The following is a 139,524-nucleotide window of genomic DNA, read 5'->3' on the forward strand; positions in this document are numbered from 1 at the left end:
AGATCAACTCGGGTCACAAGTTTGACAATATAAGTTAGGTTGGCTCATATCTTTTTTCAAAAAAATTAATTTTTTTCTAATTTTATCTTTCAACACTGGAATTGTGGGGAATTGGGCTTCACAATTTTTTTCAATTTGTTTTCCATGTGATTACCACGTTCTCATTACCTTTGTCATGGTTTGGAAGGTTAAGTAAGGTTGACTCAAATCTTTTTTTTTGTCTTTTTTATTTAAATTGAATATTTTATTTTTCAATTTATTATTTTAACATTTTGTCAACTAAAAATTGAGTTTCATGATTTGTTTTGATTTATTTTTTATTGAATTATCCAGTCTCGTGACTTAAATCACGGATTTAACATGTTATCCAAAATTAGCACGAGGCAATCAAATAGGTCATTGTCTAAGTATTTTTAAAAAATATAGTCTAATAAATCATTATTTTAATTTTTCAAAAATATCAGTGCATGCATTTTTTTTCTTCACGCTTAAACAAATTTTAATCTAACCCACAATTAATTAATATATTCCAAGTCAGTGATCTAATCTAGTCTATCATTAATCAATCTACTTTTTTTTAATATGGTAAGAATATATTTGGACTAGGTTGTGTGTCAACTGACACTACATTTCGTCATCCCACCCCCCTAGATGATCTTAAAGAATGGTTTTATGCATTTTTTTTTTAAATAATAAACCTCTCCTCCAAGCACTAACCCTAAGATTTGAACTTACAAAGTCAAAGAATCGAGCAAATCTCTTTAACCGCTAACCACCCCTTGAAGTTAGGCATTCTCTAGGTACCTTCAATGAATGATGTGTCACTCTTAACTTTAGAAAATATTATTTATACATTTAATTTTTTTTTATTAATATAAATATTCGGATAAACTTCCACGTAACTTGATTAATTTTATAAATTTTAAAGTTAACATTTAATATTTTATGTGGTTCAGTCATAGGCTACCGCTTCATTTAGCTGGTAATTCAGTGAAAAAAAACCTTAACACTCGTAACATATATTAGCCATTTTTTATCAACCATGTCTTCATTCGACAGAAATCCTCATTCCTACCATGTAAAATATTGCATAATATTAACAGATTTGAATCAATCCATAAGAGAAGAGACTGGGAAGTACTTAATTGAGAGTTGGTGTGTAAGTTCGTGTTTGGGATTTTCCTAAGAAAATGATTTTTCTTTATTTAAAATTATAATTTTTTATGTTTTTAGATTATTTTAATGTTTTATATCAGAAATAATTTTTTAAAAATAAAAATATATTATTTATATATATATATATATATATATATATATTTTAAAAAAAATACTTTAAACTATAATTGCAACGCTGGCGGACAAACCTCAATCAGACACTGATGACTGCTAGATATAAACAAGCTGCCCATTCTTCTTCCTCGACACGCCCCCCGCGCTTCTCACGGCTGAAACCGATCCCGTGCACGGTCTTTGCTCGACGTCGAAGTATTTCTCTCTATATGATCGTGTTTTTATTTTCAAACCTTGGGCCATGGAAACATTGCATCGATGTTGATTTGTCAACAACTAGACCTGCTGTTTTTATTTTTTATTTTGCTGAAAAAAACAAAACAAAAAAAAAGACCTGCTAATCCATGTTTAATTAATTTAATTTCCCCTCGTGGCCGTGCTTAACTTTTTCTCAAAGACAGGTGGCCCATTAATCACAGCCACGTTCATCATCGTGACATTCGGGACTGGTAGCAAGCAACAGCTAATTAACTAACATGGTAAGTAGAATAAAATCATCAAGATATCATACTATTTTTGTTAGAACATGTTGAGCTTAGATTTCAACATAGAAACTTGCAAGGAAGAAAGATAACGGATAAAGGACACGTACTCATAATACCAAGTTAATTCAAGCAGCACATGGTTTTAGAATACAATCTGTTTTGTAACGGAATTTCTTGCTCTCGTTATATTATTATTATTATTTTATTAACATAGGTGTTTGGAGTAGCTTGCGAGTATCTCAATTAATTTTATGAATTTTAAAATTAATAATTATATAAATTTTTAATTATCATCATATTAATAATTCCATGCATTAAACTTGAAACAAAAGGAAATGATATATTCTTTCCTTCTTGATAGAACACTGGGGGTATGTTCGGAAAAGCAATCACTGTAGCTTTTGAAACGTTTCGAGTTATAACTTCTAGAAATAACGACTGTGATGTTAGCTTTTATTTACGTTTTGTATAAATTTTATCTGTTTTTTTTTATTAATGCATGTTATTAATCCACAATTAATGATTTGTCTTAATATAAGTTATAGTGCATGGGTCGAAAGTTTAAATTCTCGGATCTTGATTGAAGCAATTTTATATATAAAAAATATTTAAGTTTGAGGTTTAAGAAATAATAAATCACAAAAATCAAACCCGACACCACCTCGGCCTCCTCCCGCATCCGTACATTGAGCCAATGGAAACACGACACACAGATAAAATACAGGGAGTAACAATATTTTGTCCACGTGGATTTTATTTACAAGTCTACTCTCTCTCGAAAGTGAAATCTACTTCTGCTAGTTAGCACAAGAAGACGCCAAAACTGACGTGAAAGATGAAACGAGTCTTCCAACCGCCAATCTGAGAGCAGAAGCCATGTTTCAGTCCAAGAATTCCGGGGAGGTCAGTACTGTTTAATTAAAGTTGTGATTATTTTTTAAAGTATTTTTTTACTTAGAGATGTATTAAAATAATATTTTTTTAATTTTTAAAAATTATTTTTAATATTAGTGCATCAAAACAATATAAAAAGATAGCAACGATACTACTGGAAAGCACGGTTTCAATATTTCTCATACGTAATCTTTTGTATAGACGTTGGGGCGGGCGGATACTAAGATGGAATAAGCCCGTCAATATACCCAATGTCTCTACTGCAATATGATGAGAGGCTATTCCTCGCGGAACAAAAGGATCAAAACCTTCCACACCCCATGCTGGATTTACAGATTGTACTTTTCCGGTTAGCCCATAAGGATCAGACACCCATATTTCAGGACCATAGCACCAAACCCAAAACAAGTCACTCCTGAGAGAAATAAATGAATTCCAAAGATCTGGGCAAATATTAATTTTAAATTAAAAAAATTAAAATAAATAGAATTTACGCGTTTTTCATGCTTGGAATTTGTAGAGAAGCTGCAAGAAAATGATTTCTTCTTAATGCACCAATCAGGATGATAAATGACTTGCCTAAGACCCAACAAAGAAGGAACGTCTTTATATACAGCAGCTCGGCTAAGAATATTCTGACTTTAAAAAAAAAGTAACAAGCCAGCGGTACAGGATAAACAAGATGTTGCCATGGCAACCGAGTTAAGTTGAAATTTTCACTGATGATTCAAGCTTTGTTTTGGCGTTGTGATACTATATTTTTTTAGTTTAAAATTAAATTTTTTAATATTTTTATGTTCTGATATAAAAATAAATTTTAAAAAATAAAAAAAAACAACTTTTTACACAACACTCAACTAGGCCTCTATTCTAGGTTCTGCGCCACGCCTACTAGCCTTCCCTAACCTACATCCCCAACAAATAGCCTGAAACTTGAAGTTTAAACAAAAGATGATACGCATGGCATCACGCATCTAAAAAGAAATGTGGACCCGGCGACAAACTACCCAGGCGCAACTTTGTTAAAGGCATGTAAATAAAATATTCATTTTTTAAATATTTTTTATTTAAAAATATATCAAAATAATATTTTTATTTATTACATGTCATAATTATTAAAAAATCAAATTTTACTAAAACTCCGGAACAAATTAAGTCCCGAACAAGACCTAAATAAATTAGCATACAATTTCAGTTATTAACGACATAAAATGTAAACTACCAGTTAACTCATGATTTCTAAATTAGCAAGTAATTGCAGGTATATTGCCGTATGAATTTTTCATTTGAAATGATTTACACTCTACATTAAGTACAGAGGCCCATAATGCAGGGCAAAAAATTAATGAATTAGAAAGCGTTCTGCGCGCTTCTTTTGATATAAAGAATTACAAGTACACAAAAAATGGAACTTGGAAGAACCATCTCTCTGACTGTAGACCAACAACGAGTATACTCCTGTCCTTGACGATTACATGTTGGCTCGATGTCAACATGTTGAGCATGGTGTGGTGGTTAGCCAAAATGAAAACCACTGAAGGAACTGCTTGAAAGATTTGGCAGCTTGAGAGCTGCATAAACACCAGCTGCAAGAGCACACACAGAAGCCAGAACAAACGCTGGTATATTTCCTCCACCAAAGAGCGCATCCCATGGACCGGCACCAATGGATACAATCATCTAACAGATCAACAATGCAGATGAAAATCAACTTTGACTGAATTAACTAGAATAAAACTGAGACAGAAAGTGGAATTACAGAAGATTCTGAATTAACCGAAATAACAGAGAAGAAGCAAGAATGTTGAAGTGTCATGGAAAGTGTATGCACGTTACAGTTCATCAATCAAATGTACAGTAACCTAACACGGCTTAGTATCAATTGCGCACCGAAAGACAAAACTGACACATGGTTATAGCATATACCAAAATCCAACAAAAATACTGGATTCCAGTAGAAAAGGTGATGCTGGTTCATTATTATCAGAGAAATAGCTTCATCCCAAAGGTATTGAAACCAGTAAAACAAAAAGATACATAAGGTGTTCATCTACCTGTGGAATAACTATTGCAAGATTGAGAACTCCTATAGCCAATCCTGAAACGTGGCAAAGAGAAAAAAACATCAGGATTATATGGTTAACCAATAGCCATATTAAGAATTAAAAATAATTGCCAGATAAAGTACACATCTATACAAACCTTGCCCACCACCAGTATCAGCAGTCAACTCTGCTGTGACAGAAAATGGAACACTATAGGTAATCTGCAGCAAACAAACAATTACTGCATGCTTTTGAGGGAAGAAATTAAAAAATAGTGTTAATCTACTAGAACAGGAACATACAGCGAGAGGAAATCCAAGAAGAGCAAATACAATCAAGGAAGCTATCCTGATTGGTGCATTCCCTCCAATTACATGTTCGATTCCTTCAGAATATGCACCTACTGATATCAAACTAATAATAGCCGTGCCTGCCATGCAGACAAATACAATAAAATTGCTCATTGCCCATACAAGTCTTGACCCCAACTTCTTACACATTGGCTCAATCAAGAACGAACTAATGCCAAGAACCACCTGTACCATAACAGAACATGAGAAAAATAGTTGTTGAGATAATCAAGATACTTCAATTATTGCAAAGCACAATGCTAGAAGTTATGGGATACGTGTCTTTAGGTAATTTGGAATGAGTCTCTTAACATCCAGTTCGCGTATGTCAATTGGCTTCAAGGTTGTTTTTTTTTTTCTCATGACTTTTGTAATTTTTTTGCTTTCTTTTTCCCTGATTGTCTCTCAACTTCTGTGATTTCTTAGGTCCCAGTTCATGTGATGGTATTTAACAAAATAGAAACTATCAATGCTCAATTCTTAGTTCTTACAGAATTCAACAGCAAACCAAATGCACCTTCTCTGACTCCTTGATCATACAACTTCACTTCATTAGAAGTCCCCTTTGGATCTCCATGATAAACTTCTCTTCCCATCCAATCCGTATCAAAAAGAAAGAAGGGGAACCATGACAACTGCGTGTAAAATCATAATTGCAATGAAAATAAGCACAAATAAATTAAGGAAAGAGTGCATTAAGTAACCATTACAGGATCAGGGAATACATGTATTCTCGATAGAGTTTGGACTAAAGGAAATCAGAAGGGAACATGAAGTCCTGGAAATAACAATACAGGGTTAATGAAGTGCTTACCCAAGTTAATGCCATAACAAGAAGCACTGAATGCATTCCAGGAGGTAGATGCCTTAAACTGGTTAATAAATTGACCATCACAGCTCCTGGGCCATCACTGAAATTTTCATTTTGACCCCCTACAGAGTTGGCATGCTTTGAATTCATACTCGGTTCATAGTCATGGTCGGTGCTGTTCCCACTCAAATTGTCAAGACCAGGCGTGTGAAACTCAGATTTTGAAAGTTCATGGCTGTTTTGTTGTGGATCATTCAACAATGGAGCAGAATCTGATAAATGGCGTGGTTGATTAACATTTAGTGGAACCTCATCCGCAAAATATAGAGTCACAAGAGTACAAAACAGGAGGAAGACCTGCACACATTTCATCCAAATTTATGTTCATCTCCTGTCAGTGTAGCTGTGTATGTAATTTGTATCCAGATCGTAAAGAGACCAGCAGCATGGAAACTAACTTTGCTTAAACAATATAAATAAATAATTCTAGCAGGACTTTGCATCTTTGAGAAATCAATTAAACTTGGGCATCCTTCTATATAATTGCAGTCTGCAACATCTTCTATATGTGAAGAACTTGGACCAAACTTGGTGATTTTGTATCCAGCAATAGAATGGAAAATCCCCCATCATCTATGATTTACAGAATTTTTGTGTTATTGTTATCCAAAAAACTTTGGGGTGAGTGGGACTCCTGTAAGAGCTCTCTATCCACTGCTCACACAAATCATACTACTAGGTACTGAATTTGTTCAAAACTGACTGCATCAAGGGTACAGGTTTCCAAGAATAGTGCAAAAGGTTCATTCCATCCTGGTCATTGATACTGATCAGTGATAAGAGAAATTTGTTTCTTTTCCATTGTCCCAAGCCAAGAATTGCATATACACAAGCACAAGTTCCTTGGTGTCAAAACATCCCCTGGGAATGAGGGATTCCATGATATTTCTAACTGGCTTATTGTGCTTCTGAATCTCCCACTCTTGATATTATTTTGAGGCATTCTTATATTCCATATTTAAACCTCTTCAAACAGGACTTGTTGCAATTGATTTAATGATTCATATAGGACATGCTCTGTAAGAATTAAATCATTGGGGAGAAATAGATCAGTAAAACAACATTAGTCACAAATACTCTTCCCTAGAGGTACTCTTAGGCAACTGGTCACCTAGGAGTATTTAGCCTTGCAAAATGGTCCTGATTCACATGCGATTCTATGTGCCTCGTGCTATTGTTTTCAAAATGTGAGCTAGTCATCTATGAGTAACGTAGAACAAAAGGAAATTGAAAAGGATAAACAAGAGGAATCCACCCTGCACAAGGAATGCACCTCAATACAAATTAGAGGAAACACTCTCGAAGTTGAAACAGAAATCCTCATTCATTGCCATAAAATAGCATCCCTTATACATGAGATATGTGCATTTATATAAGGGCACCATAACCCTAAAGATTCAAATTCAAAGTAGGAAAGAAAAATAAAAACTCTCTACTGATACTAATAATAACAAAATCCTACTTATCACTAACTATTCTAAGAAGATTTTCCTAAAGAAAGTAAAATTCTTAAACTAGTGAAGTTCCAAATAAATTGATAATAATCCTTCTAGCACTGCATCAAACAATCATTGAACAGTGGCCATATCTCAAAGGGTCTCCCATGTCATTTTTACTCTTGTATTCCATTTAGATTTCAATTTATATATTGCTTTGTATTTTTATCAATGTTTTAATTTTAATTTGCGAAGTGTATATGATATATGAACTGATAATAGCTAATCCAAAGTATAATTGACGGGAAAGTGCATCCCACTTACACTTCAGTGACAAGGTTCAAAATTTAAAGCCACGGTATTGTGCTTTGTTCCTAGGATCATTTGTTCCATCAGTTTAGTGATGGTGTAGAGGGGAGTGAGAGAGAGATGCAACCATGAAATTTCATTTATAATTTTCCTGCCAAATTGCCAACTGAAAGTCTTAAGGCTTTTGCTAATGCAAACCACGACACAAATGTTAAAATTTGGACATCTATTGCCAAAGTGACTTAAATGGTCCAAATAACAAAGTGCATACATTTGACCCTAATAAAATTTATGCCATGAACCTTGAGATTGCCTTGGTAGTCCTTTTCTTTCTCATTTCTTTCTTGAAGGTCTAGAAAGCTGCAAACAATAGAGTTTACCCACTCCTTCCCAAGAAGAAAAATGTGTATTGTTTTCCTTTCTACGAAGACATTGGATCTAGCCAAAAGAAAAATGCTTGGCTTGATTTCATGAGAAAATCTACACTAACATGAGACAAAAAGGACCGTTTTTCTAAAGAGATCGGGTTAAGAAATATTTTATGCTGTGGCCCAATATTGGAATAGTTTCAGAAATTTTACTTGACTCATGAACTTGCAAAGGAAAACGTTTAGAGGACCAAGCATATATTAAATCAATTCTTGCAAATCAACAAAAAAAAAATGTTGTAGAAGTTAATGAGGTGTAAGCATAAAAAGAACAAAAATGAATAGGCAATATAGATGTAACATCGCAAGCAATTTACATGTACCAAAACAATAGCACAACAAAGTATTGACCTAGATGCAAGGATAAATTAACTCACTACTGCTACGAGAAATGCTGCTTTAAGATTTCCGCAAGCTTCACAACAAGCTCTATTCATCAAGAAAGGAAACCATCTGCTTAGAATAGAAACATTAGACACACCAATCAACTTAATATCCAGTTGTATAAGCTAGTGATGATAGAATAAAAATTTAATACAGAAGGAGTTGAATAGGACAAGGTGGCATTCATTTCATACAATATCAAAGGTCAGTTACAATAATAATGAAAAATAGGATAGGAGGAAATTTAGAGCACATGTATATTCATTAGCATAACAGGTCATGTTTACTTTCAGAAAATAGTTTTGTAATTTCCATCTCTAGTTTTCTTAATAATTCTAATAAGATTTTCCATGGAAATTAAGATGTTTATTAAGTACAAAGTTTCCAAAAAAACAAAGGGCTTTGTTTGGCTTATATTAAAAATAATAAGAGAAATGAACATAAAAAAGAAGGTGAACCAAACAAAGCCCTAGTATTTTATGATAGTTTGGGAAAACAACTTTTTGATGTTTTTTAGTTTTCTAAACAACTGGAGAAATAGAAAACATGGGTTCCCAAGAAAACAAATTTCATTTTCATTTAGCAAACCTGTTTTCTATAGTTTTCTATTTCCTATAATTTTTTTCTAGAAAATTGGAAAACTTTCCATAGGTAAACACGAAAATTTTCACCTGCTCCAACTCCCACTAGCACCAGCTGAAAATCCTAAAATGTTTCCAACAGCCATCCATGAGCAAAATACAGCATTTGATATATTGTGTTGATCAGGACCTAAAACAAAGTAAACAGTTCATCTAGTTAGGTTTTGCATTAACAACCCTCGTTCATGTAGTGCTAAGAATCTGTTGTCAACTACTAAACATACAGAAGTTGGAAATGTAGCAGGTTCCATTAGGAGTTGAACAAAATAATAAAGTTCATTAGAAACAAAGACAAAATGGCACCTGATAAATCAGCCAGAAGTGCACGGGCTGGTCCCTAAAAAAACAAAAAGAAACTCATTGTTTACTAGGATGTGCAGATGGTGCCATGGTGATTAATCATTACAATTTCTCAACATACTTTCCATACAGCAGTGATAAGGAAGCTCAAGATAGTCATGACAACATGCCATACCTGCACTGTATTGTTAGCAAGATCCAGCATCCAGAAGCCAATAACAAAGACAAAAGCCGCCCTCATTCGAGTGCCCTTGAATTTACTTCAGTTCCATAGATAAGTAGATAAGTCTTAAAACAATATTCATGAAATAAAATATAACTAAAGTGAAGGCAGCAGAAACCTGCAATGCTCCTCTGTATCCCCTAACACATATCCAATGTCTGCGGAAAATCCGATTATTATCACCTAGATTTACAAGATTTAGTTTTGATCATGAAGTTATAGTAGCAATTAGCAATATTAGAAACTAAGATAAAAATTAGATTCAATAGCACTTACAGCAATAGAGATCATTAGTGCTCCTGCAAGAATAAATGGGCGTCTTCTTCCAAATTTTGAAGAGCATTTATCACTCCAAATACCAACGCAAGGTTGAACCTGAGAGGCAAAACCCCAATAACTGATGCAAGCCTAAATTAAATGTTCATGAAATTGAAGAAACAATTAACTACTTGTAGCGAGCACAATTTATAACCACATAACATCATCAATGAACACAGTATCAGTATGATATTTTCTCTTGAAATGCCATGAAAACTACTGGAATCAAGTCAGCTCTAATAATTGATCAGTTGATTGATTGATTAATGAGCAAGTAAAATCTCCCCAAGAAGTTCCGTCGTCTGACCAACTCAAATTCATCCTAAGGCATATTCCAAATGCAAACACCTTTCATGCATGATGCGGCAAGTTACATAGTAAAATAAGAGGAGAAGTAGATGAATAAACTAAACTAGATTCCGGTTTCATCAGCTGATTCAGATATCTCAATCAAACAAAAAGATCATTAGGCATCATGACCTACCACGAGGCCTGTAATAGGACCGCAGAGCCAAATGAAGGATGAAAAAGCATGTCCTATCCCAAGTGTCTGCAACAAAAATCCCCCCAAGTACTAGTTAGTATAGATAGAGAAATGCAGTAGTTGCAAGACGAGATGATGGAGTTGCCTGAATATAGGGAGTGAGGAGAGAGAGCTGCAAGGCCCAGCCGAATTGAACGCCAGCGGCCACCGTACAGCTGAGAACAAGAGTGGTGAAGCTTATTTGATGTTTGGTGGTTTGAGATCTGAAATCTCCATTAGAATTAGGATTAAGAGGAGATTGGATTCGAGGAGGAGGAGGAGAAGGAGAAGGAGACGACTCCACTTCCAAACTCACCATTTCTACCTCTATCTCCTTCTTAAGTTTCCGGTACGGTACCCGAATCGGTGCCGACTCCATCTTCTTCTACCAACAATTACGCATTTAATTTTAGAATAACTTGGATTATTTATTAGATCTGAGATTAGAGAGAGGGAGAGGATCAAATTTGGGCGGGTGAAAGGGGATTTCCGGGGTGTCGGTCTAACTTCCAACGATTAGGATCCAGCGTCGGGTTTATGTAGCAAGGATTAGGAGGAGGACGAGTGTCGAGTTATAAAACATGGAGTAGCATCGAAGTATGGTGCACTGCAAACTTTCCATCATTTTCCCCGCTGATTTTGAATTTGTCTTGTAACCCTGTTTCCTTTTTCTTTTTTTTTCCCCTTCTCTCCCCGAGTTGTTTTTAAGAAGTTGAACATAAAATTATGTTAACTGTGATATTTTGCATCAATTAATTTTTTTTAATTGAAAGGTTTGTAACGACAAATTATTATCTGAGCACCTTTGCCCTATTTATTAGACATATGAAGTAGCTAGTTATTAGATGATTTGCACACGATACATTATTGGATCAGATTGTTTTAATATAAAAAACATATTTAAACATGGCTAACAAGTTCTAATAGAAAAACATTTAATATCAAGTTCTTAATATAACTTCAATGTTATTTAATTATCTCGATAAATTTAAAAATAATGTAAAAATATATTTTGATTCCAAGAAAAATTAGGAAAATATTTTTTTAATATTAAAAAAACATATTAAATCAACCAGAATTAATTTGTAAATCCATGACTTGGTTAATGAAAGGTTGATAATCCTGTAGAAAATAAATTATGAAATACAATTCCGAACCAACCTAATATTGAAGAATAAAATTGAATATAAATCAAGTAAAAAATAAACACAAAAAAACAACTCAAATCAATCCGAGTTAACTTGTCAAGCTTACTATTTGGGTTATGTAACTAGGAAAACCCTGTAAAAACAAACTAAAAGAAATTATGAAACTTAATTCTCAATTAACCCAACGTTAAATGATAAAATAAATAAATAACCTTAATCAACTCGGGTTAACATATTAAATTCACGATCCGGGTCACGAGACCAAGACAGAACAAAAAAAAATTGAATAAATTATAAAGTTTAATTTTCAATAAATCTAATATTAATATTCAAAGATAAAATAAAAATAAAAAATAAAAAACAAGCAATATTCTAGGGTACAGTACTATTTTGTATTTTGCGAGGAGATAACAGTAAATTCACTTCTTGATGATAATAGAATCTGTGTTTATATTGTTTTTTAATTGAAAGTCTTCAGTTGCCAAAATTTGACTAATTGAGTATTTATATTGATTTTTCTCCCCGTCTATACTTCAACCATTAATTTCAAAATACATGGATTCTCTTTAGAAGTATGGATTTTATTTGTATTTTGCAAATGAAGAGAATTTTATTTAAATACAAAGAAATGAGTAGATAAAGAGGTGGTATAGTGAGTGGGATCAGCAGATGGGAAGATTTATTCGATTTATTTGTATTTTGCAATATAAACTCTTTAATAGAAAAAAAAAAACAGAATAAAAATATTTTAACCAACTCCCCTGATAAGAATGCTTGTATTGACTGATGATTTCTTGAGCTTCACTAATTTCAAGTCTCGTAACGATTTCAACTCAGGTGTACATTCCCCACTCTTATCTTCTGCTGATCAACACGTTTGAGGATGATAACAAAACTTAAACTCAGATTGCATCAATCAAAGAGCTCATATAACCAATAACTAAGTAATTACAGTTGAATAGGACATGGATTACTGTGGTGAGAAACGCACATCTATGCTACAACAACAAGATGTAGCCAGGTTTAAGCCTGGCTGTAAAACCTTCTACGACCCTCTTTCGGTACAACAAGTGATAGTATCTGTGTTTCTAATCCAAAAGTGCACACACCCACATTCGATTTTACAAGAACAAAATACAGGAGCAAATAAAAAAAGAATTTTACAAATAACTATCTGCTTATCGTAATCGTGGAGATTGGTGGTGGGATGGCAGCGGGGAGGCACTGGCCGTTGGAATCACAGGAGAGCGATGGTGTCTCATTGGGGACTGTCGGACAGGAGTCTGAACTGTTTGATGGTCTAATTGGATGTTTTTAACTGCACCTTTTGGGGATTCAATTTGCTCCAGTGTTGCTAATACTTCTGACATTCGAGGCCTGACTTTAGCTTCAGTGCTTAGGCACTGTAAAGCCAGGTTAGCAGCCATGAAGGCTCCTTTCTGAGGATATTGTCCCCCCAATTTGGTGTCCATAATTCGGAATAATTTCCTTTTGTCACCCAGATACGGTTTCACCCAGTCTACCAGATTCTGCTCCACACCCACCTTAGATTTATCAACAGCGCGTCGCCCAGACAGGAATTCCAGCAATACAACCCCGAAGCTGTATACATCACTTTTGGCTGTCAACCGACCTGTCCAGAAATGGAAGTTTTGTTACACACAAACATGACATAGGAATTCCCTGAGCAAGAAATATTTAAAAACATGCATGTACAAGATCAGTTCCAAGTGAACACTAAAGATGTTGACCATAGATACACTCATGTTAGATAATGAAATCCAGCCTTTTTCAACAACTATGTTTAAATGAAGCAGTGCTTTACTGTAATGGGCTCTCATAACCGATGCTAATGATATGCCTGTAAATCAGTTATAGTCCCACCAAAGGGAGTCATTCATCATTTTTTGCATATAGTTGCTGTTTCAAAGATTTGACCCCACTCAAACATGCAAATATACAAAGAAAGAGAGCTCAGTCCCTTTAAAGCTTGAATCTTTTCAGGTAATAGCCGGGCTTCTTCTCCGGGGATACTGACATGGCATTTTTACTTAATGTCAACTGACCAATCATTTTCTCTAACCATCAAGCTTTCCCCCACTTGGACAATAGAAAGAAACCTGGTCATTACAGAAGAGGCCTGACCTAGAAGGGCGAGAAGCATCAGCATGGTCATCAGAGATAAGAATGGCTAAAATGGTCTAGCATAAATAGCAAAACAATCAGACGCCTTACTGTTTTATCACAAATACTAACCTAGTTCAGAAGCACAATGGCAAGAGATTAACATAAATCATTACTGGTTTCAAAAGTGGAAGGAAACAGCAAAAGCCTTTAATTAGGACAGGCATTTTACAGACCTGTAGCAACGTATTCAGGTGCTGCATACCCATGAGTACCCATAACTTGAGTGGACACATGAGTCCTATCACCAGTAGGGCCTGCCTTGGCCAAACCAAAATCAGAAAGTTTTGCATTAAATTCCTGCAAACCAATGCATCGTTAGCAATGAAAATTTATTAAATCCAATGGGATGACATTACTGGTACAGGCTAGTGACAAGGAGAAATTATATTCTTTTTTCTAAAGAAACAAAATTATTAATTCATGCCCTTATTAAGCATACCGCATCTAGTAGAATATTAGATGCCTTGAAGTCACGGTATATGACTTGTGATTTTGCATCATGAAGAAAAGAGAGTCCTCTGGCAGCACCTATGGCCACTTTGATTCTTATCGCCCATGAAAGTGGCTGTGGTCCTCCTATAAAACAATATACAGAATTGAAGGTTACCAAGTTTTCATAGTTGCACGCACAAGGACTTCCATGATTTCCAGATATTGTTGCTTGTTAGCTTGTTTATGACAATAGGACAGGGAAAGTCATGGTAAAATCTCATAAGAGATATATAAAAAAAAAATTGCGAAATTGTCTGAGCGTTATAGCAAGAATCAAAACCTTGGGAAAGAAGTAAAGATGCATCACAGCTTGCATCAAAATCTTGGGAAATAGGAATAGATGTGAAATTAAAATGCAATGAAACAACTTTCTTCCCTTAAGGTGGCTCAAGAAGTCTTCCAAAAAAAAATACATATGACACTTTGGCACCTATTATCATAAAATCACTATAGCAAAAACCCAAGTCTGAATCAAGGTTTTAGTGATTGCGCCTGTTTAAATATATAGACTATGTGAACCCATATCACATAGAAGTTTCAAATCCCCGTACCTCAGATATTCATATGGGCAGCCAACTCGTCCTTGATCCCCAGGGAAAAATTGGGAGTGTATGATATCCATTTAAATGAGGAATGTCCCAAGAAATTTTGGCGAATCACAGTCCCTGACTCATCCTTGTTGCTAACACAGAAACATATCCATAAAGGTGAGTGGCTGGTAAATTATGCCTAAGGGTTATTGATTGTATAGCCTATGATTCATTGACAACTGAAGAACTATAGCGTGAACGGAGAAACCTGATTTCATTTAGTAGACAGTGTCTCCAATTCGATGTGGCTGGTATTAACCAAAAGGATCAGTCTGAGATAGATAAGAGAAAAAAGGACATAACTAGCCTCATATCTGGCTGTATATCTAACAGAGGAAACAAAAATTTGTGGTCCTAAATTTTTGTCATTTTATTCCCCATGGAAGCAAACAAATTAATTCACCGCACAAGTTAAACAGATTCATTTATTTCTATTCCATGAACTAAAACAAAAGAGGGGGAAAGGTTGTTAATTTCTATTTCTCAGCAAACACAAAGCATAGGGGTCAAGTTTTCAAGTACAAGCATTACAAGCATATAGGAGGACAAGTTATAGCACACGAGGCTTCCAAATTAATTCTTTGCATTGGATTACTTACTTCTGAACAGATGATTCTCTAAGCTCCCTTTAGGCATGAACTCATAGACCAGAAGCCGGTTCTCACCTTCCAAGCAGTATCCAATCAATTTAACCAGATTTGGATGATGAAGTTGGCCGAGATAATTAACTTCTGTCTGATACCAGCCAGCTATTAGTATGTGAGGAAAGGACACTTCAGTTTGAAAAACTACTAAATTTAATAAGAGAAAAAACCTACCAACCACTCCTTGTGGCCTTGGAAACCTTCAGGTTTAAGCTTCTTGACAGCAACAACCATTCCCGATCCAGGCTTTGCAGCAGTAAGAGTGTGTTCATCAATCCATCCTTTGAAAACATAGCCAAAGCCACCTTCACCCAGAAGACTGTCGGGACGGAAGTTTCTGGTAGCATTTTTTAGCTCATTGAATGAGAAAGCTTTTAAATTTGGCGATGACAATATTTCACCTTCACTCCTTGGTGTAGGAAGACATTCACTGCTCCTTCCACTGTATGATGGGATGGTCAGACTAGATGGAACTGAAGAATGGCTGGTTCTGCTGGAAATTCTTGAGGCTCCTGGTAGTAGCAAGAGATAAACGAATCAAGATTTTACTGGTGTGGTATATATATACCTATACAGTATGTTTATCAATCTCCAGCATTGCACCCATCAAAACTACACAGGCTGTCAAGGCTAATAAAACAAGTTCTTTAAGCTTCTAATTGAAATCCTTGGACAATACAGTATGCTTTCCAATGATGACATTATAAATCTTCAAACTGTACAGAACAGTTTGAAAAAAAGAGTCTTTCACGTATATTAACAGCACATATCCCTTTTGACTCTATCGTTCAGAAGGTGAATTGTTTGCAATTAAAATGTGCTTCAAAATAACTAAGAGGAAAAAGAAGGGAAAGAAGGGAATGCTACTTAGCACAATTTAAGTGCAAAGCCATGTCTCATTCTACGTGGATCCTACCTTCGCTGTTGTAATGGCACGAAGTAAACACGCACAGTTATCAAGTTGGACACAGTCACTTAAATTCATTTATCACCGTTCTTCACAGAGATTGTGCTCTAGTCAGCCAACCAAAATCATATGCAAATGTTCCAAATCACAGGTATAGGACACAAAGTTGCTTCTTAAAAGAAAGATCACACACATTAAAATGACGAGAACCATCCGCATCGAATTATCCTAAAGTAGACGAAGAACCCAAAAATGAAAAAACAGCAAATAACATTAGGGTTCACTTCGAATACTAATCAAGTAAAACAGAATTGATAGACAAAAGTTATATATCACACAGAAAGCTTAAAAGGGTTCTTTTCTTTTTGCTTCACAAACGGTAAGCCAAAAGCAGTTGCGGGTAACAACTGAATGAATCTGAGCTGGAAAAAAATAAAAGGCCAAATCCAAGAAAGCTAGAAGATGCAACGACAGTAAAGCTAGAAAAACAAAATGCAAAGGTGATGTTACCAGGATTATGTGAGCTCTGGGTGGAATCTACTTTAGCAGAAGAAGAATCTAAGCAGTTGCCCATCTGGTAAACCAAAGCAAAGCAAACAACCGCTATTTCCCCTTGCCTTCTTCTTGTCCTGGTGTTTTAGTGAGCAAAACAAAGAAATAACCACCATATCATATCACATGATAATAAGATGAAGATGAAGACTTGTAAGTGGTTTATTTTTTAGTTTGGTAAAGTAAAAATACTAAAAAAAGAATATTACTATAATATTATCTTGATTGATTAAAAGCAGATGGAGATGCAAGAAATTCAATTAGTTCTTGAAAGAGATAATAAGAAAGAAGAAAGGAATTACCTTAAAAAATTATAAAACAAAAGGAAAGTGGAAAAGAGGACGACGTGTTGTTATTGAGGACTGCGGAGGAAGAAGAAGAGAGAAGAAAGAGTCCGTCCCTTGGTGCCCGCTTGCTAATGCTTGGTGTGTTGTAGACACGAGCAGTACAAAAGCGTGAGCCGTTCACCAATGACGTGTATGCCACCATGACCTTCCTTCCGCTTTCCTTCCTCTGTAATTCACAGCAAGGCACTCCCCCCTTGCTTTTATTATACTCCTCGTATCCATGATATCATTCGATATTCTCCAAATTCTCTGAAAAAAAAAGAATTATTCATTACGCACCATGACCAAATGATCCAACTGGTACTTCCTCTTTTGGGTAATCAGGTGAGACTAGATGCTTCTAGGTTAAATCCCGTTGCGGTTAGGATAAAAAACAAAAAAAATCTAGATCGTAGAAAAAAACAAGCACATAGACCCGGAGGAAATTCGGATATCTGATAAAAAAATATATGGTTTAAATTAAAAAAAAAAATAACAAAAACAATTTAGATGATAAAAAAAACAAGCAAATAGATATAGAGCAATTCACATCTGATAAAAATATAGTTTTAATTTTAAACAAAAATAATTAAAAAAATATTTTTTAAAAAATAAAATATAAAAATAATGATATATTAAATTAATTCATGGTTAACTTATTAAATTTGCGATGTCAGATATTATATAAATCAAATTAGAATATATTATGAAAATCAATTTTAAATAAATAAAATTTTTTTAAAAAATAAAAATTATTAAAATAATAATATATTGATTGTTAAAGACTTCATGGTTTAAATTTTCTAGACATATTAAAAAAATTAAAAAATAATAATAAATGATGAGATTGGAAAAAGAAAACGTTAAAAGGAACCAATAAAGTGTTGATTTAGCGGTTAAAACACTGTTATATTCCTATAAGAATGAAAACATAAGTTCGATTTTCAGAAAATGCATTTATTGGAAGGGACAGCCACGAACCTTAAACGAGACTAGTCACCCCTTTAAAAAAATATGAGATATTTAGATAAGACAAAAAAAACACTCAAAGTAAAAAAAAAAAAGAACAAAGTTTACCTGAAAAAAACGAAACAAACAAAAAAGTAAAAATAAAGTATAGCAGAAAATCAAAAGAACGAACAAGAGCTAGTGATAACTGTTTGGCAACAATTTTTTTTACTTTCATTTCTAAAATGTGAAAACTTTTTTAGTTTTTTTTTTTTTTAAGAACTTTGAATCTCAATTTTTTTTACGTGGAGTTATTGGGATCCAAACTCATATTACCAGAGCATGATAAACATGGATGATTCTTCTTCTTCTTCTTCTATCATTTCATTCTGGTTTGAAATGTTTCCATTTCTCTTCCTCCCTTCTAAAAATTCACTAAGCTTTTCCTCGTGCTTTCTCTCCTTTTCTATTCGACTAGCTTAGTTGCTTAACTTTTTTTATTATTATTTAAAAGTGTGGTTATGGTTGTTTTTTAAAATATTTTTTATACTGAAATGTATCAAAATAATATTTTTTTATTTTTAAAAAATTATTTTTTAGATCAGCACATCAAAATGATCCAAAACATATAAAAAAATTATTTTTTAACAAAAAATAAATAAATTTTTATATAACATGATTTACACCACGTTCCCAAAAAAATGCTTTCAACTATTCAAAATATTTGTCGTTCGTTCTTCACATTTTTTTTAAAAAACAGTTGACTGTTGAGACTTGAGAGATATTTATCCTTGTTTTTTCGAACTCTTTTAAAAGTTCAATTTATCTATTTCTCGTTTTCCAAATTGTTTTAAGGATTTATCCCTTGCTTCTCTACTTTCTGAATTCAATGTCTTTATTTCCCTGGCGGTTCGGAATTGATCTTGTTAAATGGAGTGTATTGTTGTTTTAATCAAATTTTTTCTCTTTTTATATATATAAAAAATTTTAATATCAACCAGTTATTTGATCATGCTTGTTCTCAAAAATAAAAAATGATGCATATATTTAATTAAATAAATTAAGAATTATCCACGCAAGTAAAAGCTGTTAATTACAAGTAAAGGCTAAACTAAGAAAATTAAAAGATAAATATAAATTAAGATACTTGATCTTGTAACACGAAATGTGTATCCAGCCGTATTTAGTAATTTTGTTTCTTTTCATAATTTTTTTATTTAATCAAACGATTATTCGTGCCAATAAAACGATATCTATCCAATAACTTTTTTTTATTTCATCATTTAAAATATCATGAGGTGATCATCCCATACTTACATTTAATCAATTAATTTAATATAATTAAAAAATATATCTCTAAAAAAACATAAGTTTAAAAATTAGTGATAAATAAAAAGAATTGAGATAACTCGAGTTATTTTTTAAATAAGTGAGAAGAATTATAGAGAGCAAATAAAAATTCAAACGAGCTCGATCTCTAATTAAATAAATGTTTGGTGATGAGACTGAAAAAAATAAGCTTTAAAGAAAGGAGAGAGAAAAACGAGCAAATCTCTTAAACATTGGTTAATCTTTAACACTCGCAACTTGTGAAATCCTAGACCTGAATCAATCAAGAAGTTTAATTCATAACTAATTTAACATTGAAGGATGAAATCAGAAAAAAAAATCAATTTGAAAAAATTGTCCGAGTTAAAAAAATAATAATCAAAAGAATTAGATTAAATATGGTAGGACAAAAAAACTTAAGGGGAATAAAATTGTAGAAAAAATCTATTTAAAAAATTCATTTCAAATAAAAAAAATAGCAATAAAAAATGATGGGGACAAAATTTGAAAGATGAAAAAAATAAAAAGAGGTGAAATTAAAAAAGAATTCAAATTTTATAAGTTATTCTAAATAAAACAAGCAATAATAAAAACAACACAAACCAAATCCGAATAAATAAAAAATTAAAAGGTTGTTTTAAAATTTAAAGAGACATGCGTGAAAATTGAGGAAAAAAAAAATTATCAACGCTAAATCAGAAGATTATTGGCCACGTGCGTTGTCTCATAACAAAAAAGTCACTAAGATAATTCTAACGCCATCACAAAAGTTGTGTTTGGTCAACAAAAGGATGAAGAGGTTGCCCACGTACTCACATGTCTAATATTATTTATATTTATTAGATTATAAAATTACCCCTAAACTAACCTGAAAATAAGCAAAATACCAAAATGCCCTTGAACACAAGCCAAAGAAAAGTCAACTTTTATGGGTATTTATATCATTTTATCATACTTAGAAAAATAAAAATACAAAAAATCCCTAGTAATCAAATTAAAAAATTTGAGATTAAAGGTATTGTAGTAATTCGCTATTCATACAAAAAATACAATTCATGTATGCTCTATCAATATTAATGGATGCTTATATAAAAAGAAAATATTACCCCAATAATTAGTTATTTAATTTGTCTTGAAAATGATAAAAAAAATAATTTGCCCGATGTTTTTCTCAATATTTTTAGAGTGTATTATAATTTTTTAACCTAGGGTGTTTGAAAATGGGCAAAAGAGAGGAGAAAAAAAAAAGGAGTAATCCTGCACGTATTTTTATCTTATCATAACTCAATATGCCAGCCTGCCCCACCTAAAAAAAAACATCTACAAAGATTCTGACGAATATTTCCCAAAAAATCAATACCTGTCAGCCAGTCAACTTCTAACACAGCCCACAACAAATAAAAACTCTCCATAAAAACCAATAGAATTAAGCCATCGTGACAAGGACGATCCACGTTCTCCGTCGTCAAGCCCCCCCAAGTCAGCATCCCTTCAACGCTAATATTTTCTGACCGATTCGAGCTTCAACGTATTTGAAAGATTCTCAAACTTTCAAAGAACAGTTGCAGAGACGGCCATGGGATGCTCCTCAGGTTCAGCCACCGTTAGTTGATCGAGAACGAGTCATTAACATCTTGAAGTGACCATTCTTTAAAAAGGAGATTTGTGTATGACTTCAAGAGGTACTGTTACGAGGGGGAAAGAAAACTGCCGCATGCATGCTTTTCCCTATTAAAAAAAAGAAAGAAATGAAAGAGAAGTTTAAATGCCAAGTCAAGGAGGCTCATGTCCCAGCCATCTCTTGCTCAGCACGTCAACTAATACCAATCACCTCTTGCTATCAATCATGATCCGTAAACTGGGCCAGGTAATGTTGCAAGAAAAATGATTAGCTTTCAAAAAATAAAAATAAACTATAACGTATATTTGCATGAAACAATTGTTTATATAGCTTCTTCCATCGCTTAGGTTGCAGATGCTCTGCTCATCCTACTCCTTTGGTTCCGAGAAAGACAAGAAGCTTTTTTATCCCTCTCAAAGAGCTTGTACCCAACTTCATAAGAAATAAAATAAAATTATCGCTTGATCTTCAGAGCTTGGCCTGTAAACCTAAGCAGTTGCAGAGTCGTCCCTTGAGCTATCTCGAAGACTCAACCTGCAGCCCTTTAAGCAGTTGCAAAGTCAGACTGGTTAAAGTTCCTTTTCTTTTCTTTTCTTTTGTGCGAAGATTGACTTAATTATACATGAATGAGACAAAAAGAAAGATTGAGAAAACCTTCTAAGATAATATTCCGTTCAAGGAGGAAAATGTTTACAGAATAAAGGAAAGAATGGTGGGATGGCCAATTAAATATTATGGTGCCATAAGCCACCCGGCCCCTCGAAGCCGGGAACCTGACAACAATCGATCTACGCCATAAATCAGGGGATCAAGCAGCAGGCTCGTTTCCATGTTCTCCTCGGCCTCGTCAAGTAAAACAAAACAAAAAAAATAAGGAATAATTACAAAAAAAAAAAACTTAAAAAATTACATCATACATTCTAAATCAAATAAAAATTTCAAAAGAATAAAAAAATAAAATCGTGCATGAGAAATGACATATCTTACTCTCTCTTGTACCAGTTTCTCTCTATCCTATAATCTTAATCTCTCTTCTTTAATTTGATCCAAATCTGAACCAAAAAAACAAAAAACTGTTTAATGCTCAAGTTTTTTTCAAAACCCTAAGAAATTAAACCCAAGTGTATGTGCTTGCATTTGGTTGATGGGAGAGACTGTGGAGTGTGTCAAAGGAGATTTGGTTTAGCAGATTGGTTCAAGGCTGGAGCTCAAATCTTCTCAGAGGGTGGCCTTGATTGCCTTGGCAACCCCAGCCTCATTCATGCTCAGAGCATCCTCGCAATATTTCAGGCTCAAGGCTGGAGCTCAAATTGACACTTTTGTTGACAGTAGATAATATCCACTACATTTGCAGCAAGTCTATACATGTGCTAATAGATACAGTTTGTGCTCTAATTAGAACTTCTCTTGTAGCTCGTCTGATGGGAACTGTTCTTGGGGACATCTACCCTTCTATGCCTGGTTGGCTTATAATCTTAATACTAATTAGATCTTCCTTTGCATGTATTGATAAATTATTATTGTTATTATTAGCAATAACAAGGGACTGCTTACTTGAAGGGTTAAACAATTTATATGTTTCTAGGAAAAAGAAGCATTTTATAGTTTAAGGAACAGGAATGCATTGGGCATTCGAGGCTGGGAATTCACGCTACTGCAGATATTTCAAATAAAAAACATTGCAAAAACGATTCATTTGCCAATGAAACTTCGTATGAAAACGCCTTGTTTTTTTTTTTTATATATATAATGAAAAAATACCCAGGCGATGCAATATTTTGAAAGTAGCAAGAAAAATTTAGGATACATCTCTTAATTTGAATAGATTCAATAATTTTGATTAATTTAATAATATAATTAAGTAATATAGTAGAAATCAGAAACTAAAGATTAAATCATAGTTTTTTTTTATAAAAAAACATGCTTATCTGTTAAAAAAAGAAGAAAAATCAGACCATCACATGCAAGGCGCGCGACTGCTTCTGTTGATCTTTCTGTCAATCATATCCACAGAAGCTCCATTATGATGAGCTAACAAATAGTACTGAGGTAATGAAAAGCAACAACTCCATCCACCATATCCAGCCAGCTGAACAATAAGATTTTATGCTAATAATAAACATCAAATAATTGGGAGTGACAGAGGAATTTCGTCTCGGCAAGGTTTTGTTACAAGAATCAAGATATTAAACCAACATTCCTATGGTATTTCATCAATCATACGAGAGGTGATATCCACAGCTCTAACCAATCCCATGATAAATCCTAAATTGTATAGCAGAACCCAAAAATTGATCAAGAGATTTGAACACCCGCCAATCACCACAAAGAAAAAATGGCACCGATACCTAATTCTTTGGAGTATTAGTAATGGACGAGGATGCGGTTTTTGATATCTGAGAATGTCTTCACATCTGCTCCCCATAACCTGCTTACGCATATAATGCAAGGATTATGATCCAAACCCAAAACATCTTAAATGCTTCTGAAGTATCCATAATGTAATTTTTCTTTTAAATTGGCCCAAATCGACCAGGGCTAGGGAAAGAACGAAATGCATATGCAAGACCGATAAGGGTGGCAATGATGCCAAATACCCATTTACCCATCTATATTTATCCGTTAAGGCACTAAAAGATAAATGGATATATGGGTAAGGTCTAGCCCGCCCACATTCATAAAAGTTTTATTGGATTTGGTATGGCACCCACTCAACCCAACTTAAAATCACAGCCTGAATTACAAATGGAGAGAAGCATGGGAGAGAGCAGAGCTTTTATACTGTTTTCATTTTTGTCCTTGTCAAAAGTTTATTTTGGTCCATGTGTTTTACAAATAGTCTCAAGTGGGATTTTCTTGGCCGTCATACTTTTAATTGCTAGATTTAGTTCCTGTACTATTTTTTCCTACATTTAGGTCCCTGCATCTCAAAAGGTTTACCTTTATTAATATAGCTAAGCTTGGTCAAACCAGTCAGATTTGGTCAGCCCAGTCATACATGGTTATAATGGAAATCGTAAAAACTACTTATCCAATAAGAACAAATTAAAATGGGTTAAAGGGTATAGGTACTCATTTGAAAAATAACCTAGTCAAAATGAATAAATGGGTGGAATATTTCGCAACCCGTTCATACCCTGCCCATACCCGCCCATTTGCCATGTCTAATAAGACCATATAGTGCACTTACCAGCAATCAATCCCAATGGCATTGGCCCCCTGCTTATCTGCCTTTAGATCGTCCCCAACATGCACTGCCTTGCCTGCCTCTACACTTGCTTCAACTACAAAAATGCCAAATACTTAGAAATGATGATTATTTCCCAACGTTTTCTTGTGTAAGGAGCAGAATAGTGGTTTCAGGACTCTACCGTAGAAATTTTAAGGCGCATCCCACAACCACAAATAGACTAAATGGTCTTATATGACATACCTAAAGCAGCTTCAAATATCTTGGGATCTGGTTTTTCATATCCAACCTCTGAAGATATGATTAGAGAATCAAACCTGTGAAAAAAAAAAACAGCACATGTTTTAAATATAAGGATGTTCAATTCTTGATAACCCCAGCCATCTCATTCCAGTTATCACACTCCAGCCATTTCCTATATGCCACCACAATTATTCACTCACAACTGGCAACAACAACAAAATGAGTTTCTAAAAGTTTCTTTTCCTCTAGACTAATTCACAACAAGTGCCAAAGCCTCAAGGACAGAGGGCTCAACATTGACTGCACAAGGGAAAGGATAAAAGAATTCAGATTACAAAGTACTCTAGAAAAAGGCAGGGAGTGCCATCAATGTTCTATTTACAAATGTAGGTCAGGTTGAGATGGAATTCTTTCGGGCCTTCTAAAGAGTATCAAGTCTGCCATCATTGTTGAATACCTCATTCATGAAGAGAGCTACTCAACTGTAAGAATACAGAAAAAAGAAAGAGGAAAAACAAATGCTTACAGTTCAATAACATTTAGGTCCTTCAATAGCTTCCTTAACCGGGTGTCGAAATTGGACACGACGACCACCTTAACTGCAACATTACTCACTGAGTTAGGAGTTAGGAGTGGCAATTCATTGTCAAAATCTGGTGGTTAATATTGTTTGTGGTGCTAGACAAAGGATAATAGTTAATTAATATAACCTCCAGCATCTTTGAGAAGGTACAGTGCTTCATAAGCTCCATCTGGAAGATACCAGGCTTCGCCATTTGCATAGTACTGAATAAAGAATCCAATGGGAGTTCAGATGAAAGCCTCTAAAATATCGACCAGATTAAATCATGACCTCCCCTATACAGTTTTCTGTTAAAAACAATTATTTGCACACTTTTGCTTCGGGTTTTATTAATGCCTAACAGCGGAGACCATGTTGTTTTTCAATGCACTAAAATCAAGAGATACTGAAGTTCCAGCACTAAACTTTTTGTTGACCAAAAGTTCAAGGATGTTCACTATGTTTTAGCCAAAATTATTTGCATTTCCATGGGTGACGGGAAGATAAGAACCACGCATGTGCACTTTCTTATAATCTGTTTTAACATTATGATAACTTTAGGCTGCTGTCATGAAATGTTACCTTATAGACTTCTTCAAAATAATCATTGTTGGTGGAACCAGTGGCTTCAGAAACAACAAGTTTCCAAAATGGCCGCCCATCCCCCTGTCAACACACAAGCAGAGAAGATGTTATAATGGGCTTCAGTCAAAGCTTCCAATGTATCAAATAAATTGAAACTACTTTTAAGACAAATAACAGATGACCAACAAAGAAAAGGGAGTGCAGGATATCTAATCAATGTGTTAAAGAAATGTGATGTGGTCTATCAAAATGAAAAAAACTTACCAAGAAATGATAACAGTCATAGTAATAAATTGTAGGTTTCAGATAGTAAAATGCATGTTTTTCACTTCACACGGACCTCCATGGTGGGAACATAATTCACCAGTTTTAAGTTAGAATATTCTCTATTTACCACTGAATATGAAAAGATTGGAAAAGTATATTTATTTGAAAATTTTAGTTGCCAACAAAATCAGAAGTTAGGGAGCCTTTGGATAGCTATTTTTACTTTTTTAAAAACTTCAATAACATGTCAGCATTGGAGTGTTTATGAAACCAATGCATGCCACATAAAAATGCAGCAGAATCTGCCTTCATCTACATCTCGCTTTAATGAGTAAAACAGTCCAGCAGAACTACCGAAGCAGAAAAAAAGAATGATTGTGCATGAAGGAAGCATAAGGTGTGAATAGTCACTGATAATTCTCAGCATGTATCTAGATTACTGTATCTTTTTGCGGTTCATATTCAATATAATATATGTCGCATTTATTTGTTCAGAAAACATGTTTTATAGGAAACATAAAGCAGTCACAAACAACTTATTTAGGAACTAAATTAAGACACGGGAATTGCTAACTAAATGATAGCACAAAAAAAGAGTCGGAGATGCTATATGGTAAGGCCCAAAAGGAACATATTTAAAACACCAGGCAAAAACATCAAGAAGAGAGCAACAATGCTCCCAGTGAACTAAAGCAAATCGATGCAGGTTTTCTATCATTGATAATAGAGAAGCAATGAACGACACACCCATTACAGAAAAGAAAAATGACCTGGTAACGGAGTTTTTCAGGCCATGGAGCAGCGAAAGCTCTTTTAAATCCTTGCTTTATATCAGCAGAACTTGCAGTCAGACCTGTAACCATGATAAGAGTCAGGTTGGAAAATAACTTGCAAGGAGAGCAGAGAAAAGAGTTGAGATCAAATTTTTATGACCAAGTACAAGATAGTATTACATAATACATAATCAGCCAAAAGCAGGGAAGCTAGCAATCCTTGAAGAAGAGATCAAGATCTCGTGTATGGCATTTATTTCACTCATACCAAGTGTTCCTATTTCCTAACCCTGTATAAATCCATTTCAAATCCACTACTTAAGTATCAAACTATTGAGTGTGTTAAAAAGCCTATTTGTCTTTACGGCCAAGCCTTGCTTTTCAAAAAAATTGATTTTTTTTTGTTTTAAATTAATTTTTAATTTTTCTAGTGTTTTTTTTTTTATCATTTTAATGTGATGTTAAAAATAAATTTTAAAAAATAAAAAATATTATTTTGATGAAGAATACCGCAATTACAAACACTACCCAAATCCCCTGCTGCCAATCACTTTACTCTAATCCAGAAATAACATATTGTCCCCAACGTAAAATAATAGGAGTAATAGCATAAAAAGAAACGGAAAAAAACCATATTTTCTTCCAATGGAAGCGTAAGTTTCTTCAACAGGCCGTGTCAATTGCAAAAGGGTTCCACCAGCATCCAACAATAACGCATCATATGCTTTTTTAACAGACTCTGTAGCTCCTGTAATGTGAAGAAACAAAGTGAATGAATCTGATCGGGTTATTGAAATAGTGTACCCATTTATATATGTGTGGTAATAAATAAATAAAACACTAGAAGAAAGGAAGAGTGATCAGACCAGCAGAGTGGATGGGCATGGAAGAAGAGCTTGATAGCTTCAATTTGAGAGGTTTCAGAGCTTTAAACAATGCGCTCCCATGAGAGCATTTCGCGAAGCAAGCTTCCATTTGGCCACACAGCTAATTTTGGACGATGACTACAAGGAGTAGCGGGCTTTGCCTTTTCGATATTCATTCATTCATATATAATGCATTTTCCACACTCTCCGGTCCCTTTTTATTTATGAATTTCCTTTCTTTCCAAAATGATTTCCTATCATCTTCTATAACTGCTAGTCACTTTGCTTATGCCCTCTCTCTCTTTTAACCTTCCTTTACATTCTAATATTTTAGGCATGATTACCAAAATCTCCTTCTAAAAAGATTTTTCTATCAAAAACAAATCCGTCAAAATACTTTTGTACCGATAAAACCCCCAGACAGGATTTTTATTTTAAAAAAAATTAAAAATCTCAATATTGAATTTTCACTTGACACCACTAACCCGTTTGAGTTTTTCGTACGAAAAGATTCCTTTCAAGTTTTATAAAACAAAAATATATTTGAAATAAGTTTTTTTTATTACTTTTTTTCAAATTTTTTCTTCTTATTTTGCATATAAAATTAATAAAATAACTTAAACACTCTCCCTTATATTTAGATAGTGTAATGTATTTAGATATTGTAGTAAATGTTTTTAATTTAAAAATATATTAAAATAAAAAAAATTTATTTTTTAAAATTTATTTTTAATATTAGCACATCAAAACAATCTAAAATCATAAAAAAATTATTTTAAAAAACAAATTCAAATTTTAAAGAAATACAATTTACTACCTTAGTGTTTAGAAACGACTAAATTATGCAAGTGGTGGCTGTGAAAGAAGAAGAGTGGAAAATTGTTTGGCACCATGGCTTTCAAGGGATTTTCCGAACCTTCATTCATATCCATTTTTGTGAATGTATAGTCACAAAAATTCATTCCGTCTCTCTGCTTGTGCATGTGTGGTAGAGATTAACCTTCCCAGATTAGCATGCATAATTATTACACTTCTAAGAACAGCAAAAGCGATACATAAAAGAAAAATATCAAAATTTTGACCAGCATACTCTCAAACAGTTAAAGAACAAAACATTCTCTCTTCTAATAAAAATAGCCATCCAGCCTACTGCGCTACAGGAAAGGATTGAGGGTATAAATGGGGAAACAAAAAAGAAAAAGACTGTTTAGCACTTGCAGCATTCTTCACCAGCATTCTTCACCTAACAAATAATCTGGAAAAGCAATGCCTTCTCCCTCCTGGTAAGTCTGGAATACCAACACCAGTAAGCCAAAATCGTTTAAACCACAGGAGTTGAGTAAAATAGCAAAAAAAGACCCCAAAAATTCTGACTCATTGATCTAATCAATGGTTATCAGCTTCGCCGATGCCATTGTAGTAATTCCTCTCCCTCTTTTCCCCCTTCTGCAGTTGAGGTTGAAACTCAAAACTAACAATTATTTGCGGGATGAAGTGCAACTCGACCCGATTTCACTGACATCTCGGAATCCCTTTACCATATCATATAGCTGACTATCAAAGACCATTAGACCATTTGGTAAGGAGAGATGAGCATCACCTCTTTGTCAAGATTACTTGGCCAAATACATCAGACATCCAAAGTCATTACCATCAGCTACAGTGCAAAACATAACAAATCTGTCATCACTCACAAGGCAGCTGACATCTCTTAGATTCTTGAAAGAGCTGGAGGAAATCACATAGAAACCTTTTTTCTCTTTAGTGGATGTCCCTGCACAGTTGATAAAAAACCCATCAAATAACTTGCTCGGATTCTGTAAATTATCATGGACCTATCAAGTAGTTTTATGTCAAAGCTTCATGCCCATTGAGATGCATACACCCAGCCATCCACCTTGACACATTGTAAGTGCATACACTGCCATACACCTTGATAAGTTGTAGCAAATAATCATGCAATCAGAAGTTCGATATGAACTAAAGATTCTTAACAGCAATCTTAAAGACTACTGTATATTTTACATTATTTACACAACAGCCAAAAATCTCCATGGAAAATATTTTGTAATAGTTATTGATGAGTGTAAACTCAATGCCATTCAAGTTTAATTAGGAGAGTCAAAGACCAGTGATTTCAGCCTGTTACAGTTACACAATTCAACTATAACTCACATGCAAGTCATGTTGACATCAATTTTGCCCTGTAATTAAGAAATCAAATCAACAACCAATTAAAGAAAAAAATTGCATGACCAAAAACCTATGCCACACTTTCAACAACTGTAATACACATTTTTTCAGTTGGAAATTTTCCAATTTGGATTTGCAAGGAAGTTTACATGACGGTTGCACCTGGCCAAAAATTAAATTTACATGTGGAACTGTAAGTGCACACAAATTCTTAGGAATGACAGTTGGGGGGTTGGACACAGCCTCTATCCCCCAAGCCAGCAAGAAAAAGAAAAAGAAAAGCATTGTTTAGACAACAACCAGATCCAATAGACAGTTTGATTGGAAACTCAAAGAATTTACCTAACAAAATATGTCATCAAATGTAATGACATTCGTGTGAGGATTTTAGAGTTACCTGATGTATTAATTGACACTATGAACTTGACTCAATTAATCACATTGCAGCAAGTGACAGGTGTTGTCACAATGCATGCAATCCAAATATCAGGATCCACCACTGGACCAATACAAAAGATTAAAAATTAACAAAAAATCCATGGAATCTCTCTTTTGCTATTATTGAATGGGTTTCTTAGTCATTTAGTCCTATTATAAAATCAGTTCAAATTCATATAAAAAATTGCCCATAACTAGCCAGTGATCTGATAACCAATAGAAACAGCATGCCACGCCACAATCCCAGTCTAAGGATGATACTAAGGATTCTGCCAGTGAAAGCAGAGTCCAACTGATCCTGAAGAAAGACAGAGAGAGATGAAGAGGAGAGGGAGTAGAGTAGTATATCCTTTATCTTACCAGCCAAGCCATAACTGCCAAAACAAATCTCAATTCATCAAGGAACGGGCGGAAGTGATGGGAGCGCGCGATGCCTGAATAGCTTTGCTAGTGCTCGGCGTTCACAATCCTGCATCGAATCAACAAAAGATGATTAACTCATGCTAATTGTTTATAATTCTTTTCCATTGATAACCTCAAACAAAAGGAACATGAGAAATAGACTGCCAACAAGAGATAAAGAATTCTATTGGTGACAATTGTTTAGATAGCCAAAACATGTCAAAATACAATGATTTCACTAGTAGATTTCTCAGACAACAACAATAAAGGGAGCACGGCATGCATTCTCATTAAAGTTGCTTATGGACACATCCTCAGCGAATAAAGAATAACAACTTTGCTGAGAGATACTGTGCCCCTGTAAATAGCTACAGTAAGATGAGAGACTTTTATGAGAAACAACATGCCTGGATAAATTGACAAGCTAAGATAAGGGAGTGGCTGCTCAGAGTTCCAATGAATGCACAGTTACCACTTGCATGCTGCATGCTTTGACTTGTAATATAATCAGTCACACATACTAGTGGATTTGTTAGCAATATATCATCACCTTGAACATGTTTAGGTAGAATGGTTTATTGGGATTCAATCTTCTGAGTTTCAAGTAGGTATATGCAAAGCTCAGTTGATCACGAGAAGTAAATCGATCAACTTCATTGAACCAGAGGCATGAAAATAAATTTGACATTGGTGTATGGGCCCGAACAATAAATGAACCTTCAGGCACATCTGCAAAGCATACAAACCAAACAGCTGGATTGAATTGCAGAAAAGAAAAGAAAGGAGTGGATTGAAGAGGGTGTAAAATAAAGGGAAACCCAATCTCGCAGACCAAAACAGACACCAACATACGTACAACTTGGTAGAGGAGTATTCGGATCTGAAGGGTCAAATTTGCTGAGGCCATCGGACTTGTAAAAATTGAACTGTTCATCAATGGCCGTTTCATTGTACTTATTTAGGCGCTTATTTTGGAGCACCTCCTCCCAAACACAGTGACGAGCATAATGATTTGAAATGGCATATTCTGATCTTGTTCGCCACAAAAAGTATTCAATTATCAGCAATGGATCAGCATTAAGTCGCATCTTACTGTCAAGCCAAATTGAGTATCTGGAAAGGGAGTGTGAATGAATAAATAAAAAACTACATTATGGATCTTTAGATTGCAACAACAAGGTAAAGCCTACAGCTGCAAACCAGATAATTAAATCATGGTGTGATAAATACCTCGAAGAAGGGAAGATGCGATGTGATAAAAATTTTGGCACCTTGCCGGTTCTCCGCATGTCCTTGTATGGCAAGTTCCTGACAACAACTACTCTCCATAGACCAACAAATCCTCTATTATCTAGGACATGTCCATCTGAGGCCAACTTGGACAGTGTTTGCTCATCCACAAACATGACAAAACAAACATTTTTCTTCGAAAAATCACTGATCTGAAACAAACAAAAGCGGAAATCATGATCGAAATCAACATCCAAAGGGGGCTTCATACACACTACAGTAATTCACATTATGTCACTTTTATCAAACATTTTACTGCCACTTTTTTGTGATATTATAGCTATTATTGATATTTTTCTTTCAATACATTTACATTGAAAGAAGCAGTTATGTTGTCTGCCTGGGATTCAATTAAAATAAAAGGGAAAAGAAGACATCTACTGATAAGAAAACACACTAGAATTATACACCAATAGGCAACTAAATTTGTTAGCTGGAAAACGTTCCATTTTCTAGCATCACAGTGTCAGCAGATAACACAAGATTTCATATGTTACATATCAAATAGACAAGCTCACATCAACTTATAAATAATTCCCAAAAAGTTCACACATCAGAGGGGGAAAGCAAGAGCAAATAAGCAAACCTGGAGTTGGATGATTCTTCTGTTTTGTATTGCCAAAGAATACCTCACTTCTATTACCTTTCTAATTCTCTTTAAGCTAGTAGAATGTCTTCCAGTACAATGTTATCTTAGCAAAATTGTCATTGACTCTATACCATAACTTCTGTTTCCAATTGACTTTTGATAGAATAATAAATATAATTAAATGAGAATTATGATTAATTTGATCAGGAATAACAAATGATGTATAGGTGTAAAAGCAAAATCCAGCTATCATAAGAATGAATTTATTTGAACCAAAGCTGTTAAACATTGTATGTAATGAACAAAGAAATTTAATAAGTAATTTACTCTTTTGCTCGTAGGCCTCCTTAGAAAGTCAGAACTCCCGAAAATGCAAGAAGATACTGCAACCCGACAGGTGCTCATGTATGCCATGTCCTTCTCATCAAAATCGAATCCAGTGCTTGGAAATCCAGGAGGTCCTTTAACAAAACCACAATGAAGAGTTTGATCATGAGCATAGAAAGACTTCTCCCTTTCCTCAAGTTTCTGATGTCCTCCAAATCTAGATTCAAATGAATTGACCCGCAAGGGTTTCTCTTCCATAGCCACATACTGGAGCGAAAATTGGGTAAAATTTCCCGAGTCCTTAGGTTCAATAAGATAATCAACTGTTTCCGTAAACCCAATTTCACAAGGAAAATCTGAAAGATCAAATTGACGGGGGTGGAGGAGCATAGGGTCAAAGAGAAGAAATTACTCGCAAAAGATGCCCAAACTCAAAAAAACTATATTATTCAGTCATGGGTAACACAAACTATAATATTATTTGTGGCATTTGCATTAACACAATATCAAAAATAAAGTCAAGAGTTCTCAGCCATGCATTCTACATTATATCAGTGCTCCCTAGGGTAGCTGAATTCTTCAAGCCTCTACCTCTAGTCTGAAAAAAATTTCTTCTAAACCCTCTTATGTTTGTTATCCTCCCGAGTCCGAAAAATCAGAGAAGATAACTTGGATCAGTATAGCAATTCAATTATAAGTATCTGGTGGTTTGCAGAGCAAATGCATAATTTTGCCTCGAATTGAATCACAACTAATTATGAATCCCGGAGCACAAAAAAGAAAATCAAAATGACAAAAAGCACGATCTGGGATTTCTTTTGAGGACATTATTGTACAGGAGAATAGGGTATCTCTTGGGATTTAACAAAACAAAGGCCTTAGATGCATTAAAGAGTTGAAATTCATCTTTAAATCTAAGAACATACTTATAAAATTTAAATGTTCTTAACATAAAAAGATCAAAATAATGAGCGATTAAAAAGAGCATTTCCCTTACGCTGTATACGTTTCTTGCTTCCTGGTGCTTTTATTACAACACCACCAAATCCAGAGTGTTGTAGTTGTTGCTGCTCTACTTCCTTATTATTTTTTTTCACATCACCGGTGATAGGTAGTTGGTGTGAAGATGAGATGCCACTTTCCATGCCACCACCTACAAACCCAGCCAGCCCAGGAAGGAAAGGAAGGATTTAAATGAATAATTATGGAGTCATGGCATTGTTATTATAACAGGGAAGGGAAAGGAGCTTACCACGACCAACAAGTGTAATGAATTTGAGGCCAAACAGTGCAAAAGACAATAAGCAGAGTAGCGCAAGCAGTGAGAGCCACAACCTGAAACTGAGCGCTACTCTCAAAATCCGACCCAACCTCTTTCCTCGGCGAGGACCCACCGCAGGTAACAATTTATGAACACCCATTTGGTTTGGTTTGGTTTGGTTTCTGGATGGAGGAATGGACTGGAATGGATAGTATTAATTATAATAGCATCATGATCTATGCGACGCCCAAAAAAATTCAAGATCAAATCGCAACATGCATGCAAGCAAGGGTAGCAAATAATGGAGGATGATTTATAACCATTACCTCTTCCAAGATCTCTCACGACTCACCAAGCCATTAAACAAGTAGCCATTGTTGTTTCTTTCTCTTTCTTTTTTCTATGCTGTTGTTTCTTCTCCTCTTTCCATTCTGTGTGCATCAAATTGTTATGCAAGATCATGACATGTAGGATAGAGGCGTTTTATTTTACTCCATGTGAAAAGAAGAATAATTCGTTCAATAACTACAATTCAGTCCCCAATGTACAAGTATGTTCACAAGTCAATCCTCTATGTTTAACATCTTGCAGGATTTCCCTCGAGTTTTCAGGATTTCACTAGTTTCACGCGTTTATCCCTGTCTGGCCCTCCGTCTCCTTAATGTAGCGGAAATGAGTCTCGAGTGCAAGCACGTGCATCATTAACTGCGCTTTTTAGTTCTTTAGGAGACGAGTTACGAGGGCGCTTGGAGTGTGACAAGTGTTTTTATTTAAAAATATATTATAATAATATATATTTTTAATTTTTTTAAAAATTATTTTTAATATCATAATATTAAAAAAATATAAAAACATTTTATTTTAATAAAAAAAAATTTTAAAAAAACACCTTACATACATATAATCAAGAGTCATCATCATTTGAATAAAAAAAATTAAAAATTAACAATATATCTTTATCATATTATATGAATTTGATTAAATTAATCCCTTGTATTTACAAAAGATTTTGGCCAAGTCAACCTTTATATTTTCGATTTTGGATTTTTAAAAAATATATTTATGTACATGAATGTTGTTAGGCTAACCAAAATTCATCAATCGACCATTTATCACTCATCCTTGGAAGAATTATTAAGGTTTTGAGATATGAAAGTTTTTAGACACGTGTCGTCATCTTGTGTAGTTACTTTTTTTTCTCTTGTGTTTTTGCAACCCTTTATAATATAAAGCCATTTTCTCAGAATTTTTCTGTGGCATTGCAGAGGCCCTGTAAATACTAGAATTGTTGGAAGTCGACACCAAGTGATTCTCCAATTCTCTCCATCTTCTGTAGACTCAGCACAACAATAGGCTCTTCTCTTCTAGGCATGAACAAAATGCTGAACATGATCAGACAAAAAAAGATCCCCAATTCTGTCTCGTCTAGCCCCAGTACTCTCAACATTTTCTCAATGTGCGACTCCTTTCTATCTATCCGGTTCCTCTATTCAAGAAAATCAAGGGTTCTTCCATCCAATTTATAATTTGTGTTTGACAACATGCCATGAGTAGACACATGCCTGGTCACATGTCAACAATTGACAGTGGATTGAACAAAAAATAGATCAGGGGACGACATTTAGAAACTTTCTTTAAGTGGGGGACCAGTTTAATATATTAAAAATGTTACGTTAGATGAATTTCAAGCAGGGTGATGATAGAACAATGCATTCTAAACAGTAATGGCTGAAAATCAGAAGATGGAACTTCTGCAGTCATAATTGGGGATCTGGGAGGGGCCAATGTTTGTGGTAATTTGGCAGACAGAAAAAAAGAAGGCCATAAATATTGATGTCCAAAACCTTACAGTCACAGATTTGCATGCGTCTATAAATTACCACCAGAATACATCATGGGCTATATTAATAGCTAGTAAAACACTACATCGTGTAACCCCCCTCCCTATGTTCTATGATACTCCGCAATGAATAAAAGAAGAAGAAGAAGAAGCATGCTTTAAACAGATCAATATATGCCATGTCTTGAACAACAAAGCACTGCCAGCGAAAGATGAGAAGATTTCACCAGTACCTCCCATTCACCATTCACTGCGTGGACGTGGAGTTTCCACCTGCAACCCAATACTGCTTGACAGCAACTAATACCTTCTCAGGAACTAAGGGACCATCTTCATGGTCCACCATTTTTGTATGCCACCTCATTTGTCCTACCATCTTCCTCACCTTAATTAGAACATTGACTTCATCACGGAATATAACTGCACCTTCTGGTCGCAAAATCCGATCCATCTCCAGAAGAATGTCCTCCATGTTACACCTGCAATCATTTAATTGAGAAATCTAGTTTCGTATAGCCTTATAGATCTAATATAAGAATCAGATGATCAAAGAATACTGAAATAAAACTCAACGATTCTACCATAGGCAGTGGAAATGGGTTGGTTAAAGATAAAGAAAACTTGTCTCGGATAATTCAGCCATGTCCAACGTAGAAGAGATGAAAATGAAAAGAAAATTTCATTTTTGCAGGAACAAAAAAGATGCAAGAAAACAAAAGCTGGCAGAGATGACAAAATAGAGAGACAAAAATCCAAGAAAAAACAACTCCAACAAGCGTGAGACTAAAGTTTAGTGAGTTGGTCGGTCCTGCCACAAGTGCTTATAGACAAATAACATGTGTGGCAACTATTAATCAGAAACTCAATCTAGGAGTACTGCAAAGTCCTCAACATCTAGTAGGCTGATTCAAAGTCACCATGATTTAGTTCTCAATGCATCTCATTTCAAATGCTGGACACAAGATGTCAGCATTCTCCCAGACTAAATATAGTGCAAAACCCACTACGCCTCTATTCAAGGAATCTCTAGTGAGTCTTTAGAGTTTATTTACATTTTCCATCTGAAATTTTACTTTCCTACATCATCAACATCACCCTTAAAACCCGACTAACCTATAAAGTATTCCCCAAGCTTCAACTCTGCAATCCTTAGTGAATTAGGTGCTGAATTTTAAGAATGTACTGTGCAGTGTAAAAACAATTGCTGAATTGTGTAAAATTTTCATAAAAGTTGTGGAGGTCACACAGAACCTGGAAAACAAAAAAAAAGATGCCTTTCAATTCATCCAAAGGCACCCTAGAATGCACTTTAACTACTGAGGTTCAGCTTATATTAAGACGTGTTCTTTAGTTCAATTAAAATGTTATGTTGGCCGAATGTATATTTCAAAATTTAATTGCTAATTATTATATATTTAATAACAAATGGTGAATTGACGTTAGAGCTTGTGCAAGGATTGCGAAAATAATGATGCCAATACACAAGAAGGTTATCATGCAATTCATTCGGTGGCTGATCAATCAAGGACATATCAATCTAGTTCAATATAGTACACCACCAAGCCTTATTGCAATGTATGATCTCATGCCAAAATTGTCTCATTGTTGATCATCATGGCATAAGAGCCCTGATCCACCCTTTACAGGAGACAGATTTGCTCTAAAACTAAATATATCATTTAAGTAGTTATGGATTAATTGATATCTGCAGATTGTTTTGGTTGAAAATTTATCTATTGTAATTGAAAAGAACACAAGGAAAAAGTGTCGAGGACTCAGAACCTGGGTTTCAAACATGTAACAAGGCTATCAACCACCAGGCCATCTCACATTTCCTTGTTAATGGAGTTGGTTCAGTGCACTTCACTAACAGAAGGAAAGAACACAAAAGAGATAACTAGGTATGCACAATGCATCATAACTTCTATTTTCTACGTGTACATGATATTGACAAATACACCAACGAAATAATTTAAGAAAACTTAAAAATGAACACTCCAGAACATCTCGTCTGTACTTATACCCCAATTACACAAAAAAGAAAGAAGCTACTTGCCCTTGAGCACTTACTACAAACAGAAAACAGCATTATGCATAAATATAAGCATGCAATAGCACAGTGAGGAGCAAAAAATACCATCAGAAGAGCTTATATGACAAAGAAAGAAAATGGTGCAGATTTAAGTGAGAGAGAGAGAGAGAGTATTTGTCAGTGTAACACAAAGAACTAAAGTATTACTTACCTGTCTTTGTATAAACTGAATACTCCACTGGCATGAATAAGGTCATAGGTCCTTGGGTATGTGGAGAAAGCTTCACACCTGTAATAGACAGACATTGTAAATAAATAACACTTCATCATCATATTGGATCTGGTCAACATAGGTCCAAATGATAGTGATTCGGAACTCAATGCTGGAAAAGACCCAAATTATGTTAGCGGAAAGTAGATTTTGTTGGAACTGCATGTTAGAGGGTACTTCACAAGCTACTTATTAGGCACAAGGCATCTAAGGATTTATATAATCACATCAAACTTCTCCTACATTGCAACGTAACAATGGTAAACATTATGGTGCTTCGAAAAAAATTTCAGAAAAATGTCATAAAAGACACAAAAAGCTAAAGTATCCAAAAGAGGAATGCAAAAACTCAAAATTTTACCAGTCATGATAGATTCCAATCAATCCTCTCTCATATATCACACCCAGTGTACTTTTCTCAGCTATAGTTGGCACCACATTCATAACCCACAGTTTCGGAGACTCAAGGGCGGCAGCAAATCCTCCCATCCCAGCATTCATATCCATAATGTTGCGATATCGTCCAGAGTCGAGAAGCTTATTGATTTTCTTATAAGCATTTACATGCTTTTTCCATTCCTTATTGTACACCTGGTATGTCTTAGCAGAAACTCCAGGAACGGACCCACTAGCAACTCTCGGAGGGACAGCATAAAGCCTCTCTGGAAACACCTTCAATTGCCCACCAGCCACTTCATCTGAGCTACCACTATCAGGATATGGAGTAACGCATGCCTCCATTTGCTTGTACCTAGAAATCATAAAAATTGGGAATAAATCTAAAGCACAAAAGAGAAAATAGTGATAGGGTCAATGATAATGGAGCACAAGGAATATCATCACATATGAGTGAGAGTGTGCATGTTGCATCGTTTGGCCATTACAGTGAAGTGAATTTTTTGGCCAATACACTGAAGTGAAATTTTTAAGGCAGCCATACCACGCATCATCTGTGTCTGTGGATTTGCAAAGGGTAGCTCTAGAATCATCTTGTCTACCACGACAGGAATCAGCATTTAATCTCTTTTGCCAAATGGCCATTTCACCATTTTCATACTTCTTATCCCAGCAAAGAAGCTTGGCGGTCTCTTCAATCTTTCTCTGTTCCTCCTGAAGTTCCTCCTTGGGACGCTGCCATGATCTGTAATTATTCTTCCAGTTGATGGGAGGTCCAGAAAGCACCCAGTAACCACCAGGTCTGAGAACTCGATCGACTTCCATCAGGTACATCCCGTCTGCGAAAAAGAAAAACCCATAATTAAAGGCAATAAACAAACACTTGATAGGATAAAGGAACAAAGGTAAAGAAAGGCAATTCCTTGATATGAAGTGGCTCTCACCATTAGCTCCCCATGGAATCAAGCAACGAGAGCAGTGAGCCATATCAAAGGCTCTGGATGGATATGGCAGCTTCACAGTACCAAAAACACCAATAACAGCAGGTACACCTCTTTCAAGTGCAAATTGGACCTGTGCTTCATGTGAATCTCTCGGAGCAAATGACATGGCAATGACATTCCTGCTCCAGAGGTATGCACCTAAACTGGCAACCTAAATATATAAATAAAGAACAATATGAACCGAGTGTAAAAGGATTATCAGCAAATTCACAATTTCTTACAAAAATGTAAAGAACTTTAGCATACCCCACAACCAGTGTCCAATGCAGTCCTGACTGTCCCGTTAGCAATTGGCAACACCGAAGCTAGTTGATCAATATACTTATCTGCTCCTTGTGGAAACTGTGTTCCTCCACCAGGAAACCTAAACACGTTGCCCTCGTACTGGACCCAGTTCTGAATAGCCTTTTCGACAGTCAAGCTCTTATAGGGTGCATTAGCAAAGGGGACATAGTCCCGACTCTTAGGCCAAGGAAATGGGGTGACATAACCTTTAGGAGCAGGTATCAAGCAGTGTAGCTTCTCTTGTTGAGGAGGACAGTGTCTCTCCCGATAAATCATATTATCCCTCGGAAAAGTCATAGCACGACTCTGATCTTGACAAGGGGTATAATCAGTAAAACGAGAAGGGCAAGGCTGATAGATTTTGGATTTAGATTCAGAATCATCGTCGGGCCCAATGTCACCACCATGATGGGTCTCGAAAGTAAGATTTGGAATGATATTACAGTCTTCTGTACTCTTGATAATCCTCTCGGCAAGATTGTCAGCCTTGCCAAATCCACTCCTTTGCCATGCACCCAAGATGTAAAAAAAACAGCATAACCCAGCTACAATAAATATTTGCATAGAACTCCTAGTTCTACCATCAGCTGAACTGCTTTTCAACGCCATCCTTGAAAAAAAATGTAAGGTGACAGATCAGATAAGCTCAAGTCTAAAGATTTAAGAAAAAAAAAAAACATGCGTCTGAATCAGAGCAAAACAGAGAAGCTTACGGATCGCATGAAGATGCAGACAAGAGAGGGGGATCTCGATCTCAGTGACCAGTAAATGTTGAACAACGAGATCTCTGAAAGAAATTGAGTAATAATATCACTGACTATTCACTAGTGGTAGTGGTAGGAAGGGAGTACTTGCAGGCCGTAAATACTGTTTTTTTTTTAGATCCACGAAACACGTCTCTCTTCTTCAAGCTGTTCTGGTTGTTGTAGAATTTTATTAAAAAAAGCAAAAGAGATGGTTCCGTTCCAAAACAGGGATGCTGTCTGTTGGCCCATTTAAGATTTTAAATGAGAGAGGGAGGGGAAGGGGGGGCCCACGGGACAATCTTCCTCCAGAAAAATTAAAACCGGACAGCACAAGCGAGCGTGTCGTTTAATTTGACCTGAACAACTTATTAGTAATGCCCACCCAATTGTTATCTCTCTCCTGGATCTTGTGGGACTTCATGGCCTTCATAGATTTAATAGTAAGCTGTGTGGACGGATAGTACGAGGTCGTTTTTCACTTGTCTATGTCCGCATTGATAAGTTCATTGATGGGGAGTATATAATAACAGAATTGATGGGCGAAAACGATATAAAAATATATAACCAAGCAAGAAAACAGATATTACAAAATTTTTGGGTTGCAAATTCAAATTTGTAATTTTATTTTTTTTGACAGTAAATCTAATAGAGTAGGTCTCTCGAAGAGGGTTATAATAACTTTAAATACACTAAAAAATCAAACCATCTAGGTGGTGGCCCAGTGATAAGAGCTTGGGATCAAGAGGTTTGCTCCCTATGTGGTCTCAGATTCGAGCCATGTGGTTGCTCATATGATGGCCACTGGAGGCTTACATGGTCGTTAATTTCAGGGCCCGTGAGATTAGTCGAGGTGCGCGCAAGCTGACCCGGACACCCACGCTAAACTAAAAAAAAAAAATCAACATGTATTGTATAATAGAATCATAATCATGATATGTAAAGAAAAATAGCACGAGAAATCCAAAAAAAATTGCAAGACATGATATTTTGAACCTGGGTCAATGAAATCCTCAAATCCTGGTTGAGGATGGACTAGCAAATCCGATCTCTTACGAGACCATACCTTAAGAATGTCCTGTAAAAAATTAATTTTAATATAATAATTTGATTAAAAGTTATGATCATTGTTATAATTTTAATTTGAGTGACTTTGCTGCTCCAAATATATTATTTATAATATGATTTATTTTTTAGATTTAATATTTAATGAAAATGTGAATAGGTATTTCTTTTATTGGCAACCAGGTTATACAATGTGTAATTTAAGATTTTTATTTTAAAATGCAATTGAGATTTGATGTTTTTTTATCTGATTTCCAATTATTTTAATCAAAACCATAAAAAATATAAAAATACAATTAAAAAAACATTTTAAAAAACACTTCAAATCACGTAATTGAACATGCGATATTGCAACTAATAAGTGCGGAAGCTGATAATTAGTGGGTGTTTGAAAGTATAATAACGATTATTTTTAAAAGTATTTTTTGTTCAGAAGTACATCAAAATAATATATTTTCTTATTATTTTTTATATTAGCACATTAAAATGAATTAAAAATATAAAAAATAAATTTAAAACAAAATAAAATAAAATATTTTTTAAAATAAAAAAATAAACAGTATTATTAGGAGAATTTATCACGTTGGTTTTACGCACCAGGTATGCGCGCAGACAGCTGGCACCAGATTTTAAAAGGTGCTGCAGCTAACTGGAGGGGTTTACATTCGTTCTACCAAGACTGACATTGAGATAATTAAATATATATTCAGGCCTAAAAGTTTATTGTCCCTTTACGTATTCAATCACAAAACCTCCTCCCCCTGCTATTATTATTACTGCCTACCACCGAAATTAATTATTACTGTGTTATATATCCATTCACTGTTTTGATAAAAAAAAATTAAAGTATATTTGATAAAGAGCAGGGAATTAAAGGAAAACAGACCACGACGGAGACATGACGGCCCAATACCCTTTATTGAGCTTCTACCATTTGGAGCAGCCATGTTTTCCAAGAAGCCTCAGCTCCTGGGCCTCCCTTAGCTTTCATATAAACTTATATATATATATATATATAAAACAGATAAGATATGTCAAAGGATGCTGTTGCAGGCTCAAGCTTTCATCACCTTCCCCCCCTTCTGTCCTCTATTCATCTTTAACTTTCAGAGAGTGTGATGAACCATCGAAAAACAATCAAAAGTAAGCCCAAGAGGCTGCAAAATGTGATCGTTAAAATCACTTGTAATGTCATGATTTGGTTCAGGATCGCAAAATTGACGGAAATTAAGCCCTGTGATATTTCACTGTAGCTGAAATTTTTTTTCAGTGTCTTGTAAATCATGAAATCATTGGTGGAATTAAAATAATTTTTTTTTAATTTTTAATTTGATTATCTAACTTTTTTTTTTTTTACAGTTAAGCTCAAATTAGTATTTAATTGTATTTTTTTTTACAAGAGAGCATTGGATTGAAAAAAAGAAGAACAATGTGAAAAAAACTGGTAAAATAAATGGCAACTTTTAATTCTATACCAAAGTTTAGAGAGAAATGATCGCTGAATTCCAGCAAAAAAATTAAAATATAGTCATTGATGATGATTTCAGCAACCAAAAATAGTTAAAATCGATGTTAATGAGTTATTTTCATTTGAGGAGTTTCGCCTAAGTTTTTTTTTTCCTTTTATCTACTCGATGAGATAGATCCGACCGCATAATGTTTTTGGATTCAAATTGATTTTGGTTTTCTTATCTTTTTTTTTTTGGGGGTTAGGTTATAGATACATTTATCAAGGTATTTAGAGTATTTTTTATATGTTTTGAGTCAAAAATAAGTTTTATACCCAAAACAACCAACACCTCGTTTTTCCAGCTACCTCTAGCTATCAAATTCTACACAAAAATAGGTGACACGATATTTACTGTCACATACAACGCGTTGTTTATTGTCTTGTTTTTTTTTTAAAAAAAAAACAGTTATCCACCCTACTGTTAAGGAATTTTTAAAAAAATAAAGCAAGGGCCAGGAGAGTGAGTTGGGCTATTTTTTTGGCCTAATGTTCACGGGCTCTGTTTTTCAAGCTTTGTTGTGTTTATATATGAGATAAAAAAAATAATAAAGGAAAACACTAAACTTGATTGAGTTCATGAACGAAACTGCTAGTTTAATGGGTTTACTTGCAGCATTCGAGCTATAATTTTTTTTTTTTTGTTTAAAACTTTATTTATCCCTTGATTATTAAAAAAAAAATTAACTCTTTTTATTGATGATCTATTTATTATTTAGCTCAGAACTAGAAAAATATAATTTCACTATTTGTTATCAATAATCTATCATTTATATGTCAATCACATGTGTCTAACACAATTTTTTTCCTTTAAAAATATATTTAGTATAAGAAAGTTTTCACATGCATTATCGTCATATAATTAAATAAAAAATAATTTTTAATATAAAAAATTTATTGAATCAAATGACGTGCATAACTTGCATCACGAGCTTACCTAGTCAACCCAGGTTTATTTGAATTTTTTTAATTAAGTTTCATTTGTTTTACCACTTTCATCATCTAATACCATGATACTTGATGATTGAGTTTTTCACTTTTTTTTTTTTAAGCTTATCCTCGTGACTCTTGCATATCCCCCATGTTTATTCAATATATTTTAATTTTGATATTGAATAAAAATATAATTTAATTCCCAGTTAAAATTTATTTTTTAAAAATACATCTTAAAACTGTCTAAATATTTTATTTTTGTTGCGTTTAGAAACTTTTCTACTCCTACAATGTAATAGTTGATACTTCTATCACTACGAGTCAAAAGACACGTGATTGTTCACGTGAAGCTGTACTGGCAATCAATTACCGTTTCCTGTTTAATCGGTGCCTTAGTTCTAATTTTATTTTATAATAAAATAGTTGTTTTATTATGAAACAAATAAATACCTTATAAACACACAAATACCAAGTATGCCCCAAAATTATCGAGGCAGCGTTAATTTTCCATCCAAATTATTCTTTATATCTAAATTATATTTACATAACTGAAGATATTTTTTAGATTTCTCTAAAAAAAAAAAAAAAAAAACACTGCGCGAGGATATTATTTTTTATCGGATGCTCTCCAAAGAGTTACTGCTCTGATAAATACACGTCCTCGATGTTGGATCGAATAATATAATAGTAGTTTGCTCCTCCGAACCGGGCTAGGCATGGGCACAACCTCCAACGGTATAAAAGCATATCCGATAGTATTTAACTGTTATCTGACATCGCATTACCGTTATTCTTTTAATTAAGAGCTCGTGAGATTGATTCTATCTCGGATGTCCCGCTTGTTTATAAGTTAATTGTGCTATCCGGTAGATTTTGAGTTTTGACGATTGTCGAGTTGGCGTGCACCGCTGTCACTTTTCACGCCTTGATAAGGATTTTTTTTTAATAAATAAATAAATAGCTAGGAAAACTCAGTATTTGCAGAGAATTAGCGGGAAGGAAACATTTTAAAGCTGGTAGGCTTTTATTAAAAAACAATTAGTTAAACTTTATTTTGCCAAGATTTTATTGTTGCTATGAGAAATTGAAAAGAATCCAGAAAACTGGTCCCTGTACCGGAAAACCACCGGGAATTACATGCTAAATAGTTTCATAAAAATAAAAATAAAAAAGAGTTACAGAAAGATCGATGAAGATTGTATCTCAGATCAGTGTATGCTTTCTCCAGCTCTCAGGGTAATGTTTTGTATTTAACGAGGGGATTGTTTTCTAAAGTATTTATTATTTAAAAATATATTAAAATAATTTAATTTTAAAAAAAATTCATTATAATTTCAACATGTTAAAACGATTTAAAAATACAAAAAATAATTTTAAATTAAAAAAAACACTGTTAAACTGTGGATACAAACAACTCTTGAGCAGAAATGTGGAGCTGGATAACTGATTCCTATTTTTCATATTTTAGGATTAAGTATGTATTTAATAGTGTAACATAGTATGTGTTTTTTTTTTCAATATTAATACATCAAAACCATAGGAAAAATAATAAAAAATATTAATTTAATATTTTTTTAAATAAAATATACTTTTAAAACCACATAAAAACAGAATTTATCTCCCTTCCAAACACTAACTAAACGAATAATAACTAGCTGGTCGGCATAAAAAAGAAGAAGCAGTGAATGGAGACAAATAAAGGTAGGTCTACGGAAAAGGTATTCCACCACCTGGGTAGAGAATAAAAAAAATAAATAATAATAATAATAAAAAATAAAAAATAAAAAATAAAAAAATAAAAATAAATGTGACGTCGCAACGTGCAAGAGGGAAATCACGCCCAGACGATCCTACAAGATTAAAAAAAAAACCGGCATTATATGACACCAACAATCGGCAGTAATCTGTTAAAAAACAAAATCAGCAGTACCGAGCTTGGAGGTCCCTGTACCATTCAATTTTTGTCGATATGATCTTCATACTAAAAGTTTATTAATATAGCCCTCTTGCTCCATCCTCTCGCCTGTTAATATGACACCAATCCATTTTTTTTATTTCTAAAATGAAAAATATTGATAAAAAATAAAAAATAATAATTCTGAATTTTCTAGCTGCTAAAAATAAATAAATTAGTTAGAAAAAATTAGGAACGCTTGCTCTTTTTGTTAAAAAAAACTATTGTTAAATAATTTATTCAAATTAAGTTCATGATGAGTGAATAAACTAATTACTCATTAAAAAAATATTTAATTTTAATATATAATTTAAGATAAATAAAATGATGAAGACCGTGAGAGATAAAAAATATATAACAAGAGAGAAGCATATTTTATAATTATTTTTATTGAAATCTATTTTTAGAGAATTTAAGCTGTCTAGATTGTTTTGTAATTTCTCATTATTTTTGAAGTAAGAAAAAAGTATATTCCAAGTTAAGGGTCAAATTATCACCGTTAGAGGAGCAATTGGACATGAGGATCGCGTGCAGAAGAAACAGTACAGGGGCTTTATTGAAGATGTTATATGTGAGGGACCATTTAGAACAAATTGAATAGAACAGGGACTGCCAAGCTCTTTTATCCTTAACAACCACAGGCACGGAAAAAATGATTTGCCCGCTTCTCTTAGCTTAAAACAGGGTCTCTTTAGCAGAGAGAGTAGCGCAGCACCCCACCCCCACCACCAACTGGCAATGGCATAGAGTCAGTGACCTCACTTGCCTTTTCCTTTTTCGCTATACTTTTTTCCTTGTCTCTTTTCACCTTTCCTATCTTCCTTTCTCAAATCTCATCAGCTACTTTTCTTTATTTCTCTCTCGTAGTATCTAAAAAACCCCCTACTTTTTGCTTAAAAACCCAGATATGAACTAGGGTTTGTTGCCAATGCAAAGAGCTTGATTCTTCACATTTCCCTTGAGAATGCAAGTAATGGGCGAAATGGGGAAGAATGTGTTGGTTTTGTGTTTTATTTTGCTATTGTTTTTTGGAGGTGTCACTTCAGCTCCTACTACTACTTCACCAGCAAGTGAGTAAGCTGCTTTTGTTTGATCTGGTTTTTGCTTATCGACTTGAAGATTTTAGCCTAATTTCTTTCTTTTCGTAGAGATTGTTAGTGGGGTTTTCTCAAATGTCGTGCCTGCTTTCATGAAGTGGCTATGGTCTATGAAATCCACCACCAAAACAGGTTTGGATCTCTGATTCTACCGCCACATTTGCTCCTTTTGTTCTGTTCTGTTTTTTTTTTCCTGCTGGTTTTGGGCTCATGGAACTTTCGTTGACAGTGATCTCTGGTCGTCCAATGATGAAGTTTGAGAGCGGGTATACCGTGGAGACAGTGTTTGATGGAAGCAAGCTCGGGATTGAGCCTTACTCCGTGCAGGTGTTGCCCAGTGGAGAGCTTCTGATTCTGGACTCTGTTAACAGTAACATTTACAGGATGTCTTCTTCCCTGTCTCTCTGTAAGTGGGTTTTTTGTAATGATTTGGGATATTGATTGATTGCCCTTGTCTTCATGGATAAGTTTCCCTGTTCCTCTGATGCATTTGTTTTGAGCGTAATGTTTTTTTTTATATTTTGCCTCTACCAATCATTTCTCATAACCTTTCTTTTCCTGTAACTTTGTATTAAACAAAAGACAAAGAAGCTTATAGGCCATTATTCAATAGTCTGCATTTAGAATGCAGATAAGCTGCTTGTTCTATTTGACGCGTATGATGTTTTCTCAGATGTTATTGGAAAAAAGATGCTTGCACAAACTTATTTCTCTGGAAATAGCCTCGTGAAGTTCAATATAGATACCACTTTCCTCACTGTTCATGTGGTGGATTGCAACTTACGCGCGCTGCAATTTACAAAGAAATTCTTTTTCATATTTGCACTTTACACGATGTGGTGTAGTGGATTGCAACTAACAATTTGCTACATCTCCTCTACCTTAAACCAATTGTGCATTTACCGTGCAGACAGCAGACCTAAGCTGGTAGCTGGATCCCATGAAGGATACTCTGGACATGTGGATGGAAAGTTGAGAGAGGCAAAGATGAACCACCCAAAAGGGCTTACTGTAGATGACAGAGGAAACATTTATATTGCAGACACCATGAATATGGCAATCAGGAAGATAAGTGATGCAGGTAGATGCTCAGTATTTTGTTTGGGAGGGGTTTAAGGGCAACCTTAGATTTGTGGGGCTTGAGTACTGTTATCAATATAAGGTTGTTACTAATGTTGGCTGTAGATGCTAGTTGCTGATATGGTTGAAAAATCTTCATGTAGGGGTTACAACAATTGCTGGAGGGAAATGGGGCCGAGGGAGCCATGTTGATGGGGCAAGTGAAGATGCGAAGTTTTCTAATGATTTTGACGTGCTTTACATTGGAAGCAGTTGCTCCCTACTTGTTATAGACAGAGGAAACCAAGCCATCAGAGAGATCCAGCTGCATTTTGATGACTGTGCTTATCAATATGGAAGTGGTTTTCCGCTTGGTAAACTGATCCATCTGAATTTTTATCTTCTATTATTTGTCAACATGTTTTGATGTTTAGGTGATCTTTCTCTTTGCAGGAATTGCAGTGCTGCTAGCAGCTGGCTTCTTCGGTTACATGCTAGCATTGCTGCAACGCAGGGTGGGAATGATTGTTTCTCCTCAGAATGTAAGTGTCACTTTTATTTTTCAACAAATTGTCATTTCTTGAATCCTTACTCCTTAGCACATCTACAATGATACTTTATGGTGGACAGTTAAACAAATTATTCTCCATGGAGTAGTTCGAACTTGTCTTTTTTTTTTTTTTTTACTCTTGTTTATTTTATTTGTTTAGCTAACTCTGTAATAGTTTTCCCCTCTGTTGGTGAATGGATGACACTATCAGATAAGCTTTTGCAGAATTATGCTTTATGGCTTTGCCAGGAAGAAATAAATCTATGCAAACGAAATTTAAAAATGAATTTCTTTTAGACAATTCACTTTGAGGTTAGCCATGCAATCTTGGTTCATTTATTCAGTGCCAAAATGGCAATGTCGTCTCTTGTCTGAAAGTAGTTCGGTCACATTTCTCTGAAGTGCCAAACATAGATCAGTTATCCTGGCAAAGCATTTATCTGCATTTTACCATCTTCTAGTACACAATGGACAGATTGTTTAACCTTCTATTCTGCGCTTCTGGTGGACCAGGTTGCAATGGAAACTAGCACTACAGGAAATCCTTATCAGAAGCCTATCAAATCATTCAGGCCACCTTTAATCCCAACAGAAGATGAACAGGAGAAGCATGAGGAAGGCTTATTCGGATCCCTTGGCAAGCTTTTCATCAACACTTGGGCATCTATTGCAGAAATTTTGGGAGGCATAGTTCCCAGTTTCAGAAAGAAGCCACCAAGCTATCAGTATCAAAACTACCAGCAGCAATCAACTTCTTGGCCTGTGCAAGACAGCTTTGTGATACCAGATGAAGACGAGCCGCCTTCGACTGAAACCAGAACCCCAACGCCTAGGAAAACCTATCCATTCATGTCAAAGGATACAGAAAAGATGCATCAATGGCGGCAAAGTCGTTCTATCTATAGTGGGTGGGATGGAGATTTTCAGCAGCAGCAGCAGCAGAAACAGCAGTATCATCATCGGTATCAATCCTCTACCCCACATACTTACTATGAGCAAAGCTACGAGAAAACCAATGAGATTGTGTTTGGGGCAGTTCAAGAGCAGGATGTGAAGCATGGAACTACGGTGATATTGCCTGTAAATTATGGAGATCCGATACACAACCGCCACAACATCCGCTCTCGAACCAATTCTCTGCATTAAACAAATGGGTATTGAATATGTGACAATATGCAGAGATTTTGGAGGCTTCGGGATATACTCGATGTCAGGATTTATTCTTAGAGAATGGAGGTTTTTTGGGAGCCGCTTACTGCTTTTTAGGGTTCACTCGGTCTGGTAAAAATAATATAGTTGCATTACATGGTGCTTTGATAAAAATTGGTCTTAAGAAGTTATGAAGATGCCTTGTTCTCTGATTCTATGTGTATCGAATGCGTGGTTGACAATGATTTGGTGAAGGCCCTTTGGACAGAAATTAATGAGCCAACCTGTTGTTCCATAACAAGAAGGTACAGTTTGATGTCTGATCCTTTTGGGATGAAAATGACTCTCTCACTTTAATTTCTCGTTTTTGACCTTATAACCTTTGTTTTAATTTTTGCTAGCCAATTAGAGTCCAAATTCCCCAACTTCATGTTCATGGGCAAGCATCACCTGCTCTCTTGCTAAAGTAGACGAAGAAGAAGAAACAAGGATTTTGATATTTCTTAACTATATTCTTCGATAATTCTCCAACTTCATGTTCATGGCAAGCATCGTGAAGATATTGATAATCTGCTCTCAAACTTTTATGCTTCGATTGTCAAGTGTTCTTAATTAATTAACTAGGGTATTAAATTTTTTATTTCGGTAACCATCTGTGTACACGCACAGTCCTCCAGCTTGGTCAATTAACACTGTTGATCAACCTCATGGTAAGTTTATAAGGAGATGAACCGACGGTCTAAAATCTCTCAAAATTAAGTGGTCAGTTAAAGCCACTAACATTCAGAGGGATCATTACCACGGAAAATGACTAAATTAAGAAAGTAGAGGAAGAAATGTGAGCGGCCTGGAACTGGAAGTCACCGTGTAGAATATCGAGGACGTGCCCCCCTCCGCAGTCTTCAACAATTATACCCTCTCCTCCAAGAACATTCTGTGGCTCTCTGTAAAATGAGACAACCACAGAAGAACTTACGTGAAGTATGACCGATTGACTACGCAACGTTGACAACTCCACAGGTAACCAAGCGTGAATCCGTCCAAAATGGACAATGCGATGAAGATGCTCAAAATAGGTTGCAAAGTGTTGCAGAATAATTGAAACCATGTTCTCTTGACCTGATAGCCAAGACCAGCTACTTAACTTTAAACACTTCCACTTTCCATCTATTACTCGACCTTTCTTGCATAGGAACATGGCAAATACATGGAAATGGTACACAAGGAACAAGTCTTGCTTGAACAAGCAGTGGATGAAGAGATTTGGTCCGTATCAGGTTGCCTGCAATAATTCCTTGATATCATATCCTTGTTGCTGAGCAAGAACAACCAGAAGTAGTGTTAGCTTTATTTCTTGACACAGCAACTTAAAAGGGCAAAATTTATCGCTCCAAGCAAACTATTTATTGGCAGCCCCCAAAGAGTCCAAACTGCAGAAAGCCAAATCTGAGTTCCAATGAAGCTTAAAAGTGACCGTCAGAAGCAAGCTATATACCTGAAGCAAGGAGAGAATGGTAAATAACCCCGAGTTCCAGAAAGCATGGATTGTGATTGGGGTTACGAGTATGAAAACCCCAGAGCAGTCCCTACGGAGATGAATAAGTCCATTTGTTTTCTGCAAAAAAGGCCGCTTTGGAATTTATCCATTGGAAAGCCAGTTACTTCAACATCAAATATCTACAGCTTAAAATGCTTCATCATCATGGCAAGGCCATTTTCCTAGTGACAGTACATGGAACTTTTGATCTAGTAACCAACGCACTCATGTTACCTAGCACAAGTAGTAGAGGAAACTCTTCATAATTTATGTGAAAAAGATTTTATAAAAAAAGCATAATAATTTTTTTATCAAAAAAATAATTTAATCGACCAACGACAAAGTTCACACTTCACATAACACTAATTAAGCTCACATAACACTAATTAAGCAAAAAAAGAAGAAGGTGTAACCTTCTTTATCTTCAAAGGAATTTGGTTTGATGACACTAATTTAGTGTTTTTTTTTTTTTTACAAAAATGACTTTCTAATTAATTAATTCTAGAACTACCATTAAAAAAAAAATTATTAAATTTTTCTTAACACACCAAGCTGATACAGAAGTATGGTTCTAAAATTATCCAAAAGGGGTTTTTATTGATAAGGATTTAGTCAGGGGTGGAACTAGAAAATTTTAATTGGAGGTGTCATCATAGAAACTATAAGTTTGGAGAGCAAATATTTTATTTTTAAAAAGGCTAAATGCATAAGTGTTATGAAAAATCTGAAAATTTAAGGATTAAAATAAAATAAAATAAAATAAAATAAAATTTAGGGGTGCCAATCTCCCCGAAACTTGCCATAGTTCCGCCCCTAGATTTAATCTTGATTCGAAGATATCCTTATCATAAAAGAAAGAAGAATATATATATATATATCCCAGGAGTTCCTAAGAAAATTTATCAATGGAAAGAACGAGGGGCTTGAGATGATCAATCATCGTACGACCTAATTTTAGGTTGTTGGCCTGTCAAGAATGGCAACTTGTCTGGCACACGTGCGCACATCAACAAGAATATCTTTCTCGGGAGACCCGCATGAAAATAAATCTGATCCCCTGCCTGTACATATTATAGCCTAAATTCATCTGCATCTTATTACTGGTTGAACAGAATGCAAAGCCTACCAAGCCTTTTCTAGCAATCCTCTTTTCATTCTAAATAGTTATTGAAAACGAAATTTCTTCTTTTCTATTGGCCTGTGTAAAGCGTGGCCGGCTGGCCGCCATGTTGGAACTTGGAAGAGAAGAAAATTGTTTTCTTACTAATTTCTGTCGGTCTCAAATTGATATTTATAATAAAAATAATATCTTTTTATAATATACTTATACAATTACCCTTCAAATAAATCAATTGAATGCCTTGACAAGAGATGTCATGTATAATTAATTAATTTTTTAAAAAAATATCTATTTTACATAATGTCAAGTGCTATCATATATATAATCTAAATTTGTTTTTCTTCCCTCCAACATCCAATTATTGATTTAATATCTATCCCTTTATAAAATATAACAAAGTCTTTTACCTTTTCAATACGAGATAAAGCTCCCTTTATAAAAAAAAAGAAAAAGAGAGAGAGCATCAGTGCAAAAATGGCTCCTTCGAAAGACCCTTCAACACTTGTAAAGAGGCCAATTGTAAGTGATCAGGAAACATCTTAACTGCGCAAGAGCAAGAGCTCCATCATCAACCACATTGTTCACTGCATTGGCTTTTTTATGATCTACTACACAACATTACAAGATGTACATGACAGGTTTATTATCCTGTATGTAAAACGAAAAAATATTAGACACGGTATACCATCCCCACCTCCAGAGTAGATGCATGTGGTACACTTAGTGCATAGGCCGGTGCCCTGCTGTTTCTCCTCAAAAACTCGTACCCATAATTTACTACAAGCTTCTTCAGCATGCTAGACCCTTGCTTGGCTCTAACATAACAATGCCCTAGTATGTAAGCAATCCCAGCTTCCCTAGCTTCCATAAGTTCGTGCAGCTCCTCCCTAGCACCTCTGTTAATCTTCGGGCTATCTGGTACTATAAATCTAACTCTTTTCCTAGGTTGCATCACAGGTGGGGACCTAATCTCCCTCAACTCTGAGGTGCCTGCTGACTCTATTTTGTCAACATCATCCTCCCTCAATTGGATTCCATCTGTATGAGTACAACATGTTCCAACTACTGTCATTTTGTCATCTTCACTCTCCATCTCATCCCTTGCACCGTTCGGCTCAGCGTTCCCTGTGCGTATATACTCTGCTATACTACACACAAGATCCTTCTCAAACTCCATGTCATCCTTGTGAACATCACGATATCCATACCGCACAATGCACCTATATAATCTGTATTCTCTTGGGCCAATGTGCCCTATTAGAAACCGTTCCTTGGCTCTAACATGTGGAACAGGGACAGATTTGATGCAGAGGAAGACCAGGACTTGGTGGAATGCTGGAAGGTTGGTAACGAAGTGGGAGAAGATTGCTGGGATTCCAGACACCAGCTCCGTGTGTATGAGGCCAATTCCTCGAACACGCACAATACCGAGGCTGGGACCTAAGCTAAGTAGCCAGTTAATGGAGACCTTGTTTTGGACATCAAATTCGTATGCTTTGAGTGTACCATAGTGCCACACACACATAACGATCAGGAATATGAATGAGAGGGCAATAGGGACCCAGGCCCCTTCCAAGAACTTTATGAGGGAAGCTGAGAAGTAAAGAGCTTCAATTGTGCCAAAAAAGCATACAAAGCATATTGCAAGGAAGACAGTCTTGTGCCAACATAAGACGATAACCAGAGACATCAGGCATGTAGTAACTAGCATGACGGTTATAACTGCCAAACCTGTTTCAAAATAAGCAAGAAATTAAAACAGTAATGAAATTTCAGTCAATCCATTCACGCAAACTGATTTTTCATGAAGCATTAAGGGAGATTTTAGAACGCTTCAGAATCAGCAGATCAATATCTTGGAATTCATTTGGATAAAACCCGAAATCCTACCATTTTAGCAAACTAAATCTAGGTGAGTTCTTTCACATTACATTAAGGTTTCATTTAAAAGTTTTAAATGAATTCAAATGGACAAATCTAGCTTCTCTTTCTTGTCATATCCTTGCTACACTACTGCACAAACAGTCGATTCATGCATCTGCATACATACAATTGAATGGCTCCTCATGCAGACAGAATAGTCTATGGACTTTCATGTAATGCCCCTGCCATTTGGATGCTAGAGTTCATTGATCTTTAGACTCTTACACGTAGGATAATGGGCTCCTTCCCCACTACAGCATTCTTAGCACAAATTACTACCAGTACCATGAATTGGCTGGTGTAAAGTCTTAGCATTGAAACTTGTATAGTTAGATTTGGAAAATTCAATTCACACAATACCTCTCACATATTATCATCAAAAGAAATAATCTGATTTCGAAGAGATATGGTTGCATTCATCAAGGCCAATCTCATGGCAAATGCCCTTTGGTAGGTGGTACTGAACAACTAAGTAGCAGACATGTATTTATGATTCTTTGAATAACATGCCGCAAGCTGAAGCTAAAACCTAAAGTTCCCACAGCACAAAGGATGTTTAAATAAACAAACAATATGCGTATTAGATTGCTGTGCACAGAAAAGGACCACACACTTGTGTTCAATACTGTTACGGTCATACCTGAGGCATTACCCAGACGTTTTGTGTCCCTGAAACCAATAGTAACAGCCAAGCACAACAGCATCAAAGTCCAGTTTATCTCTGGGATATAGATTTGACCATGGATTTTGGATGATGTGTGAACTATTTTGACTCTTGGGAAGCAACCCAGAGCAGAGCACTGTTTGATTATAGAGAATGTTCCAGTGATTATGGCTTGGCTTCCTACTACTGCAGCAAGGATGGCTATAACTAAAACTGGCCATCGTAATTTACCTGGAACAACAACGTTGGTAATTCTGGTCAGTCAACTTGCATAATTATCCAAAGAATTATGCTATCTGTCTTGAAATATTTGTCCCGAATGAGTTTCCTAAAAAGTACCTAGCCACTTGATGCTCGGTCTTTTGTGGGACCCACCAGTGAGATTCACCCCACCAATGGTTCACATTATTCAGGAAATTGATTCAGAAAACTTATTTCGAGGAGAATAGCATTAGTCATATCCAAATAATATAATTTTCTTGAAGAAATCTTAAAGGTGCCTACCTGGAACAGACACATAAAATCCAATATGGTAATCATTATCAATAACATGATGCTGAGATAGGTACGCAGCTTGTCCCATATATGCAAGAATCAACGATGGATAAACCAAGGAGGTGAAAGCGATCTGCAGGACATGAAAAACTTTTAGAATAAGGCATTGACTAATGTAATTTCAGGTCATTTAATCCTAACCATATTATTTTTCTTTTACACTCATTTATTTCTATATTACTTTTTGAATGGGAATACTTTTTTTAAGTTCTATTTTATGCTGGAAAACAAGACTTTGAGTGCTTCTTCTGATATCATGAAAGAAAAATAAATTATGTATCTTGTCCAAAACTGTATGCAGGGAGATTTAGTATTGTGCCACACAGGATTCATGGTGAGCTAGAGTTTGGTAAATGCTTAATCAAAGTAGCTTAGGAACTTGTTTTGTAGAAAATGGGATGTCATTATAGCTGTGAAAAGTACCTGGGGTACTGTCGCAAGAAGAATTTAGGAGGAGGAGATAGAACTTGGTGACAAGAGAAAAAAGAAATACCCTAGGCCACAACCCCAAACTAAACCAAAATACTCATGAATTCCATTAGTTACTTACAGTTACAATTGCACGATCAAAATCCTAGTAAGGCATCGAGATAATGCAAGATAGGAACTCACAAAGCTCAAACCACATAAATCAACTTGCTGCCCTGTAAGAGCAAGTGATGCAGAATGAAAGTAGTAGATCTGACAACTAATATTGTGACGGGCAAACCAACTTAATTCAGTACAGAAAGCTTCATCTGAGTAGAATTGAGTTCTTTAAGAGTATATATACCTGGATTGATAATTGAGAAAAGTGTCCTAGATCAGCAAACATAGCTTCTGAGCCTGTATTTAAAAAAAAAAAAAACAAACCAAGAGGATGGTTAGCGAACGATGTTCCAGTGATTATGGCTTGGCTTCCTCTTTGCTTGTAAATGGCCTAAAAGAAGCAGTCAATCCAATAATACCTGTTATACATAACAAAATCCCACCCAAGGACATCCAACCTCCTCGTTGAGTCTTCCTCAAAAACTTGTACATGTAGTAGGGTGATAGAGCTTGATAAACATGAGGATTCCAGTGTATGATGTTATATATCCCAATGGCACTGATGCACAAAAGCCACATGAGAACAACTGGTGCAAACAAGAACCCAACCCTGTGGGTGCCATAATGCTGAAGGGCAAACAAGCAAATGAGTATGGTGCACGCAACTGGAACTTCCACATCTGCAAAATTATTGAATTTTTCAGATGGCAATATCACAGTAAGAGGCAAGTCATGTACGGTATGCACAGTGCCGATGGTGATAGCAGTACGAATAAGAAAAGAAGCAGCCTCATATGAAAGAGACTGCTTTTTCAAACTTGGAAATTCTGTTTGGCATTTTTCTACAGGATGGTCACATTTGTCGTCCTTTCTGCAGTTTCAATTTGAATTCGTCAACATTATTTTTTTCCTTATTGAGCATCGCAGCAATGGAAAATTTTCCAATCAAGCACATTATTTCGCATTAAATATTTTAGAGAAAATAAAGTGGGGAGAGAGATGAAGAGTTCATCTAGCATGATCAAATTCTAGAGTTGTGCCATACAAATACCAGTTTAGCATATTAATTGGCACAATTTTGCATAATTGACAAAGTAGAATCAGGAGATCCATCCTGCAGTTCTTCGATTTTAGCAAACAGGATGCATATTTACTTACATAGACATGAAAATAAGCAAGTTTCACAAGTTCTAAAGAAAAAAAATAAAATCAAGAGAACAGGACGCATTATGAAGTTGACGAAACCTAGAGAATAACTCAGGCACAAAGATGAGCTCCAAATTGCTTATCACGGCATTGAATTCCAACCAAAAGGTACTCCAATGAAGAGAACTTCCAGAAGAAACCTTGAGAGAGAGCGAAAGCAGTAACCTTACCCACTCAAGCCAGTTGACCATAATTAATCTACTACAAAGAATGTAATCGTATTCATTGAAAAAGGACATTGGAATTCCAAAACAGAAAATGAGAAAAGAAGCGGCAAGTATCTTACATTTGTGATGCTCTTTTGCCATGGAAAGCTCAAGGCCAGAAACCGCAGAGAAAACTGTACGTATGGTATCCAACGGTCACACAAACAATACAATTGGAGCCTAAAAAATAAAAACAGAAAGTTTACAAGCTAGAAGTGATCTAATAAGTGATGATTACCAGAAAGCGCAGGGGTAAGGACACCATCACCAATGACCATACAAGTCCCAATCAAAGCCAACAAAAGCAAGAACCTCTGCAACACCCTGTGCTTCTCGAGAGTAGATTTCAATCTTAATCCAAAAGCAGTTGTTGGGGTCAAACAAGTATTAGCAGCATCCTTCTTGTACTCATAGAGCTCTTCATCAGCCACCTGGCAATTGGGGAGTGAGTTGATTCGGGCATGTCGACACAGCAAGGAGTAGAGAGCAAAAGTACCTCCTTCACCATTATCATCAGCTTTTAACACTATAAACACGTATTTTAACAAAGGGACCAAGGTGAGGGTCCAGAAAACAAAAGAGAGCACGCCATAAATCTCTTCATTTGTCTCAGAATGTTGAATATCTTCAGCAAACGTGCTCTTGTACACATACAGCGGCGAAGTACTTAAATCTCCATACACAACTCCTAGACTTTGATATGCCAAAGTTAACACTGTCTTCCATGATTCTTTCTGAAACACACCCAAAAAAAAAATATACATGATTCTTCTTCTGCAACAAAGGTTAATAATAATACTAAAAAAAGAAGTCACCTTCACATGGTTTTGAAAAACCCCAGATTCCAGATCCATGATGGGACTGAGAGGGAAGCTTTCACAGGTTGTAATATTCGTTTCGACGATGACCCATTTGTTCAAAACTAACAAAAATGGAGGAGATTTAATTTGAAAAACTGCAGGCCAAGATAAAGATATCTGTTTTCTTCATTTGGCTGAGAACAGAGCACTAATGCTGAATGTCGACAGCAGAGCAGTTGAACAACCACGAATAAAGCATCACAAGCAGAAACACGAAATGCTAAAATAAATGCGTTGCGTGCCTTTTTTTAAGAGAGAAAAAAGCTTTGAGAGAGACATAAATTAGGTAGTGCTTCCATGCCTACAAGAAAAGGCAAAAAACTAAAAACAAACAAAGCAAGAAAGAAATTAGGTGGTGAGGATTTTTTTTGTTTCCTCATTCAGAGGGCATTTTCTTTATGGTAAATTACTTGTTTAGTCCCTGGGATTTTATTGCAATTATAACCCAGTCCTTTTTAAACAAAATCTACGGCTTAAGCTCTTCACTCTCCGTTGAACATTGTCTTACTGAAAATATCAGTTTGTTTTCTTGCTACATACCAAACTCACCCTTTGAAAATTTAAACTCTGATAGAAAACTAGCATCGTGCTCGTTTAGAGAAGAACATGAGTTAGATTACTAAGGGACTAGTTTGTGGTTTTTCAAATACGAAGAACTAAGTTATAATCATGCTCAAAACCAAGTGATTATTATTTACTTCTTTTTTTCTTTATAAATTTATATCGAGAACTCTATTGTGATTTGAACAGGTGGAGCGAAGGGTGGTGCAGTCCTGATGTGCTCTCCAATTGAGCCCGCATGATCAGACTCGGGCATCTTTTGAAAACTCCGTTGGCTTCTATCTCCTCCTCCTTCCTTAGCTTTATGTAAATCATGTCGGAGTGGTGTTTGACATGAAACAAGTTGTTGCAAGAGATAAAAATGGATTGCATGTGTTTAATTTTTTATAGATTTTTGTTTCTCAACAAACAAGTGGAAAAGAAGGAAGAAAGAGTAGCACGATTACGTGCATCTGTAAGGATTCCCTCAACAAACATGTGAAACAGAGCAATGGAGCACTGTTTTTTTTTTATTATTAAAAAGTTTTCTAACATGAAATAATCTAATTCTATTGATTATATGGAAGTATTTAATTATGGATTAGGGTTTTATTTACTTACGGAAATAAATCAATCAATCATTGTAACTGAAAATTTTCAATCATATATGTTAAATGTGTGAACTTGGGGCGGTTATAGAAAAACCCTAATTACCTGGTGTTAGGATAGCTCCATCTCTTCGCCAAAACAAGAAAAGCCTCGGAGGTTTCTAGCACGGGGATTAGTGAGAGGAGATGGAAAGTGTGACAGAGTGACCGGAGTGGATGCAACCCTAACCGATCAACTGTGTGACAGAGTGGATATTTACTGAGTTGTTTAGATTAACAAACATTTAAATTAGTAACTTCAGATTTAAAGAATCAAATTCTCGTGATTGGACCAGAGATGGAGTTAGGGTTCTTAGCTGACTCGAGGAAGGATCTTTGAGAAATCACTTGGCCTTTGAAAACTTCTTGCAGTGGTAAAAGAAGTTCCCAGTCCAACTAGAGTACTCTCATGCTTGGATTTAGGATATATATATAATAATAAAAAAAAAGCGGGAAAATATTTGGTTTGGTGCTCACATTATTACTACTGGTAAATTAGGGACACATGCAAAATAAACACCAAGTAGACAGATAAAGAAAGATATGTGATGCGGCTTTTAGATAAATAAATACCAGATCGGTGTCCGCGCGCTATGACATTAATAAAAACCATAGTTTTAAATCCTGGTCTGGTGGCCATCCCAGTTTAAGATCCGGGTTCTGAGTTTTGATCGAGTCACCAAGTCGGTCGGGTCAGTTTTTTTTAATTAAAACGACGTCATTTTAATAAAAAAACAAAAGTCAATGGGTTTGCAACTGGATCGCCGGGTCACACAGGATTTTTTCTTCAACCCGGCCCGATTCTAGTCCTGGATCGGTCAAATCCCAGATCGACCTGTCAGGTCAGGACGAGTTTCAAAGCTAGGTAAAAACAATATGTTGTGTGGATATTTTAGTTATTTTATTGTTTTGAAAAAAATAAAGATACTAAAAAGCTTTTTGTCATTAGTTTTTTTTTTTCCTTTTCTTTTCCAGAATAATTAAATCAATCTACTGTGTTAACAAAATAATGCCAAATGAACATACTTCTTTGGTTATTAATGTGGAGTGCAAAAATATTATTATATTATACCAATTCATAATACAATAAATTTTAAAATACTTTTTTATTTAAGCAAATAATAATAAAAATAGTGATATAAATTAAATTGATTGAATAAAATAAAAAACATCATGTAATGCAGTGCATATTAAAAATATTATCTAATTTTTTTATTTTTTAAAAAAATTCATCCATAAAAAAAAGAAAATGAAATAGAGAAACTTTTTAAATTTAAATGCATAACTAAAAAAATAATTATCATTTAAAATAGATTCTCTAAATAAAATAAAAGAGGAGAGGAGCACTAACTTAAATATAAATTAAAAAAAAAAAAGAAAAAAAAAGTAAAAGATAGGCACTATTGGGTCTGGAAAGTTAGGCCAATCCACATAACCTATTTTATCAAGACTTGCGTGATTGATTTTTTTTAAAAAAAAAATAAAGAGAAAAAAAGTAAAAGATAGGCACTGCTCGGTCTGGAAAGCTAGGCCAGCCCACCTAGCCTATTTTATCAAGACTTGCGTGATTGATTTTTTTTTTGTAAAATAGAGAAAAAAAAAGTAAAAAATAAGCATTGCTGGGTCTGGAAAGCTAGGTTAACCCACCTAGTTTATTTTATCAAAACTTACGTGATTGATTTTATTTTTTTGTAAACTGGGCGGACGATGTCGTTTCAAAATCTTGGACAATCCATCCATAATAATATTTATACAATGAAAAATCTACAGTAATACTTAATTATTGCGTGACCATGAGCAAATACTGCAAGAAATAAAGTAAAAAATATATATAACTGAAATTTATTAAGGATTCTCATAATAATTATTATCTTTCAGTGAATGAATATTTGTATATCGTAATAGTTTCTTGTTGGAGTGTAATTTCCTAAGAATATTCTGTAGCTTAATGGAATATTCGAGGCAGATAAAGGGGTTTTCTTGAACGATGGATAAATTATAGCTTTCTCTACCTCAAGAAAACCAGCTATTTATTGTTAACTCATAAACCACTTAATATTTATACTATGATAGTTCGGATCCATTAAATCCTCTTTGATTTTCTTTCTTTGTTTGAATATTCAGCTGTTCATGGATAGCCTTTCTAAATTCAAGCTGGTTATTTCCTGTTAATTTACTAAATCAAGTACAGGAAGATTCTGGACCACGCAAACAGGATCCCGAGTTTTCATTTTGCAAAGATAAAGGTGTTAAAGACGACTGCTACATGGCACGTCAAAACAATAATTGTGTTTTCTGAGAGGCAAGTCTGTGTGTCTACGTGTGTGTGTGTGTGTGGGTGTCAACAGTGATACATCCACCACTCTGATTGCAATTAAAATTTGATTTCTGGAACGTGCCAGAAGACTTCAATGACGAAGACTCCTCCAAGTTGCGTATGCATAATGCATCCATCCGAGAGCAAATGGCACCTCTTGACGCTGATGCTTCGAAACAGTAAGGATAAGCAAAGTTAGACTGGTAGTGTCTTTATGCCTTTGCTTTTTAGGAAAAGACAAGAAAAAATCGACCCCGGGATCTAACTATTTTTCCTACCACTTGTTTTGATTCCACTCCAGAAATGTTAAAGAAAGGATGCCAATAAAGAAAAGGAAGAGGAAGAGAAAGGAAAAAGTCCACCGTATAGTTTACGTCGAAGTTTGGACTTCGATTTGTCTACACGTTCATTAGACCTGGACCGACATCCAGTAGAAATCAATAAAATCTAGAGGATAGTTTTGCTAGAAAATAATATGAATTATATTTAAAGATCTTATTTAACTGTTTAAGTTTTTAGATTAAGATAGTTTTTTAATATGATATCAGAGTATTGATGATCAAGTGGTTACGAGTTCGAATCTCACCATCTCTATTTATTTGATAAAAATTAAACCTATTTATTTGATAAAAATTAAATATAAGATAATGTGATGTTTATGTAAGTTTCAAACCTAAAGAATTTCATTTTAGAGAGCATGTTAGAAGTTAATATGAATCATATCTGGAAACATCACCTAACTGCTTAAAACTTTTAGATTGAAAAGCTTTCACAGGTTCTACATCTTGATTCTTCATCATCGTCAGCACTCATATCGTAAGTTTTAGAGCGTGTTTGGCAGTGTGGTTACGGGTGCTTTTCAAATAGCTTTTTGTGCCGAAATACATGCCAATGATGTTTTTTCATTTTTTAAAAATTATTTTTGACATCAGCACATCAAAACGATCCAAAAAGTACAAACCGCACTCAATTTTAGCAAAAAAAAAAAATTCAAAATTTGGTGAAACGCAGTTACAAACGCAATGCCAAACAGTCTCTTAATCTGCTGGAAGAAAACATGCACCAGACCATTTAATGGCTCGAGACACTTCCGAAGAAAAAAGAGAGCATTGTTTCTGGAAGCTTCCAGTCCAGGGGATCGAGGGAGACATAACATGTCTCGAGAGTCTTTCATAGCATACCAAATGAAATGATCCACAGAATCAATTGTTGATCCGAGTTGAAACTTGAAAGGTTATATGGAGATGACCACATATTAGAAGAAGGCAAGCATGTCAGGAAGCAATTCATCAAGAATTCTACATGAACGCTACAATACACCCAGATGCAACTGTAATGCTAATATTATTATTTTTCATTGCTTGTTTCCGCAAGTTTAATTTAAAGCTTCAAGTGGAGAGACTGCAAACGGGTAGCTAACACCGAAAAAAAAATACCAGACAGTCTTGAATGATAAAAACGATTTAGACCATGTATGTCATCCCGACTTGCAAGATATTCATGTGGGGTACACTCATATTAGCAGCACCGGCTCTACAGTTTTTCCTCAAGAATGCGTAAAAGTAGTTAATAACCAGTTTCTTGAAGAAAAAAGAGTTTTTCTTTGCCCTCACATCCCCGTGAGCCAGTAAATAAGTAAATCCCGAATCCATTGCTTCTCGAAGTGCTGAAAGCTCATACTCCAGACTTGGGTCTTCATCCAGGGACATAACACTAGAGGGAAATGCTGAGGAAGTTTCTTCGGAAATAGAACTTCCTGCGTCTTCCAGTCTTCGATCATGCATTAAAGGAACCCTAAGTTCATCTGTCCCATCACCACCTGCAGCTCCAGAATCCCTTGACCTCTCGGAAACATTATCAAAGTACTCGTTCAAATTGCTCTCGATGGCAAGATCTTGAGCCTCTCTTCTCAGAAACTTCTCAAGGCTTTCCACCAAAAGTTGCTCAAACACATGGTGACCTTCCTTTCTGACATCTTTGTAACCATATCGGGCAACGCAGCGGAACATATGGTAGTCCTTTGGACAAACTCTTCGGAAAAGAAACCTTTCCTCTTGGGGAACTACTGGAACAGGGACATACTTGATACAAACAAATACTATAGTAGAGTGGATTGCTGGAAGGCTCAGCAGGAACTGCCCAAAAATTGAGGGAACACCTTGGACAAGCTCATTGTACAGCAATCCGATTCCTGGAACTCTTACAGTTCCAAGGGTGGAGCCAAGCTCAAGCATAAAATCCATGGAAATCTTCTCTCTTACCTCACTCTGGTACTTCAACACGCTCCCATAATTCCAAGTGTACATCACACATAGAAAGAACGTAGCAAAAGCAAGCGGAAGCCACCCACCCTCTAAGATTTTCGATAGAACTGCAGACAAGTAAATGAGCTCAATAGATCCAAACACTAACGGGAAACACAAAGCCAAAAACAAGTTGGTCCGCCAAATTAGTAGCATCACAAGTGTGACCAGCGTGGTGCTCACAATCATCACACCAACTTCAGCTATGCCTGCAAGAACAACACAAGTTCCATTAGAAAGCCCAGAATTGTAGGATTAGTAACGAGTATTAACCCAGTCCCTCTCTTCAAGGAAATCACTAGATTCACAGGGGAAGATTTAAAAACGACTTAACATGCTATATTGGAAAGCAACAATTTTCCAACTGGAAATCATTTGGCACCAGCAGGGTTTTCTGCTCCAGAAAATTTCCAAGGAAAATTTTGAATGTGGAAAAAAGAACACTTTTTGAAGATGGAGAAGCAGGAAAATACTTAACCATATGCATTGGCAATATCCGTGGTTCTTCGAAAGATGGAAACCACAATGATGCACATTATCATTAGAAAATAATTGATGATAGGGATATAAATCTGGCCCATCAGCTTCCTTGAGGTGTGAACAATCTTCAGCCTTGGGAAGCATCCAAGAGCCATTGCTTGTTTAACACATGAAAACGTAGCAGATATCATTGCTTGGCTGGCAATCATGGCAGCAAGTGTGGCAATGACAAAGACTGGCCAGAACAGGCTCTCTGTTATTCATGAGATTTAGGAACCGTGTCAAAATTTGCATCCAGCATATAGACATTTTGATTTGAGACAATTTAGAAGGGGAATAAACTAATGTTAGTATTCATTCTAGTGGCAAAAGTCACCTGGAACAGAATCATAGAATATTCTGCTTGCAGAATCAGGATATTTCATTAAATATGAAGCCTGGCCCATGTAAGCCAAGAGAAGACAGGGAAACACTACACAAGTAAAGGCAATCTGTGCAAGCAGTAAAGAGTAATTAGGCGAAATATATGAAGTGAATCTTCAAGAAAGAGAAGAAATTCAGGGAAGCAGAACTAAACCTGTATGGATTGCACTGAAAAATGCCCTAAGTCAGCAAACATTGCTTCAGCTCCTGAAACGACATACAGACAAGTTGTGGCATCAAACAGGTATCTTTTCTACAATACCACATGACAAGCTCAAAGATGGAATAGAAAAGGTTGGTTGTCATTTTCACTTTGAAGCAAGACTGATGCATCAATCAGCCTTTGTACTTTATAGTTGCTGTCTCCAAACCTAATTTGAAATAATCAATATAGCAGCCCAAACAAAACACCTAATTTACTCTATCAGCATATCTTTGCATTACCTAGACCACTGAACTTCTACATAATATCTAACATTAAAGAAACAATGTGTTACAAGAGATATAAGAGAGGCAAGCAAGCAACAGATCAGAACATTCTCCTGTCAAAGGAAGCAATGCGGACAGTTAAAAATAAAATGAAATGAACTGGATCACCCAAATGTCTGTACCAAGAACAGACTTGATACCAGTACCTGTCGGCGTGTCTATTCATTCAATGACTGATAGGATCTGTGTCCCTAAAAAAACAATTTAAGAGAGACTTTTTCACAACAGGAATGATTGATATGCGAGAACAATTTTATCAGTCATATGGAAACATTAGCACAACAGAGGTTCAGGTAGAGTGATCTTTATACCAGGAGAAAATCAGTGGATGCCTTGCCAGCTAAAGTCAAATGGGTTAATCTATAGATTAACACAGTAATCAGGGTTCCTAACCTGTTAGTGTGGGTAGCATACTTCAAAAACAAAGAGCAAGGATGAGTACATCTTCTCTTACCGAGGAAAGATGTCTCCAGTAGATCCGATAAGACCAGGGAAGCTGAGGAAGATAAGAATGTAGCTAACCCACTAGTAGTGCTCACAGTTTAGGACAGTACGCACCTGTAATGCACAGAACGCAACCACCAAGAGCTGACCAAGCAGCACTGCTGTTTTTCTTGAAGAAGAAATAGATGTAGGCTGGATTGAGTGCTTTGAGGACGCTGATATCATGCTTCACTAGATTGTAAATCCCAATAGCACCCAGAGAAAAGAACCACAGAGCAAGTACAGGAGCAAACATGAAACCCACCTTCCCAGTTCCAAACCGCTGTATGCTGAAAATCCCCAAAAGGATTATGATTGAGACAACCACCACAGCACCTATAGACAAAACCAGTGAGATTTGAGCTATTTTGGTTCCAAAATTCATTATTGGTTGCATCTACAATAGCCAGGGAAAAGATATATAATTGGAAGTCTCCCCAGAATTGGATCGTTTCTATTCTGTTTTGTTTGTTAAAAAATACAAATGTACAGTAAAGTGAATTCTAATGAGTTAGCTAGAGTTAACTAGATAGCTAATTCCAGCAATATAGTGGATTCATAATAAAATATTTCCTACTAACATGGATCCACCCCAATATCATCAGATTTGTATAAAACTTGCTATCCTTTTGTGCATGCTGGCCCAACAAAACAAGCAGTCCACAATATAAGCCTAGATTTCACACATGCTAGGGGAGCTCTCAGACTGCAACAACATTGCATGGTGAAAAAAAAAAGGTATAAAAAAACTTTAATAACATCACATATGGATATGTGACGCATGATAAATATTTCAGTTCTTCAGTTCTTTACTACAGGCCTCAAACAATCAAGTGACCACGCATGCATCTAGAGAAGTTATAGAAAACAAGAAAAAAGATACCTACTTGTACCAAAGCCGGATATTTCACCTTGCAGACCACTCACAGCAGACATCACTGCATGAGAGATGCCATGATTGTGCATTAGTGTCACTCTAGGCAATCAGAATTGATTCTATTTCAAAAAATAAAATAAAAATAACATTGAAATGGCAATAAAACACTCCACCATGATTGTTGATACAGAGCACCAACAAACAAGTTCGAAAGGCCTCATCCCCCTAGTTTGATAATGTATTTCCAAAGTGCTTTTGGACCTAGAAAACATCAAATTGATGCCTTTTCAGTCCATAAGCACTTTTGCAGATGCACATTACTAAACACACAATTCTACATTAATGTTGAAATGAAATCAACAGCAAATTATGTTTTCATGAAAATAGTTCTCTTAAACAAAAGCTTCCACCTGTTTGGAAATTGCAACCACTCCACCTATCACACGGACAAGCAAGCCAAACAAAAACATTTTTACTGTATAAGTTTGATTTCAATGAATCAGCACTCGTGATTTATCCAATAGGAAATTCTACCTGGTTCTTCGCAGAAATTCATCAAATTGGACTTTGACAAGAAATCCTTAAATGCCCACAGTTATGTAGCATGTACAGTCAGAACCTTATTTTCTTTTTCTTCTTCTTTTTTAGTGATATTCAGAAGCTTAGTTTCTAAGAGGCTTTGTTTGCATTCACGAAATGTTTTGCAGGAATTTCCGATTTCTTATGAAATCTCATAGCTTTTGATTGATAGCACCTTCACTATTGAATATTCTCCAGTTCTAAATGGTGGATGGAAAATAGAAATCCACGAGTTGTAAGACCATATGCAATTAGAAAATTCCCAAACGCTTTGATTAAGTGCATATACTGTTTAGTGGCTGGCTACCTGCCAATGACACAACACACATTGATGTACCTGACATCGCGGGGGTTAGAATACCATCTCCTATGACCATAGAAGTTCCTGTCAGAACCAAAAGCAAAAGCACTGTTTTCAAGGATGATCTTTTCTCCAAAGTTTCTTTTATGTTTAAAGCCCTTTCCAGTTCTGGAGTTGGTAATTTGAGCCTATAACTTGAAATATTTTCATCAGCTGGCTGTCGATTTGGCAGCATATTGACCTTTGCATATCTGCAAATCAGTGAATACAGAGCAAATGTTCCTCCTGCAATCAGAATTATCGATGTGTTAATCAATACACGGTCCATGAGATTTCTAGCAATAAAGCAAGAAGAAACTGATCAATTTGAAAAGAGATCTCTTACCTTCCCCGTTATCATTTGCTTTGAGCACTACAAAAACATATTTTGCTAGTGGAATGAGAGCAATTGTGTAAATAACTAGGGATAAAGCTCCCAGGACATCAACTTCTGACCTGATGGGCACCTTACTGAAAACATCAGTAAAGACATAAAGAGGGCTTGTACCCAAGTCACCGTACACCACACCCAGTGTCTGGAAGGCCAATGCAAGATTTTGCCAAACTGAAAGGTCCTAATGTATTAAAGTAATGGTTCAGTAATAGAAAAAAAATCAGATCTCATGGACTCGCAAATTTTTCTTTGTATCCTAGCAAACCACTTTTGGCTGCTTATCAAAGTGGGTTGGATCTTTATGAATGCCTAGAAGTTATATTTGGGACTTATACAAGCTCCTCACCTTCCAACTCCTTTTTGGCCGTGCTCTCTTTCCATAGATTCTAAGCACGACTGCAGAAAGAGTGCTGTTTATAGAATTCCTAAAAATTGCGCAAAGTATTTTAGTATAATAAGCTGGAAATATTTTAGTCCTCGCCAAATGTTTGCTAAACTAACTACGAAGAATCAGACCAAGAAAAAATTTGCAGTCTGTGATAAGTGGTCATGAATTCCATAGGTTGGGGTAAACCATGCCAGATTGAATGCTCTTCCCCACAATCGCCACTGATAAAACCCTTTCACATGCTCAGCTTACTCCAAAACAAAAGGCAATAAATGGGAAAATTGCAAACTATACGAACTATAATGATGGTGGTGTTTATCAATTCCCTACCTTTATCATTGGTCACAACTCACAAAATTCACGAGGAACTCAATTTTATAGCATTTTGCCCCAATTTACAACTTCACAAGCACGAATATACATCGAGGGAAAAGTATGATAGCCATTAAAAAAATTGTAATTAGTAAATGGTGATGATAATTTAATTATGAGTACCTTGGAGTGGTGGTGATGAGCACCAGCAATCTCCATGGCTTCAACATCAAAAGAATCAACGCTTTTGGGCTTCTTAACCAGCCTCCTCCTCATAGATCCATACCCTTGGCTGCTATCATTCTCGTCAAGCAAAGACCAAGGAGGTGACTCTGAGTCAACTTCACTACCATCCACCCACCTCGACTCGCCAACACCACCACCACCGCCATCAACGATGCCATCGTTACTACTACCCACCAACCTCACACTGCTCTCTTCAATCCGATCATCATCTCCTTCCATATTTCTGCAAAACGACCCACTTTAAGAACAAAACCTATATTATATATTCAGTAATCACAGATTGAAGCAGTCATTGGAGGGTGTAGCACTGCATTTTAGGAGACACTGAGAGGTACTAAATTTGAGTTGCTAAGATAATATAAAATAATAACAATAATAATACGAGGGACAAAGAAGATAACAACAGCGCCAATTATAAGTAACGGACAAAAAGCAGTGTTATTTTCAGACATCGTCGCACCAATAGATAACCTTCCTATTAAATGTAACGGAACACGTTGACTTGACAGTTGGTTGCCTTATTTGGGCCCGTTTGTTAGCGTGGGTCACCGCATTAACAAACACTTTATTTTCTCTGAGAGAGATAGTTTATGTGTACCTTGTAGATTAAATTCTGTTAAATTAATTTATGTGTTTGAAATCTATTTAAAAAAAAATTAGATGACAGAGCCTCTAATTTTCTATAAAAATTCAATTTTAATTAACATTGAAAATTATTTTTAAAAAATACTCCGTCTTTCTTTCCTTCTGAAACTCCTGCAAAATACCTTCTCATTCTCTGTGAAAACCCCCCCTCTCTTTTCTGTCTCTTCTTCTAGCACAGCTTCAACAAAAAGCTTTGGCCCAAGAATACCTGAATTGGAAAAGGATATTGACAAGCCTGTCTTCCAACAGGTTAGCGGTCCTCCCTAATGGTCCTGTGCTGTTGTTGTTGTGTGGTGTTACTCCATATTGTTTCTGTGTAGTGTTCTTCAAAAGGGCAAATGACCAGATTTCTTCCCAGTTATTTCCTGTAATCTTGATAGGGAAGGAAACAAGTATCAATAATAATAATAATGCCTTTTTAGACGACGACTTTTCAGTCATAAGTCCATCGTACTCTTTTTTTATACCGGGAAGACGCTGTAGTAATGTTTGCCATATCATAACTGTTAAATCCCAAGCTGGTTTTTCTTCTCTCGATTGAATGCGCAGGAACATGAACTGGGGTGTGGCTAATGAAAGATAATTTAGGTTTTGGTGTCTTGTTTTTAGTCTTTTGTTTTTCTTTATCTCTTTTTTGTTTTCTCGAGTGTTTTCAATATCGGACCTGGCCAAGCTTAAAACCAAAAAGGCACTCCCTTTCTTTCTTTTGATTGATCTTTTTGTTCCCTATACTTGGTCCACCCTATACATAATACGTGGGTCTAATCACTTTTTTAAAATAAAAACAAATGTAAAGACACGAGGAAGTTAAAAATTTGATGTGTGATATATTATGGGATGTTGTGGAATGCAATGTAAATCGTGTGTTTTTTTATATATTTTTAGATCGTTTTGATATGTGAATTTTAAAAATAATTTTTAAAAAATAAAAAAATATTATTTTGATGCATTTCTAAACACAAAATACTTTAAATCATTATCACAATCCTAACCATGCTGTAAATAAGGTGGTGTCACTTACTTGTTGGCTTATATAACGTACACGTTAGTCACTTTTATTTTTTTTTGTATTTTATATTTATTAAAATATTAAATTTTTTTTATTTTTACTTGTTAATAATAAAAAAGTCTGGATGAAAATTAAAAGAAAATTCCTTGAAGTCCAATTAGAGAAATCTTGCTTTTAACCACAATTCAGACATTTTACTATACTTTTAAAAAGTAAAAATCTAAAAATGCCCCCAAAAACCAGTTGTTCGAGTTTTTCTTTTTAAAGACAATAAGCTCATTTTATTATGTAAAAAAAATTAAAAATACCAAGTTGCACCCAATCATTTTTCTAATAATCAAAATACCAAAACCGACGAGTTTTTTTTTAAAAGGGAAAAATTATCAGTGCCATGTTATAATCCACAATGCATCAAGTTTGGGGCTATGATACTTTTCTCACACTCTTTTGGTCTGGTTAGCTCACTTGATTTCTATTATTATATATTAAAAAATATTTTTTTATTGTGTAGCATGGTGAGATTGTCCTAAATCTATACCAAAAGGGGGAAATGAAGAAAGATAAACTGCGAAACTTTACGGGCTAGAAACTGATTTGCGATTCATTGTATATGTTAGGCACCAAGTTGCAAAATCTAAATGAGAACCGAAAGCTTTAATTATTGTTGTTGTTAAGAGGAAGAAGGGGGGATTATTCCTGGGGTCGCCACCCAGCGAATGTGGTACAAGGCCAAGGTAACCGAAGGGAGCCGCTCCCTCAACAAAGTCCAGAGAGCGAGCCTAATTGGCCAGAACAACGACACGGCGAATCCGAGTCAAAAGCTTCTTGACTGTCGCAACAGTCTCGGATAGTTCTTTTCGGCTAGACCACGCAACCTTTCCCCTCGCCCGTGGATAATCCAACTGCTTAATAAAACAGCTTCTGCTGAAATTCTGACTAGGGAAGAAAGAGCCGACGATTAAATAAACTAGAGGCAGATTTGGACAACTGGAGAGGCTTAGATATATACCAGTGTTTGGTCTAATCGCATTGAACAAGCGCATCACAAAAAACCTCGGTGGGAAATCTGAGGAGGCTTGGGAGTTAATTCCACTTTTTCATTTTTGTGTTCTTATTTGGTAATCCTGTTGCTCGCATGGCTGTAACATTGGCTGAACATCAAGCTTGGCGCACCCCATCCAACACATAAACGGATAAACCTAAACCACAAAAGCAAATACACCCTAGCCGCACAGCTTGACACATGCCCCTACATGGTCTCTAAAGCATTTTGAACCAAAATTGCTGAAAATTAATAGCCGTGGTCCGAGTTGAGAACGTTGTGGGGGTGGTTTTGCAACACACCTAATAGTGGCTTTTTACTAATATCCAATCATACCAGCGCACGGTGTATAAATTGTTGCGATTTATGCATGTCAAAATAATTCTCGCACGGGCTGATCCGACTTCTACGAAGTCAAGAACGTGAAAACATGTCTCAAGTTACGAAGTCAAGAGGAAAAGTTAAAATTGAAGGTTTTACGAGGCAGGCGGAAAAAAAGAATTATATCAACTAAAAGGTCTACCTGATTACTTTAGAAAAATTTCAAAATCTCGGAAATAGTTTCAAGGTGGGTAAGTATCAAGTTCTCCCTATTAAACCATGCTGAGAACATAAATTTAAACCTCAACTTATTCCATAACTCGTTGCCGTGTATCTTTCAGAGAGGATGAACGCCAACACTTGACAACAGCTTCGAATTCTGCTCCTTCACTAATCTTCAACACTCTATCATTTAGCTTTTGAATCAATCACCTTCTTTGCAAAAGAAGGCAAACAGAAAGCCGCTGTATGCAACTGAAAATGGGAAGGAGTAATGGTAAGAACAGAACGGCAGTATTCAGAGAAAATTGGAAACATTGGCTAATTCAAGAAAAGCACATTGCTATGGTGCCTCTCACCTCTGAGTTGTAAAACTTCAAGGGTTTTGATTTGCTTTGACTATCATTGGAATCTATAGGATTAACTGGATGCTTGAAATCAACGGCAGGTCCCTCAGTCGAGCAAAGCATGAAACCAATCATTCCACTGAAAAAATAAATAAATCCAAGCAAACATTAGCACTGAAGAATACACAGCATATATATACTTACTGTGAAAAGGCACAACGTCAAGCAAAAAATACATAAAATAAATAAAACACAACTAAGCAAGAATCAGGCTGGAAAGAGATGGTTTGATAAGTAACGAGGGCCTTTTGTTCTATGAGTGAGGTCTCTGTTATATGTGCAAACCGAGGATACTACAGGAGAGAGAGCAGGGGATAAGTACAAACCTTGGGTACGTAGGAACAGTAGTCCATGCATAGTTGACGGAGCCTTTGAAGATCTGACGGCAGTTTGCCACAATATCTTCAATGATGTTCATGTGAAGCCATATACTTTCTGCTTGTGTGCTCACAACTCCTCCTGGACGGAGAGCCTTTGCTACTGACTCAAAAAAGGGCTTCTCAAAAAGCTCTTGAGCAGGACCTGGGTGATGGAAATATAATGGTTTGAAAGTTAAAAGGCATTAAGAGCTATTAAATTAAAAAAGATAATTCTCAAGTTCACTATGATAAGTACAGAATTGCAACAGCTTGCAGAGGTGCTGTTACCTATTGGATCGGAAGAATCTACTATAACTGCATCATAAGTACCTTCAGGAACAGCTTTTAAAAATGCAACTCCTGCAAGTTCAAATAAAATTGACCGGTAAATAAATTCGCAAGAGAAGAAAAGAAGGGGACAAGGAAGAAGCAGTTCATACCATCACCAATATGGAGAGACACACGGGGATCCTCATACCCGACTGATACGTCAGGGAAGAATTTTTTAGAAACCTGGAAGACACAAAAAGAATATGTAAGTGACACTTGAAACTTTCCGGTCCTTAATGTATATAATTGAAATCGACACAGCATGCTCAATCAGAAGAAGCAAAATGCACTACTTCTAACGAGATCAAACTCAACTCAACACTAATGTAACCATTAAAAATCTAGGAAGAGACAAAGCATGAAATAAGCTTCAACTGTCCTACTCACATCAACAACCATCTTATCTATTTCACATATGTCAATCTGCTCAACAGAAGAGTGTCGAGCCACTTCCCGTAGGACCCCACCATCTCCTCCACCAATAACCAAAACCTGATAGAGAAAAAAATGTGTCAAGAATTTGAAAGAAAACAGAAAAAACAAGTTTTAGTATCATGTAAATATGATAAATAATACTAGAGATAGAAAACTCAAATGGAGTCAAGTGAGCATAAAACCACATCAATCAACACAGCATAATCACCCCACAGCATTGAATAGAATTTTGTTTCTAACCTCTATAGATTGGCAATTATCAAAAGTCAAAAGTCTTTTGACTTTCTCTTTCATCTTCTACTTTTAAATTCCATATCCTCCGGCTATGGTTCTTAAAGGCTCAATTTGACATGTTTGCTGCTTTCTCGGTAAGAAATGTTGTCCTAATTCCATCTTTGGACACATGTAATTTGAATAACAAGCAGTAAAATTGCTACCACAACAGATTGTTGCTACAGGCTCAGGGTAAAAACGGCAAAAGCAAACCAAACCATTCATGTCATCTCTAATGTCTCATTCCATGAAATTAAATATGAGCATTTGATGGCCCATTCCCTAACAGCATATCCTAAACACATTGATGGTACAAAATCACAACCAGGAATGAAATGCTAACTGAAATGTGTCATGATACATGCAACAACGCTCAAATGGCACTCATGATTGCAAATGCATTTCCATTCAATGCATTGATTCTATACCTTCTTTGGGTTAGCAATTGAGCAAAGTGGAAGGTGAGTGATCATTTCTTGATATGCACATTCATCCCTCTCAGTGAGTTGAATTACCCCATCTAAAACTAGAACCTTTCCATATGTTGATGACTGCAAAAGAGTATCATGATGCATATATGTTATATTTAGCACATATAAAAAGACAAAAAGATTAGAACATGTCCATAGCATTAATTACCTGAAAGACCATAACATTCTGATAGTCAGACTTCCCTTGAAATAAGATCTTCTCTACTTTCAAGGAATGCGCCTCTCCTACAGGTTTCAAAAGTGAATCTCATAAGAAGATGTAAAATCCAAAAACATGGGGTTCAAAAAGACTAGGGCAATTAGCAGGAAGATTTACGATATAGTTGGCAAAGATAACAGGCTTCAGGTTTGCATAACATTACAGAGAAAAACACCAAATATTACATGCATGAAGTTGCAGGACAGAAAAGGGCTTAGCAGGTATTCTAAATGATACAAAGTATCCTTACTCAAGGTTGCAGAGCTAGCCTCAATTGAATGACACGAGGATTGCATGTTGAAGGAAATCATCATTTTGTTAGCAAATGCAAAGCTAGTTCTTTTCTCAGTAATCCTATTAGTATCAAAACTCCCAACACTTGAATTTATGCCAGATTTTTAAGAAGCATTTGACACGAATGAGATTCAAAGACACGGAAGAGGACAGAGCAGATGTTGGCCAATTCCCGCCAATCGGGTACAATCATCTAGATAGTTATTTTATTTAATTCAGTGTTTAAGGGTGTATTAGAACATTTGATGGTCTAGACAACAAAAAATGCAAATTCCAGAGTAGGATTATAATAAAAAATAAAAAAAAATACTGGAAAAAAAATATTATCCCAGGGGTGAGGCCATGGACAAGAACACCAAAACGAATAGCAAATACTCAGAACAAAAGGAGCAACATGATTGCCAATCAAGTATAAACAAAAATAATAATAATCTCATACAAAGCAAACTGCCTTAACAACCAAAAAAGCGGATAACAGCATAAAAACATAATCCCCAAAAAGATAAACAGCTACGCAAAACAACATGAGCATATCATCTTGTATTCCAAAGAATACAGGACAAAAAAGGTCTTGAACCTTTTCGAGATTCATGGTATTCTTGGTTGCAAGCAAGAGAAAAGGAGGCCAGAAAAAATGAAGGGGTATTGGAGAAGAGAAATACCAGGCCACATTGGGCTAATCTCAGAGAACCAGCCAGTAATAACGGAGGAGATATAATCGTTATTGTTGGTCTCTGTCTCCATGGCTTCAGTGGCAGCAGAGGCTCCATTCTCTTCATCTTCTCTTGGCCTCTTCACTGGCAAATCAGTAACAACACTCTCTTCAGCCATACAGACTCTCTGTTCTTCTTGCTGGAGCGCACCTAAAACCCTCCCTTACTCCCAAGAATTTTTTTATATATAAAAAAAATCCTAAGTGGAAAAGAATAAAAAGGAGGAGCACCCTGGAAGAGAGAGATAGACCCAAAAAACCCTAATGAAGGGGTTTAGCCGAAGTTGAGTAGTTAAAAGAAATGGAAGGGAAGCCGCATCTTACTTTATTATTTTCCCATATTTTTGTGATGCCCTTCTGTTTTACCTTTTTTTTTTCAAATATGCTCGGGTCAGAGACAGTTTATGGCTAGAAGGCACAGTGAAATAGAAATTGTTTTTAATTTTTTTATCAAAAATATATTAAAATAGAAAAAAATAAAAAATAATTTTAAACAATAAAAAATTATCTAAAAATTATTCAAAAATATATTAAAAAATAATTTCGTCAATTTTAAAATAGCGTAATCCATACACCTCACAGTCGGGGCTAGAGATGGCAATAATACAGCCCACTGCGGTTATATTAAAATCATATAATATCATCAGAGGTGACACCGAAAAGAATCTGCTTAAAGACGCTTTTTTCTTTCTCTGGTTGCTGTCGCTTTCTGTGTTGAAAACATTATCTTCCCAATCCGAGACCTTGCCTACGACATGAAGTTTATGGTGCAGAGAAAAATGATGGGGCTATCGATTAGGGCTCGAGAACTTTGGGATGAGGTTCCTCTGCTTTACCACCTTTCTTTTGTTCTTATTCTTTCTCGAGATTCTCAGCTTTTTTACAGCCTTTTGTCGCTTTAAAGCTTCGGAGCATGTACCTGTTTGGACGGTGGTTTAGGCTATGTTTGGTATATATGTTTTAAGTTAAATTTTTTATAAAAAAAATTAATTTTTTTTTCAGTGTTTTTAAATATTTTAATGTATAGGTATCAAAAATAATTTTAAAACAATAAAAAAATATTATTTTAATACTTTTTAAAATAAAAAACATTTTAAAAAGCAATTAATGCTATAAAACTTAGTCATTTTTTCTAAAAGAGAAATATTAATTTTTTTTCTGAATATATTAAGTCGATATAAAAAATATGCTTCTAACATCGTTCTAAAAATGAATTGGTTTGTGATGATAATTTATCCCTTTTTACTTCAATCTATCTTGATTTTTAGCCTATTATTTTAAGCAGTGGTACTGTTTTTCAAGTAGTTTTGAGCCATTAGACTAGTGAGATAAGTTCTATCATGTCCCTCACGTGGCTCACAACTCTCAATCTTAACCATTCACCCATCTCCCCACCACCTACAAATGCCCTCCGGCCACCGCGGCTTGCCCATCCGGTCTTTCACTCATCGATAAATCATGGGAAGACTCTACGAAGGCTCAATGGCACCTCGGATACCACGATTTGAAATCGACTCTTTTTTTTTCTTTTTTTCATGTTCAGGGTAGGAGAGCTCCATAGCCATGTATAAAGGTGGGTTCAGAGTCTTAACAGGTAGGAGGTGAAAGCTTGAGCCGGGAAAATCCTCAATTATGCCTAAAAACCATGTCTAAGAAAGCCAATAATGTGATAGCTTCATGAAACTTTAAATGATTACTTGATTCCCCTCCCTCCTCCCTTTCTTAAGCCAGGCCTGGAAACTTTATAAGGTCACAAGCATATGTAGCCGCAATGTTGGCTATGGATGTAATAACCATGTTCCTAAGAATGTATGGGAAGAACGGGTCTAAATGTTAGCATGTAATCGGGGAAGAAAATTACCTTTTACGAGAAATATATTAATTAGATAGTGTTTGTTTTTATGGTTAAAGTTGAGATTGAGGTTATGTTCGAGTGTGTGATTGGATTGGAGATAGCTTTCGCTTTTTTTAGTGGAATCTACGTGAAAAAACACATGTTGTTTTAACTTTTGGAAACGTGGTTTGTGCTTAAAAGATGTTATATCTTTGAAAAACAAGTTATCACACCTCTAAACCAAATACACTCTAATCATGTATAAAACTCAACTACAAAAACTAGTTTTTCTTGTTTTTTCTAGTATTTGTAATAGGTCTTATACACAAATCTTAACTTTAACCACAAAAACAAATACATGATTCTCGATAAATTAAGGTTAATCAAATTAACCTAAGTTTCAGGGCTTTATAACATGAAATAGATTGTCACATTTCCTTCAAAATCAAAATAGGTGGCAATAGTGAATTTTTGTAGCATGACAGTTGAAATTGATTATTTTCACGTTTATTTTATGTTATTTTAATCTTTTCATGAGAAATCTCATAATTTAAATTCTTTTCAGGCATATATCAGTTCATTGTATAGGAACTTTTTTATTTTCTCGAGGGGAGAAAGGAAAAAAAGAGAAGAAAACAAAAGAAAGAGGTGAAGAAAAAAAAAAAGCAAAGAAAGCAAAAGTACAACCCTCCATCTATTTACTACTTATCACGTAGCCCAAATGCAGGTCTCAAACAAAACCCACTTATAGAGAGAGAGAGAGAGCCCAATCGAAAATCTCTACACCTCGTGGTCCTCTTCTATCTTGACGGTTGTCTAAGATAGTTATTTTTTAAAATATATTTTAAAAATTATATTAAAATAATATATTTTTTATTTTTTAAAAATAATTTTAAATAAAAAAGCATTTTGAATTTTCACGTAATACAATTACAAACAGCCCGAACACACCTATCTTTGGATAAATTGGACAATTGTCATGTAAATTTTAAAAAATAAGCGAATTAACATCACAATAAATGTTTTTTTTTTTTGACAAAATAGTATATTTTTATTTTTCATGGTTTAAAATTACGATTTTTATTAAATATCATTTTTTAAATCATGACAATTAATTAATGTCACAATTCACGATGTATCAGGCTGTTTGTCTACGCGGCTGCGGCTGCGTTTTATTTAAAACGTTGTCCGCAGCCATTTGGTAATAATAAAACTTACTTTACTGTGCACGGGGTCCACATGTTTTTTGCGTTTAAAACGCTGGAAAGAAAAAGCAACGAAAACCTGCTTTGCATGCACTGTAGAAACCTGCGGACAGTGCAATTCACTGCTGTTCACGAGTGAATTGCACTGTTCACGTGAACAGTGCAATTCACTTGCACTGTTCTCAGTTTTTTTTTAGTGTGTTAATTGTATTAATTTTTTTTTTTAAAAAAAAAAACTAGTTTAGAGAATTAAATTCATTCGCGATGTGAACAATATTTTTCTCTCGAAAAACTAGTATAGAGTGAATTAAATTTACGCGCACAGTAATATCAATTTTATATCTGATAATATTTTATTTAATTTTATTACACGTTCAAAAAGTTATGAAAACTGTAGTTCTTATCGGATGAATTTTAGACGTAATGGAATTATAAATAGTTTAATGGAATATATTTTTAAAAAAATTATTTTATAACCTCAATTTCAAAAACATTCTTAACCAAACACATTAAACTACTTTTTCTTAAACCTCAGTTTCAAACACAGTTTTAACCAAACATCTAACCTCAACTAAAAGTACTTTTTATAAAACAATTTTTTTTAAACCACAACCATAATAGCTACCGCAATACCAAACATATTTCGCGACGTCGATTAATTATCAACCATGACAATAAAATGATAACATTGAGAAACCGCGTAATGCAAAAGACGAAAGAGCATCTCGAAGTTTCAGGTCAATCCCGTGAAGATTTCAAGGGATCATAAGGTGCATTGAATCCTGATGATGGTCTTGGGGAACAACAAGATCAGAAGCCACACCACGAGCTCAAGGCAAAGGAAACTTCTGTAGAAGTCTGTCGGTTAGCAGATCAGTTAAAAGAACAAGAAGAAAAAATCAATGATGTTGATGGTTTCTATGAACTTCACAGAGAAGAGGAAGAGATAAAGGAACAAGGGCAAAATTCAAGTCAACCCCAGAAAACTACAGACCTCAACAATTCTATGGAGGAACTTTCTGGCCTGGAAATTGAAGAGAAAGCTTTAAGAAAGATTCACTTCTTTGATGGATGGTCTCAATGTTGAAACTCAGGAACACGAAACAACGCTAGGTGACGAGCCGGACTGGAAGCAGTTGTTCATGAATGGTACGGAGAATAGAGAAAAAGCTCTACTGACATAGTATACTTCAATTCTTCGGAATTATAAGGAAGTATTGATGACATTTCACACTTGCGGATGTTAAGTTGTCGTGTTTTTTAAACCTGTTTTTTACAGGTTAAAATGTGTTATTTCAAAAAAAATATTATTTTTTTAATTACATTGCTAATTTTAAAAAATAAAATATCCCCTACCCTGAGGCCTTGGCAACTCGCTAAAACAGCCTAACTCATCCCTGTAAGCAGACTACTATTTTTAGCGAATCAAGAAAACACGAGCACGGATAAAAAAACAGAGGAATCTATCAATATGTTTTTATATATTATATCATTTCTTTATTATATTCTTTTTTCCTAAATGATTTTATCTCTTAATTTGTTTATTGTAAATAAATACAATTATAATTATAATAAACTCTAAATATTATGAAAAACATGGTAGCAAAATCACTTTTAGTGCTATTATATTTTATTGTGGACTCACTGCGGTAAAAAAAATTTTATTCTCATTTTTCTTTGGTAAATAACTAGAACACACGTGTGAAATAGCTAGAACAGAACTAATGAGCGTCAAATACAGGGATTTAAATATAGGTAAATTAGATCACATATCGATATTATCACGTCCAGTGCTAGTAAATATATTTTTTTACTTGAAGGGGTGCCGTTGAAATTATAACTTGTTGCCTCTGTGACCTCGAATTTCAAAGGAAATAATTGATGAAAAGATGTAATAAAAATTTGAATAAATTAATTGATTTGTTTTTTCAGAGGAGTGCCGTTTATTTATTAATAAATGGTGATAGATTTCAATTGATTGGATGAAAAGGCACATCATCGTCGTTGTTTTTTAAAGATGGAGTGTCCGCGCGTGTTATGAAACTGTTTTTAAATTATTTAGTTAATCAAAACACTAATCCTCACATTAATCGACCAACCATAATGCTAATCACACAAGGAAAGCTAATAAAGAAATTCAACTGTTAGGTCTCCTTTCAATTAAAAAAAAATGATTACATTCCCTCAAATGGAACACGCACTGATTTCGTTGCTCCCTCGTCGTTAAAATTGAGTTCATCTCTAACAAGAACAAAAATGTGTTCATTTAATGAAAGGTAACAACTCTATTTTTAAGATTCAAATCGGAAACATTAATAAACCTAGATTGCAATCTTCTTGTGTTTTACAGTAACGAGAAACCGAGACTACGAAGATTAAGACATAACAAGATCAGCATTGCAGCCATGCAAGTAAAAATGGCATTACATGCTATATCATGATTTTGACCTCAGAGAAAGGCCCGTTTCCACTTTCTTAATTTCAAAGATGAGCATCCTCCACATCTTGAGGACAAACATTTCAGCTTCATCATCTAATATAGCCTGAAGCATCTCCAGCATTTGAGATGCCTTCACATGTTCCTGAGTACTCGATACAATATAATCAACCAACGTGGTTTCTTCCTCTCCCAAGAACTCTGTAATCTTCTTTGATATCCAAGGTCTCATTCTCTCATGAAGCTCATGCTGTGAAGGTGCAGAACAAAACAATAGGAAAACATCATAAGGCATGAAGTCGTAGGCATGGTAGTAAAAACTGAGGGGATAGTTAAAGAAATATTTGACACAACTTATTCCAAAGCAGTAAGAACTGAGCAACAGAGCGTAAACAGGGTTGCTCACCTTGTCATACACAGCCCAATTTATCTCATATAAGAATAGCTCCTCCTTGGTTTTTGGGATCATATCAATCAATTGCTTCGCATCCAAAAGCTTCTGTTTATCTGGTGTCTTGACTTTATCCAGTCCATGATCTCGGTTCCGGTCCCTGTCCCTGTCCCGTTCAGGAACCTTCTCTTTGTTATCATCTCTGTTTCGATTAATGTTGTCCTCATTACGGTCCCTATCCCGCTGGCTAGACCTATCGTGAGAGCGTCTGCTCCTTTCTCGCTCTACATCAGGCTTCTCCTCTTTGGGAGCAACATTTGATATTCGCTTTGCAAATTCTGCAGCGGCAACAAGATTTGGTGGCTGTGCTCCAGAAACAGCAGGTTGGACAGCCTGGAGCTCCTCAGTTGAATAATCAATGGGAACCAGTGGCCTCATCTTCTTCTCCTTACGTGCATCATCATCCTCCTCTTCATGGAAAACAGACGGGACAGCAGCTCGTTTTCCAGAGCCAACTAAACCAAAGCCCAACTTTCTTGCAGGAGCACTACCATTATGTCGTGTATCTGGTTCAGCCATTAATGCCATGTTTGATTCATCACCATTACCATTTTGTAATACCTCATCGCCTGCCATGCAAAGCATACCACATTCAAAACATTGGAGAAGTTTCACTTTTTTCCAATAAGGGGTGTTGGGGAACAACACGCAACATTAGGGGGGGAAACCAAGAAACAAATACACAAAGTTTACCTGCAAGGTTTTCATTACCAGAATCACCATCATAGTCTTTTTCAATGGCCTCATCTTTACTTTCAACAATAGGTCCTTCTGCCAGATTGGTCATTTCACTTTCATTCAAGACATGTCCAGACAAGAGTTTCAATTCATCTTTCTGTTTCTCCTGAAGCTTTTCTTCCTCGTCTCTCCTCTTGGACTCGGCAATTTCTTCCTCTTCTTTGAGCCTATCAGCCAAGTCATCCTCCTTCTCCCGTAGTCTCTTCCTTCGTCTATCCTCTAAAGCACTTCTACGCCACCTTTTTCTCGAATCATCATCTTCATCTTCCTCGTCATGAAGTATCTCCTTCCTTCGTTTGCGTTCTCTTTCCTTATCCCTCTCCTTCTCATACTGCCTCTGTTTCTCCTTCTCTCTCTCCCTATACTCCCAATCTCTGAGGCGTTCTTCATACTCACGCTCAGCTTCCTCGATCTTCCTTCTTTGCTCCCTCTCTTTCCTAACACGCTCTCGTTCTGTTTCCCTTTCATATCTTTCAATTTCTCGTTCTTTTTCCCGTTTTAGATCTCGTTCTCTGTCTCTATCTCTGCTTCTCCTGTCATACCCTCTACTCCTATCAGGTGAGCTCGTTTCAGGCCTGTCCTGTTCGCTTGCAGCTTTATTGTCACTGCTTGTTTCGTCATCATTTTTTCCTTCAACTACATCCGCATAATCATAAACATCAGCAATTAACAGTAGAGGTTTGAAAAACTACCATCACAACAGACCAATAAAAGTAAAATGATAATGTATCACCGTAAACACTCACCACTTCTCATTATGTCTGCATCGGTGTCACCATCTCTTGATTTAGATGGCAATTCCAAATTTGAATTCCCAGAACCATCTGCGGGTGCTAGTGAAGGTGGTGGAGGGGGAGGTAGAGGTTTGGTCTTTAACCTCTCTTCTATCATGCTAGTAAGCTTCTCTATAGCCTCTCGGTCACCTGCCTTGTCTTCATCAGTCACAATACCAAAGTTAGCAAGGTCATGATTTTCTTTGTTCCCTTTGTCACTATCATTGTTTGAGTCCTCAGCAGAGGATTTGGAAAATTCACCCTTCTTGCCATCAATGCCTGTTCCATCCTCCTTGCCAGTATCTGCTACTTGAGTCTCTTTGAAATTCTTTGAGTTTTCAGTTTTCTTTTCGACATACCGCTCCAGATATTCTTTGGTTGCTTGATTAACATTTAACTGTCAATCATGGAATAGAAAGAACAATGATCATAGATTCATATACTAATAATTAGTTTAAAAAAAATACAAAAGAACATGCAGAAAGATAACAAATGATTAATGCATCCACTACTTCTTATGAGCGATTCCTTAAACAACCGCGATATGCATGCTACACTACACTTTTATTTTCTAGTCACTATGGTACCTATTCCCCTTTTAAGAAAATGAAAATGGTGTTCAAGAGTGCTTCAAAGACTTACAAGGTCTATCATCCAGAACAATCTAGTCTACAAATTAGGTTCAAATTGCGGATTTATGTTTAAATGAGGTTGCAATCAATGATTACTTGCCTCTCCCAAATTAAATTTCTAAACTTATTTCATCTCTGCTAGCAAATTTCCCTTTAACTTTTAATCTTGGTTTTGATCAAGCAAGCTTAAAATGAACCAGTAATTCCTCAAGGATGGAGAAAATTTACATTACTAGAAAGCCAAACAGTTAACTTTTGCATCTTATCCTCATGAAATTCCATTGAAACACTGCCTACCAAACTTGATGCTGAAAATTTCACGATTTAAAACCTCCTATTCACAGGGAAAGAAGCAAAGGACCCTTAGTATCTTGTTAGCCAGGGATTTTATTATAATAAAACTCAATTACATCTCTACCTAAGAGCAGAAAAGTTTAATTGAAAGAGATACCAAATATTGAAAGTCCGATCATCGCCATTCATCTCATAATCAATTGTGTGTCTAAAATTTGACAACAGAAAAAAAATTGAGAACCCTACATACCATTAGTTCTTGCCCATCAATGTTAAATTTAGTCAGTAGTCGTAATGCTCGGAGAACCCCTTCAGCAGATTCAAATTCACAAAATCCAAAACCTCTAGGAGTTCCATTAGCAGGATCTTGAGGACGTTTCCAACTCTTGACAGGTCCACAAAACTTCACAAAGTGCAAAACCAAAATTTTGTCAAAATTAAAGCTTCATTTGAACTAGACAAGGCTATGGGTAAAGCAAAAGGAAGCCTGATTGTAAAGCATATATAGATAGAAATAATGTAATTGATGACATACCTGAAGGAGGGACATCATAAAATCATTTTCCACGGATGGTGCTATCTTGCCAATATAAACTGTGGTTTGTGGTTTCTCAGCTGGTGTCACAGAAGGAATTACTGGCCTGATAATTGGGTACATAACTGGGCGAACACCGGGAATCCCAGGAACAAGGGGTCGAGGCACTGCTGGAACCACACTAAGTGCTCCAGGAGGGCGTGGAGGAAACAAGGGGCGAACCATTGCTGGATATGGGGAGGGGTAGCGCATAATTCCTGCAAAAATTGAAAATAAACATCTATGCAGACACATCAGAGCAGGTCTTCAAATGAAATACAATAATAAACATCGATCTGGCCATTAAACATATGAGCAAATAATTTTAAAAGAATAATCAAGCGTTGTTACCACACAATAAAAGCATATTAGAGATGGCACCATAGGCATCAACTATCACCAGCTGAACAGATAACCTGAGGGAAACATAAAGAAAAATAGGATGGAGTTCATAAACATGGACTTGTGAAGTGGGCTTACCTCATGCATCCCCTTGCAAGGTAGTAGTCTTTTAAAATCATCACATGCACCAAATGTGGGATTTTGACGTGCAGTAACATGAGATTGGGAACATCTCATGGGTAAAACGGAAGTAATAACACACAACTAGACTGTTATACTATTTGCAATTTTAGTTTATCATCATTGTTAGTTGTTCAAGGAACGCAGGTAAACAACAAAAGAATAACGAGAGAGAGAGAGAGAGGAAGAAAGAGAAAGAAAAGGATTGATGGTAAATTGGAAGAATTGTGATACCTTAGAACACAAAGCCAAGGAGCACTCAGTTGGTATCATGTTCTGCTGCTGGCAATTCATAGACAGACCCATGAAATGGAAAGAATCCTTATAACTACCAGAACTAAAATAAAATGACATATGATGGTTAATACCAAATTTTAGGCTTTCATTTTGAACTGTTTATTCCAAAGAAAACAATCAAACGAAATATGTGCATACCAAAAAAGGAGTTGTAGAAGGTGATGGATGTTGTCTCACTCAGTCTTAAAGAGCAATTGGAAGCCTTCCAACTTTTCTTACCGTATTCAATCAAAGACCACTGTAGGAGGAAAACATCCCGTCATCATCGATGTCCCTTTTTGGGGTTTGGTTTCTAAATTCCTCCACTACCCTCTTTCAACCCTAACACACTCATCCCCATATAACTACCATAACTATTAATTAATTACCCTAATTTATGATCCACGGATTTAACTCAAATCTAATCATCATCAAAAATTCAAATAACACAATTCAATTTAACAGAAGAAACAGTGATATCTAATTATTAAACGACGAGACAGACGGACAGATTATGAAAAAAAACTAAAGAAAAGAAAAGATAAGAGGGAGAGGAGGAATAACCCACCAGGTGGGGGAGCGATATTCCCCTGATAACCATTGGGAATGGGCGCGTAGTGTGGTCTCGGGGCCTGAACACCTGGCTGAACCTGATACGGCGGCATCATGGGGGGGACGCCAACGCTAGGGTTTTGATAAAATTGTGCAGCAGCAGGGGGGGGAGCAGAAACTGGACGGAATGAGGGAGCCAGCTGCGGAGGCGGCGCGTAGGAGGTAATCGCCGGTGTGGGTGTCATTGTGGCATCGGGCTGGGGTGTAGGGTTACTGTTGTTATTTAGGGGTTCAGTTTTTAAGGAATTGGGGTCTAGAATACCGGGAGCGAGAGAGGGAGATGAGGAAGAATCCTCCGCCATGGAGAGAGCGTGTGTGGGAGAGAGATCTGTTATGGCAGTGATGTTCTCTCCTCTTTATTTTCTTTTATATATAGTGTGTACGCCCTAGATAGAGAGAGATGAGTAGGAGAATTAGGGAGTGGAGAAGTAAAACAAGGCAGGCTCCAGAGGAAGGAAGAGCATGATGTCCTTTTACGAGCCCGACTCTCCTCTATATACTGGCGGATTATTTCCATTGGAATCCGCATACATCATTACAAAAGTTAAAACTTAAAACCCCTTTGAAAAACACTATTCACTCTCCTGTTTGCATTAACACATTTACACAAATGCTATGAAAGTGTGGTGTTTTTACTGTCTAGTGTCTACACTGTGGATCAAAGAGACGTTCTACTCTGGATATGCACAGTAGAATTTCTCAGCTTTGAAGGCGCCGGGGGTATTGTCCCTTTGATTGGAAAACTTGAAGCCTTGTGCGTGGGTTTATTTTGGTATTTTTCTTAGGTTACAATTAAAACACAAATTTACCCTTAGAAATGATAAAGCATCAGTTTATGCATTTAGGGGTGTTTTGGTCTTTAACATTTATTTATTTGTTATATCTATATTAATAAAGAGCATTTTTAGTAATTTTATATTGATTTTAACAATACAAGTAACATATTGACCTTAAAAGGTAAGAAGTCATAAACTTTGGTGTAGAAGACTTATAGAAATTTCAATTTTTTGATGAACCATTAAATCTTACTATTTAAATTTATCTACCTTGATTTCAGGGATTTGATTGTTATTTTCTCATATTTTTTCTGTTATTGTTGTTTAGTAATAGGAGCATTTTTTTTTCTTACAAGCTAATGACCAATGAAATTACTCATTTACCCTTGTTGTTCAAATTTTATAGCCTTTGATTAAAGGTGTTGGTTGTAATTTTCTAATGGTTTTTTTGCCATTATTGTTTAGTCCTAAAGGCATTTTTAGTTTTGTGCAAATTAAAAAAAAAAGAGAAAAAGTTGCGCGTCAGCCGCTTTGCTGTCTTCGGACGACACGTGCAGATGACTTTGGTGGTGGAAATCATCATTTTGTCGCATCATATGATTCGTCTCGGCGTCATTTGCCTCTTTAGATGGCGTGTGTGTAGTGGTTATGGCTGGCCTGGCTCTAATTTACACTTCTTTTCTTTCTTTCTTTTCCTTCTCTTTCTTCCTCGTATTGGGTGTTGGGCATGCAAAAAATTATATAAGCCCTTTAATTTCTTTTTTCTTTTGATTAAGTCTTTCTTTTTTTAATTGTAATTGTTCTATTTACATTGATTATTTATAGTTTGATTTTATTTCTGATTTCATCCCTAGTGGTTTGATTTTGTTATTTTTTTTATCAAATTTAGTCCTTATTCTTTTAATTGTTATTTTTTATTTTTGAATCATTTTCTTAATTGAATTGTTTTTCTTCAATTCCATCCTTGAGCATTTATTTTTATTTACTTTTCATGTAAAAATTGATCTTAATTCTTTTAATTGTTGTTTTTTAATCATTTTCTTAATTGATTTGTTTTTTTTTTCAATTCCATCCCTAAACATTTAATTTTCCCTTGAACATTTAATTTAATTTGATTTTATGTTGAATTTAGTCATAATTTTTTTAATTGCTATTTGTTTTGTTTTGCATTGTTTTTTTTATTAACTTTTTTTTTCTCAATTTCATCCCTTTATATTTGTTTAATAAAGAATATTTCTTCTTTGTTTTTTTAGTTTGCCTTTAATGGGGTCACCCTAGTCTTATGACTCGGGTCATAGATTTAAAAAGATTAGCTTGAGTCGACTTTGGATTTTCTTAAAACATTTTTTCCAAATATTTTTTCTTCCATATATATATTTTCAAATTGGACGGTTAAATTGAAAAAAAAAACATAAACTTTGCTTGAAGGATAAAATTAAAAACAATTAAAACTCTAACAAAAGAACCAGGGGTCAAAGTGAGAAATCAAAAGAATAAGAATCGAATTGAAAAAAATATATGATAGGGTGTGATTGAATGACTAAATTGAAACAATAATTTTTTTTTGTAAAAGGGCCTATGACGAAAATAAACCATCCAAAACATAAGGATTAGAATTGAAAAAAAAAAAAAACAGAGGACAAACATGTAGTTACGCTGGGAAAGAGAGAAATGAAGGAAGAAATAAAAAAAGAAACGCTGACCTGTGATAAATCATCCATCAACCATCGCTACACATCACACCAGGAGAAAAGGGATGCAGTGACGCTTTCAGGGACACGACTGAAGAGCAGGTTTAGGAAACCAATGGTGTCACATGCACCACCATTTTTTATATGTTTCCATCATATCACCAAATGCCCATTCCTTGCATTTTGCTAATATTTTCGACCTTGCGTAATATTTTTTATAGCGTGGATTTATTTAGTCAATTTCATTTATATTTATCATTTAAGTCATGAGTTTTTTAGGGTTGATTTATCTTTTATTTATTTAAACAAATAAGTTTAGTAAGTACAATTCGATGAAAGTCTAATTCTTTGCAGTTTTTTGTTATTGTTAACGATTTTTTTTATTTACATAAATAATTATCGATCTATTTAGTTAGATAAAAGCATGGGCTTCTCAATTTACAATTTGAATATTTTTTATGTAGAAAAACACATCTAAATAGCCCACATATCTGATATTTTTTTTATTAAAAAAAATTATAAAATGCATTTGAAGTGTGGGTGCGAGTTAAATGCATTTGAATGCGTTGATTTCCCAGATGGTGTGAAATCATGAGACTCGTGTATTTGTTTATGGTCCAGTCCGATAATTAAATTCGCGTGATAATTTATCATCAGCCAGGGTTGAATTTTAGAAACGCTGCAAGAAAAATACTTTTTTATGAACGCAACCAGTCCAGGTGCAAGTAGTTGCTGAAGATTCGATTTTGAGAAAATTAAGATTAAATGCGTGGAACTTAATTTGAAAATACTCTTGTCATTAAGACTAGAAATATATTATTTTAATTCGAGATCTACTTTCTCTCTGCTTGTGCACGCATTTGTCCACGAGGAGGCTCGACTGTCCGGGCTGCGCAACCGAGGGCAGCTCTCTAGTTACTGAATAACCTTGTAGCCACGGAGATTGGTTCTGTTTAATCGAAGAAAACCACCATCGGGTGCCGATGATAAGTATTAAAATAATATTTATTTATTTAAAATTATTTTTAATATTAATATATTAAAATAATTTATTAACATAGTTTTTTTAAAAAAATTTAATTTTATCCAACCCTTTTTAACATAATACCAAACAAGAGCTAAATTAAAACTGCATGCCAGTAGAATATTCTTTATAAAGCAGAGCTTGCTAATAGTAATTATGTTTTGCGTATATATAATATATAGTTGTTTTTTAAAGTATTTTTCACTAAAAAATATATTAAAATAATTTTTTTTATTTTTTTAAATTATTTTTGACATCAATACATCAAAATAATTTAAAAACACCAAAAAAATATTAATTTAAAATAAAATAAAAAATAAAACATTTTCAAATTTTTTCCAAAACACTTTTAAAATATAAAAACAAATGATTTATGATTTCAGTCCGAGTTGGAAGATGTGATTTAGGTAATGTTTGGTTATTATGGTAATGATTTTTTTAAAAAATAATTTTTATTTAGAAATATATTAAATTTTTTAAAAATTTATTTTTAATATTAATATACTAAAAAATTAAAAACACAAAAAAAATAATTCATTTTTTCTCAAAAACATGATACCATCATAAAAACAAACATTACATTAGTGATGTATGCTAACACTACTTTAATTTCGGATGTTATAGGTAAAATGGGTAATTACAAAAAAAAAAATAAATCCATGTAATCGTGTTTTTACTTTTATTTTCCATATACTTTTATAAATTATATTTTATACCACGAGCTAATCTAAAAATTTAAAATAGACAAAATAATCAAACCACTCTAGTGTATAATATAACAATAACATGAATACCACAAATCTTTCACCTCTTTCTTCTACATTGGCCACCACCCTTTTTCTCTTTCCTTCTTGCCATCAACCACCACTGGAAGCTCAGTGGTGTCAAAGTAGGCATCTACAAATTGACGCATATTTGATCCCTCACCAACCACCACCATTTCTAACCCCAACTCACTCATTCCCTGGCTCTGTCATATTATAAATCCTAAAAATTTTCCAGGCTACCAATTCTGCCAGTCTCGCTTTTATTTTCAGGGGTTTTCACTCTCAATCAACAATGGATGTAAAGGAGATATGTTGAGAGGGGTTCAAATCTTACGCAATAAGAACAGCAGTACAAGGATTCGGCATATTTTTCAGTGCAGTTACGAGGCTAAACAGGTTGGGCAAGTCGAATATTTTAGATTCAATTTGTTTTGTTTTGGGTATGACTAACTTGTAGTGAGTTGGGTTTGCGGGTTTGGTGAAGAATTGCAAGTTGGTTTTGCTAGATTAAGGGTTTAGAATCTGTGAGTTTGGTGAAAAATTACTAAATTAATTGGTTTGCTAAATTAAGGGCATGTTTCCTTGGTGTTCTAGTTCAATGGGTCATGTTTTTTTTTTTTTCTATATTAAATATAATGCTGCAAAAAAATGATTTGAATGAATAAGATGAGAGGGTTATTCAAGATACAGAAAATCACAGTGAAGTTCTAGAGGCTTGTCCAGAGAATTTGTAGCTGCACGTGTGTTACCTTATAGCTGGTCGTCCAGAGAATTGTAGCTGCACGTGTGTTACATAAGCTGGTCGTCGCTACAATGTTGCACGGTCGTTTTTGTGATGTAAAAGTATTTTTTAATTTAAATTATTTTTTTTTGTATTTTTAAAATTGTTTTGATATTAAAAATAAATTTTAAAAATATAAAAATATTATAATAATAACCGCTATATTAATAACTAATCAAGAGCATGGACTTGAAAATGCCGAGAAAATAGCCATGCAGGGGGGGGGGGAGGAGATAACTGAGACTTCTCTCTGAACATTTTGGTTCTTGTAAAAATTGGTGTGGGAAAGAGGGCGGCAATTAATTCTATTGCTGGTGAGAAGAAGATAGCTACGGTGGCTATGGGTTTTTTTAAGTCCAGTAACAAAATTATAATATTAAAATTGCAATGGTTATTTAGTACAAACTTTTAAATATTCAATTATTTTTTTAGACTTTTTTTTGTGTTACTATGTCCAGGATATAAATTGTTATTTGTAGAATTTAAAATTTAAAATGTAATATTTTAAAATATAAAGGAAAAATAAAAACACAATAACTTTATATATATTTTTTATTATTCTCAAATAAAATTATCATTTTTTTATTTCTAGTATGAAAATCTGCATTTGACTAGAATATTAAGATGGATTTAGTCCTGGACCAAAGATGTGAACCTAAACTCAATTCAAGACCAGAAAAAAAAAAAACATTAGGGGTTTCTTGTTTCTGTTTTAATCAAGGGGTTAACTACAGGATTTTCACTATGCTCTTGAGTTTCTATAGATTCTACCTTGCACGCTCCCCTCCAATTACACTCTTTTATTATATATATATATATATATATATATATATATATATTATTACGAGAGATATACCAGTTAAATTTTAAATTTATTTTTCAAGATCATCAATTTAAATATCATAAATTTCATGATTACTAGAAGCTTATCTAATCATTAACTTCAGGATTTCAAGAAATTAATTGAGATGCATGTAAACTGATCCAAACACATAAAATAAAAAAAAAAACTTAGAACCTAATTGATTAAATTAAGCTGAGTTAAAAAAAATAAAAATAAAAATTCAAGTGATCCAATAAAAAACCCAGCTATAAATTATTGATTTTTTTTTATAAAAACAATATTATTTTATTTTTTTAAAATATAAAAATTAACTCAAGATAACCTAACATAACATCAAAACTTGAATATATTTAGCAGTGTGGTTGCGGTTGCTTTTTAAATAACCTTTTGTGCCGAAATACATGCCAATAATTTTTTTATTTTTTAAAAATTATTTTTAACATCAGCATATCAAAACCATGCAAAATATATAAACTATATTAAATTTTAATAAAATGTATTTTTTTAATAACATGATTTGCACTGTATTTCTAACTGTTTTAAAAAAACTATGGTTTCTGCTGAGGATTTTGTCTTCATATCCTGTTTCCTTGCATTCGATGTCACGTGTCAAAGATTTATACATCGTGTATAAGAAAATTACACGTGAAAATTCAAGAAATGAAAAGAAAAAATGAAAGAAAAAGCCAAACTTGGAATATTAAAGGAAATAAATTAAATCAGAGAAAATCCGGTTCGTTGACGGCTAAATTAAATCATAATTAATTTTCTATAATTTAAATTTTATATTAAAATCTTGTTATTTTTTTTAATATTCTCAACAGGTCTTACCCAACCCAATGAAATTGGAAAAAAGAAAGAAATTCTCAACGAAACCTTCAGTACAAATGAAAAAGAAATTAGGATGGGCAAAATCTACAAAACAAATGATGCCCTTGACCCTGTAATAAAGTGACGTGTAACGGAGAAAGCCTTGTTGGCTGGTGCTTGTTTATGCGAGCAATTTCCACGCGTCGCTGCAGTTGGGCATGGAGTGAGTGCGTAGTGTCCTTGTAGCAGAAGAAGAAGAGCTGTGAAACTATAGTCAAGTGGAGGGGAGGAGCAGTTGAAAGAACCCCACACTAACACGCTCCGTATCATCAATGGTATGGCGCCAAAGCGAAAGAAAAGTCCTTCAATCGATCCCCAGGGAATTTTCTCTGGAATGGTTGTGTTTTTGGTCGAAACTGGAGTCCAGTCACGTCGCTTACAGGTTTTTTTTTGAGTGTGTGTGTGTGTGTGATTAGAAGTAGTGCTATGGAGGATTTGATGTAGTGTTGAGTTGTTAATATTGTAGATTTGGAAGCAGAAGCTGGTCCAAATGGGTGCTACTACTGAGGAGCGCTTATCAAAGAAAGTCACTCATGTTTTTGCTATTAATTCACAGGCCCTTCTCCAACAATTGGATGGACAACTTCTAAAACGCTTTAAACCAGTGAGTTTATTTCTTCAAATGTCTTTCAGAGTGCCATTTCCCCCCAACTTCTTGCTCTTGTAAAACTAACTTGACGCTTTGAATTGCTCTGTCAAAGTATCCAATAATTTCTTGTTAATGCATCAATTGTTTGTGCTTGTGAGTTTCTGTTCGTTTAATGGTTGTTGCCCCTTAGGCCTTAGGGTAATTTTTGTATGTGCATGTTACCATTCGATATTAATTCACTTGTTTAGAATTATGTTTGATGGCAATGTTATGTTTTGATGAAACGACTTGGTGAAGGTGGATTAGAGGTTTGAATCTTACAAATTCAATGTTAGAAGAGAGATTTCCCATTTTTCTGTCTGGTGATTTCAAGGTTTAATTAATTAATTTCAATATTTTTCTTGCAGAGGGTTCTCCTCTATCAATGGCTAGAGGACAGTTTGAGATCAGGGGAGAAAGTTTCCGAGGATCAATATCATCTTCTAGTTGACATGGAAGGAGAGAATACAAAAGACAAGTCTTTGGTTTTGAAATTAGTCAATGAGAACACTTCCAGTGCTGATGAACTGTCACCTCACAATGAAAAGATCAAATCTGATGTGAAGAAATTCAAATCAGATGCAGAAAATAAAGGTTTGTCTGAGGTGCCAAATAGTCCTGGAAGTTCTGACAGCTCACCTCTCTCACAAACCCTTACCAATCCAATACCCTCCAGTACTCTGCATTCAGATGTAAGACTTGCTTAGAATTACTTTTAAGATTTGTATATGGCATCTCAGTTATTTTTCCCTGCCTCTCCATGCCCAGACAACCAATATTTTTTTTTCTCCAACTAGTTTGACACCTAGGGCACATGGGGGAATTGTCAACGAACCCCAGTAAATTGATACATTGCATGCTAATCAGGTGTAAGACTTGCTTAGAATTACTTTTAAGATTGGTACATGGCATCTTAGTTATTTTTCTCTGCCTGTCCATGCACGCGTAATCAATTTTTTTTTCTCCAACTAGTTTGGCACCTATGGCACATGGGGGAAGTGTCAACGATCCCCAGTATATTGATAAATCGCATGCTAATCAAGTTTGTTGTTGCAGTTATCTTTGCCCTACAGTCCACCTGATTTAAACAGGAGCATAACCGAGATATTTGGAAAACTCATCAACATATACAGGGGTGAGACTTCATTTTCCCTCTTTATACATCCTGACCACGATACATTTTTCCTGTTACTGCTTTTTTGGGTCTGAAGTGACTGTTTACTTTTCCATGGAAAAGCTTTGGGTGACGATAGAAGGTCATTCAGCTATTACAAGGCTATTCCTGTTGTTGAGAAGTTGCCATTTAAAATTGAGAGTGCAGACCAGGTCAAAGATTTGCCTGGCATAGGAAAGTCAATGCAGGATCATGTAAGGGCTCATTTCTGTTCAAATTACTATGTCCACATCTCTTCCCTTGATTAGCTTTGTTGCTTGTCTTATAGTGTCACTAGCTGTCTTGATTTATTGTTAACTCTTCTCACTGTTCAAACATGATCTGCATGTGGTAACTTGTTTTTCCTGTAATACGAATGTTCTATGCGTGAAAATCTGTCACTGGGAATCATATTTGTTGGGTCCTGAATCTCATGATGCCATGTGGTTTGCAAAACATTGCTGTGGAAAAATCTGGGGTTTCAAGGGCCTCTGTTATTAAAGCAGCATTTGCCCATGAACAACAGTTTCTTCTTCTTCTTCTTCTTATTTTTTCATCTTCGAATCACCCTCAGAAGATTATGGGTGCCACTGGGTGTATGCAGATCCAGGAGATAGTTACTACTGGGAAATTATCCAAGTTGGAGCACTTTGAGACAGATGAAAAGGTATTCTGGATATTTCTCTGGAAATTGCAATCCCACATTGCACATACTTTTTTTTTGTTCTATTTATATTCGTCTACGTGGAGATGGTGTCTTGCTTGCCTTCATCACATTTATTCTCTTGCTTTGAGCACTTTCAATTAACACTTTTCAGGTACGGACGATTAGTTTATTTGGGGAAGTTTGGGGTATTGGTCCAGCCACGGCTCTAAAATTTTATGAGAAGGGTCATCGCACGCTGGAGGATCTGAAGAATGAAGATTCACTGACACATTCACAGAAGTTAGGATTAAAATATTTTGATGATATTAAGACGAGGATTCCACGCCATGAGGTGCGATATCCTGCTTGCTCCTATGATTTATATTGTGTTTGGAACTTGTTTTGCCCAGGAAACTCTTAATAATTGTGAATGTGCAGGTTCAAGAAATGGAACTATTGCTACAGAAAACTGGTGAAGAGATTTTACCTGGGGTGAGCTCTTTTATGCCATGAACTAGTTTATGAAAGAATCCAAAAGGACCTAAGAAGTTAGTTGAGTTGTGAAGGCCCATTCTGTTTTGTGGGGACATTTGCTTTTACCACCATTTTGCAGTATTTGATGTGAACCAAAAGACTGTAGCCTCAATTTGATGCTAAGGAGTCTTGGGTTCTTGAGTGAGTTTCATAGAATCTTAGAAAGCCACAATCATATTTGTCTTCCTGAGGATGGCTTAAGGCTGGGCTTTGATTTTTTTGTTACAGGAGCACAGTAACTGTGCTTGACTAGGTGTTTTGAATGAGTTGAATCATTAGAGGACCTAAATTCTTATCAATTTAATGGCATATCCAAGTTTAGAGGTCTGGATATTTTTTTTAGAATCTGGATGATTCTTGATTGACATATAGTTTACAAAAACTTACTTCATACGAAAGGCCAAAGCCAGACAGATACTGGTGGATTTGTGGAGATTTGCTCTGACGTGGATCAATAAATTTCTTTGAGAGCTATACCTTAAGGCTTGAGGCCTTAGTCTCATGGTCTCACCATTTAAATAGACTTTGACATGTCGCTTAATGTTTTAAATACCTGTCTTGAAGGTCGACATTTTATGTGGAGGATCATATAGACGTGGAAAAGCTTCTTGTGGTGATTTGGACATCGTGATCACGCACCCTGATGGGAAAAGGTGAAAATCTGTTTTTTTGGTTTCTTCTCTGTGCTCATGTTTGTGTGGGCATGCTCATATCTCGCCCTGTAGTTTTAATTCATAACAAAAAAGTATTCAAGTGGTTAAAAAATTTGCTTTAAGCAAAATTCTTTAGTAGCTTTATCTTAAAAAAAAAAAACTTTATTGTTGTATCCAGTGCTAAATTTCTTCCCTTGAAGAAAAAGGTTAAAAAACGACTTCTGCTAAGCAAGTTTTTCACTGAATTTAAAAGTCACTTACAGATTCAAGTTGAAATGTAATTTCCATTCAAACAAATTCTAAATGATTATGTTTTGGCTTTGAGTTGATGGTCAGAATTAAAAAGAAAATGTTAAAATCAATGGTTGTGAAATGCACTCTAAAGTTTCTTTCCTTTGTATTTCAGTCATAAAGGTTTTCTAACAAGATACGTGAAGCGTTTAAAGGATATGAAATTCCTAAGAGAGGATTTGATTTTCAGTACTCACAGTGAGGAGGTAATTAATCTTAACTTTGTTAGGCTTACTTGTCTTTGTTATCTTACATAAGATATGAAAGTTTGTTTTATCTTTGTTTTCTTACCTAAGATATTGAAAGCCCCCCTTTTTTCCCCATAATTTGTGAATCTTGAGTTCAGAACTTTGTTCCTGTAATTCAGTTCAGCTTTCTAGATGTGGATATCTTTGGTCTCTATCAGCAAAAGCATTAAGATTTCCAGAGATATAGATGGGCCCCTTAAATTATCTAAATTGTGACTATGACAGGCTATGAGTTTATAAAGGGTATTTTCAAGTTAGATTTTAATCTTTCCAGGGAGTTGCCATGTTAATTGTTTATGAAAACCATCAAGGGATGTTCTAGGCAGAATGTTCAAAATTCCAAGACATCTGTTGCATTATTAGAAGCTGTTAAGCTTGATTTTTTAAGTGATGCGCCAGCAGCCAACTAATTGAGATTGGCTGGCCCCTTCAATTTCAGCTGCAGTTGGCCTTTCAGTTTTTGAATGCCCAAAGCTTCAAACTAGCTCATTGACTTATAGTTGATGAATTGTTATACAGTGAACTAAAACAATAAGTTAACATTTAAGTTTTCCCTTCCCTTTATCTTTTCTATGACTTGTTATCAAGAAAGGAGGAAGCTCAAAATTGATGGGGAAAACAATTTTTCTGGGCTCCATTGTGTTTTCAATTGTTTCCTCTTGATCGATTCTTTTATCATTTTCAACATGTGATAATGTGCACAGGGTACTGATTCAGGTGTTGACACGTATTTTGGGCTTTGCACATATCCTGGGCGAGAACTGCGGCATCGAATAGACTTTAAGGTAACAGGATGATTAATTTATTACTTATTTTGTAGAATCAGCTATTTCATTAGATTGTGCAGGAGTTGGTCAAAAAGTTTTTTCGGAGTGCTCCTTTTAATCTTGCTGTTTAGTTTTTGATTGTTATATAAATGCGATCGACATGGTTGTGTTCTGTTTTATAGGTTTATCCAAGGGACATATATGCTTTTGGTCTAGTAGCATGGACAGGGAATGATGTATTAAACAGGAGGTATGGTTTTACTAGTCGAGAGTGGTCCAAACCCCCCATCCCCCAATAAATAAATTAATAAGAAAAAAGTGGAAGCTTTCCTGGCTTGGGTATTTCCTAATAGTGGCAGGTTTCGTGGTATTCTCTTTTATGGGTTTTGGGATGAGGAAGATAGTATTGCTTTGCTCTTTTTTTTTTGCTGCTTGTACGATCCTAAGGCATGCCTGGTTGCAGGGGAGGGCAGAACTAGGGGGTGCAAGCAGGAGCCCCCTCTCCCTCCCAAGCTCAAAATGGTTCCTGAAGTTCAGTAGTTATTTCATATAAGTTTTATAGTTTTATATATAATTGCTCTTTTAAATAAAAAAGTTACATTTTAATCCATAATCTACCACTTTTGTGTACAGTTTTTTTTTTTTTTTTTTTGTGTAAATGATTAAGTCTTTCGGCTCTTCCAACTTTAGATTCTTTGCTCTGCACTTGCTTGGTTGTAGAGAAATGCTAGTCTTTAAAAACAAGTACACTTTACGGAAATTGCTGTGGTATAGGATACTTGTCTTTTCTTTATGTTGCGATATGCTCCCGGTGCTTTTAGGGGAGTTTCCTTGACTGATATTCAGCAGGATTGGTCTGCTCATTTATGATATTCCTTTTGCTTTCATTATTTGGAGGATGACTTGCTCTCTTTTTTATGTCAGTATTTTCTTTCATCTAAAAAAATACGACCAGGTTGAGTTTTTTAAGTTCTTCAAAATCATTTTCATATTGAGTCTTCCTGAATCACCACATGGCTTCGAAATGCTTTTGGTACTACTCAATATTACTGGTTACCATTTCAACAGTTCACAGAATGAATTTAGTCTGGAATTGAGTACCGATAACTTGCAAATAAATTTTGTTGAATTTCTCTGTTTCATGTTCTTTTGTGAGAGATTGAACCTCTATTGTTATGAACATATCATCATTTGGCAGTTGTATCTGAATGCAGGCTGAGACTGCTAGCAGAATCCAAAGGATATCGGCTTGATGATACTGGATTATTTCCAGCTACCCAGGCTTCAGGTGGCAAGCGAGTAAGTTGGAGATTCGTGGTATCTTCCTCATCTCTTGAGACTTCTGAGGTTTAATTAGGCGATATGTTTCAATTTTATTGCAGGGTGCAAGAGCTAGTGCAAGTCTGAGATTTGACAATGAAAAAGAGGTGTTTGATTTCCTAGGATTTCCTTGGCTTGAACCGCATGAAAGAAATCTATGATATGCATTTAGTTTATGTGAGCTTGCTACTCAGAGACCAAAAAGCAGGCCTTGTTTGGGAGCCAACAAATTCTTACTTGCACTGTGATAAAGCAAAACCTGGCTCATTTATGCTCTCCTTTCTTTTGTCAACAGCGGTAACAGTAGGACTCTGGTTTGACCTTGAAGCCCTGTAAATGGTGTTCCAGCTCAAACAAATGGTTTCAGTCTCATACAGGCTGGCGTATGTAAAGCTTCCGAATCACTAACGAAAATACCAAAAGTCCGAATAACGGTTTTTATTCCTGTTGCCACACTGATTTGCTTGTCAGCTTGGGAAGTGACGTTTTAGAAGCTGCTGGCCGAATGTTTTTTTAAAATTAATTTTTTTTTAGTGTTTTTGGATTGTTTTAATGTGTTGATATTAAAAATAAATTTTAAAAATTAAAAAAAATATTATTTTAATACATTTTAAAATAAAAAATATTTTAAAAAATAATTGTTATTATAAATATTAAATTTGTACCGTCTATATCTCTATTTTATTGCTGTATTCAGATTCTTTGGAATAGAAGAGATTACGGCCATTAGGATCATTTTCGACAAATAGAGAAAGTCACTAGATTCATTCAAGTTTGTAAAAAAAATAATCCAAATTCAATTTGATCTGAGATGATAAATAAAGTTGTTAATTCGTTACAAGAATATGGACAAGTATACCCTGCATGTGAATCCACTGTAGTTTAGGTATTTAAATTATTTTAAGACATCAATTTTATTTTCTTCTATGAGAAATGAAAAACAAACAATCTAGTGCCCTTTTCTCTTAATGATTTTGGGCAACCATTTTAACAATTAAAGTTTATATAAAAAAATATCAAGATATACTTACTCTATAAATACATTTCACCGCAACAGCAAAAAAAATCCAAATAGGTTTTCTTTTTTCCTTTCATCGACGGTGTGCGGCAAACGAATACATACTTACTCTATAAATACATATCACCGCAACAGCTTTTTTTTTTTTGAATATTTGTCTCGTTATTAACAGGGAGAGGGGGGAGGAGAGGACAATGGCAGAGGCAGAGGCAGGAGAGGCATCATGCAAGATCGTTGAAACTGAGTAATTTGATTCTGTATATATACTCCTATTTGTCATATCATTTTTTGAACTCACTATCTTACCCTTTATGCTTTACAAACCAGATTCATATAACCAAACGTGTCATTTTTCCTCTGAACATGTTTTTCAGAAAGCATCAGATTTTTTGTGCAATGAATCACTGCTGAAATGCATTAGCACTATTTATTTGATGACATTCCTCTGAACATGTTTTTCAGGGAGCATCAGATATTTGGTGCAATGAATCGCTGATGACATCGGAATGACGGTACCGGAAAAGTCAGCACGGCACTGGCATGACACCGTGCATGTTTCGTGGATTTGCAGACATAATTATCACAATGCAGTGAGATACTGGTAAAGAGTTGAGCGAGTTTAAAAATATCAATCTCGGCGATGTAAAACTCTAATATTTAACCTTGTAAGTGCAACTGCATTAACTCAAAAGCTCAGAGACCATGATAGATTTTCATGACTCCATTGGAGTGAATTGTTTGAAAGTCAAAGTGAATCATTTGAAAGCCTTTTGGTGGAAGGCAATAAGATTGATGAATGGTTGTTTCAAACATTCCCATGAAGGATGGTTTTCCCCCTATTAAGAACTTTATTTCATACAATATCTTGTCTTTAATTTTTCTCATGAGATTTCTAATATATTTTTAAAACATTAAATGTTTTTTAGCAAGTGCTGGTCCAATGGATTGTCATGTGTTGATTTGGAGGAATTCTTCATAAACACAATCCATCTTCATTAGTTGCTAGTTTAGTTTGAGTTTTGATTTGGGTGATTGTTGTTGATGGCTTTCAAATAAAATGAGATTTAATTTCTTTACATATATTTCTTTCTCTTTAGGAGGGAAAAAGAGAGAAACTATAGGATTTTTAGGTTTTTCTCTGTCATTTTCTCCATGGAAACCTATTAGGAGGGGTGCTTTCGAAAAATCATATTGTTTAGGGTGAAAAATCTGATATTTTGATTTTTTAGGGGGCTACTTGTTTTCTCGGTAAAGTTCAGGGGGGTTTCTTAAAATTTGGCCGATTAAAAAGAGAAAAGGCGCTCGAGGGAGGAAAAAAAGAAAAAAAACATAACAAGCGAGACCATAGCAAAACCTCCCCGAGAGGAGTGAGAGAGAAGAAGATAAGGCAGGCGGGCGATGGCTTCTTGCAGCAAAGCTCTCTTTTCTTCAAAATTAGATATATGCTCTCCTTTCTCTTCTCGTCCTCCTCTTTCACTCCTCCCCAACTTTTCTTCTTCTTTTTCTTCAACTACTTTCTTTGCATTCGGTCAGTTAAAAGAAAGAAGTCTAAGATACTCCTCTGATCTACAACCCTCCTCCTCAATCATCAACAAAGCACAGACACAGCCAAGAAGACACATTTGCAGAGCAGCTGAATACAAATTCCCAGATCCAATTCCCGAATTTGCTGTTGCTGTAAGTTCAATACCAATCATTCTTGCTGCCTTTTCTTTTGTGTGTTGGATAATATAAACCTGTGCTGCGCCGTGTTTTAATTTTACGTCTTGGTTCAGGAGACAGAAAAGTTTAAGACCCATCTGTCCAAAAAGCTTACGAAGAAAGATATTTACGGAGACTCGCTTGAAGAAGTTGTAGGAATCTGCACTGAGGTAGTTTACTTAATCTCTCTCCTTATCTCGCCCAGTCGCTCTCCTCGGAGAGAGTGAAAAAATCATGTGCAGTCTTTTTGGTAATTGTATATAAACTGTTTCATATTTGAAGTTCGTTACCCTGCTTTAGGTTTTAGTGCTTTTAATTCTCTTTGCCTTTTACCATTTCAAGCTAAGTGCTAAAAGTTTGTTACTTATATGTTGGATAAATTTTAGTACAAGGTTAATACAACTCAGAAAATCTGTTCTTTTGATTTTTTGTGGGCTCGACGTAGACAATAGATGTAGCCAGCATTGATGTTGCTGCATAGACTCAATTTAAACAACTTGCAAGCACAACTGCTTGTCCAGCATCTACAGCAAAGGACGCATTATTTTTTCCTTGTTTTTTTCTCGTCAAGATTTATCTTGGAGGCTGAATTTATCACTACTAATAGATGCAGCTGGCATTGATCCTAACATAGAGTGTAAAACAATTTTTTTGGTTTTTGAATGGAGTTTAGAATTTTACGTTCACAACTCTTTATGTGTTTGAATGTAATAATAGTGTTCGCATATGCTTGGGCGAGCGGATGGATGTAGAGTAGGCTGGCAGCACTATTGCTTCAGATTTTCTTCACATTGTTAATCTGATCTATTATAAGTTCAAGTTGCTTAGATTCTCCATTTTGTAAGTATAATATCAAAGTCTTGCTTGTATGCTGCGTGATTCTCTATTGTCCTGTTATCATACCTGGAACGTAATTTTCTCAACTGGTTTAGTTGGGGGCATTGGAATGCCTTAGACCCTAGTAATAATAGAAAGTTTGGAACAGCAACACAATAAACTGTTCTACTTTCTATTTATAACTTTTGTAGTTTTAGTTTGCAATTACAGCTGATGTCCACAGAGATCAGCCAGGTTTCTCAGGTTGTTAACATCTTAAAAAAATAGGGGGAAATTGTGGGATGGAAAAGGAACGAGAAAACAATGAACTCAGATAGGAATAACAATTGGATGATCAAATTCGAGCTCATGAGATATTAAATTTATCTATATACGCGTGTGCCAATTCATACCCTTCTACTATCAATCCACTCTGTGTTGTGATTTAATGACTTGTAAATAGGAGTTTCTTTTATCATTCACTTACACATGCACATATGTATATAAAGTGTTGCTAACGGTGTTCTCCTCTGATGATTGTTTACAGATATTCAGTACCTTCTTGCATGCAGAGTACGGTGGTCCTGGAACACTGTTGGTCACACCTTTTATTGATATGGCTGATACTGTGAATGAGCAGGGGTTACCTGGAGGACCTGAAGCTGCACGTGTAGCTGTCAAATGGGCCCAAGCTCATGTTGACAATGACTGGAAAGAATGGACTGGTGGTGACAGTAATTAACAGAATGGTTGCCAAACTCAATTCAATTGGGTTTTTTTGATTGTCAACGTTGTTTGAAAGAGCTCATTGAGCAGCCTGGATCGTTATCTCTGAACCTGTTGAAGTGAAGCATGACCATGTTTTGTAGGAAAGAAGATTAGTGGGATGATTTTGCGTTGTCAATGTAGGGAATATGCATCATGTTCAGGGCCTTTTATTAGAAGAAACTGATTGGAGCTTCTAAATTTTTGTAGGATTGTTGAAAGATTACTATCCCATCATCTTCTGCTTCACAGTTCTCATTTCAAGTGCATTCATTGTGCTGTTTTCCTCTCGAATATCAAAACCTGTGTGTTTATTTCGCAACTCAACTTTGGTGTCCGTGTAAGCACAAAATGCTATTATGATTTTGATCATCAAGATTAGTATGTTTCTTTTGATATGAAAAGTCTCATCATGACTTTAAGCTACCATGGAAGATAAATTAAAGAATTTTTGGTGCTCAAACATTGCAGCTTAATCACCACTCCATCTAACAATGGTGCTAGCGGTGCTGCGGTAATGTTAATCTTTCTTCCAAAATGGCTGGTGAACTTTATACCCAATCATATCCTAGCCTTCGCTATATGAAACATCGAGACATAGTATTAACTCACTTCCTCTTGATGCTTTGATTGTCAGTATGGTTCATATGGTGTATGACGAGGCTTAAAAATGCTGCCAAGCTAGCTAGGCCCATGGAACGAAGTGACACAAGAAACATAAAGTATCACGAGGTTTTTGGCAACGTTAGAGAGATAAAGTATCACGACGTCCCACATCGCCTAAAGAGAAACTCCAAACGCGAGGAGTTGCTATATAAATGAGTACATTCTTCGATAGAAACCACGCAGCCGCGCGGTGAGCACAGAGCGAACTATTCTTTCGCCTTTTACTAAAGAATACCGTGTGCACGCCGCAAATAACGGCATACGCCAATTTTTTGAGGGGTTCTCCTCTATAGGAGTAGCCCCGAAATTGTAGTTTAAAATATTCAGACAACGGTACTTCTCGAACGAAAAGTCTTTCGTTATATAGAATAGGTCGATTGCCAACGTCTTAGAAATTAAACTTTCGGGAAGTTGGCTGCAGTAATCAAATTGGGGTCACCTCAAAGCCAGGGAACACTGTGGCCTATTCTGCTCTGCACTCATCTAAAAGTCTCCTTCTCTTCTGTATTTTCTTATCATTCCCTAGTGATTGCTTTTCCTCGTGGATTATTAGAAATTTACCACGTTCTGCACACAGATAAATACCAAAGAGTTTGTGAGTTGACTTCTAAATATTATAACGAGCTGATTATTCCTATAATTTTTTAAAAGACCACTTCTGTGACAGTCATAACACAATCTATGTAATGACTTGCTGGCTCTGGTATATCTACATGGTGCATGTCAGATCTTGAGATCATCTAGTTAGAGCTTATGTGTTGACAGCTGCTTCATTTTCGGCATATTAACAATCTTTTAAGCTTGTGACATGCCCTTAGCTTAGAACATTTCAGATTAGCCCAAAACCCTGCCTTTGAGCTGCAGGAGTCCCAGGAGCAAAATAGATTAGAAGTAAGGTGCAAGCAACCAGCTATACCCTCTTGTATCATAAGATAAAAAACCCATCACAGGTTATGGGAGTTGTGTATCAGAAACCTACCTCTGATCGAGTGGCTCCGCCAATGACTTGCAAAATTACGTTGGCTCATTTTGAAATTTCTTGATGATGCATGCCCTAGTTTTGAATCTCTGTTTGAAAGTAGAGAGACAAACGGGCCAGGGGGTTTCCAGACAAAGAAATAAGGAGAAACAAGACGCATATGATGATCCAAGAATTTTTTGTAAGCTCCTACATGCTCTACATGCATGCAGGCTGTCAATTGATCCAATCAACTTGAATTTGGCACCAGTCCAGCTCTGCTGGGCTACTTGCATCTAGTCCAAACTTGTTCAATGAACGAACAAGCTGAGCTTGAGCATTCTTTTAGGCTTACTCCGAAGTCTAGTTGTGTATGAGCAACCCACAGCTTTCTTTGTTCACGAACGCAGGGATACTTGGGTTTAAACGAACAGTCAACCCTCCTTAATCCTGGAGCAGTTTACATATAGTACTTTCTTTTTACATACACTCTGATGTACTTTCTTTAACAAGTACTGTACTATTTAAAATTTAGTGTATATATACTTTTTTGTTTTAATTGTCTCCCATATTTTAAGATTTGGTCCCTTGTTAAGTGAATGATGACAAAAGAGTGTTGCATTCCAAAAGTAAAAAACTGCTTACTTTGGGAATGTGTTCAATTTAGATGTCATCGAGCTTTAAATCAGATTTCAAATCAAGATCAAGTTCAAGTTCATCATAATCAACAAGCCATGCTCAATGAGAATAGGCATAGTGAGTGGGATTGAACAGAGTGTAGAAACGACAGCTCGAAAGTATATTTTTGAAAAGAAAACCAGTATCATCATGAAAGGCAATACTTGGAGCAAGACATAACATAACATTTTCCATATTCTACACATCCCAAGTGTTTCAAATTCTGTTTCTGTTGGCAACTGACAAAAAAGAATCACTCAAGCCGAGAACCAGCAACTTAATGTGTTAAAGACGATGGTGATCTTTAAAAATAGCTATCAAAGCATAGATTTATGCATAAATTTGAGCACATATCATCTCATCCTTGATCAAATGTCTCAAACTGCCATTTATCCTCCAATTGGAAAGACCCTCTTTTTTTGAGATAAAAGATGCTGATAAATCTGGCGATGGGAGATATTTAGGTAAAGTTTAATCACAGAGACTAAGACAACCATCCTTGCTGCTGACATGAATTGTGGGTATAGAAATACGTACATGGATAAAGAAACATGAAAGTACATATTAACATAATGAACAGCAGCATTTACACAAATTCCTCCAGGAACTGAATTGCCTTTGCATTGCATCTCTAAAATTAAACAAGAAAAGAGAGGAACACATGACATCCCAATCTGTACAAGAGGTATAAAAACAACACGAGTTTGGAAAAGTAAAACCCTATTATGTGAGAGAGAGGGCAATGCACCTGGAGTATCTAATAATTTCTCCCGGGAAAGAGAATAGACATGAAACAGCTAGTAGGAAAAAGCATAACACGGAAAAGATTTGTCGGTATCTTACCAGGAAACTCCTTCCTTCGTGATATCGAAGACGTACATTATTTTTATCGTGAATTTTTCCATTTACAAGCACCTGAAGATGAGAAAGAAACTCATGAATCTCAGCAGAAATCAGAATTGAACACCGCTAATTATTCAAGAACAAAGCCAGATTAATTTTGGAAGACAGACAAGGTGATTAAGTTGTGCCTTCCAACTAAAAACAACACGAGTTTAGACATGTCGTCATAAATGAACTACATGTCGGTGAAGGATGGAAATAAAATGGAAGTGGTGTATAAAAGTAAAAGTAAAACCCTATTCCTCTTCGGCTCTTCCTCTCCCGGGCCGGGTCTAGATAGAGTTGCCATTGCTGAGCTTTCTCAATTCTTTCTATCTGATTTGTCATCAATCATAGTAGCAAGCTCCACCATCAATCAAATAATCTACTCTACTGGTATCTCATCATCATCATCATCATTTTATTATTATTTTGCTTTTCTTTTTGCTCTGGGTTGATAAGGAATCTATCTTAGTCATCATTAATCCTCATTTCTCATCTGTGTTTGGCTCCTGATAACGTAAGAAAACGAAAAGAAAAGGAAATATAAAATCGGTGCTTGTTATCCAGAAAAATAGAATTTCATGTTCAATTAAAAAAATAAAATGGAAAACATCCAAAAGACATTCACCAAATTTGTCCTTTGTAACAACAGCACATTCCTTGGATGTTTTCCGTTTTGAAAATACGCGTTTCCATCAAAGCTACTTAACTTAGGTTATTTATTTTACAAAATTGCCTTGTGGCCGAACTATTGCTATAGTGGGGATGGGGATGGTTTTGGTTTGCAACAACCGTCTGTAGCATTGATAGAGGAGGAGGAAACCCAAAAACTGACGTGGGTTTGAGCTTGAGCTTGAGCTTGTAAGATGGGTTTTTTCTTTTGGTAGTTTTGTCAAAGATGAGATGGGATTTATGCTATCTATCCTGAACTGTGGTGAAAGGTCGGTGATCTTGAACCAATGCACACCAAGTGCTTGAAGTTTTGTCTCCTTGAGGTTCCCCAGTTCCAGCACTTTCTTTGTTACTTATGGATACGAGTCCAGACCCTATTGTTTTTCAGCTCCAGCACTAGTTATAGCTCAACTAGACACTTATTTGTGATTATTCCTAGCATGTCTTGCTCCTTGTTCACCGATCATTACAATAGACCTTGTGAAAATGATACATAAAGTCCATTTGTCTTCTAGCTTGGTCAAAATCATTTAAGTAAATGACTGACAAATTGGATATCGACATAGAGAAATTAGAGAATCACGGAGTCAGTTATATTAGGAACCGATGGTATAAGAGAACTGGATGCCTCATTTGTATTTGAAACTTCAATCTTGTGTTTTGGGATTTTTGAGAGCAAAAATAACTTAAATGCATTTTCGTAGAAAGCAGTTTTTATTTCTAGACAAATGAACACATTTTCTTCTTTTTCATTATTTTCCACAGGAAGTAAAAACGTGGAGATGGAGGAGAAAATTGAAACTAGAAAATGAAAAATGTTCCTTTTAACTAAACAGGGCCTAAATTTTTTTGGACACTTTTTTTTCATAGTATTTGATTGAATAGTTCTAATAGAAATTAGTATTGTCTTTCAGATAATCCAGGGAAAGTGACATTGGAATGAACTGCTTATCACGCTTGTCTTCATATACCGCTTCTATATTTGGAAGAACAAGCCATTTCATTGCAACAACTGCTACCAATTCACACCAATCTTGGATTCCCTTTTGGAGAAGGAGCTGTGTACATCCTGGTCTCCATTTAGAATTTCTCTCCACCAGATTTCGCGTCCAGTGCTACTCGTCTCGAAAACCGAGTTTAAAAGCTTCGGTTAAGAAAAAGAAGGATCCTCAGCCAACAACAGTTATGGACCATGAGAATGATGCTTTCTTTGTTGTGCGGAAAGGAGATGTTGTTGGTGTTTATAAGAATTTTGCTGATTGTCAGGCTCAAGTTGGATCTTCGGTAATTAATCTCCTCAATTGTCACCCTATGCTTTACTTTTTCACATTTGCTTTTTTTTATTTTTTTATTTATCAAGTGGCGTAACTGTAACGCTCTCTTATTATAAGTTCTATATATTTCATTCCATATGCTTGTATATGTTAATTTCCATTTTGAGATGTATCTGAGGAGTTGCCAATGTTCTTTTCTTTTCTTCCTTCCTTTTTTTTTTATGGAGGTTAAAACATCACTTCTCATTAAATTTGCAACATCTGGAAGGTTATGTTAGGGTGTTGAATGACCTGGGCCTGCCAGTTCAATTTTAGTCCTGCCACGGTTTAAATTATCTGTTTCAAATTTCTGCCACGCATATGAGGTATTTCTGCCTTGTTCTCTATTCATCAATCTCTCAGAAATATCCATCATCCTGGTTTGGAATACAACTCCTCACACCATCTTATATTTACTAATTTTTTTCCAGGTACTCATTTCTTAATGAGTGGCATATAGAGAATCATGATACTTATGGCTGAAAAGTGACACTTTAAAAAACTTGCATTGTTTTTCAGGAGGCTTTGACGCCTCATCTCATGCCATTTACTCCTCATTTGACACGCATGTTAAAGGAATTGTAATATAGTAATCTTGTTCATATAGTTATTTCTGTCAACCATCTATTGGCTCTCCTTCTTCTTCTTATTTACTTCTCTTCCTGGATTTATGTTTAATAGTAACTTTAGAAATAGATGCTGATGCAGTTAATAAACAATATAGATGTTATCTTGGAAGAGGAACTAAAGATATTTGGCCCTTTTTCTGTTGCTAGATATGCGACCCTCCTGTCAGTGTCTACAAAGGGTACTCGCTATCCAAGGACTCTGAGGCCTATCTTGTTTCCCATGGGCTTCAGAATGCATTATATACTGTCAGAGCTGCAGATCTGAAAGAGGACCTTTTTGGTGTGCTCATGCCTTGCCCTTTCCAGGTGAGTTGACCTCAATCATCACCTCATATGTACAATTGAAATTGAAGTAACTTTACTTGTTAATTACTTAAAAAGATTAAAGACAGAAAAAATAACAGCATATATTCTATCTCCTAAGTAAATTAAAGATATACAATAGAACATGGTGTATCTTTAAAGATAGCAAAAAATAATAATGATAATAATAAAAACCATTGTAGAAAAGAATAGCTCTATTAAAAGATATATGCACATGGTTCATGAATCTTTATTGCCAATAGGAAACAAAACTGTCATAAATATTCAAAGAAACCTGAGCATATCTTAAATGCACTACAAAGACTAACTATAATTGCAACTCATAAGGTTGGTATCAAAATTATTGCACTAAGGATGCGTATCACAATATCAGATTTTAGAACCCAATTCTTCTATCATGCTAATAGGATTCACATCTTCCATGTGGTTATATCATTACATAGGGAAACCATTATGAGCACTCTCTTGGTATCAGTTCCATTTAAACATTTGACTTTATTTGCAAGCTAGCAGCATCCTATTCATAATAGAAACACATTCTGCTTTAAATTGCAGTTTCGATATAGACCTTTAGAACTACAGTTTCTCGGCACACTTCTCCTTACACATTTTCAGGAAGGAAGCAGATTTTGTTGTTTAAGCTTAGCTTATAATCTTTATAAATAGTTTGAAGAAGTTGTTAGCTTTGAGAATCTCTGTGAATCTTTGGCATAATGGTAATAATGTTTTTATATCTCCAACCTATAACATGCTTTGACCTTATAAACTGAGCAACATCTAAATTTCAATGTACAAGTCACTCTGTTCAAATTGATGAACAGTTTGTTGCTGAAATTTAAAAAGATATGATGCAGTTATAAGGGTGCTACGCATGGCCAAAACATAATTATGATGATCAAATGAGGTCCTTGTGGAAAAATCTAATAATGCCATTTTTATAGGCATGTGTCAGAAAGCATTTCATATTTTCATCAAGCTGTGGTGCTCGAAGAAGTTAAGAGAATTTTTCCTGTACAATTCAAATTTCAACTAAAAATACTTTTTCGCAGCAACCTGCTTCTTCTGATGCTGAAACATTAAAAAATGATACAAAAAAGAGATCACGGGAAGTCCTGGGATCAGAAATCACAGTAAGTTTGATGCCTGCTAGTCTACTTGGTTGGAGGGTGTGTCTTTGTTAATCTTTGTTTATGAGATTCCCCTGCTTGTTAGAGGCCATTTTTTTTTAATAAAGGAATATCCATTGTTTACAGGACACAGCTGGATCAACATCTATGATGAGTAAGCATGCCAATTTGGATACTCAAGCTGAGTGTCAAGCACAGAATTCCAATAGTGTACGTGGATGTAAAATTATGGATGCAACATTGTGTATGTGTTCTTTGGCCAGATTGTTTTCCATAATCTGATAGTAGAAGATCATGTTCATTGGTTACTTGTAATTATGTCTTCCCAGGATAAGCTAGTAAATGCTTCAAAATATTTGTTTTTATGAATTCATCGAACAAAGAAAACCCTGATCTTTTACTCACAGAGATCCTGTCTTCTTGAGTTTGATGGTGCTTCAAAAGGAAATCCTGGACAAGCCGGGGCAGGAGCTGTCCTACGAACTGATGATGGAAGCTTGGTATGCATTTTTAGTTTATGTCACCATGAATTATCTTTAGCGGTATTTATGTCTTTCTAAACCTTCAATTTGTGTAGATCTGCAGATTACGGGAAGGACTGGGCATAGCAACCAACAATATGGCTGAATATCGAGCCATCTTATTGGGAATGAAGTATGCTCTTCAGAAAGGTTATACAAAAATTCAAGTAAAAGGCGATTCCAAGCTTGTCTGTATGCAGGTTGGTTTGCTGTTGATTACCTGTTTACTATTAATGCCCCTCATCTGGCTTGCCTGTTAGCATGCCATTTCTGTATCAAAATAAGTTTATTAATTTGATTTTCCATCTGATGATTTGCTTTCACTTTTCACTTGTTTCCTGATATGGCTCGTATTTATCAGTTAAAAGTGCTTTTTTGTGGCAATTCTGGGACCAATTTGTCTACTTCACCAAAGTCAACTCCAGTTTTAGGAGTTGGATTTGGTGATTACATACTGATAAAAAAAACAAAAGAAAAAGCATGAGCATCAGAGGCTGAACACTATTGAACTTTCCCAGATGTTTATATTTTTTCTGTCACCGCAACCTTTTTTCTTCCCAACTTTGAATATGTAGGGTGGGGACAAACTTTTCTCTGTTGTGTAGAGTTACAAATGAACTGAGATGTTCATGAGCAACTTGGGCTTAACTGTAGATTATTCTTGAACACATGAACCGAAACTCAGGCCTCATTATTAGACTCGTTGAATACACAAGAAGACCAGAGTATCCTCAAGAGTGGATATGTTGGTGACGTGATAGAAGAAGAGTTCTTTTCAAGATATTTGTAATTTTATTTATTCATGATGATTGGTGGTTCTTTATGCTCATGATGAACTTGTTCTTTTGCAATATCCACCATGATATTACTGTTTTGATTATGTTGCTGAGCCACATACTTTTCAAGCATGCTGTTTTGATTATTTTGATGAGCCATAAACTTATCATTGTTTTCATCTGAACTCTAAGGTTATACAGCCCACTTTCGAGATTTTGCACACTCTCTTCCAGCTTGCTATCCTCCATGGCCATTTTTTACATTTTTATTCTTTTTTTTAACACCTCTCTGCCACTGTGGTTTTTCTTTACACTTTGGTTCAGAACAAACTTTGAGTCTCCTCTTGTATTTTGTTCTTTTGGATTCAGGAAACACCCTTTTTGGAGTCTAGGTATTTCCATTCCCTCTTCCATCTCCTTCTTCAATTTCTAGCCTTGTCCTACATGAATTGGCAGCAATCTTGATAACAAAACTGAAATAAAATCTCTACTGCGATGCTATTGTTGTTTGTCTGTTAGAATCCTCTGCCACTTTTGTTTAAAGCTCCATTATTTTGTTTATAAATCTTGCAATCCTTTCTAGATGCTTTTTTATTTTTTGGAATAATGTAACATCATTTTTAATGACAATGCTGATTTGTTATTAAATGAGAAAAGCTTGAGGTCAACTAGAGTTGTGCTAATGTGACTTGAGAACATGAGCTGAATGGTAGCATGAGCGTGGTGTAATTGTTAATGTGCTAAGCTTAGGAGGCTAAGCTTGACTGAGCTTTGATGCTGTGTTTTCAATCAAACCAAGCTCAAATTTTTTAAAGCTTGTTTTGGCTTGGCTTAGCTTGACTTTGCTCATTCATAGCCTTAGGTGGTGGTTTCTTTAAATTAAAAACAAAACAGGCTAATCATTTCCGTTCTTTTGCTTTCATGTCTTAAGTTTTGGTTCTTGTATGTTAGTGGTCATATATATGTTTTATTCTACCTCAGTTTGAAATTGAGAGTTTCACTTGAATCAGATCAACCCAAACTCAATTTTCAAAGCTTATTTTGGTTTGGCATAGCTTGGCTTGGCTCATTTATAGCCTTGAATGGTGGTTTCTTTAAATTTTAAAAAACAGGCTAAGCATTTCTGTTCTTTTGCTTTCACATCCTAAGTTTTGGTTCTTATATGTTAGTGGTCATATATACATCTCATTCTACCTCAGTTTGACATTGAGAATTTTACTTGGTGCAGATTCAGGGTTCATGGAAGGCCAAACATGTGAACATCACCAACTTGTGCACAGAAGCTAAAAAGCTGAAGAATAGTTTTCTTTCTTTTCACATCAGTCATGTTCTACGGGTTAGTGCAGTTCATTATGCCTGTTGTTCTGCGGCTGATATTAGTATTTTGTGGGTCATGTAGTGTGTTTTTCAAATGCTGTCTCACATTCTATTATCATGTCTATCTAGAAGGACGTATGCTATGCCATGCTGGCTCCTTCAGAATGAATCAGGCCTTTTGGGTCCCAGATTCTCATTTATAGTGCTGCTTTAAGCAGGGATTTATAATCATTCAAGATGGTCATATTTCCAGTTGTTTGTGCAATAGTGCCCTCATATACTGTGAATAACTGCTCCATTTTGAAAAATATATTATAATTGGTGTTATAATGTGTATTTATATGGTCCCTTTGTTGACATTATTTTCCATCACCCACTTTCGGAAGGAGGAGTTCTTAAACACTTGTAGACTTGTACTGGAAGGGACGGGCACTGTTCTCCATAGATCATGCCAAATTTTTTGAACTGTGATGCTTTTATGCCTAAAGCTGAAGACTCCTCTCAACCCTGGAAAACTAGATGAAGGCACAATCATGTTTGCTCACCTAGAATTAGTGTGCTAGTTGTTCAGGCTACTAGTGTTGCAAATGACATTGCACTGCTTCGTGGTGTGCATTGGCTAGGAATGCAATTTGGTATAGTGCCACTGAGATCCAAACAAGTTGATTTTCTTTTGTTTGTTTTATCTGCATGTAAGGGTGGTATCTGTTTTAAGATATCTTGTTTGTTTTATCCAAACAAGTTGTTTGGTTTACAACTTGGTTGGATAGATTGACCAGAAATCAATAATTTTAGAGCACCTGATCAAACATCTTAACCCAACCAAGAATTGAGGTTTTAAGATTTTCAGTATTTCCTTGCTTCTGCTTAAAGGCCTGAATTTGAAAAACAAAATGAGCCACTGCTGTGAATTTGGTAGTAATGAAACCATACTCTACAAGTTATCAGTAAGCCACCATTAATCATGTGTAAAATTTTGCTGCTGATGCTTCTTTAGCCTTGTTGGTTAATTTGCTGACCTTGTTCATCTACACGTTTCAAAGGAATTTAATTCTGAGGCTGATGCTCAAGCGAACCTGGCCGTCCATCTAGCTGGTAAGATTTCGTGTTTCCTTCCGTATAGCCTAGGCCTAGCAACAATATGGTTTAGTTAATTAGTTTGTTAAATTAACAGGCTCTCTTTCTGTTGCAGATGGTGAAGTTCAAGAGGAGTTTGAGTAGTATCCGTCTAATGACGGTAGCCTACTACATACATTTCATTTTAAATAGACATCAAGTACAGTACATTCTTGTTTATCCATTGTTCTTCAGGCTAAAAGATTTCTTTGGAAGTCTTGGTTGGAAGAGCGAAGCACGACTCTCAGTTGCAAGGATTGGAGTTCATCGCCGAAGTTTTTTTTGTGCAAAACAGCTCACATTTGTTTTGGATGGTACAATTCTCCATGGACCACATGATCATATGACTTTTTATGGGAGAGTATAACTTCCGAACATTTTGCATGGATAGTAGTGATTAGAGAAAATCTCGAAGTGTTTGTCAAACCTTTTACATAGATCTATGTTCAGGCGTTACGTGCAGTCCACAGTTTGTTCGTCAAGTCTCGCAGTCGACATTTTCCTATTTGTTATCATCATGGATTGCAGTGATCGGAAATACAAGCTATTTTGTTTAAGAACATGTTACCGGACCTTAAATAATTACAAGTTTGTCATCAACTACACGAGTTGAGTGTTTTTTAATACTGATAATGCCCTCGAAGTTGCTTTCTTTTAAAAACCAACACACAGCATGTGGATGATCTCTCTAAGATCTAATGCACTGTTTTTTTTTTTTTTCCAACTGTTTCTTAGATTGTCAAGGTATCCTTTGAACCTAGCGAAGTTCAATTTTCCAAATAGAATAAAACTCTTCACTAGCTAGCTCGTTCTCAGCAGTGATGAATATTTTTTTCCATTACAAGTCCTATTTGAGAAACAGTTCCTAGTAATTTTGATCTCCAATTTTCACACAAAAAACTAAAAAAATCACTATGCTGTATATAATTATAATAACACAGCCTAGATGGCTGTTGTTATGTCGATGGAGAAAATGGATCGTGGAAGGAAAATATTTCTGCTCCTACAGACAAGCAAGCAATATGTCACTAAAATTTCTGCTTCAATTCAGCTCTGGTTCCAAAGATTTTCGCATCCATTACAATCGACTATGCAACCTCGGACAGATCAAGTCTTTATTTACTACTACTATAACCAACCTCTGTTGATTTTTCTCCCTTTGTTCCCAATAAACAGCCAGCTAAAGAACGGCAGCCATGTTAGGAATGTCGCGAAGGGTAGACAAATGGCATGTTTCAGAATCAATTGACACATTAATCTCAGATTAACGGAATTCTCAAAGGAACAGATATCTTAAACTTGGGGAACTCTCCTAGAGAATTGCTACAAAGTTTAAAGAAGAAGAAAAAAACAAGAACATGAGACAATGAAGAGTTGCCTATTTATCACATAAAAGGGAAACTCACACAAATGAAAAATCCAGATTTAATTTCCGTTGCATATGAACAAAAATTCACACTTAAAAATAAAAGGAAAAAAAATACTAATTAGATATTGGGTTATCACAGAACGAAAAAGAAAATCAACAATAAAAATAAGTGTGGGATTTTGTTCATAATTCCAAAAACATTACCTTATTCAAAATATTTTAAGAGTTGTTGCCACTTTCAGTTGAAAAAATGTCGGAATGTTAGGAGCGAGAAAACAAGGAGGATTGGAAGACGATCAACATTCTCTTCACCTCCCTCTTCTTCTAAGATAATTGCTTCGCAATCCTGTCCGATCATGTGCATAATCTACTAGCCTAAGGATGATAATTTATATTGTGTAACAAACATAAGATAAACTTAACCATACATCTCACCTTGGTGTCGTGGTGTAGTTGGTTATCACGTCAGTCTAACACACTGAAGGTCTCCGGTTCGAACCCGGGCGACGCCAATGTTTCTTTTTCACTGGACTGATCTGGGCTTGGAATTTTACGAGAAACAAGCTTCTAAATATAGCAAGTTTTCACAGCCCAATTCAGCGGCCGAAACCCAATTTATTTTCTCTTTTTTTTTTCTGGGAAAAGTTTTATTAATTTATAAGCTTTGACGTTTGATTGGTTTTTGTGCCGTTTCCTTAAACAAATCCAGCTTCTAAGGAAACTGATCAGGAACTAGGTTCATCTAATGAGAAAGTATATGCAGAAAAGGTTTTATACCGATATTGCAACTTATGTATATGTGTGATCGAAATTACAGCATTAAATGTTTTTTTGTGTTGCTAAGATAACAATTTACTTTTGTTTATGTAGCTTTACTCATTAGTTTAATTAAAAACATCCATGAAAACACGCATAGGGACAACATCTCACTGCATGCTCTAGCAAAATATCTCAGCCGAGTCCATAAGCTGGTGGTAAGCTGGCATTTCGGGCCATACTATAAATTCTGCTTCATAAACCTCGTCGCAAATGCTCTGGGCCTCGAATGCAGGCTTCATTTTGACACCGTTTTTATTTTTCTGAGAAGATGTCCCCAGCCTTGCTATAAAGCTCGGACAACAAGCCGAAGTCTTGTTACTTTCTTCCACTTTCATTTAAGAATGGAAGACAGAGATATTTTTTTCTTTTTTCTTGATGAATGGTGAAGGGAAGATAATGTAATGAAACGTTAAAAGGAAGTGAAAAGTATAATTAAGAAATAAACATGGAAGAAAAATAATAGTAATAGACGTGGCAGTGATCCCAGGCTGTGCATAGCCCACCAATGAGGCCATTGCCCACTTCTGATGTTTCCATAACATTAATTAAAAACTGGATGGAGCTTTTGGGACAATTCTTCCTTGGATGTTGGCGTTCGGCGAGTAGAGCTTTCCACAAGGGCCAGGAATCTTTTCAGCTGACTGACAAGAAACAGTCTCCAAACATCATCTACTGTATTATATAGAAGATTGTTAGGTGAGCCCAGGCGTTGGTTGGTAGATAATTGACATTAACAACTCTGCTAGCTTGTCGATAAAACTTCATCGGACTGTTCTCATATTTCGGCCCTCTACTCTCAGATTTTCTTAATGTAGACTCTCTGGTTTTTTTTTTTTTTTTTCTTGGGTGATTAAAGAACTGTATTTGGTTTATCACATATCAAATCACTAGTTACCTACCCACTGCAAATTAATTTTACTCATGTTAACAAATAACAGCCCAGCTGATAATACTTGTTATGGGATTTGGCTTACACCAGGAGAACTTCATTGCCATCAAACCAAATTCAGACACAAAACACAAACCCAGATCAATTCTCCTCCTGCTTAAATGTAATCCAGCCGATTCAACTCGCAACCAAACTTTAATTCACAAGACATATAATTTAGATTAAAAGGAATTTCAAAGTAAAATCACGGAGAGACTAAATTGACGAATAACTGCAATCTTTTCTTTTTTTCTTTTAAGAAAAGAAAAAACTCTTTTATGACATGAATTGACGATCAGAGCAGGGGTTGGGTGGAAAGTAATTCGTGAGTGAAGGTGGCGGTGCTCCAATTTTGGAATGGCTGTGAATTTAGCAGAAATAAAGGGGGGGGAGGAAAGAGAGAGATGGGAATCTGAAAGAATTTAGTTTTGATTTTGAGTTAAGATGTGAAGAGTGGGAAACAATTTTAAGTTAGGCCGGTGGGATTGTGCTTAGAGAGAGACTGAGATGAAGGTGCGTGATTTGCTGGAATAGGGAGAAGACGGTAGTGGTTATGGTTGAATGAGAGAAGCACAGCACTGGGGGGAGAGAGGGAGAGAGGTGATGGTGAAAAAGGTGGAAGAGAGAGATCATTGATTTACGGTTTGTTTGTTGAGTTGTTTTTCATTATTGCTTTCTTTATTTTACTTACAATTTAAAAATCTTTATACAAATTTTCTGTCTTTTTATTTATTTATGTATTTTTATTCCATGAATTTGATTTTTTAAGTCAGGTCACTTTTCAGCTGATGTGTTAGGTTACGTGTCATTTTCATCTGACGTGTCAGTCCACGTTTTACCAAAAAAATCTTGAAAGATATATTTAACAGGAAAAAATATAGTTTGTTATTCAGTTCAACTGTATTTTAAATATAATAGCTAATTACAGGCAATTCTACCATTGGTCATTACATTTTTTTTCATTGTTAGTTTAGTTAGTGAGGAGTAGATTTTTTAATCTCGATATACTGATAAAAGAAAACTATATTTAAAAAATAATCGATGACATTCTTACATATTTATTAGTGATTGTTGGGTGAGTGAATTAGATCTAACCTAAAAAAAATAGTTTGATATATATATATAATGAAATTAAATTAATTGTGTTTTTTGAATATTATTTGGTAGAATATGTAAAAAATTGACACGTGCATTGAAATTTGTACCCATCTCAATTTGTTAGTGGTAGCATAAACCCCTCACTACTGGGCAAATTCCATCAATTTAATGGGTATTCTACTGGCAATATTGAAAAATAACTTTAATAGGATGATGTAATATTTAAAATTGAATTTAATTTAGATGTCTTAATAAAATATTATATTTAGAATTATTTAAGTGTTAAAAACTGAATTTTAAATGGAATTTAATCTCTAAAAATTCTAAATCAACTCTTTTAATTTATAATTTTTTTTAAAAAAATTAATATTAAAATTATTTTTTTCCAAAATAACCATATAGCCCTTTTAAAAAAAAAGACTTACAAAGAAATAAAATGAAATTAACAAGGGTAGTATAAAAAAATGAATTAGATTTTATTTTTTAAAATATATAAGTTCAAATTACTTATCAATTAAATTCAAATCAATAATATAATTAAATTTGATTATATTACAAAATTAATTAAAAAACAAGTTAAACAAATGACACGATATTAATTACACTTTCTTGGTTTGTATGAAAAGTCAAAGAGGACTAGATCCTTGGGGCAATGAGAGTATAGTAACGCTGCTAAAAGTTAAAACAATTAAGGCGTGTTCGGTAAATTTCCTTTTCCATTCTCCAACTCCAGTTTTCTACTCTATTCTCAATTTTTATTTTTCAACAAAAATTCAGAAAAAACTTTTATTTTTACAGTTTCATCATATTTTATCAAGATAGAAATTAAACAAGATGTTCAAATTAGTATTTCTCAATTATAATAACAAGGACTAAATTGAATAGACATAAAATTTAGGACTAAATTAAAAGTTTTTCATCTTCAAGCTTGAGTAACATGCTTGAAGTGCTTTCATTTGCAGAAATTCAGATAATCTAGGCGTGGTTGATAAACCTAAAAATAAAACCTTTATTTCTCACATGATGCCATCAAATTCCTATACAATTAAATCAGTGAGAATATTGTAAATTCTTATCCACATCTTCAAAACCCTAATAAATATCATGTCGAGAACATCAAAAACAAAGAAAAATTAATAAGCTTAAATCAAATAAAGCAAGATAAAAAATGGGAACTTGATCCAAAATTATTTCAATTTTTTTTTAATAGACCCAAATCAAGATCAATCCTCCGCCATCTTGTATACGGGATAATCGTAATTGAATTTTTTATTTATTTGTTATTTTGGATTGCTGCAAGGAGGGAAGAAAATTTTCGTATGGAAAGAAAAAAATTATGGGAAGAAAGAGTTTTTTTAGTAAATAAAAGACAGAGACAAGCTGGAAAAAGGGTGAAATCTAGTAAGTAGTGAAAGATTTAATTTTGAGAAATTATATTTAATTGATTGAATTTAAAAATACATATATTTATTTATTCAAAGAAGGGCTATTTTAATGAATAGATGAAAGTACAATGAGTTTAGTCCTAAATCAAATATGAGAATAAGAGTGATATGACAACGGTTTTTTTAAGTATTTTTTTTAATATATTAAAATATTTTCATTAAAAAAATTATTTATAACTTAGGAAAACAACTTAAAAACTAAAATAAAAAAAATATATATATATATTTTACAAAAATACTGTTTCACCATTAAAAACAAACAGTTCTAAGCCGGATGAATTGTCGGTTCCCGACGTAGATATCAAGTTATCAACAACCCTGGATTGAAAGTGTTTAATTGGTTGAATTTTCTCTCTGAGAATTTTAGGTACGAAGTAGGCCCCATCAGCTCATATATTGTCAACGAAGTTGACGATGTTAAGGGTCCTTTAAATAAAGAAGAAAAGATTGAAGAGGACGGCATAAATCTTAAGAGTGACGACAATCTTTTTCTCTAGATTATTAATTATTATATTATGTCTCTTTCGATTTATTGTCTACATAATTAATTAATCTAGTTGGAAATAAATACAGATACGTTGTGGTTTTAAAATAATACGATCACAATACTCTTAACAAATACTTCCTCGTAGAATTATTAACAGTGTTATCATCTAGAAGGACATAATCAACAACACGAGTCCTTAAATTAGTTTTTGTGTTGTCACCATCTTGATTTAATATTACAAGAGGAAAAATATTAATTAGTAAATCTGACGTCGTTTTCAATAACCAGGAGAACCGACAACAGGGATGCCATGAAATAATTAGGGTTCAGGTGGAATCTGTGAGTTCTAGCCTCTTTTGAGAGATAAATCCATATTACTAGAGCTTAATTGATGATTAGCATGAGCGACCACGCTAATTAAATAAAATCGAATAATCGAAACATGCTAAAGAAATTAATACCTAGCTAATGCGGTCGGGATATTTAAATTATGAAAAATGCTAAAAAAAAAGGAGAAAAATTTTCAAGAAGATTAATTACGAGTCATGCCATCGTAATTTTAAAATGGAACTCAATGGGGGATTCCACCAGTATAGTGATTTGTATGTATTCTTAACGTTTTTTTCTTCTTAATGTTTAAAATCATTTTAAATTAAATAGTTAATATTGACTAGTAACCAATATAATTTGTGACTTAGTATTAAATTCAATTGAGTTAATTTAATAGTTAAAGAATCATCCAAGTTCACGCTTGAAGCAAATTTCTTTTATTATTTAGTTTTGATATATAGATGATTTGCCTTTAACTAAAATAAATAAATAGATTTTATTTTAATGTATACAAACTAGTTTAAAAATGTCAAAAGAAAAAAGAAAAATTGACTTAATGTGGTATCATTGATTAACAAGAAATAACCGAGGAGGGAAATCATTAATTGTTACACTCGTTATTGTTAATTGGAACATTATTATTTTTTATTTTTTTTTAATTTTACTCTTTAACATTAGATTTACTAGAAATTTAACTTCATAATTTATTTTAATTTTCTTTATATAAGGTTAGCCTAACTAGTCTTGCAACTCGAGTCTCGAGTTTTATGGGTAATTAACCCAGTTGACTCGAGTTTTTTGTCATTTTTTATAATTGATTTTTTATTTTCAATCTAATCATTCACCATTTGAGTTGATTGAGAATTAAATTTAATAATTTGTCTAAGTTTGCTTTTTATAAGGTTATCGTAATCTCATGACCAAGTTGAAGTTTTTTTTTGTTCTTTTTTTAATTGATCTTTTTCAATTTAATTCTTTAACATTGGGTTGATTGGGAATTAAACTTCAATATGTTTTTTTATTTGATTTTTATGAGGTCATCTTGGTCTCATGATCCAAGTCATGAATTTTCATGTAAACTCGATTTAACCCGGGTCGATTTAATATATCATCTCAATATTATTTTCAAAAAAATATCGTCTTGAAATTTCTTTAGTCAGACTATGTTATTGTTTCTTTGTTGTTTAGGTTGTTTTTAGACTTGTTAAGTTAACCGGTTTACATCAGATTGATCTTTATATAATTTTTTATTTTTTTTATTTTAAAAATATATTAAAAACATTTTAATTTTTTTAAAAAATAATATGACCCGCTTTATATCACGGGTCACTAATAATTATGTACTAGTAGCTTTAGCGCTAAAGCATGATTATTTTGCAAGAGGATTTATTAAACAATTCAACACAACCCCCCAAACCTAACGTTCAAAACCACGATTAAGTGGGACTAGACTTGAAAATGTCTTATTAAATGCATCTCAATCTACCTCACCGCCCAAAGTCCAAAAGTTGCCCATGCATGGGTCCTCCTTTGAATGCTTATTCTTTGAACACAGGGGCTGGATGGGAACAGATACCAGAACCCTAAGGTCCTGTGAAACAAGACTTGATTTTTGTTTTTCATAATGAAGGGAGCGCTTCAAAACCCCTCTTTCCTTCACCTTTGTTATCTAAAGGGAGAAAGATAAAGAATCGGAAAAGGAAGAAAAAATGTTAAGCTGCTTTTGATAGCCCGTCTTTGAGAGGCAAATCATACAAGACTTAAAACAGATATAAAAAAAAAAGAACAAAAAGAGGAGAAAACAGTGCTGAAAATGATGTTTCCACCTTTTATTCAAGAAATCCATGATGATGCTCTCGATCTTAGCAAATTTCAAAATTTGGTTCCTGTGACCTTGTCCATTGACAACAATCAATAAAACTCCCACAGCTTTAAGCAGCGAGCACACCCATGTATTGGGAGACATTTACCTAGCCATGAACTGCGTTCTTTCGTTTCATGCACGTACAGGCATGTGCGTGTAAATAACACTGTTCATTACATTCATTAGAATTTAATTAAAATAAGTTACTAAACACATAATCACTACTCTGGGCATTTAAAATAAATCAATGGCTATGCAATCACTGATGCCGAGCAAGATGCATCCTTGGATCGATATATTCATTGATCCTACACTTACACGTGTCTATACAAGTCAAAGTCGACTATCATCAGCTTCTTAAATCGTTTACAGACTCATGGTATCATAAATGTCCGTAAGTATGTTTTGTTGACAAGGAAAAATGTGTCTTTATTCGAGAAAAATAAGAAAAGAAAGTCAATTACGTGACTATCATCAACTTCTTGTTTTTGTTTTTGTTTTTATTTTTTTGGTTTCCTATAACGACAATTTAGGAGGTATAATAAACATCATGGAAGGAAAAAATAAGAAAAGATAGACTGCTTGTCTTCGTAGCAAATATGAATTTGTGTATTAACATTCCCTGACTCCCAATGGCCGGCCGGTGATGTTATATAATAAAGTTACCAAGAAAAACACAAACAAAATACATTCACAAAATAACAGCACAAAAGATCTGCTTGCTTCAAGCACTGTTTTTTGCGGGGGACATGAACTAGAAAAAATATATATTTTAGAAGGCTCAGGAACGATTAACAAGAAGATATCTACAGATGGATTCATTAACCCTTAATTTAAGTTGAGCAGTCTATAAATTGATATCCAATAACACAAGTCTGTGATCATCAATTACGAGAGGTGGTTTAATTATTTCAATGATCTTCGGAACATTTAGATAATTAATTAATCATTCCAGAAAGATTATGCGCAACTTTTTTGCGAGTTCAAAGTGTTAAATCACATCCAAGATGGGAGAGAGACGCAGAGGTAAAACAGCAGGGTTACTTTATATCATTTCACAAACTATACAAAAACTTTTCAAGAGTTCAATAATTATATATATCATTCTCCAAAGCTCCACCAGAAGTTAAGAAGTTCCGGTGAACTTTCATCATTTCACCTTTCATAAGATATTTAACTCTACAGTAGAAACTACGCTTTTAACGCTACAATCGTTGCCCCTCCATGCTTGTTAGCGATGTTGTATTTACCATTAATCCACTAATTAAGAACTGCTCTTTTTAATTTTTCAACAGCTGTGTGTTTTTTTTAATATAATATTTAAGTGTGCTTTAATTTCTTATTAATTAAATATAAATTAAAAAAAAGGAAGACTCGAATCTAAGATCCCATCCTTCTTATTTATGTAACAATACTACCGTGCTACGAGTTTAGGGATGAAAAAAAAACTGACTTTGATTATTGTCATGTTAGATGGAAAGTTATGCCGAAATATGTCTTGGTTTTTTACCAAAAATATTGCAATAATGAACTTTTTTTTACACGATTCATAAATATAGTTTCATTTTTTGTGTTAAATAAATTTAATTCGAGTCTTCCTTTTATAAAAAAAAATAAATTAAATTTATTTTACAAAATATCTTATTTTTTTTAATTCATATATAAAGATATAGTTGATCACTTGTCGCATTTGTTTTTATAAAAAAAATCTAGTCTTATTTGTAGCTTTAGTTGATAAAATCTACGGACCATGGCAATAAAAACATGCCTTTGTTTAATAATAAAAATAGTTTAAGTAGAATACATGGCTTTTTCGGCTTTTGGAGCAAAAAAATTAACCATACCCATTTTGTCGCAAAAGATAGCTTTGGGAATAAGCTCCATTTTGGAGTTTTCAAGCTTTTAGTCCAACTTTTTAACACGTACTTTTAGTAAATAAAACACAAATATATATGTAAAAAATTTAAAAATTGTCTTGCATTTCGGTGTTAAACTTGGTTAGCTCTCGTTGGAATCTTCCCTGTGGGGGATTAGTAAAGTTTTCTTTCCCCTTTCTTGTGGGGGCCTCCCTCTGGGTCCTGATTTAAGAGATAACAGTAGTAAATTAGATCCATAGTTATCTTGGTTTACCCGACCCGTTCATATAAAAGAAAGGAAATTAAAGCCATTGATCGCCATACTTAGAAATTGATGGGTGCTATAAAAATTACACATGCCTTGAAGCTCGTTAATCCAAGGACAATGGAGCCAAATAACACTCCATTGGAATTCAATGATGGAGGTATCTCTGCTGGGGATGGCCGGCAAGTTTCGTCAACATATTGATGCTACTGGACATCTTGAAAATGAATTTTATTACACCGAGTCAATTATACTAGCGATGTAAATAGTGTTTTTCTGCGGGTCAAATAAAAAAAATATTTAAGAAAAATGTATTTCAAAAAAAAATATTTAATGATTAAAAAAAGATAAAATTGAGAAAACACTCAATTACAAAAAAAAATTAAAAACATAAAATAGTTATAAAAAAAATAGTAATCAAATTTGAATGATACAAACTAAGAAAATGTAATTAATACAAACTAAGAGTGGAAAATTTTGAAAGTTTATAAAAGAAATAAGAGAAGAATGAAGAAAAAAAACCAAGGCCTAATTTGAAAAAAAAAGATTGAAATATAAAATTAAAAAACAAAATAAAAACTTACAGAAAGACCAAGGAAAAAAATAACAAATAAAAAAAATAAAGATTGATACTCAAATATATCTTAGCAAAGAGGTTCACCCTGAAATTTTAATTGCCAAACACAGATTTAAAAGGAAAAGAGAGAAAAAAAAACAACTCCGGCTGAAATCCATCCTAAAACACCAAACACACGCTACCAATAGAGAAAGAAGATATCATGGGAGAATCTAACGACACGGCATAAGATAATTTTTCACTACTAAAGAATGTTGTACGCATCATCGATCAAAACGTGGCGAAACCCTTCCATGTGCAACCAAGTGTATGGCACATACCTGACATTTTAAAAGAATTAATATTTTTTAATTAATACAAGTTATCAATTTGTCTCTCAACTAATTTGGTCATAATATAATTAAAAAGCCAACATGAAATAAAAAAAAGCTCCCGAACCTAGCCCATATTAATTTTTTTTCAGGGGTAAGTTAATAATTTTACTATGTTAAAAATATGAAATTTTTTTAAAAAAAAACCATCTGATTTTTGCTTTTAAGGGTGATGAAGGTATTTTATTATTTTAAAAATATTAAAATATCTTTGTACCTGGCCCCATTAAAAAAAAATAACAAATGAATTACATGAAAATATCATTTTCCCTTGACTTCTAGGTTAATTTAGTGAAAGACAAAATCATCAATTTCTCACTAATCTGTCTTTAGTAGTACAATATTTTCCCTGAACCTTATATATTTTCTTAATATATACAAGACATTTTATTATTGAGGGAACAAAAACAAGTTATGATTGACAATTCACGAGGGGCAGTTGTCGATAATGACACCTTGAACTCTTCTCAATCTCTCCTAGATAAAACCTACACTAGCTACTCTATCGAGCCTTCATTTGTATCGTCTCGGTATCATATTCCAAGAAAGAAGGAGGAAGAAATAAAGAGAGTATTTGTAAGTTGTAAAGCTTGCTATTTAACCTTTGAGAAATAAAAAACTGGTATGTAATTAACAGGACTAAGTTTCCAGTCATGGGTTCAACGCTGGTGATGGAGAGGGGATTAAACTTGAAGAAAAAAAAGATTATAGACTCTGTTATGATAATAATTTATAAGGTTTTTTTATTAACATGGGTGTTTGGGTCAGCTTGCGCGCACCTCGACTAATTTCATGGACCCTGAAACTGACGACCATGTAAGCCTCCAATGATCTTGAGATTTGTGAAACTTGAACTAATAAACTCTAGATAGCAAATTCAGAGCCTGATAAATTGAATTACATTCCTTATAATTATAATTTATAAGTTTTACTTCTACATGGATGGATAGCAATACAAGATGGTAATATTTTATATAAACTTGAAGGTAATACAATGATATATCAATTGAAGTTAAATTGACTGCCTAACAGATCTGGGAGGAAAAGGAACAAGGAATATAATGGTGACGAGAAGAAGTCCACGGTGCATAAATGAGCCCCAGCATGGAGACAATAAAATTGCATCATTTTATGCCACAAAAAACCATGGGATTGGTACTGACATGACTTATAACGTCACGGGAGGCCCTGAAACTTTTCATTTAATGTTTTCCTGCACCTCAAATTTCTGATTGGCAGAAAGAGTGTCAAAATCATGCTGCTGCTAGTTGCTCCTGTGCTATCAAGTTTTCTTGATTGGATCGAGCAATAATGATAGCATAGAAAGGCCTAATGGGAGCCAATTGCCATGCCCACAAGCTTTTCCATCATTGGAAAAATCCAGCAAAAATTTCAGTAGGAGGTTTGGCTAGGTAAAAGCCAGGCGAGGTAGCCCACAAACTTGACATCTACACATGCATGGCCATAGATTATGTGATCAACATCCTTTTGGCGAATAAGTTTTCCTTTAGCCAAATCTTACATTGGCTGTTGTGTTAGCTGTAATCTTGAGGAAATCTAGCAACATATAATGACAAGGATGGCCACCAATGGCACATAAAAACCACAAGATTTAGCGGGAAAAGGTACTTGCAGTGTCCTGAGTTTCCCCTTTCTTCTGTTCTAATCGAGTGGGAAATTGGAGACTAGAAAATAGTGGAGAGCAGATAAGCCACCATTGATGAATACATTTAACCAGTCCTATTTAATTCCTTAGATTTGCAAGATAGTGAGTCGGAGAGTGGAAACTCTCCACTCATTTATGGGAATGGGATACTTATTGGATACTATTACTCTTGCTTTTCAACGCCAGGAACGACCATTACACATATGATGATGGCTAGGTATCTGTGTTTTAATTGAAAGAGGCATGATTTTTTTTTTATCTTCATGTCTATGAATCTTCCCATTTACTGGGGGTTCTGTCCAATTTATGGAATCCATTATTAAGTCCCGCATTAAGATCACAACCCGACTCACAATCTTATTGAAGATTTTTTCTTTTTCTTGTTAATTATAATTTCTTTTTTGGTTTGTCATTAACAATAATTTTCTTCTTCTTTATCCTCCTTGAATTTTGTGCTAACCCAGCAAAATTTCAGACTAAACTCTTTAAGTTTTTTTTGTTGGTGATAATCTCTTAAATTATTTTGTTTTTTTTAAATTTTATTCTTTTTAGGTTTTTTCTATTAAATTTTACCCTCGTTTTTTTTGTTATTTTTTTTCTCTTGCAAGTTTTTTTTATTAGTATTTTCTTATAATTTTATCATTCATAATTAAATTGATTGAGAATTAAGTTTATCGATTGAACTTAAGTCTTGCATTTCACGAGTTGCGAGTTCGAGAAGTTCGCCCAAGTTTCCTTATTATTTTTTTTAAGATGATTTTTTTTTATTTTTTATCCTTTTTTTTTTTGCTTTGTTATTTTTTACGGTTCGTCTTCTATTGGGTTAGTTATGAGTTCATGACCAGAATCACTAGTCTTAAAGGTTAAAGTGGGTTTACTTTTTTTTTTTTTGAATTTATTTATTTTTATTTCATCATTCAATTTTTTTCCATGTTTTTTTTTCATGAAGTTATCTCAATCTTATATTTATGATCGCAGGATTTTTGAATTCATTCTATTTAATAGGGTTTTTTTTTGTTTTTCTTAAATTGTTTTTTTTATAGTTTCACCCTACACCATTAGGTTGTTTGATAATCGGAATAGGTTCAAATCTGGTTTTTTATATTTTTTTTTGTTGTTATTTTTTTATTAGTTAATTTTTTTTTGTTGTGTTTTTTCTATGTTATTTAAATTATTAATTGAAACAATGACTCTGTTTGGATTTTTTTTCCCTAACAAGTTTTGTACATCAAAAAAGTTTTTTGCCTTGGTGGTGGAGCGCGGGCAACAAATCCAGGGACAACTGGCACACATCTAGGTGAGATGGAATAACTTGTGTACCCTGAACTTGGTCTATGACACCAGAATTGGTAAAATGCTGGTCAATCGACTCCAATCAATAATTACTGCTAAGTGGGTTGTCATGTTTGAAAATATGAGTACTTGGTTGAATTTCCTTTCACGAAACTCCTCTGTCCTCCACTGTCGCTGTTCCGCGCTGGCTCACCACCATTCCTGCAACCAAAACTCCCTGCCTGGTGGTGTCGGGATTGAAAGTGGTTGTTTGATATTTAGTGGTTGAGTATGCAAACAGTCAGTTGAGTAAAAAATAGGTATTGTGTAACCCTGGTTTTTATAAAGTTGAAATTTGATGCTTTTTTAAAATCATGATTTTAAATTCAAACCATGGTTTTGAAAACGCAATCCAAAACAAAGCTTAATCCTGATCGTGAAGGTTGCTTGAACTTTTAGAAAAAAAGTTCGATTCAATCACAACATTTTTTTTTCTCGAAAACTATTCATTTCCTATGTCAATCAAAGGTTATCTAATAAGACGGGGAGGGAAATTATGCCTCAGCAGACTATAGGTTTACATAATAATAGTGATCCTTGATTGCTTAGAACTTAGGAGTTGACAAAAAGAAACCATGGCTTGATGGAAGTATAAAACAAATACCAGTTTTTTTCTTTTTAAGTGTCCCAAAAAAGTTCAATAGTTTAAGAGCAAGATTTATAAGTTGAATGATCGGTTAATCTTTTAATTTTAATAATTTAATCTATTTCTTATAATCAAAGTAGCTATTGTCTAGTAAGTTAGGAAGATTGAAGATTAATACATGTAAAATCTCTCATTGATAAATTTAAGAACTCTTAGATACTCAAGTATTTTTTTTGAGAAAATTCATTGATATTTTAGAGGGAAATACTAATAAAATACATATACATTAGATAATAGAGACCGTGAACTTGAAGCTTAAAGGATTCATGAGGTATTTTAAGCTCACGAGTCTTGTTCTTATGTGGAGAGAAGTTGTAATGTAATTTTACCCTAACAGCTTTAAAGAGAGATAAATATTTCTTAATTACACATTATTAATGAGGAATAAGTTGTAAATTATTTTGAATATTTTTATACATTTAGTGGTGTAAAAAAGTTATCGTGCCAGAATTATTGACTAAAAAAAATTGTTATTTTTCAATTTGTTAATTGTGTTAATTTAAGTAAACTCTTAATTTGTGGCATTTATTGATCGAGACAGACTAACAAAAATTTTTGTTGACTTTGGTGTAATCAATCACGTTTGAAACACCAAGTATGAGACGATCGTTTTGTCATGATCACAATGTGTTTATCTTCCTATATTACTAATTATAAACTTTGGTTTTAATTTTTCATTGAATCTATAGCTACAACAGAGATGTATTTTTTATTTTCTAGATAATTTTTTTATATTTTGAAAAAAATAAAAATGTTTTACAATTCTTTTTTTTTTGATGAAAAAATGTTTTACAATTCTCAATTGAGAAAAGAAACATAGAAATGAAAAGGAAAAAAAAATGGAGATGGAGAATCGTATTTTGTAGACTTAGATGCCCAATTTGTACAGTAAAACAAAACACCCAACCTGATCTAAAGAATTAAATTGGATTTTATATTGAACAGTTTTTTTATATATAAAAAATAATTTTGTTTTGGTGTTTTAAAAAAAAGGAAATATATCGTTGTTTTTTTTAAAAATTAAAACCTGGATCAACCCATTGATCCTTGAATTAACCTCTTTTACCTTGAACTGCGTCGAAACGCATTAAATTCAAACAAATTTTCAATTTCAAGTCAGATGTCAATAGGACCCACGAGTAATATTATTCTTTAAAAAAATAATTTTTTTTAAAAAATAAAAAACAAATTCATTGTAGCGAATGCCATAACATCGTTTTTTTTTTTTTCATTTTTCATAGCCCGATGACGATACAAATGCTCAAACTATTTTCTTCCGAAGAAAATCTCTTTCATGTTACGTGTCGTGTATTATTATAGAAGAAAATAAGAGTTAGTGATTTAATTTGTCATTATATAATAAAATATTTTTTAATATTTTTTATATTTTTAATTGATTCGATTTTACATTTGAAAATATGTGATTTGCACATATTATTTTTTATATTTTAAAAGATCATGTGATTTTATATTTGAATAAGACAGGTAAGTACTGGAATGATTTCATGCATAGATTATGTGATTTTTCTAGTTTACCTTGAGAACCTTGCCACAAGGTTTTATTAAGGACTTAAACGTAACTACGTAAGGATAAAAATAAATTAATAAAAAATATAAAGATAAATTAAAAATTGTATTGTTATATAAAGAAATATTGAGCAGTTAACCTAAAAAAAACAATTGTAACCTGCGAGATAATTTTAAGCAAAAGTGCAAGATTATTTGCCACATGGCACCACTAGATTTGATAAAGAAGATCCAAACGGTAACTCGGTGTGAAACTATCAAAAACTGGAGGCCATTCCGACAACGTGACTTGCAAAGCCAATAAAAGGCATTTTATGGTTGCTTGACCCATTAGTAAAAAAATTTTATTGCTTCTAATAATCAGTTTAGTAATTTTTTTATTTGAAAAACAAAACTATTATTATATTATTTTAATGAAAAATATTTTCACCCACATGGAATAGTATTTCCCCACGGTGTTTTATATCTTGTTAATATTCTTTATATTGTTAAAAAATATATATAATAAAAAATATATTTTTGTAGAAATATATCAATTTGAATATAAATAATATATTTAGATTTCGGGAATGAGTAGAAGCTATGCAGAAGTAAGCAATGATAAAACCATATGTCACCGAATGAGGGCTGCTCTCCATCACCTCGCTTCTTCCGTCTCGAAGTGGAAAATCAATCTTCCCGGCAAAACAATAACCCCACCCTTCACACACACTCTTTTCTCCCCCCCTTTCTTTCATTAATTGACTTCCATTCCCAAAAATATTTATATATATAAAAAAACTCGCATCCTTGATATTTAAATGGCTATAATAGCAATGGATTAACATTACTTCTCTATCCCTCTAGTCTCTACTCAGTACAACTTTCAAAGCCTTGCTAGCTTAGCCCTTCGCCAACCAAGAACATCCCGATCGCTTACGGGTGGAATCTCCAGCCATAATTCCGGCGAGATGGGAAGATAATGAGAAACTATCATCAAAGGTTGCGATGTCTTATTCGGATTGCTTATCAGACCTTCTCTGCGGCGAGGAATCCTCCGATATATTCTCCGGCGAGTCGCCGGGATGCTCGACGGGCCTCGAATCTCACGACTTTGTAGAAGAATCATCCATTGCTAGTTTCATAGAAGATGAAAGGAACTTCGTGCCTGGTTTCGATTACTTGTCTCGGTTTCAATCTCAATCTCTCGATGCTTCCGCACGAGAAGAATCTGTTGCATGGATTCTCAAGGTGAAAAAAAAAAACTCTACATTTTTCTGATATTTTATTACCATAATGACACCATATCCTATTTACCAACTGCTTTAAAGAGATCTGTGCCGTCGAGCTCGTCAGTTCGAGTAACTAGCTCGTCAGTTCGAGTAACTAGTCATTTATCAACCGTTGGATGAACTGATTTAAATGCTGGAGTGGCGGCGCACGTTAGCTTAATTCCATAACATCTATTAACTATTTATTTTTAATCGTAGGTGCAAGCATACCATGGATTCCAGCCATTAACGGCGTATCTCTCCGTCAACTATTTGGATCGCTTCTTCTATTCTCGCCGATTACCGGTAATTACTCGTTAAACTTTGTTACTTGCAATAGCGGTGTAATATAAAAATAAAAGATGTATATATGTGATAAATTGAGGGACTTAAAAGTAACGATTTTGACTATGAAGGATTGAAGGTAAATAATATATTTGACTTTTCAAACAATGAAGGGGACGCAAGTACCTCACGTAAGAAATTACAGATGCCGTGGAGAATTATTTACGATTGCGAGTGAGGAAGTTGTGTTGTTTTTTTATTTTTTTTATTTTTTCATGTGTTAAGCCCATTTTGGAAACATGAACCGACCAAACAATTATTGTGATTTATCATATTGTCAAGGATTATTTTTCCAATGTAATTAAACTATCTATACAGTGCATAACTTTGTTTCTATACTTTATAATGCTCTTATAAAGTTTTGGACTCTATACATTATTCTGTTTTAGACTTTATCACACTCTGTCCCTACTTGAAACACGTGTAATGCTTTTAAAATGCAATCATAAAGTATAACGCTATAAATAAAATTAACGGTTGGATAATAATTAAACATTTATCATCATCATTATCATCATTTTTTATATAATTAATATTTCTTGAACGATGATTATTAATGCTTTATGGACGATGATGGTAATTTTTTGTGGTTGCTTTTACTATATCATTGCAGCAAACAGACGGGTGGCCATGGCAACTCTTATCTGTTGCTTGCTTATCACTAGCTGCTAAAATGGAGGAACCTCTGGTTCCTTCTCTATTGGATCTCCAGGTATTTGCTGTGATACGAGTAATCTTTAATTTGACTCACGAGACTGTATAATTAAGTCCTAGATTAAGCGATGTGAATTATATTGGTTTGTAGGTCGAGGGTGCCAAATATATCTTCGAGCCAAGAACAATTCGTAGGATGGAACTCCTGGTTCTCAGCGTTTTAGACTGGAGGCTAAGATCCATAACACCATTTAGTTTTACAGGTTTCTTTGCATGCAAGCTCGATCCCACAGGAGCATATATTGGCTTTCTGATTTCAAGGGCTACGGAAATCATTTTATCAAACATCAAAGGTAATTAATACAAATACATGCATGCATACCTCACATACATTTTATATGTTTCCGTGCATACACTGATCAATAATCGCCTCTTTTCTTTTCTTTTTTTTTGTTGTGAGCAGAGGCGAGCTTTCTCGAGTATTGGCCATCAAGCATTGCTGCAGCAGCGATACTTTGTGCAGCCAATGACATTCCAAACTTGCCTCTCTTTAATCCTGAACATGCTGAATCATGGTGTGATGGGCTAAGCAAAGTAAGAATTAATATGATGAGTCTAAGCAATTGATGATTATGATTGCGGTTTGACAAGCCTTAGTTTTTTAATAAGTACAAAATAGCCTCTCAACTCCAAAACATATCAAATTGCAGGACAAAATCATCAGCTGCTACCGGCTAATGCAAGATCTCGTGCTCGACAATAGCCGGCGGAAATCCACAAAGGTCTTACTGCCTCAACTTCGAGTAACAATTCGGGCCAGAATGAGGTCCAGTGGCAGCGACTCATCATCCTCTTCTTCGACATCATCTTATAAAAGGAGAAAATTAAATAACTGCTTTTGGGTACATGATGACAAAGGAAATTCCGAGTGAAGGGAGAGAGCAATAAAAACAAGAGATTGAAAGTGGGGAGGAATAAAACAAAGTGGCCCAACATATCTAGTATCCTTAAATATTTTCTTCGAGGATTTGGAGAGAAAATTGACTCGAGTGATTAGATTATTAGAGAAAATTATCTAGTATATACGTATGCATGAGAGAGTTTGGTTTGAAGATTTTTTTTATTTTTTCAGTGGGATTTTGCCATTCATTATGAATGGCATTGCAGATTCCCAAGGGAAGGGAATTTGTCACATTAGATATTTTTGTGTGAGGAAAGAAGGAAAAAAAAGAAGCTTGTGTTTAATAGTTGCATATAGTGGAGTCATCAAGTGTGAAAGAAGTGGGGTGCTGAATTTCAATCTCAGCATTGATTGTTGAATGAATGGGAGGGAGATGGCGGGACCCTAGTATTAGGCTCGGCGGAAAAGGAGGCAAAGAAAAATGAAATGGGCTGGCAAGACAAGGGATTGAACTTTGAAATTTGAGCTCCTGGGCATGGGAGGTGATGTAGGCAGAGCTTCTCATATTGGCCACCATGATTGCTACACCGAGATATGTGTGCGTTTCTATTGATGGCATTGTATAGAACGGGATAACATGACCTTCCAACGCATGTTGATTGTTTATAGACTCTGAGAGAGTGGTCTGTGTGCCTGTGCTCTAGCTAGGTGCATACCACACAAGTGTGTATCTGTGCTTTTTTGGCGGGAATTGCCTCTTGGTCCACCTTGGCCTAACATCCCATATAGACTTTGTCCACGCCTGTGGTGGTTACACGTTTGTAAACTTTTTTATTTGTTTAATTTTTTTCCAGAGGAGAGGAGAAAAAACCCTCTTTCGGGGCCTAAGTTTAGGCTTGACAACACAAAAGGTCTCTGGGGCCTTTCATGCGTGTCTGTATCCGATTTTGATCAATATAATAGTCCAATTCTTAGTTTTTTTTTTATATTCCTCTCTACTCTCTGTGCATGGCATGTGATTGGCAATAGTAACTTTGTAGCTTTCTGATTTGTTTTTATTACTGTACAAGAACTTTTAAGAGCAGGCAAGGAATTTAGTGAGGCCACTACCCAGTGCACTAAAGGGCCAAGCACAGCGATGGATCGGTCCCGCGAGTATTAAAATCGATTTCTGTCATGAATATGACTCCTTAATCGTTATCTATTACACAGTGCATCCTGTGACTGATTCATGGCTATTTTGCAACTAAATGTTTCTGGTGTTATGCCCATCCGATTTATTGACCATTCAAATTATTACTCGATCGTAATTAAGAAATTGCAAGCTAATAATTAGCTAGGGCATGATGTTGAAGTATATACACAAGACGGTACGTACAAGTTTGAGTGTGCGTTGCATAGTGGTGATCAGATACTGTGGGAAAAAGGCGAAGACCTCAAAAGCTCCTTTTCCTTTAAACATACTTGCAGCTTCTACACGTCAATACAAATAGAAACGCCCACGAGAAAGGTTGTCATTTAGCCCTAGATCTCCGACACAAGGTATATATATTATCTTTTGCATGTAGTGATATGTTATAGCATGCACAATGGCCCTTCCCTTGTTTATTTTGAAAGGTAACCATGCAATATAGGGGATACCCACATTTATCACGATAGCTTTTCATCTCATAAATTTGTGAGATCCATATCATGGATAAAACATCCATCTCATAAAGTCTCACACGTTCACATCAAATCTCTGCTTTAATATTGGACCACAAATTAAGAAGTTAAGATAGCTAGCAACACGCATGTTAACAATTCTTAGTCGGTACAATCTCGACGGTTCCTTTTGGAATTACTTCGGAGCAAGCACCATTTATGCCTCCGATCATGGGCAGTTAATTAGGAGCACCCGATTGGTATGAAATCGGAGAGTTCAATGGCTTGAGATATAATTCGAGTGAACGACACCGAGGAAAAATCAGTTCATAGAAATTAATATACATATATTTTCTCAAGGCCTTATAAATAGTTCGCTCCACCGACGTGGATCCCAGAAGCCATGGTGCATGTCGGAATCAACTTGGTGAATGCTAGTATGCATTGCAGTGGCTCACTAACCAATTTATGTAACGTGGCGTTTCCTCATTAGACCAGCTTGGTGGGAGCCACGAGGATTTGGATTTTACCAATAAAAAATGCATCTCTTAATCCTCCCGGCCTCCTGAAGGTCTGCTTTGGGAACCAACGGATGATAATTATTATTTTAACAGTAATAAGACGCCGAGGATGATAAGTGACAGAAGCACTGATCGATCAAATAGACAAGCAATATGACAAGCTGCGGTCCGTGGAACGCAATGACACGCACATATATATAAATAAAACATGCAGGCTTAATTTAAAGATTGTATATTGGATAATTTATTTTAATTATCATGTTTAAGTTTCCATCATTTCAATTTTCATAGCTGTCATTTAATTGAGGAAAACTACCTTCTTTATATATAGATTTAAATAGTTAAAAACTTTTTTAAATCTTCTCTTAAAATAAAAACATGATATACATAGACACACACGCACAGTAATAAGTGGCTGATATTAGGGGCCCTAGAGTGTGATTTAACACGCGGGTATGCAACCAGCAAATTGGGGGAGGATGGTGACTTTCGGGCTTCTTTATTCGATATAAAAAAAGTTGAACTTATAAAAAATTGGGTTTTGTCAGCAGTTCTACCACCATTATCCTCTATTCTGATACGCTAAAAAAAATAAATTATTTAATATTTAGATAGTGGTTAATAATGTTTTTATATTAATTTTTTTATAGCCCAAGAAATATATTATTAATAGTAGATATTTTAATACTTGTAAAATAGTTTTTTTTATAGGGTTCAGGGACCTTCCAATAAAAAAATCAATGACTTTTAAATAATAGATTATAATTAAAAGAAAGAAAAATTTAAATTTCAAGAATTTATTTTTATTTTAATATAATAAATGTTTTAAGAATTAAAATATGAATACACGAAGAGTAGAAATTATAAACCTTTTACAAAGTTAAATAATTTTTTTTTAATAATTCATCATATTCATGTTTATCTGAGCTCAACACATAATCAAACTCAAATATAATAAATGAATCTGAGAATTACCAAACTCGTATTAATTTGAACAATCAAACCTAAATATATTAGGTATTGTAATTCGTCAGTTCCATATTGGCTTAAGTTATGACCCTGTTAATGGTTTAGATTTTTTTCATGTTGTATCAGAAATACCGATTAAAATAATACTGAATTATCAGCCATATATTTTATGCCATGTGAATTTCGGTTTGTTGATTTCTTATTAAATTGTAGCTATAATAACTCACCTATAATAGCGTATATCAATTATCAATAGAATGAAAGCTATTTCTACCAAAAAAATAATATAAATAATGAATGAATGAATGCTATCAATTGCAGTAATAACTAGTAATAATCATGAGCTGCAAGCACACTTTAATCAGACCAATTAGAGGACGGCATATCTAACCCGAATAGCTAGATCGAAAATGGGGTTTCTATAGCAGCACGTAGCCAACGGCCAACGGCTACCTCGTTAGATCCAATATGCATGAGAGTTGCCCTTGAGGTCCCCTAGCCATGGCACCATTGTTCATTCTCTTATCTCATTCCCCACGCGCGCACTTCTTTTTCTTTTTCCTAAACAAAATGGTGCTTAAAGTGAGGAATCCTAAGTATAAACCCCAAAAGTTCTTTATTCCTCCCAGTGAAAGGTGGGCTTATGGGAGTGTAGGGAGCAGAATCCTACTCTTTACCTCCACCTTTTCTTAGAGAAATTTAAACTTTATTCTGTGGGCATGACAAAAATGGAGGACCCTAGAATTCAGCTTTTAAAGATGATTTTAGTTGTAACACAGCGCCTCGTGGGGTTGCTGTAAAAGGATTATAGGCCCATTGGGAACTAAAGAGTTCAGAAGATGGAATGATGCCCACAATATATTTCAGATATAGTTTTTGTGATTTTGTACTCAAAAGTCGCCATCCTGTGTCATACACTTGTTAAAAGAGAGAAGCCACAAAGAAAGTAATATCGTATATGAAATATCATACCACCTTGCACCTGGAAAAATTCACATTTTGTCTCTAATAGCAGTAAAATATTTCTGACCTTATCAGGACAAGTACTATATATCCGCTTACGCATGTTCCAATCAAGTATTCCCTCCTGTTTTCCATTGAATGAAACTTCAATATACTACTACTATTCATAACAAATTATGTGTTCAACTCCATCGGCAATGATACCATGTATCAGTAATGCTACTCCTGTACGTAGAGTATTATCGTAAGTAGCAAGCCCTGATAGCTAGTTCATGATTCTATAGTTGAATATTACTTATAATGGAGAGGCTAAATAAAAAAAAGGAGGGCGTGCTTTGGCTTTACAACTCACGTTACCTTCTTTGGATGCCATGAAAAGAAACTGAAAGGGAAGGATGGGAGTGACTACTACTCTCGAGGGAGCGTCTTGCACGGATGTCGCGTTGCCCTTTATTGCCTTTGTGATAGTGCTTGGACCTCCATGTTAAGAGTGGAGACAAAAGTGTCTTCTCTTCTGTTCTGTTCAATCAACATGTTCAACAGCACCACCAGTACTGACCGCCCCCCCTCGATCGCCCCATACATTACTAATTCAAGCTAGCGTATACAATATACTCCTTTATGAAGACATGTGTATAAATACATAGATAAATATAGCTTATTAATTAAGCTTAGTTTTACACCTTATAACAGTATTCTACATAACAATTATCAAAAGCAACCAATAAAGCTGGCTGTCTCTTCGCGTAAAATATTGATGTTGCAAGGCAGACATGCGAGCCAAACTAGCTAGCTCTATCGGGCCTAAA

At 34.9% G+C, this 139,524-nt stretch overlaps 14 protein-coding genes and 2 non-coding genes across 42 annotated transcripts; 7 read left to right on the forward strand and 9 right to left on the reverse strand.

The window, feature by feature from the left end:
* Positions 1-3,905: 3,905 nt before the first annotated feature.
* On the reverse strand, positions 3,906-11,141 carry LOC7459047 (sucrose transport protein SUC3). Of its 4 annotated transcripts, none has more exons than XM_024611310.2 (14): positions 10,604-11,141; positions 10,459-10,524; positions 9,933-10,031; positions 9,775-9,839; positions 9,609-9,693; positions 9,437-9,470; positions 9,164-9,263; positions 8,486-8,561; positions 5,879-6,232; positions 5,556-5,699; positions 5,017-5,250; positions 4,872-4,935; positions 4,724-4,767; positions 3,906-4,349 (listed from the first exon to the last, which is right to left on the reverse strand). In XM_024611310.2, exons 1-14 carry the CDS (start codon positions 10,874-10,876, stop codon positions 4,185-4,187), a joined length of 1,803 nt encoding a protein of 600 aa, XP_024467078.1. In that variant the 5' UTR covers positions 10,877-11,141; the 3' UTR covers positions 3,906-4,184. The 4 variants fall into 4 exon arrangements, with proteins under 4 accessions (XP_024467078.1, XP_024467079.1, XP_024467080.1 ...); XM_024611311.2 differs by having other exon boundaries at positions 9,933-10,053; positions 10,604-10,752; XM_024611312.2 differs by having other exon boundaries at positions 9,609-9,683; positions 10,604-10,686.
* Positions 11,142-12,552: 1,411 nt separating this feature from the next.
* LOC7459048 (probable serine/threonine-protein kinase PBL3) lies at positions 12,553-17,738 on the reverse strand. Of its 4 annotated transcripts, none has more exons than XM_024610881.2 (7): positions 17,320-17,738; positions 16,976-17,094; positions 15,733-16,070; positions 15,514-15,649; positions 14,272-14,408; positions 14,006-14,129; positions 12,553-13,785 (listed from the first exon to the last, which is right to left on the reverse strand). In XM_024610881.2, exons 2-7 carry the CDS (start codon positions 17,037-17,039, stop codon positions 13,724-13,726), a joined length of 861 nt encoding a protein of 286 aa, XP_024466649.1. In that variant the 5' UTR covers positions 17,040-17,094; positions 17,320-17,738; the 3' UTR covers positions 12,553-13,723. The 4 variants fall into 4 exon arrangements, with proteins under 4 accessions (XP_024466649.1, XP_024466648.1, XP_024466647.1 ...); XM_024610880.2 differs by having other exon boundaries at positions 12,553-13,790; XM_024610879.2 differs by having other exon boundaries at positions 12,553-13,278; positions 16,976-17,039; positions 17,320-17,734.
* Positions 17,739-23,331: 5,593 nt separating this feature from the next.
* LOC7474233 (uncharacterized) lies at positions 23,332-28,018 on the reverse strand. The gene is made up of 9 exons (XM_006378348.3): positions 27,728-28,018; positions 27,493-27,609; positions 26,859-26,941; positions 25,819-25,902; positions 25,385-25,460; positions 25,201-25,273; positions 24,675-24,748; positions 24,432-24,525; positions 23,332-23,669 (listed from the first exon to the last, which is right to left on the reverse strand). Exons 1-9 carry the CDS (start codon positions 27,834-27,836, stop codon positions 23,606-23,608), a joined length of 774 nt encoding a protein of 257 aa, XP_006378410.3. The 5' UTR covers positions 27,837-28,018; the 3' UTR covers positions 23,332-23,605.
* Positions 28,019-28,758: 740 nt separating this feature from the next.
* Positions 28,759-34,834, reverse strand: LOC7459050 (probable hexosyltransferase MUCI70). 5 transcript variants are annotated; one of them, XM_052456365.1, is made up of 9 exons: positions 34,548-34,821; positions 34,219-34,409; positions 33,964-34,119; positions 32,967-33,322; positions 31,991-32,202; positions 31,617-31,873; positions 31,311-31,489; positions 30,719-30,827; positions 28,759-29,501 (listed from the first exon to the last, which is right to left on the reverse strand). In XM_052456365.1, exons 2-8 carry the CDS (start codon positions 34,385-34,387, stop codon positions 30,756-30,758), a joined length of 1,401 nt encoding a protein of 466 aa, XP_052312325.1. In that variant the 5' UTR covers positions 34,388-34,409; positions 34,548-34,821; the 3' UTR covers positions 28,759-29,501; positions 30,719-30,755. The 5 variants fall into 5 exon arrangements, with proteins under 5 accessions (XP_052312325.1, XP_052312323.1, XP_052312324.1 ...); XM_052456363.1 differs by having other exon boundaries at positions 34,219-34,426; XM_052456364.1 differs by having other exon boundaries at positions 34,554-34,820.
* Positions 34,835-36,035: 1,201 nt separating this feature from the next.
* On the reverse strand, positions 36,036-41,031 carry LOC7459052 (probable methyltransferase PMT2). Its single transcript, XM_002315767.4, has 7 exons — positions 40,769-41,031; positions 40,017-40,665; positions 39,711-39,921; positions 39,311-39,605; positions 38,732-39,121; positions 38,311-38,388; positions 36,036-36,546 (listed from the first exon to the last, which is right to left on the reverse strand). Exons 2-7 carry the CDS (start codon positions 40,662-40,664, stop codon positions 36,315-36,317), a joined length of 1,854 nt encoding a protein of 617 aa, XP_002315803.3. The 5' UTR covers position 40,665; positions 40,769-41,031; the 3' UTR covers positions 36,036-36,314.
* A 5,921-nt stretch (positions 41,032-46,952) lies between these two features.
* LOC7459053 (uncharacterized) lies at positions 46,953-50,705 on the forward strand. Of its 2 annotated transcripts, XR_002983915.2 has the most exons (8): positions 46,953-47,327; positions 47,406-47,486; positions 47,584-47,760; positions 48,265-48,435; positions 48,578-48,787; positions 48,867-48,955; positions 49,477-50,417; positions 50,514-50,705. XR_002983915.2 is itself a non-coding variant. In XM_024609269.2 (7 exons), exons 1-7 carry the CDS (start codon positions 47,222-47,224, stop codon positions 50,107-50,109), a joined length of 1,467 nt encoding a protein of 488 aa, XP_024465037.2. In that variant the 5' UTR covers positions 46,953-47,221; the 3' UTR covers positions 50,110-50,452. The 2 variants fall into 2 exon arrangements, 1 of the variants encoding a protein (XP_024465037.2); XM_024609269.2 differs by lacking the exon at positions 50,514-50,705 and having other exon boundaries at positions 49,477-50,452.
* A 2,529-nt stretch (positions 50,706-53,234) lies between these two features.
* Positions 53,235-59,036, reverse strand: LOC7474234 (potassium transporter 6). Its single transcript, XM_002315768.4, has 8 exons — positions 58,667-59,036; positions 58,090-58,585; positions 57,932-57,985; positions 56,859-57,119; positions 56,684-56,736; positions 55,861-55,984; positions 55,333-55,587; positions 53,235-54,500 (listed from the first exon to the last, which is right to left on the reverse strand). The coding sequence occupies exons 1-8, from the start codon at positions 58,703-58,705 to the stop codon at positions 53,440-53,442; spliced, it is 2,343 nt and encodes a 780-aa protein (XP_002315804.1). The 5' UTR covers positions 58,706-59,036; the 3' UTR covers positions 53,235-53,439.
* Positions 59,037-63,540: 4,504 nt separating this feature from the next.
* Positions 63,541-69,962, reverse strand: LOC7459054 (putative potassium transporter 12). 4 transcript variants are annotated; one of them, XM_052456368.1, is made up of 10 exons: positions 69,467-69,664; positions 68,930-69,008; positions 68,536-68,764; positions 68,187-68,435; positions 67,281-67,331; positions 66,469-66,729; positions 65,576-65,628; positions 65,375-65,489; positions 64,997-65,251; positions 63,541-64,727 (listed from the first exon to the last, which is right to left on the reverse strand). In XM_052456368.1, the coding sequence occupies exons 1-10, from the start codon at positions 69,511-69,513 to the stop codon at positions 63,679-63,681; spliced, it is 2,388 nt and encodes a 795-aa protein (XP_052312328.1). In that variant the 5' UTR covers positions 69,514-69,664; the 3' UTR covers positions 63,541-63,678. The 4 variants fall into 4 exon arrangements, with proteins under 4 accessions (XP_052312328.1, XP_052312327.1, XP_052312329.1 ...); XM_052456367.1 differs by lacking the exon at positions 68,930-69,008 and having other exon boundaries at positions 69,467-69,962; XM_052456369.1 differs by lacking the exons at positions 68,536-68,764; positions 68,930-69,008 and having other exon boundaries at positions 69,467-69,614.
* Positions 69,963-72,726: 2,764 nt separating this feature from the next.
* On the reverse strand, positions 72,727-76,578 carry LOC7459055 (spermidine synthase 1). The gene is made up of 9 exons (XM_002315770.4): positions 76,216-76,578; positions 75,209-75,285; positions 74,998-75,120; positions 74,249-74,353; positions 73,972-74,044; positions 73,820-73,891; positions 73,499-73,694; positions 73,125-73,251; positions 72,727-73,020 (listed from the first exon to the last, which is right to left on the reverse strand). The coding sequence occupies exons 1-9, from the start codon at positions 76,382-76,384 to the stop codon at positions 72,955-72,957; spliced, it is 1,008 nt and encodes a 335-aa protein (XP_002315806.1). The 5' UTR covers positions 76,385-76,578; the 3' UTR covers positions 72,727-72,954.
* A 4,968-nt stretch (positions 76,579-81,546) lies between these two features.
* LOC7459056 (RNA-binding motif protein 25) lies at positions 81,547-87,092 on the reverse strand. 6 transcript variants are annotated; one of them, XM_024609209.2, is made up of 8 exons: positions 86,570-86,717; positions 86,161-86,260; positions 85,165-86,007; positions 84,880-85,032; positions 83,677-84,100; positions 82,886-83,566; positions 82,148-82,761; positions 81,547-81,991 (listed from the first exon to the last, which is right to left on the reverse strand). In XM_024609209.2, exons 3-8 carry the CDS (start codon positions 85,456-85,458, stop codon positions 81,740-81,742), a joined length of 2,418 nt encoding a protein of 805 aa, XP_024464977.1. In that variant the 5' UTR covers positions 85,459-86,007; positions 86,161-86,260; positions 86,570-86,717; the 3' UTR covers positions 81,547-81,739. The 6 variants fall into 6 exon arrangements, with proteins under 6 accessions (XP_024464977.1, XP_024464975.1, XP_024464976.1 ...); XM_024609207.2 differs by lacking the exon at positions 86,161-86,260 and having other exon boundaries at positions 85,165-85,421; positions 86,570-87,092; XM_024609208.2 differs by having other exon boundaries at positions 85,165-86,260.
* Positions 87,093-90,879: 3,787 nt separating this feature from the next.
* On the forward strand, positions 90,880-100,051 carry LOC7459057 (DNA polymerase lambda). 5 transcript variants are annotated; one of them, XM_024609275.2, is made up of 14 exons: positions 90,880-91,267; positions 93,923-93,970; positions 94,363-94,686; positions 95,051-95,129; positions 95,232-95,362; positions 95,722-95,814; positions 95,966-96,145; positions 96,232-96,285; positions 96,892-96,980; positions 97,387-97,477; positions 98,224-98,304; positions 98,469-98,536; positions 99,501-99,585; positions 99,669-100,051. In XM_024609275.2, exons 1-14 carry the CDS (start codon positions 91,181-91,183, stop codon positions 99,765-99,767), a joined length of 1,509 nt encoding a protein of 502 aa, XP_024465043.2. In that variant the 5' UTR covers positions 90,880-91,180; the 3' UTR covers positions 99,768-100,051. The 5 variants fall into 5 exon arrangements, 4 of the variants coding, with proteins under 4 accessions (XP_024465043.2, XP_024465040.1, XP_024465041.1 ...); XM_024609272.2 differs by lacking the exon at positions 90,880-91,267 and adding an exon at positions 93,321-93,748 and having other exon boundaries at positions 93,833-93,970; XM_024609273.2 differs by lacking the exon at positions 90,880-91,267 and adding an exon at positions 93,321-93,748 and having other exon boundaries at positions 93,833-93,970; positions 95,752-95,814.
* A 1,873-nt stretch (positions 100,052-101,924) lies between these two features.
* On the forward strand, positions 101,925-104,233 carry LOC7462467 (protein PLASTID REDOX INSENSITIVE 2, chloroplastic). Its single transcript, XM_002314690.4, has 3 exons — positions 101,925-102,301; positions 102,400-102,495; positions 103,689-104,233. Exons 1-3 carry the CDS (start codon positions 102,023-102,025, stop codon positions 103,881-103,883), a joined length of 570 nt encoding a protein of 189 aa, XP_002314726.3. The 5' UTR covers positions 101,925-102,022; the 3' UTR covers positions 103,884-104,233.
* A 520-nt stretch (positions 104,234-104,753) lies between these two features.
* LOC112329054 (U5 spliceosomal RNA) lies at positions 104,754-104,871 on the forward strand. The gene has a single exon (XR_002984550.1). It is a non-coding gene; the product is annotated as a U5 spliceosomal RNA (small nuclear RNA).
* A 2,447-nt stretch (positions 104,872-107,318) lies between these two features.
* Positions 107,319-115,488, forward strand: LOC7462616 (uncharacterized). 4 transcript variants are annotated; one of them, XM_024609276.2, is made up of 11 exons: positions 107,330-107,486; positions 108,531-108,582; positions 108,680-109,049; positions 109,855-110,013; positions 111,081-111,161; positions 111,285-111,368; positions 111,566-111,658; positions 111,736-111,879; positions 113,684-113,791; positions 114,816-114,867; positions 114,965-115,488. In XM_024609276.2, the coding sequence occupies exons 3-11, from the start codon at positions 108,705-108,707 to the stop codon at positions 114,991-114,993; spliced, it is 1,095 nt and encodes a 364-aa protein (XP_024465044.2). In that variant the 5' UTR covers positions 107,330-107,486; positions 108,531-108,582; positions 108,680-108,704; the 3' UTR covers positions 114,994-115,488. The 4 variants fall into 4 exon arrangements, with proteins under 4 accessions (XP_002314727.4, XP_052312333.1, XP_052312332.1 ...); XM_002314691.4 differs by lacking the exon at positions 108,531-108,582 and having other exon boundaries at positions 107,319-107,486; XM_052456373.1 differs by lacking the exons at positions 108,531-108,582; positions 111,081-111,161 and having other exon boundaries at positions 107,319-107,486.
* A 1,207-nt stretch (positions 115,489-116,695) lies between these two features.
* On the forward strand, positions 116,696-116,769 carry TRNAV-AAC (transfer RNA valine (anticodon AAC)). The gene has a single exon. It is a non-coding gene; the product is annotated as a tRNA-Val (tRNA).
* Positions 116,770-132,047: 15,278 nt separating this feature from the next.
* LOC7462617 (cyclin-D1-1) lies at positions 132,048-135,604 on the forward strand. The gene is made up of 6 exons (XM_002314692.3): positions 132,048-132,698; positions 132,938-133,024; positions 133,677-133,775; positions 133,869-134,070; positions 134,181-134,311; positions 134,428-135,604. Exons 1-6 carry the CDS (start codon positions 132,456-132,458, stop codon positions 134,647-134,649), a joined length of 984 nt encoding a protein of 327 aa, XP_002314728.1. The 5' UTR covers positions 132,048-132,455; the 3' UTR covers positions 134,650-135,604.
* Positions 135,605-139,524: the final 3,920 nt, after the last annotated feature.

The sequence above is a fragment of the Populus trichocarpa genome, chromosome 10, assembly GCF_000002775.5.
Source record: "Populus trichocarpa isolate Nisqually-1 chromosome 10, P.trichocarpa_v4.1, whole genome shotgun sequence".
Lineage (NCBI taxonomy): Eukaryota > Viridiplantae > Streptophyta > Magnoliopsida > Malpighiales > Salicaceae > Populus > Populus trichocarpa.

Coding starts and splice junctions, on each gene's coding strand:
- LOC7459047 (XM_024611310.2), bottom strand. CDS start 10,876: ATGGAGTCGGCACCGATTCGGGTACCGTACCGGAAACTTAAGAAGGAG. Junction 5,700..5,878: donor TTGTTATGGCATTAACTTGG/GTAAGCACTTCA, acceptor TTTTACACGCAG/TTGTCATGGTTCCCCTTCTT. Junction 4,768..4,871: donor TGATACTGGTGGTGGGCAAG/GTTTGTATAGAT, acceptor GCCACGTTTCAG/GATTGGCTATAGGAGTTCTC.
- LOC7459048 (XM_024610879.2), bottom strand. CDS start 17,039: ATGGGCAACTGCTTAGATTCTTCTTCTGCTAAAGTAGATTCCACCCAG. Junction 16,071..16,975: donor CCAGAGCTCACATAATCCTG/GTAACATCACCT, acceptor TGCTACTACCAG/GAGCCTCAAGAATTTCCAGC. Junction 13,279..14,005: donor ACCTGAATACGTTGCTACAG/GTCTGTAAAATG, acceptor ATTTCTGGACAG/GTCGGTTGACAGCCAAAAGT.
- LOC7474233 (XM_006378348.3), bottom strand. CDS start 27,836: ATGGAAGCTTGCTTCGCGAAATGCTCTCATGGGAGCGCATTGTTTAAA. Junction 25,461..25,818: donor ATTTTGAAGAAGTCTATAAG/GTAACATTTCAT, acceptor TTCTTTATTCAG/TACTATGCAAATGGCGAAGC. Junction 23,670..24,431: donor GCCATTGGGATTGATTGCTG/GTAAGTGCACTA, acceptor ATGCGTAAGCAG/GTTATGGGGAGCAGATGTGA.
- LOC7459050 (XM_052456363.1), bottom strand. Junction 33,323..33,963: donor AAGCAAGAAACGTATACAGC/GTAAGGGAAATG, acceptor TTGATCTTTCAG/ATTTTCCTTGTGAAATTGGG. Junction 31,874..31,990: donor CGCATCTTCCCTTCTTCGAG/GTATTTATCACA, acceptor CTCCCTTTCCAG/ATACTCAATTTGGCTTGACA.
- LOC7459052 (XM_002315767.4), bottom strand. CDS start 40,664: ATGGCGTTGAAAAGCAGTTCAGCTGATGGTAGAACTAGGAGTTCTATG. Junction 39,606..39,710: donor GATTCCATGGGGAGCTAATG/GTGAGAGCCACT, acceptor TCTTTTTCGCAG/ACGGGATGTACCTGATGGAA. Junction 36,547..38,310: donor TTCAGTTTATACAAAGACAG/GTAAGTAATACT, acceptor AAATGATTGCAG/GTGTAACATGGAGGACATTC.
- LOC7459053 (XM_024609269.2), top strand. CDS start 47,222: ATGCAAGTAATGGGCGAAATGGGGAAGAATGTGTTGGTTTTGTGTTTT. Junction 47,761..48,264: donor GTCTTCTTCCCTGTCTCTCT/GTAAGTGGGTTT, acceptor TTTACCGTGCAG/ACAGCAGACCTAAGCTGGTA. Junction 48,956..49,476: donor TGATTGTTTCTCCTCAGAAT/GTAAGTGTCACT, acceptor CTGGTGGACCAG/GTTGCAATGGAAACTAGCAC.
- LOC7474234 (XM_002315768.4), bottom strand. CDS start 58,705: ATGGATCTGGAATCTGGGGTTTTTCAAAACCATGTGAAG. Junction 58,586..58,666: donor TTTTTCAAAACCATGTGAAG/GTGACTTCTTTT, acceptor GGTGTGTTTCAG/AAAGAATCATGGAAGACAGT. Junction 57,986..58,089: donor CCTTACCCCTGCGCTTTCTG/GTAATCATCACT, acceptor CCATACGTACAG/TTTTCTCTGCGGTTTCTGGC.
- LOC7459054 (XM_052456367.1), bottom strand. CDS start 69,748: ATGGAAGGAGATGATGATCGGATTGAAGAGAGCAGTGTGAGGTTGGTG. Junction 68,765..69,466: donor CTCATCACCACCACTCCAAG/GTACTCATAATT, acceptor TTAATACATTAG/GACCTTTCAGTTTGGCAAAA. Junction 66,730..67,280: donor AATATCCGGCTTTGGTACAA/GTAGGTATCTTT, acceptor TTTTGTCTATAG/GTGCTGTGGTGGTTGTCTCA.
- LOC7459055 (XM_002315770.4), bottom strand. CDS start 76,384: ATGGCTGAAGAGAGTGTTGTTACTGATTTGCCAGTGAAGAGGCCAAGA. Junction 75,121..75,208: donor AGAATGTTATGGTCTTTCAG/GTAATTAATGCT, acceptor ACTCTTTTGCAG/TCATCAACATATGGAAAGGT. Junction 73,021..73,124: donor TGAAGTTTTACAACTCAGAG/GTGAGAGGCACC, acceptor TCCCATTTTCAG/TTGCATACAGCGGCTTTCTG.
- LOC7459056 (XM_024609207.2), bottom strand. CDS start 86,915: ATGGCGGAGGATTCTTCCTCATCTCCCTCTCTCGCTCCCGGTATTCTA. Junction 83,567..83,676: donor TGCAGACATAATGAGAAGTG/GTGAGTGTTTAC, acceptor ATGCGGATGTAG/TTGAAGGAAAAAATGATGAC. Junction 81,992..82,147: donor ATTGGGCTGTGTATGACAAG/GTGAGCAACCCT, acceptor GCACCTTCACAG/CATGAGCTTCATGAGAGAAT.
- LOC7459057 (XM_024609272.2), top strand. CDS start 93,644: ATGGCGCCAAAGCGAAAGAAAAGTCCTTCAATCGATCCCCAGGGAATT. Junction 94,687..95,050: donor CCAGTACTCTGCATTCAGAT/GTAAGACTTGCT, acceptor TTGTTGTTGCAG/TTATCTTTGCCCTACAGTCC. Junction 95,815..95,965: donor ACTTTGAGACAGATGAAAAG/GTATTCTGGATA, acceptor AACACTTTTCAG/GTACGGACGATTAGTTTATT.
- LOC7462467 (XM_002314690.4), top strand. CDS start 102,023: ATGGCTTCTTGCAGCAAAGCTCTCTTTTCTTCAAAATTAGATATATGC. Junction 102,302..102,399: donor TTCCCGAATTTGCTGTTGCT/GTAAGTTCAATA, acceptor GTCTTGGTTCAG/GAGACAGAAAAGTTTAAGAC. Junction 102,496..103,688: donor TTGTAGGAATCTGCACTGAG/GTAGTTTACTTA, acceptor GATTGTTTACAG/ATATTCAGTACCTTCTTGCA.
- LOC7462616 (XM_002314691.4), top strand. CDS start 108,705: ATGAACTGCTTATCACGCTTGTCTTCATATACCGCTTCTATATTTGGA. Junction 111,162..111,284: donor TCCTGGGATCAGAAATCACA/GTAAGTTTGATG, acceptor CATTGTTTACAG/GACACAGCTGGATCAACATC. Junction 111,880..113,683: donor CCAAGCTTGTCTGTATGCAG/GTTGGTTTGCTG, acceptor TACTTGGTGCAG/ATTCAGGGTTCATGGAAGGC.
- LOC7462617 (XM_002314692.3), top strand. CDS start 132,456: ATGTCTTATTCGGATTGCTTATCAGACCTTCTCTGCGGCGAGGAATCC. Junction 133,025..133,676: donor TCTATTCTCGCCGATTACCG/GTAATTACTCGT, acceptor ATATCATTGCAG/CAAACAGACGGGTGGCCATG. Junction 133,776..133,868: donor CTTCTCTATTGGATCTCCAG/GTATTTGCTGTG, acceptor ATTGGTTTGTAG/GTCGAGGGTGCCAAATATAT.